This window comes from Hylobates moloch, unplaced genomic scaffold (genome assembly GCF_009828535.3).
Source record: "Hylobates moloch isolate HMO894 unplaced genomic scaffold, HMol_V3 SCAFFOLD_5, whole genome shotgun sequence".
NCBI classification, from domain to species: domain Eukaryota; kingdom Metazoa; phylum Chordata; class Mammalia; order Primates; family Hylobatidae; genus Hylobates; species Hylobates moloch.
The window spans coordinates 132,188,926-132,333,104 of record NW_026652280.1 but is presented as its reverse complement, the minus strand read 5'-3'; the positions used below and the strand labels follow the sequence as shown (position 1 = coordinate 132,333,104).

At 38.1% G+C, this 144,179-nt stretch overlaps 1 protein-coding gene across 2 annotated transcripts; it reads left to right on the top strand.

Annotated features, from left to right (window-relative positions):
* Window positions 1–44,059: 44,059 nt before the first annotated feature.
* On the top strand, window positions 44,060–143,582 carry ABCD3 (ATP binding cassette subfamily D member 3). Of its 2 annotated transcripts, XM_032155313.2 has the most exons (23): window positions 44,060–44,307; window positions 87,404–87,440; window positions 93,900–93,998; window positions 97,037–97,125; window positions 102,906–102,975; window positions 104,575–104,672; window positions 105,043–105,166; window positions 109,222–109,278; window positions 111,419–111,561; window positions 114,127–114,196; window positions 118,553–118,622; window positions 118,705–118,802; window positions 118,903–118,994; window positions 120,728–120,819; window positions 120,906–120,978; window positions 122,188–122,251; window positions 128,639–128,716; window positions 128,822–128,887; window positions 128,983–129,072; window positions 129,535–129,654; window positions 137,027–137,131; window positions 140,066–140,122; window positions 141,971–143,582. In XM_032155313.2, exons 1-23 carry the CDS (start codon window positions 44,198–44,200, stop codon window positions 142,046–142,048), a joined length of 1,980 nt encoding a protein of 659 aa, XP_032011204.1. In that variant the 5' UTR covers window positions 44,060–44,197; the 3' UTR covers window positions 142,049–143,582. The 2 variants fall into 2 exon arrangements, with proteins under 2 accessions (XP_032011204.1, XP_058295543.1); XM_058439560.1 differs by lacking the exons at window positions 44,060–44,307; window positions 87,404–87,440 and adding an exon at window positions 87,968–87,984.
* The last annotated feature ends 597 nt before the right edge of the window (window positions 143,583–144,179 follow it).

Genomic DNA, 144,179 nt, shown 5'->3' with positions numbered 1-144,179 from the left:
ATGCCTGGCTAATTTTTAATTTTTTTTGTAGAGATGAGGACTCCCTGTGTTGCCCAGGCTGGTCTCAAACTACTGGGCTCAAGTGATCCTCTTGCCTCAGCCTCCCAAAGTGCTGGGATTACAGGCATGAGATACTGTGCCAGATTTACGCTTTTCTTTTAAAAGAAAGCCACAGAAGGAAACACATCCTATCTCATAATGTGATGTTAGGAGCTTCTGTAGCCATCTTGCTACCAGCCTGAAAACGAAGCCCCCATTTAGGATGGCAGAATGGAGAGATGGCGACAATGTCATCCTGCTCAGCCAATCAACTGTGGTGCCCAATCTGCCTCTGGGCTTCCTGTTAAGAGAAATATGTAATACATTTTCTAAGTGTTCGAGTCAGTTTGAGTAGAGAATTCTATTACTTGTTAACATACATTGAGCTAAGTTTTGGGCACTCTTCTAGTACCTTAAATAAATTCATGTATTTACAGCTTATAACAAACCTGTCAAGTTCACTATTTTCCTCATTTTGCACATAAGAAACTTAAGATACAAGGAGCTTAAATTTTTGCCCAGGTCACACAGCTAGTTAAGTGATAAAGCTAGGGTTGAATCTAGAGCTGGCTCAAAATCCATAGACTTAACCACTCGTCTATCACTTTGCACCGGGCTGTCACTTGCAGCCTAAAGCATTGCAGCTTATACTAACTACACGTTGCTTCTCAAGGCTGCCTCAACCAAGACTTAGGCTTTGGACCTCCTTAGCCTCCAAATCTATTGCTTCAGGCAAACTTCACTCTCCCATTCCCACCTGCAGGGACCAGGAGTCCAGACATTAATATCTAATTTCATTTCTCATTTGAATACCTAGAAATGCAGCCAAAAGTTAAACGTGAGTTCTTATTTCATATTCTGTGTATTTTAAGCACCTTGATTTGGTCACCCTATTCAAATGACATCTGTTGTGTGAGCCAAATCCTGCCTTTCAGAAGAGACCCTCTTAAGGACCTTAAGAACTGGCTGGCAGCAACTGGGAGCTTTTATATTAGTCCTGTTGCCATTGAGGAAATAGACAAGCTCTCCTCAAGCCTGTCTCAGTGACTAGGTGATATATATGCATATATTATATAGGTAAAACTTAGAGTTCATTGCTACAGTTTGATAAGTATGTAGGCAGACAGTAGATAGGAAGATCAACAATAGACAAATAGATAGACACCCCCCCACACACACATATATTTACCAAGCTTATGTTGTGATAGGAAACTCTTGAACCTAGCACAGCTGTATATATTCTTCCCTTGATAATCAGCACTGTTTTCCACTTCATTGTATAACATAGGAGTGGGAAGGAACATAATTACCAGACAAGATCAATCAATTTCCCTCCCCTTCCGAGAATTTTAGGCTGTTGATCACATTCTTCCTAGCCTGTGAATGGAAGAGGATCTGGACTTTGCATAGGGACATTTTAGCAGCTCACTTTCCCTGCCAGCCTTCCCATCCTCCACACCTACCACTATTACCAGTAAAGTATTAGGCAAATTTTCAGAATTATTTAAAAAATAATCAAAGCATCTAGGGGACAGGTGAAAGGGATTCTAAATCTGAGGCAGAGGTTATCAGTGGGTGGCTCTATTTGATTAAGTCAGGCATGTACTGTTGCTTAATCCTGAGGCAGCATTCTTTCAACACTAATCTGTTTGAAGTCACTTCATAATGATCAAGAAGAGAAATAATGTTAAATGACTCATTTCTAGATTTACCTGAACAAGAAGGTGTGTTATCTGGAATGATGTGGAGAGAGGAAGACTTCACATTTGAGAAACTCTAAAATGGTAAAGGATCTAAAGTGTGATAGGATCTCCTTACGTCTAAACATGGAGGACTTGGGTTTTTTCTCCTAAAATCTTTTGTAATACAAACATCTGAAGCCTCCTTTTAAACTGAACTAAAATGAAGCAGATAGTTCAAACTTATCTGAATTTAGAGTGCAAAAAAGTATAATGTCTCTTTTTCAACTCACACTGGGCTTTGGATAAAGGTCAGAGGCTTGAGAGGTCTTGTCTTTATGTGAATAGCTAAAGAAGAGAATGCTCACAGAGGACTGGGATTTTTCTTCATGTGCAGTCTAGAAGAAACTTTTTATTTTATATTTAAAAAATTCAAATATTATTTTCTCCAGACAGAAAAAAAGATAGAGAAAAGTGATAATAGGGATGGGGAAAATGCTGGAGGAGCTCCAATTATGAATGGCTTATGTGTTCTGGTAGAATACTCTGCTCCCTGACAGTCCTCCTGGTTTCTTAATGGAATAGTTCAGTACTAAGGAGATGGTCAGGGTGATGTATTTATCTTTTGGAAATACCAATCCTCAATTTATAAACATTTTTAGTTATTCTTATAATTTTTTTGTATGGTGTACTATATGATATACTATAGTGCAGTACAGCCTTTCATATTGGTGGTTTCCACATCCACGGATTCAACCAACCGAGGATTAAAAATATTCTGAAAAAAAATGTCCAGAAAGTTCCAAAAGGCTAAACTTGAATCTGTAGCATGCTGAGCACTGTGTTGAAACCATGAGAGTAAAGTGATGTGTAGGCATTGTATTAGGCCCTACAAATAATCCAGAAATCATTTAAAGTATATGGGAGAATGTGTGTAGGTCACATGCAAATAAAACATCATTTTATGTAAGGAACATCCTTGGATTTTTTATTTCTGCAGGGGGTCCTGGAACCAAGCCGCCACAGATACCAAGGGATGGCTGTATAATAGTATTTTTTTCTGATCTTAAAAGTAATACGTTTACTGTTAAAAAATTTCAAAAGTATTCTTCATTCGAACAATAAATATTTTTGAGATCCTATTATATGTAGCCTCTAGGAATGCAATATCAAACAAAAATAGACATAGTCTCTGTTTTCATGGAGTTTAGAATCAAACATAAAGCACACAGAAGAAATGTCATTCACTTATTCATTCAACAGATATTTATTGAGCATCTGTTCTTATAATCATGTGAAAATTGCCTGTAATGCCAGTACTTATAGTTCATTGTTAAATTTTTCTTAGTAAGTAGGCAAACAGTAGGTAGGAAAATAGATAGATAGATAGATAGATAGATAGATAGATAGATAGATAGATAATAGATAGATAGATAGATAGATAGATAGATAGATAGATAGATAGATAGATAGATGGAGGGATAGATAGAGGGATAGATGGATGGACAGATGGATGGATGGATAGATAGAGATACATAGATAGAGGTAGACAGATAGGTGTAGATAGATAGAACTGTATCTTGAACATTTCCTGAGTGAATGAATTGTTGAGTTAGTATAACTAGCCTCATAATCTCAAAGTGAAAATACGCTCATATCATTTTATTTTTTCCAAGTAATTGCCTAAGCACTCATCTGCTGAATAAGCAGGAAGCTCAGTATTTTCCTCCAAGGATTCTCTCTCTTGTTGAAAAGTCTGAGAATCCAGGCGCTTTCAAGGTTATAAAGGGTGGATCAGGCTGATTTCCACCTGAGGCTTCACACAGTTGTCCCACCATACCTTCAACACGGAGTGAGACCTGCATAATCCCACAGCAGATGTTTATCCACTGTTGACCTGAGGCCTTGCTGACACAGGTCACCACGCAGTTTTCTCAGTTCTTTCAGAGAGCATGATCCCATGCCCTCAGAGCCAAGGGCCATCAGTATTCACCTCTGCAGTGCTCTGAGTGTTGTGGCATTAAGGATGCAACATTTTCGAATTCCAGGCAAATCCATGTTCTAGGCCATCACCAGCCCGAGAAGAGCCGAGTCAGACCTGAACCCTGATGCTCTTGCCTTCCTATGGATCCACCTAGAACAGTTTTCTCAACCCACCGTGAGAAATATATTTACTCAACCCAGTATACACACATGTGCACAGGCACTCATATACATAGATTTGAAACAAAAGTATCGCAAAACTTACCTTTACTACATATGATTGACATTCCTATAATCTTCCTCTATTCTATTCTGTCATTTTTTTTTTAAATACTGGTGGTCCATTAGTGATTCAAGGCCCACAGTTTGAAAAACACTGATATAAACGTTGGCTACTTTTTCTATTTAAACCTTAAAGTCAAAAGGGTCTGATTACGCCCTGTTTCCTTAGACAATAGAGATAAAGATGAACCCTTTTAAGGAAACTACCTTCAGAGATCCAGGGGCCCTGTACCCATTCTCATAGGAAGCCTTTCTCAGTGATTTAAAGAGACTGACTCTTCAGCGAGGCCTCACCCGTACCTCTGTACAAGTGATTTCAAGGCGCTAACACGCTCTCTTCCAGATAATGAGGATGGACTTTCATTGATCGCAAATGATTTTCTGGCACAACTCTTGCTGGAGAAGAGAACATTTCATTTCTGGATGGCGTCAGGATCTCTTCCAACCTCAACAACGCTAACTAGTAGTCAAGTACTACTTCTAAAAATTAAATAATATTTGAGTTACTCTTGGAGTATACTGGCCGGAAGGGCATATGAGGAAGGCTTTTGTTTTTCCACCTAGGTGCTGGTCCCCTCGGAGTGTTCAGTCGGTGAAAGATCAGTATGTACCACCCACTCTTCAAAACAACTCCGGGAACCTAAATGCCCATCAAGGACTGAACAGATAAGTACACTGTGGAATCTTCACACAATGGAATAATATACAGTAATGTGAGTGAACAATTTACAATTACAGGCAATGTGTGGATCGCAGGTTAAGGAAAAGGTGCCAGACACAAAATAGCACGTCCCGCATGATTCACTGACATGAGTTACAAAGTAGGCAAAGCTAATCTACGCTTTCAGACATCAGAACGGTGATAGTGATTATACTGGGACATAGTGACAGGAATAGAGCACAAGGCAGTTGTTGAGAGCAAGGAAATGTTCTGTTTCATGATCAAGGCACTGGTTACAAGGGTGTGTTAAGTTTGTGAAAATTCAGGACACATTAACAATTGCAACAGCTTTATAAGAAAATGATTGTTACTATTTGCATTTGTAGGTGGGTACTCTGAGGTTCAGAAAGGCTGATGACTTGGTCAGGCCACATGTTCTTGTAAGTGGCAGGGCCATGAGTGGATCCGGGCTGTCTGCCTCCAGGGGCCCAGGAGCATAACCAGCCTAGGGAGTGATACCAGCCTGGGAATTACAGCCCTGACTCTGTGAAGGAGCTTCCTACCAGGCTTTTCACATACCCTGTGATAATGCTGTGGCAGGCTTCCCTGTGTTTATTACACTCAGTCTGTAATGGAAATGCCTTACTTAGATCCTAATCATGGTGTTTAATGTATAAAGACAGAAATCAATCACACAGAAAGGCTGCATACAAATAACCAGTGTTTTGTACAACATAAAAAAGTAATTTGTATACATAAGCCAGCATAAGACATTAATCTAAAATACATCAAAATATATTGTAGAGTCCAAACTTTTTTTACATTAAATATCAATAGAATTTTTCAGAGTATTTTCACCTTTACAGATAAATGGAATACAAACTACAGAGTTCTGATATAACCCTAGCCCCCACCATTACCAGTTTCTTCCATTAACATCTTGCTTGTCTATTTCCTCAATGGCAACAGAACAAATACAAAAGCTCCCAGTTGCTGTCAGCCAGATCTTATGAGCAAAGTGTCTCTCCTGAAAGGTAGGATTTGGCTTACATAATTGATGCCCTTTGATCATATCAAACTGCTTAAAATCCACAGAATATGAAATAAGAGCTCACATGTTAACTTTTGGCTGTCTTTCTAGGTATTCAAATAGGAGATAAAAGTAGACATTAATGTCTCACCTCCTCTTCTTGTGCCTCAGCCTTCCAGGTGGCTGGGATTACAGGCATGTGCCACCAAGCCCAGCTAATTTTTGTAATTTTAGTAGATACGAGATTTCACCATGTTGGCCAGGCTGGTCTCTAACTCCTGGCCTCAAGTGATCCACCTGCCTCACCCTCCCAAAGTGCTAGGATTACAGGTGTGAGCCACCATGCCCGGCCTCCTCATGACTTTTTTGCTTTCTTATTTATTATAATGTTCTTTAGGAAATGAGTTTAAACTGGACATTATTGGTATTGAAGAAGAAAGTTCTGGACAGTAGGAATTAAGGGCCTTTGCTTGTTACCACACCATCAGGTGGCCAAGTCCAAGCCAGGGACTTGCTGCTTCTTCATTTCAAGAAGTCCTTGTCTTTTGGTTTCATGTGTGAATGAAAATAAATCTCAGGACCCCAAAATCACTAAGCCAAAGGGAAAAGTCAAGATGGGAACTGCTTCACACAAATCTGCTTCCCATCCAAAGATAAAAAGCTACATACCTTCCTCACAGTTTGCCCCCACTAGGAAATTCCTTGTAGACCCCAAGATCTTGACTCTAAAACAGTTCTGTCAAATTTCACCCTGATGATGTAAATTGATAGTTTATCTTCACAGGTAGAGGTCAAAGGACAGAACTCAAGATCATCCCTCTGCTCACCTGAGACAAATGCATGTCTGATTACTCCCTCTTGCCCTATGCTTATTTTATCTTAGTAAAAATGCAGATTCACTGAGCTTGATGAATGCATAAGTGACTATTCCTCTACCCCCTCACATGTGAATACCTGATCAAAGACTCAGAAGAATATAACCGTTTGTCTCTTATCTACCCACACCTTTTAAAAATTTATTCCTCTTTCCCCAGTATCTGCTCTTTCTCCTTTAAATGTTGAAGCCCTCAGAATCATCTTTGGAGAAAGGCACAGACCTGTCTCCCAGGTGTGTGTCCTTAACCTTGGCAAAATAAACTTCTAAACTGATTGAGACCTCGCCGGGCATGGTGGCTCATGCCTGTAATCCAAGCACTTTGCAAGGCCAAGGCGGGCAGATCACCTGAGTTCAGGAGTTTGAGACCAGCCTGGCCAACATGGCGAAACCCTATCTCTACTAAAAATACAAAAATTAGCCAGGCGTGGTGGCGGGTGCCTGTAATCCCAGCTACTCAGGAGGCTGAGGCAGGGAGAATTGCTTGAACACGGGAGGCGGAGTTTGCAGTGAGTCACGATCGTGCCATTGCACTCCAGCTTGGGCAACAGAGTCAGATTCCATCTCAAAAAAAAAAAAAATTGATTGAGACCTGTCTCAGATATATTTTGGTTTGCACATGCCATTCAGGAGACCATATTTTTTCAAAGGATTGGGCAGCTACTTTCTGTCAGGCTCAGAGGGAGACAGAGATAAAGAAGGCAGAGGTTTTGCTTTTAAGCAGTTGACAATCCTAAAGCCTCAAAGTGCTACCATTTGAATACTAGTGGCTCTAGGCAAATTCTTAACTGCTCTTGTTGTCTTCACCCACTTGGACCTCAGCAGAAAGAATCACTGAGGAGGTAAAGAGTGAAAAGATGGATCGTGATTATATGATGTTGATGCATGATTCAGTGAAATATAAAGTAAGGAAACAGGGACTGTCTGCAAACTGTGCTACTTAAAAAGAAATGACATGTTTCCCAGTCCTTCTAGGGCACTTAAAATGTCATTTGATTAAAAGTTAAATGTATAGACAGGTCTCAGGGAAAATATGTATTGAGTTTTCAAAACCCTTTTAACCCACTGTACCCAGTGGCTAATTTTGAGGAAGCAGAGTCTTGACAAGGTTGTTTCCTGCCAAGCAGGCTGTGGGGAGGTGCTTGGGCAACTGCTTGCTTTACTTTTTAAGCAGGTGTTTCGCGCATGCGGTCTCTCTTTGGGAAATGGCTGGTCCTGCAGGCCCTTACATAACCTTCCTCTCAGACAAGTCCTGCCCCGCCCTTCACGCCACGGCTCTTGCAGCCCACAGTCTGTTTAAATCTTTGATGTCTCTTAAGATGCAGGGCCACAACCTCCATGAAGGGCTCCTATCTCAATTCAACCTGCTGGGATTTCCTCATCCTTACAACATACAGGTTTAGTAACCTATACCTGTCACTTAAAAAATATAGGGACGGGCTGGGCACGGTGTCTCACACCTTGTAATCCCAGCACTTTTGGAGGCTGAGGCAGGCGGATCATGAGGTGAGGAGTTTGAGACCAGCCTGATCAACATAAAGAAACCCCATCTCTACTAAAAATACAAAAATTAGCCAGGTGTAGTGGTAGGTGCCTGTAATCCCAACTACTTGGGAGGCTGAGGCAGGAGAATCGCTTGAACCCGGGAGGTGGAGTTTCCAGTGAGCTGAGATTGCGCCATTGCACTCCAGCCTAGGCAACAAAGTGAGACTCCATCTCAAAAAAAAAAAAAAAAAAAAGTATATATATATGGACAGCAGAGCGTAATGGTTAAGACTTCAGGCTCTTTATGGAGGCCTCTGGATTCAAACTCACCACTTACTGGACCAGTTTTTTGGTATATCTCAACCTCAGTTCCTTCATCTGAAAATGATGGTGGTAATCTCACAGGTTAAGTTAATTCTTTTTTTTTTTTCTTTTTTTTGAGACAGAGTCTCACTCTGTTGCCCAGGCTGGAGTACAGTGGCGCGATCTCGGCTCACTGCAACCTCCACCTCCCAGGTTCAAGCGATTCTCCTGCCTCAGCCTCCTGAGTAGCTGGGACTACAGGCACATGCCACCACGCCTAACTAATTTTTGTATTTTTAGGGGAGACGGAGTTTCACCATGTTGGCCAGGATGGTCTTGGTCTCTTGACCTCATGATCTACCCCCCTTGGCCTCCCAAAGTGCTGGCCTCAGAGGTGTGAGCCACTGCGCCTGGCCTAAGTTAATTCTTATAAAGATGTTTAGAACAACTCAAAGGTCCATCAGTGGATAAATGATTAAAAAGCTGAATGCATATAGGACATTTTGTTTATATATGTTTATATAATTTTTGACATTTTGTTTATCTACTTATCCATTGATGAATTCCTTCTTTAAAAGGAAATTCCTTCTTAAAAAAGAATGAAATTTGGATTCATGCTACGTGTATGAAACGTGAAGACATTATGCCATGTGAAATAAGCCAGACACAAAAGGACAAATACTGTGCGATTCTACTTATATGAAGTATCTAGAATAGTCAAATACATAGCGACAGAAAGCAGAATAGTGGCCAGGAGAGGCTCGGGGAAAGGGGACTTTGGGAGTCATGGTTTAGTGGGTACAGAGTTTCAGTGTGGGGTGATCAAAAAAGTTCAGGAAATGAATAGTGGTCATGATTACAAAACGATGTGAATGTATTTAATTCTGCTGAACTGTACACTTGAACAATGATAAGTTATCTAATATTTTTTACTACATCAAAAAATAGAGTTAAAAAAAGTGCTCCGAAGAGTGTCTGATACATAGTAAGTTCTCTGTATGAGTTATCTGTGGTATCTCTTGCTTACTGATGTTGCTCTTTAACACTTGCATTTTCACTCGGCATTCAGTCTGATGTCATCTCTTCAATTTCGGGGCAAGGATCTCATCATAATTTGCCTTGTCCTTCACTGACCTGACAGTGTACTTTGCATGTAGTTGGACCCTGTAAATCATTGACTGGTAGTGCAAATTCCAAATGGCCTGTTTCATAATGATGTGACCTATGCTGTTACTCCAGTGGAGTTTATCTCAGTGTTTTCTCTGTGGGAGGCTGTTAGCATGATGACTAAGAGCTAGGATCTGAAGTCAAGCAGATCTGAGTTTAAATTCCAGTTTTGCTGTTTACTAGCTGTGTACCTTTGGAGAAGTCACTCAGTCTGTCTCAGCTTCTATTCAATTGTGACTAGGATCAATAATACCTACTTTCACATAGTTACTGTAATGATTAAAATGAAGTAATTACATAATTACATTAAATAACACATGGCCCATCGTAGGGGCTCAATAAAGGGTAGTTAATGTAAACATTTTTTATCCTAAGCAGCACTACCACCTTGACTTCAACATTCAGAGAGACAGTTTCTGAAACCAGCCTTTTGCTTGTAGTGGATGCCAGTCTCTGCACTACTGTGGATGTTTCTGCAGCAAAGGATAATGTCTTGAGACCCTAACTACTCAGGTAGATTGTGGGACTTAATGTGCTTCCTAGACCCAGCAGAGTCAGATGTACCAGGAAAATTCTATAAAGCCCTAGCAGAGGGAGAGAAGAAGCTTTCTTAACTCAGAGGGAGTTTCCACTTAATGTGACAGCTACTCTTAGGTGTGAGTGGTGGCTCAGAGCCTGCAGGGGAGGCAATGCTAAGCATAGTTAGAGAAAAGGCTAGGCCTTTCTCCAAAGTCCCTAAGAGATAGAGAGAAGAGGAATTACTGGCCTACCCAGCCCTAAAGTACACACGTGAGGAGCAGATACATTGCTCAAAGGCTGAACTTGTTTTTTTAAAAAAACAATGTCTGATGTGAATGACTTTGATAGCAGCCAGGAACAGGAAGTAGAGTGGCAGCTGCACAGATGAATCCCTGAGAACTGAGTTTTTCCTGTAGCAGGAACCAGATCTGGGCAGATTAAATCTTGCTGTCTCTGAAACACCTCAGGGAGACTTGTTCCAGAGTGAAGAATGGGGCATTCTCTTAGCCGACGGAAGGGGCACGTGGCCATCCCGAGAGGTGAGCGTTGGGGAACAAGTAATATTCTCTTGGAACTGGCATTCCAGGAAGTCTAGAAAGTGTCCCGAGCAAATAAAATACACTTGTGGACTGGAAGGAGACCTTTGATTTCACAACATGTGAGGCGACTCCAGAATACAAAGCAAAGAGAGAGAGAGCAAGCTGAGAAAAAAAGAGGGAGAGCAAAAGTGTCAAGAGAACACACTTGATGTGGAGCAGTTAAGAAGAAAGAGGCCAGAGGACTGTACCCATGCTGTTGCACAGAGCACTTACCACCTGACCAGGAGCCACTGACACCCACCCCCTGCCACCTGTTGCCATTTCTCTGGCTGTCATGCACCTGGTGGTACAGAAGTACTCTGTATGTGTCAGCCACGGCCTCAAACACAGATGAGTTCCATTTGCCTGTCCATGGAAAATATGCTTAGCTAATCTTCCAAAGAACTTTACATTTCAAAGCTCCTATGTCTAACTTATGAATCTGCTCTTAATCATTACCCATAGCTTGAGAACTGTCGCCCTAACCCAACTTTTAGAGTTGTTTATCTGTGTCACTAAAGACTTCAATTCTCATAAATGGTGGGGAAATGCATGTAGATATATGTCTATATATAGCAGGTTACCAAGTAAAATGTGCAGTGTGTAATCTTAACCATGAAAAAAATGCTTAAGAAAAAAAGACTAGAAAGTTAGTTTATAGGAGTTATATTCACTTCCTTCTCGATACCTGATAATGTACTATAGTTTCCAAATTTTTAGAAGTGAACAGATTACTTTTAGAATCTATTTCTCTTTCTTTCTTTCTTCTTTCTTTCTTTCTTTCTTTCTTCCCTTCTTCTCTCTCTCTCAATATGTTTTATATGTAAGTTTCAAAGAAAAAAAGAAATTTCCCACAGCTGCAAAAGCCACGTTTCCCTTTAAAGCAAGATGAACAGCCAAGAACTGCTTTCTCTGGGCCATGGGTGGGTAGAAGGGTGGTGGGATTGGCAATGACCATCTATTTCTTAAAGGGTGGCCTTGAAGGCCATGATGAGCAACAGGCTCCTTGGAAGAAAGGTGTGATACCAATTCAGGGCTTCCTAAATTATATTTTAATTTCATAATAGAAACAATATGTCTAGAGTTTCAAAAACACATTCTCACACTTTTCAAAACAAGTGTCAAATTACTAAGATAACCTGGGTTTTAATCTCTTCTATTACACATTATTAGTACCGCTAGACTATCAATTTAATTTGGCATATATTTGCTACCTATTATTTACAAGGCAGTTTGCAGAAATGCAAAGCTGAACTTTAATCCAGTGGAAGGGAAAATACAGGTAGATACGTAACAATATCACAAGTCAATATATACAATAAATTTGGCAAAAGGCAGTCAAAATGCTGTAGGATTAGTATAATAACTTTTTATACTTTCTGAGTCCTTTGTAGTCAATATGAGAATTATAAATATAACAATTTGAACTTTCTAAGCAGTCAATTGAGTATTTGATGGCTAAAAAACTCCCTGGTCAGAAGGCTGAGGCAGGAGGATTGCTTGAACCCAAGAGGCGGCGGTTGCGGTGAGCTGAGATTGAGCCACTGCACTCCAGCCTGGGTGACAGAGTAAGACTCCATCTCAAAAGAAAATAATAATAAAATAAAATAAAAATTTACTAGGTCAATTAAGATTTTCAATGAGCAGCATTTCTTTTATTCTATTTAATTTTTAGAATTGTGTCTCTGAGAGACTATGATGATTATTTGGAGCTGCTATAAGAAGTTTAACTATCTCCTTGATTTGTTAACATTTTCTTTTCAGTAGATGTGCTCACAGAAATTATTTAGCTTTGGTTCTGTATTTTGGAACATTTTTTCTGTGTGAAGCTTTTCCTGCTAAATATGCTTAAACCTTTATTTCACAATTTACGGAAGGTCTGACACCTTCCCCAGTGTTATTGCCAAGTGCCTGGGTGTGTGTTCTGACTCTACCATTTGCCACTCTGACACCACTTCACTTTTCTGAGCCTCTATTTAACAACACGACTTGGGTAGTTTGAAATAGTCCATACCATCGTTACTTACTTTGGTTTGGTGGAAACTAGAAGCAGTGATGGTGCCTTAACCGGGGCATTTTTTTTTTTTTTTTTTTTTTTGAGACAGAGTCTCGCTCTGTCGCCCAGGCTGGAGTGCAGTGGCGCAATCTCGGCTCACTGCAAGCTCCGCCTCCCGGGTTCACGCCATTCTCCTGCCTCAGCCTCTCCGAGTAGCTGGGACTACAGGCGCCCGCCACCACGCCCGGCTAATTTTTTTTGTATTTTTAGTAGAGACGGGGTTTCACTGTGGTCTCGATCTCCTGACCTCGTGATCCGCCCGCCTCGGCCTCCCAAAGTGCTGGGATTATAAGCGTGAGCCACGGCGCCCGGCCAACCGGGGCATTTTTTTAAAAGACACTAACAGGTAACCATTTATATTTCTATAAGCTCTTGGAGCTCCCTGCTGCATTCCACATGGCACCAGGCTACTGACAACCTTGCTCTCTCCTCTCTCCATATTTCTCCCATTTTCCTTCTCATCCTTACCCCTTCCCTTCTTGATGGTCTGAAGAACTCCAAACTCCTATTATGAAGAACAATTCCATTTCTTGAACCCTTTCACAAACTCAATTTTGGGTTTACCTTAGCAAAACCAAACCCATTGTGGAACTTAACAGAAGAAAAAAATTCGAATATAGGATCAGGCATTCATAAAACATAGTTGTGGGAGGAAAATAGCAACTTTTATCCTGCATGGGTGAAAGTTGTTAAGTAAACATTGTCAATATTATGCGATCTTCAGCTCTGAGTGCGACAAGGGTCTCTGAAGTTTTCTGATATTTGAATAACAGCAGCAGCATTATAATGTGATAGTGAATGATGGCCTCCCCGACTTTTATTCCTCCTGGGCAAATAATTTTTAAAGAATCTGATTCTTTGTACTAAATCTCTTTCTGCTTGAAATACCCAAGGTGCTTTCTGTTTTCCTGCACTGAGCACTGATGACACAAACGAGGGAATGAAGGCTTAGGTAGCTTAAGTCACTTGCTCAAAGGTCACATAATTTACAAGTGGTAGGTCTATTTGACATCAAAGCCCACACTGCTCTTCAACTCTGTATGTTTCTTAATTACATTTTTCAGACATGGCTATACTTTTCAAGTAAAATTTACTTATAGTTACCAAGTACAAGTAAAATTATTTCAAGGAAGCAAGGGAAAGACATGAAATTTATTTAAAAATAAAACATAATTCCCATGAAGGAATTATTATCTATGAACGCCTTTGAATTACAAGTGAAAGAAATTCAGTTTAAGCTAACGTCTACAAAAAGAGAAACTTGTTGCCACCCACACACAGATATATTGTTGCATGACTGTGAAGGGGTATATGTAGCTAGATTATGAATGATTGATGCAGAGCATTCTGAGATTATCACTTTATACCTTCCCTCCAATTTTTTCTGACGTCAGCTCTATTCTCTCAGACCAATTTTTTTAAATTGTGGACAACATGCTACAAGTGGCTAAAAACTTATATGCTTATAATTCTATAACTAGAAAGGAAGGCTATTTTTCCCAATAGCTCCAAATAGAGAAAATCTGGAGAAGCACCCTACTTGCCCCATCTTGTGTCCCATGTTCATCCCTTAACCAACTTCTGTGGCCAAGGAGATAAAGTTATCTAAGAATATAGCAGTTCCCATTCAGATCACATGGCCACAGAAGACAGAATTCCCCCGAACAAGTGGAGTAACACAGACAACGACAATGAAGAATCATCTTAGCCTGAGTCCTCCAAAAACCAGAGTCTTGCATTCAGGTAGTTTATTTAAGAAGTATTCTAAGGAGGAGGAGTGAGAGTCTGGAGGAGTAAAATAGGCAAGGAAAAACGAAAAACAATTTCATGATGCATTATTGACTTGGCAGCCACTATGGACAACTGTTGCTCAATCCTGCCAAGACCTTCTGAGGATCTAACTTATGAGATGCATCTTAAAATTGCCCATCTGAGTGAAGAGAGAGAAAAGCATTTCTCCGCTGGCTTCCAACCATATTGGGCAAGCTTCGCCTCATGACTGTAACCATCTTACATTTCCATTTGCCTCATGGGTGGCAAGTGGCTTCCTATTGGTATCACACACTTCATCATTAAAGTATCTCCAGGGCAGGAAGCAACAATTATAGAATGTAGTAGGCCCAGGTAAAATATTATTAGATTATTTTTGTGCAAAACTATTCAAAGCCTGTCCAAAACTGGTTACTACAGTGATGCCTAGGAGGGCTGGACAGGTTGTAAATTCATGCATTGTTGGGAACAGGCCCCCACATCTGACCATAAACTGGCCCCAAAACTGGCCATAAGCAAAATCTCTGCAGTGCTGTGACATGTTCATGAGGCCATGACACCCATGCTGAAGGTTGTGGGTTTACTGGAATGAGGGCAAGGAACACCTGGCCCACCCAGGGCAGAAAACTGCTTAAATGTGTTCCTTTAAGCATGAGCTTAAACAATAGCATGAGCAATCTGTGCCTTAAGGACATGTTCCTGCTGCAGATAACTAGCCAGACCCATCCCTTTGTTTCAGCCCATCCCTTTGTTTCCCATAAGGAATACTTTTAGTTAATCCGTAATCTATAGAAACAATGTTTATAACTGGCTTGCTGTCAGTAAATATGTGGGTAAATCTCTGTTCGGGCCTCTCAGCTCTGAAGGCTATGAGTCCCCTGATTTCCCATTCCACATGCTATATTTCTGTGTGTGTGTGTCTTTAATTCTTCTAGTGCCCCTGGGTTAGGGTCTCCCAGACTGAGCTGATCTTGGCAATGCATAAAAAGTGTTCTAATAAATTCCACTGCCTTCACTGCTATAGTCCTTATGGCTGCAGCACATATGTCTTTCTAAAGCCTCTAGAATATTTGCTACTTCCTGTGCATCAGGTCCAATTAGCATGATATTATTAATATGATAGATCACAGTTAAGTCTGTAGAATGTCAAGATAGCCAAGATCTCTGCAGACTATATTGTGACAGAGAACAAGAGTGTTAATAAAAACCTGGGGTAAAATGGCGAATATGTACTGCCATTCTTTCTATGTATAAATGAACTCCTTTGGTCCTTACTGATGGAAATTAAGAAGGAACAAACTCACCAGATCAACAGCAGCATACCAAGTGCCAAAGGCAGTCTTGTTCTCTTCTAGAAGACACCATATCTGATGTGGCAGACCTGATTTAAGCCACCACTTTGTTAAATTCACCCTCATTGCCATGGTCCATAGAGTTCCTGTAGGGGTCACGTGGGTAATTGGTTGAGAATATAATGGATATCAATGCTCCCGCACTTTTAATTTTTTTATGTTTATTTATTTATTTATTTTTGTGAGACAGACTCTTGCTCTGTCACCCAGGCTGGAGTATAGTGGCATGACCTGGGCTCACTGCAACCTCTGCCCCCTGGGTGCAAGCAATTCTCCTGCTTCAGCCTCTTGAGTAGCTGGGATTATATGTGCATGCTGCCAAGCCCAGCTAATTTTTGTATTTTTAGTAGAGATGGGGTTTCACCATGTTGGACAGGCTGGTCTCAAACTCCTGGCCTCGGGTGATCCACCTGCCCTGGCATCCCAAAGTGCTGGGATTACAGGTATGTGCCATGGCACCCAACCCACTCCTGCACTTCTAAAGTGTTTAATGGTGCTGCTAATCTCTGCAATTTCTCCCATATGTATTATTACTTAGACATATTAACTTGGCTGAAGGGAAGGACAGTTGCAAGTGTCTTACCATGAAGGCTCTTACTCTGTAGGTTGGAGAGAAATATGAAGGTTCTGCCAGTTAGTAACTATCCATATCCCGACAGCATATTCAGAAACCAGAGAAATAGCCAAAGGTTCGATCTAACAGACCCACTGAACCCATTATGAGACATACTTGGCTAAAGCTGCATTTATCACTTGGCTTCTCTATGCCCCCATTCTAACTGGAGGATAATAAAGGTATTTCAGGTCCCTTGATTCAGAATCAACACAGAGCCATGTTCCTCATATACAAGAGTTCTTGAAAAGTCTGAGGATTTTCTTTTTGCAGGTTCACAGTTATGCTGATAAATAGTCTTAGATCCTTTTGGGGAATGTTTATCATATATCCTTGCAGTAGTATTGCAAAATCCTTCCTCAGGGGACCCATCTCTTGTTCCATGAGTGGGCTCCAGGTCTGTGAAATGACTTATCTGGAAACTGGGTGAGGAAATCTGTTTTTCTGAAGTGAAAACTGGTAAATATTTCTGTTTACTAGCTCTTGATGTATTCTTTTTATTATATTAGGTTGGTGCAAAAGTGATTGCTGGTTTTGGCCATTATTTTTAATGCAATCACTTTTGCACCAACCTAGTAAGAGTAAGTAACATTTCGGTTGACTCTCTGTCGCCCTCGTCAGAATGCCCTGACTTGTCAGGCATTGCTGCAGATTCTTCAGGGTCAAGGCATATTGAATCCTACTCTAGCCTTGCAGTAGCTGTCATAGCAGCTATGTCCACATCACTCTAACAGGCCTGCCATTTGACCTCTTCCATTCCAGGTCTTGTCATCCCCTTGATACTAGGAATCTCAATTCCACAGCAATATCTTCTCCTGTCAACCCCAGCCTATGTAAGACAATTAATCACAAAGCTTCTCAAATAATGAGTGCTCCTTAGCACTGCACTCCTCATTGTTTCATGAAAGAGGTGTCCTCTGGGTCCTCCTAGGAAACATTGTCAAGTGCCAGCTTCTCTGATCACACATAATACATTCATTCTAACATTTTTACCTCCTTGAATCTTTGGACCCTTTCCTCAAAAATAGTTACAAAGTTACATCCTTTGCAAACATCTGATTGGTTGCAGAAAGAGACCAATCAGAGGTTGAAGTGAAGTTACAAAGTTACACTGCTATGCAAATGAAGACTTGGCTCACAACCAGCCTGACTGGTTGTGGGAGGGGACCAATCAGAGGTTCTTTCAATTTTTCATCTGCCACACAGAAAACGGTGGGGGAGGGAGGGGTTGCAAAGGGAGTGGCCTTTGGTCCTTTCGTTACTTGAGCATGGAAAGTTGGGGTTTTTTCTTTAGATTTAGTTCTAGGAAGTCAGTGTGACTTGGCCTTAGGTTCTTTGCCTTCAGACCCTATTCTCCTGCCTTGGTGGTCTATTTAACAACATTTCGGTTTCTCCTCTGAAGCATATGATAGAATTCTTCTTCTCCTTCTTAAACTCAACCGTGGTTTTAGCCAATAGGATGCATGTGGAAATGACATGGGTTCGTTCCCAGTGGAAGCCTTTAAAAGCCAATGCACAGTCTGCCATGGATTCCCCTCCTGCCACAGTGACCTGAAAAGCTGCAGATGAAGCTCCATCAGCCTGAGTCCTTGTGTGAGGATCATGCAGAATGGTGCTCACAGTAGGTCAACAAAAAACATGACATGAGCAAGAAATTAGGTGTGTTGTATTAGGTCAGTGAGATTTTGAAGTTGTTTATTACTGCAGCAGAGCCCCAGTCTATCCTGTTAGACATTTTGCTTTACTTTTTGAAGCATTCTATCCATCTTACCTTAAAATGATTGATTGTTATAAGGGTGATCTGATGTTGACATCTGCCATCCCATTGATCACCGGAGGGCATAGGATTGTACCTTCCCTCTGTTCCTATTCCATAAATACATCTTTCCCAATGATGAGGGTTCAATGGAAGAGGGTAGTTCTCTCAGAAGAGGACCATTTTTTTTAATCAAAGTGATGAAAACAAGTGTGCCTTCTGCTAAAATCTGAAAACAAAGCAAATATCGGTCTTTATAGAGAGATTTGTGACCGTTTTTTTAAAGAAAAGAGTCTGTCTAGAAAAGTCTTATTGTAGGCTGGGCGTGGTGGCTCATGCCTGTAATCCCAGCACTTTGTGTGGCTGAGGCAGGCAGATCACCAGGTCAAGAGATGGAGACTATCCTGGCCAACATGGTGAAACTCTGTTGCTACTAAAAATACAAAAATTAGCTGGTTGTGGTGGTGTGCACCTGTAATCTCAGCTACTCGGGAGGCTGAGGCAGGAGAATCACTTGAACCCGGGAGGCAGAGACTGCAGTGAGCCGAGATCGCACCGCTCCAGCCTGGCGACAGAGCGAGAGTCCATCTCAAAAATAAATAAATAAATAAATACATAAATACATAAATAAATAAATAAGAAGAAGAAGAAAGAAAGAAAGAAAAATCTTATTGTAGATGGTTGCAATGAGTCCTTGACTAAAGAACTCAAAGAATAGAATGCTTAGCACAATCTCTGGCACATAATAGATATTCAGCACATACTTACTCAGAAAGAGAAAGAGTAAAATGGAAGAGAAAGAGGAGGAGAAAGGGGGAAGAGAGAGGCAGAAGGAGGAAGATCCGAAAGAGATTGAAAGAAGACTGTGGGCCGGGCATGGTAGCTCACCCTTGTAATCCCAGCACTTTGGGAGGCTGAGGCAGGTGAATCACCTGAAGTCAGGAGTTCAAGACCAGCCTGGTCACGGTGGTGAAACCCCGTCTCGACTAAAAACACAAAAATTAGCCAGGCTTGGTGGTGCGTGCCTGTAATCTCAGCTACCTGGGAGGCTGAGGCAGGAGAATCACTTGAACCTGGGAGGTGGAGGTTGCAGTGAGCTGAGATCACGCCACGGCACTCCACCCCTGGCAACAGAGTGAGACTCTGTCTCAAAAAAAGAAAGAAAAGAAAAGAAAGAAGATTGAGATTGAAGACACACACACACACAAAGTCAAATTCAGTTGAATATATATATTCAGTAAGAATAGTTTAAGTTTCAGAAAGAAGGGTATATCCAGGTTGGCATTATTTTAATCAACCAAGAGACCTATTATAGCATCTATATCTGACAGAGATCTTTCCAATACGATTGATCCTAGAAAGTCATAAGGCCCATGTGGCAGGGAAATTTGCCCTGCAGCCTGAACCTGATGCAGAGCCTTCTTTTGCTCTGGACACCACTCAAAACTGGATGCCTTGTGTGTCACTTGCTTACAGGATCAGAGAAGGATGCTCAAATATGGTATAGGTTGCCTCTGAAATCCAAAGAGTTCTTTTCTTTGTGATGGAAGATGCCAGGTATAGCAACTTGTTTTTAACTTTTGGAGCAGTTATTTTAATATGCCTCAACCATTGGACCCGCAGAAACTTCACTGGTGTTTCAGACCTTTAAACTTTGTCAGAATTTTTCTTCTATTTTTTAGCATACGTGTGATTTACAAAGGCAACTTAGAGTGCTTGCTTCTTACTGCTTACCAGGCACAATTAGCATAATGTAACCAACGTAATGGACCAGTATGATAATCTGTGAAACAGTAATATTATCATCCTCTGGATTCTATGATGACAGAATAGGGGAGTTGACATAGCCCTGAAAAAAAACAATGATGGTGTGCCATGCTCCTTGCCATGTAAAGGTAAACTGTTTCTGATTATCTTTGCTGATAGAAATGGAGAAAAAGCATTTTCCATGTCAGTGTCTGCATACCAGGTGCCAGACTGCAAATGACATCATCACCTATTTAAGCTTGCAAAAATCCACATTCATATTCCAAGGCCAGTTTGGCTTTTGCCACCAGCCCAATGGACAAGTTAAATGGCAAAATGTAGCCATTGGCAGATTTTTATTAAGGGGGAGTCTGGTTCCCTCAGAGAGCGGAGAAGAAGATGCTTGTGATGACAAGGAATGTTCAGGGGACATGAGGATTCAAAGTTCTCAGCCCCACCTCTTTTGCTCAAATGTCTCCACCATGTGTCTTAGGTTCCTACTCCTTTCCTATCGATGTTGTAACTTAGTACAAGAGACCTAAAGTGTTGTGCATTTAATTGACACTGCAGCCCTGCCAAAATAGTTCAGTTGGGAGAGTGTTAGACTGAAGATCAAAAGGACCCTTCAACTCTGCAGCATTTCCAGTCAGGCTCTGTGTTTAATTTTCAATCATGTCTATCTTGTATCTATAGGACCTAAGAGACTCTTTTAAAAATGCAATAGACACTTTCTGATTTCCCACCAGTGCCCTGTGTCTGGCATACAGTGCCTTACATTTGTCCTTTTCTCTAGATATGCTCTCCAGAGTTATGAGACACCCCAGGCCATGCAATCTTTGTACTTACTATTACCTTGGCCACTAAATGCCTTGGGTGTCCTCCTGAACCTTGCTTTTCTTCTGCATTCCATTCCATAGTCTGAATAATGCTTGTCTCAATATTCCCCCTAGCAAGAGGGTTATCTGTATGTTCTGTTTCCTAGAGCCATCCTACTCCCTTGTTAATTGCTTTATCAGTCAGGAACCTGGCAGGAAAGAGAACCATGAAAGGGGGCAATTAATGAAGGTGCTGTTCACAGACGTGACAAGATACAGGAAAACCAGCAGAGATGGTGGAGTTCCACAGGGCTAGCAACAGCAGGAGGCCATTACCATTTCTAAACTGGAAAGGTCAGGAGAGGGAGAGATTACTGAAACCGGTGAGAGCTGTAGTAGTAGGAGAGGACTTCCCAGCAGGAACCGTGGCCTTTGGCATAGGAATGCATAAATTATCACCAGTCGAGGAGACAATCAGGGGAATAAGTCCATCAGCCTTTTTCTGCCCTCCAATTTTCCAGTCTCTTGGCAGTGCTTCCCACTGGCAGAATCCAACTACAGGACTTGGTTAATGCTATTGATAAAGGTCATGATCTTGGGGCACAGTGCAGAGTGCCAAAGAGATGGCAAATGGATCTGAAAGAGCGAGTAAAAATAGTTGGTGCAAAAGTAATTGCAGTTTTTGCCATTAAAATTAATTCTGCAAGTGTGTGTGGTTACTTGTAGTGGTTCCGTTTCCATTTCCTCTATGAGACTACAGTGTGATTGTGTGTGTGTGTGTGTGTGTGTGTGTGTGTGTGAGAGAGAGAGAGAGAGACAAAGAAACACACAGAGAGACAGAAAGACACACACACACACACACACACACACAGAGAGACAGACAGAGAGAAACACTTTCATGTTTTTGTCTCCATGGCTATTTGCTTGTTTCCTCCAATCTTTAAACCTGGAAACCAGTCCTAGCAGCATTGAAAATGGATCTCAGGTTTTTGAAGCAAATGCTAAACACTCTCACATTATTTCTGCCTATCCTTTGCTTCTTGGTTGTTGTGTCTGCTCAGCTTTACCCTCTCTACTGCGGTTAAGAACTCAAACAATAGATTCCAATAGAACCCCAGATTCCAATCCTGTTTCCTCAATTACTAGCTGTGTGAGCTTGGGCAAGTTCCTTAATGTCTCTTGGCTTCAGTTTCCCCAGTTATTAAAGGGGATAATAGTAGTATCTATCTCATAGAGCTATTGTGAGAATAAAGTGAGATGCACCACTATAAACAGAAGCTTTAATTATTATTTATTTTTCCCCTATCACCTCTTGGAACTGACAACAAAATCTCACTTACTGAACTTTATCATTCATCATTCACTAGGACTCAGACTGCAGTTACTCTCAGGAGCTTCCAGCAAACACTTCATCCAACCTCGTTTTCTAGGACCCCCCTGCAGGGGTCACCATCGAGTCAGTGCCCGCCCAGGGATATAGGAAGCTCCTCTTCATCTCCTTTCCTCTCGTCTGCCTCTCGTTCCACAAACTGTTCCTAATGTGAATAGCAGTGTGTGTGTGTGTGTGTGTGCACGCGTGTGTGTATGTGTTTATAGAACAATTTTATGTAAATTCTCCTTAATTTTATAGTCACATAAATATAACATTAAACATTTCTATCTCTGAAAAATACCTGAAATCATAATGAATAGCTTTGTACTAATGTTAATGTTTTCCTGTGGGCCCATGGGCCTGGATGGGAATGAAATGGTTCCCTGGCCTGGAACCGCATGATCTCCGGCGGTTCATTTAAAGATATGAAAAGCAAGCTAAATGGCAAAGTAATTAATTCTAGTCTCATGTGATTTGCAGGCTATTTTACCAGACTTTGCTGATAGGCCTGTGATGTCGTATTTCAAGAAAAAAGTGTGTATTCATCTATATTTCTTTATATTTAAATTTTTTTTAGGATTTGTCTATTTATACTAGTTTCTTACTTTATTTCAGGATGCAAAAATAAAGCTCTTGATTCGACACTTTTTTTTATTGTGGCACTGAAGACATTTTATCATAACCTTTTTATAAACGTTATTTTGAAACAATTTTAACTATTAATATATAGACAAGTTGTAGATAGTACAGAGAATCCTTGTATACCTTTCATCCAGCTTCCCCTAATGTTACCGTTGTACATAAGTATGGCACATTTATCAAACCCAAGAAATCAACACTGGTACAGCACTACTAACTAACCACAGACTTCATTTCAATTTCCCCGGCTTTTCCACTTACGCTCTTTTTCTGCTCCAGGATCAAGTGGGATCCCACATTGCACTCAGCCACTGTGACTCCTCAGCCTCCTCCAATCTGTGATGGTTTCTCAGTCTTTCCTTGTTGGTCATGAAACACTTTTGAAGAGTACTGGTCAAGTATTTTGTAGAATATCCCTCGATTTGAGTCTATCTGATGTTTCTTCATAATTAGACGGGAGTTATGGACTTTTTGGGAGAATGCCATGGAGATGAAGTGCTGGTCTCATTGTATCATGTCGAGGACACATGATTATCAACATGTGCTCATCAATTTCTTCCTGGTGTTTTTAACCTTGATCACTTGGCTAAGGTGGTATGTGCCAGGTTTCTCTACTATAAAATTACTATTTTTTTCCTTTCCATATTCTATTAATTAGAAACAAGTTACTAACTTCAATTAACACTCAAGGGCTAGGTAAATAAATTACACTGCTTGGAGGGAGGAATATCAAAGAATTTTTGGACAGACGTTAAAATCACCACAGCATTTAATATATGTTTCGGGGAAAATACTTTGAGGCTATGCTACCATTCTGTTTCTCTTTAAAATTTCACCCAGTAATTTTAGCATTCATCCCTGAGTCTTAACCACAATAATTATTACTGAGATGTTCAAATTTTTTTATTATTATCGCACTCATTCCATCTACATTTATTCTTTGGAATGCTGGAATTTTTCTGTGAGAGTTTTTTCTTCGCCCCATTTATTTATTCAATCATAATTTTTATCAGTATAGACTAATGAATTTTTATTTTATTCTTTGGGTTATAATCCAATACTATCATTATTAATTTTGTTTCAGAATTGTTCCAGGTATGGCAAATGAAAGCTCTTTTTATTTCTATATCATCTATCAATCAATCAACATGAGTTCCTACTGCTATCTTTGACCCTATTCTAGCACCAGAGGGTTCATTCTAGCCATCCTTCTGCTGATTTGTAACTTCTTTTTTCTGACGGTGGGAAACATGACTTCCATTATCTACAATTTATTTACTTCTGTGTTCAACCCTAGTATATCTATAAAGTAATATCAGAATCACTAACCTGTCAGAATTGCTAACGTGTATTCTTGTCTGAAACATAAGTAGAATACACTGATTTTATTCAGTTCTATTTGATTGTAGTCTAACAGTTTTCAGTAAAAACACTGTTTTCCAAAATTACTTAGGTCAGCTCCACCCCCACCCCATGCGGTTTGGTATACAGTTACATTTATTTGTCATAGTCTGCATTCCATCTCGGGATTCCTGGTAGCCTGATATATTTTTTAAAACTTAGATATAGGCCAGGCGCAGTGGCTTACGCCTGTAATCCCATCACTTTGGGAGGCCGAGGCAGGCAAATCATGAGGTCAGGAGTTCGAGACCAGCCTGGCCAATATGGTAAAACCCCGTCTCTACTAAAAATGCAAAAAAATTAGCTGGACGTAGTGGCGGGCACCTGTTATTCCAGCTACTCGGGAGGCTGAGGCAGGAGAAATGCTTGAACCCAGGAGGCGGAGGTTGCAGTGAGCCGAGATCACGCCATTGCACTCCAGCCTGGCGACAGACTGACAGAGTGAGACTCTGTCTTTTCCCAAAAAAAAAAAAAAATCCCTGGCTATAGTAAATTTCACTCTTTAGTAGTATGTAGTTGTAGTCTCAAAAAAAAAAACACAAAAACTTGGATATAGTACATTTCACTCTTTAGTATTATGTAGTTGTAGTCTCAAAAAAAAAAAAACAAAAACTTGGATATAGTACATTTCACTCTTCGGTAGTATGTAGTTGCACTCATATGTAGTAGCATGCAGTTCAGTGGGTTTTACAAAATGCACAAAGTCCGGTACTCACCACCATGGTATCATGCAGAACAGGTCCATCACCCTAAAACTCCCTTCTATAGCCCCTTGGAGTGAATTCCTTCACCCTGCCCAACACCTTACAATAACATTCTCAAGCCAGAAAGGAGATTAGCAGTCAACTTGTTCAAAAGTGTTATATTTTATAACTTTTTAGAATTTTTTAAATGTATAAAAGTAATGCACACACATTTTTGTTTAATAGTAGAGAACTGTGTAATCTGAAAAACGACTCTCCCTCAGTGGTGTTTGCATGTGTGAGTATGTAAGGGCTTTGTCTACTATCTCCATTGGTAAGTCCTTGCCTGGCCCAGTCTTCAACCTCTAAATCTGGAAATCTCTCAGTAGCCAATGATTCCAATACCCGTTCCCAGAGGTAACCAGTATTGACCCTTTTATTTCACACATGAGAAAGTTGAGAGCCAAAGATTAAAATTACACAGTCATTGATGAGAAAGCTTGAGGTGGAACCCAGACTCATGACTCCAAGCCCATTGTTCTTTCTACTTCCTGGTGTTTTTGTTCAAGAGCATGTGCTCAGATCAATCTGCAACCCAAACATGGCTGGGTGTGGCATGGATAACTTGTAACAAACAAAACAAAACAAAAACCAAACACACATCACTTCTGACCTCAGATGCTGCAGTGCTGCAATTAGAGGGGAAAGGCATTTGTGTATTTGGGGGAGGACTCCACCCAGATAATATTTACTTTCCACGTTATGACATGGAGAGCTGTGAAATAAAACCTTCCCACTCTGACTGCAGCAGCGATTTAGTAGGGATTTGTAGAGAAGCTTGCAGACAGGTCATAGCATCTGGAGGCTGAGGTGGTTGGATCACTTGAGCCCAGGAGTGGGAGGCTCCTGGGTGCCACTATACTCCAGCTTTGGCTACAGAGCAAGACCCTGTCTCAAAGATTTTCTTATGGAATTTCTTGTTTTACAAAGATTTGATCAGTTGTAAATAGAAACACAACATTCTAGAACAATAAAAAAGTCATTGAGGCTGGGTGCGGTGGCTCATGCCTGTAACCCCAGCACTTTGAGAGGACGAGGTGGGCAGATCACCTGAGGTTAGGGGTTTGAGACCAGCCTGGCCAACATAGTGGAAACCCCATCTCTACTAAAAATACAAAAATGAGTCCAGCTTGGTGGCAGCTGCAACCTCAGCTACTCAGGAGGCTGAGGCAGGAGAATTGCTTGAACACAGGAGCGGAGGTTGCAGTGAGCCGAGATCGCACCACTGCACTCCAACCTGGGCAACAGGGCGAGACTCTGTCTTGAAAAAAAAAGAAAGAAAGAAAGAAAAAGAAAAGTCATTGATAAAATATGTGTTTTTGAAATTGAACTTTGAGGAACTGAAGAAAATGAGAACCTCTGGAATTCATGTATTAGCTGTGATGACAGGAAGCACCCTCCTCTCTAGACAAGTGTGGCACTCTGAGGCAAAAGAGAGCAGGAGAACAGCAGTGCCAATCTGACATAAGAGGTGGAGCTGCCACAGGATCGGGGGATGACACCACCCTTGTGCCTCCCGGCTGAAGGATTCACCAGCACCTAGAGAAAGAGGAGCTGCAGCTCACTGTCAAACTATAGTATGATAATAGCTGAGAATCCTTGAAATACGGCACTGATATTTAAACTTACATTGTTACCACTATGCAGTTCATGTTTCTGAGCTGCTATAGTTTGAATGTCCCTTCCAAAACTCATGTTGAAACTTAATTCCTAGTGTGGTAGTATTGAGAAGTAGAGCCTTTAAAGGTGATTGGATCAATCATGAGGGCACTGCTCTCTTGAATGACTAATCTGTTAATGGATTCATGGATTAATGTGTTAATCAGGGGAGGGGAACTGGTGGCTTTATAAGAAGAGGAAGACAGACCTGAGCTAGCACGTGAGTATGCTCAGTCACCTTGCTATGTGATACCTTGTGCTATCTTGGGACTCTTCAGATTCCCCACCAGCAAGAAAGCTCTCACCAGAAGTCTTCCTTTAACCTTAGAATTCCCAGCCTCTAGAATGTAAGAAATAAATAATGTTTCTTATAAATTACCCAATTTCAGGTACTCTGTTATAAGCAGCAGAAAACGGACTAAGGACATGAACTAATCATTTTATTGCTTGAGTAAAATGAATTCTTTCATATACTGTTTAAGAGAGATATCCAAGCCTGGTCGAACCTGCTAGCATGTATAGTCGTAGCTCTTGTGCCCAGCGTGGGCAGACCAGGACAACATTCTCAATACAGAATGGTGCCCAAACATGCCCCAATTCTACAGGAATGTGCCACTGTTTATACGTATGAAACAAAATCTCCAACCAGCAAAATCTAGAAATCTTTCCAAGTATAACAACATAGGCATTTTTGTGAATTACATGCTGGTTAGTTGTGTTTTGAAATTAACTGTAAATCCCACAGGGCATTCTTAACTATTCTGAAGGTTGCTTGAGAGACATTTGAGATAAATTATTTTCATTCCATTTGTCAGATACCTTAGGTCTTCTTCAGGTAAGTTATTTTTTCTTTCATATTTTTAGATACTTCAGATCCTTCTCAGGACATAATGTTACAAGTAAATGGTCTTAACACTGGAACAAATTCCAGGGATGTTTAAGTAGATGCAACTCTATCAATCTGAATTTATCTTCAAGATCTTTCTTTTTAAAAAATGATTAGTTAGCTTGTTTGCTCATTCATTCATTCATTTCATTGGGGTTATGATTTACATGCTATAAAAGGCACAGGTCTTAAGTATTCAGTTTGATGAGTTTTGACGTTTGTAAATATCCATAAAATCACCACCCCAAAGAAAATATAGAACATTTTTGTCACCCAAGGAAGTTCCTTCATGCCACCTTCCGGGGGATTTTACCCCAATCCCACATGCACCCACTTTCTTTTATCATACATTGATTCTGCCTGTTCTTGCACTTTGTATTCATTGAATCAAGTAGTGTGTGTCTGCTTATCTGTCTCCTTTCACTCAGTTTTTGTGGGATTCATTCATGTTGCTGTACTTTTCAGCAGTTCTTCCTTTTTATTGAAGAGTAATGTTCATTGTCTGGATATACCACAACCTGTTTACCCATTCTTTTGTTGATGGACACTGAGAGTGTTTCCAGTTTTAGGAGGTTATGAATAAGGCTGTTATGCGTGTTCTTTAATATGTCTTTAAATTTTCTATTTTCTAAAAAAAATCTTTTTGTTTTGAAATAATTTCTAATTTATCAAAAATTACAAAGCTTAAAATGGCACAAACACTCATGTGCCCTTTATTCAGATTTGCCAATTATAAATATTTAACCTTTGCTTTATCATTTATGTGTGTGCTCTTTTTATGTATGTGTGTGTTCTTCCTCAGGGCCATTTGAAGGCTCTTTACTCCTAAGAAGTTGAGTGTATATGGCCGGGCGTGGTGGCTCATGCTTGTAATCCCAGCACTTTGGGAGGCCAAGGTGGGCGGATCACGAGGTCAGGAGATCGAGACCACGGTGAAACCCTGTCTCTACTAAAAATACAAAAAAAATTAGCCGGGCGTGGTGGCGGGCGCCTGTAGTCCCAGCTACTCGGAGAGGCTGAGGCAGGAGAATGGCGTGAACCCAGGAGGCGGAGCTTGCAGTGAGCCGAGATCGCGCCACTGCACTCCAGCCTGGGCGACAGAGCGAGACTCTGTCTCAAAAAAAAAAAAAAAAAAGAAGTTGAGTGTATATATCCTTAGAAGATGAATGTTCTCTAATATAATCACAGTATAGTTAGCAATTTCAGCAAACGTAACATTGATAGAATACTCTAACCTACCAATAGTATTCCAGTTTTGTTGGTTATTGACCCAATAATGTCCTCAACAATGTCCTCTACTCCCTTCACGCTCTAATCTAAAACCCTGTTTAGGGTCAGCTATTACTTTTAATTGTCACTTCTTTAGCCTCCTTTAATCTGGAACGTTTCCATATCCTTTCTTTGCCTTTTATGACATTGATTTTTTTTATGAATATCGTACTTCTTCCCTTTTCAAACAAAATCATCCTCATCTTAGGTTGTTCTGATGTTTCCTCATGATGAGATTCATATTATGCATTCTAGGCTGGAATCTTGCATAGGAGATGTTAAGAGGCGTGAGATATCCATCTTTCCTGCATTGGTGATGTTAATTTGGCCTGACCAGTCAAGATTTTGTCCAATTTATTCATTGTAAAATGACTATGTTTTCTGCATTGTAACTATAAGCAGTTATCTGTCAGCAGATCATTTAAGATTATGAAAATATCCTGTTCCTCATCAAAATTTCCTCCTAGCTTTAGCACCCATTGATGAGTCTTGCCTGATTCAATTTCCACTGATTGTCACAAAATAATAATCTTCCAACTTGCACTCCTCCCTTAACAGTTGGCCTTCACATTTACCTGTAATCAAGAGACCTCTTTTCTCCACTGTTATTTATTTGTCTATTTGTTTATTGTAGATATGAACTCATTAATTTCTATTTCTTCAGTGGCTTATAATTTATTACTGGACTTATTTTGGTGTACAAATTATCTCAGGTTTGGTCAGGAGGAGCCTATTGAAGATGACTCCTATGTTCCTGTGACATGCCCTCATGACTTTTTAATCAACTTTTAAATTTTCTGATATGACTAAATATTCATCTTATACCTACCCTGCTCCATCCCTGGAATTAGCCATTTCTTTGAGGAGCCCTGGTTCCTTTTAGTGGTGAATGGTGTTAAAAGACCAAGATCTAGGTATGAGGTATGATCATTGCTACCAGACTTTCTTTGTTTCTTGGTCTTTTCGGTGGACAGAACAAAGAAATATGTAAATGTATATACACTAGTATACAAATGTACACCTGTAAGTACATATACATGCATACTTATCACATATACACACACACACATACCACATACATATTTTACAAATTATACAATCACATCTGAGGTTTCCAGTTGCAATCCATCCCCCTCAGAATTCTTTTTGGTTTTCTCCTACTCCATATTCTTTTTGTCCCTTCTTCTTCAGTGACAACTCTAGATCCCAACAACATCAATACATTTTCTCATTTGATCAGTCCAAAATCAAATTCTAAAACAGTTTAAGAATTACTTTGCCCATAATACTAGAATAAACAAGTCTACTATAATGAGTTCAGGATTCATGTGTAATTTTTCCTTATCCACAACCCTGCACAAGACTGAGGATGTATAGTCAAATACTATGTTCATAAGCCACATGCATTCCTTCCTTCTTTCCTCTCTTCCATCCTTGGCTCCCTTCTTTTCTTTTTTCTTTACAGTGTGGTTATGGTATTAATTTGAAATAAAATCAGTTTCATTTGTTGTGGTTTGCTTTCAGTTTTTCATTTTTTTCTTCTTATTCTTATTCATTGAATTTAATTTCTGAATATGTAGAATGTAAACAAGCTTCCAAGGGTCAAGCTAATGCAAAAAAATAGTCTCAGAGAAGTGTTACTCTTTTACATCCCTTCCATTCTATTTCCGCAACCCCTTGTGGGTCACAAATTTCATTATCTGATTTTTCATCTAGTATTTCTTTTTGCAAAGTTAAATAAATATATGTATATATCTTTATTTTCTCTTCTTTCATACATGAAAGTTAGCATCGTTCATAAGCTCTTTTGCTTTTTTAAAAAACTTAGTTATACCTCCTGGAAATTATTTCATTTCAGTTCCTAGAAATCTTCCCTATTATGAGGCGGAGGTTGCAATGAGCCAATATTGCGCCACTGCACTGCAGCCTGGGCGACAGAGCGAAACCCGTCTCAAAAAAAAAGAAAAAGAAAAAGAAAAAAAAGAAACAAACAAAAAGAGAAGAAAAGAAATCTTCCTTATTATTTTTTGTATAGCTGCACAGAACTCATTGTGTGTATATACCAAAGATTAATTAGTGTCCTATACTTGAACAGTTGGTTGGTGTTCAATATTATGCTATTTCAAAATAATCTTGTTCATATTGCATTTTTGTATTTTTGCTTGTGTATCTACTTCCTAGCATATGTAAATTCCAAAAGGTAGCACTCTAGGGTAAATGCCTGTATAGTTTTATATTTGAATCTGTGTCACCAAATTCCCCCCAATTGCTTTTCATTCCCACCAGCAATGCATGAGGGTATTTATTTTCTCCATACCTTGCCATGAAGTAACATTATCAAGCCTTTTTTTTCTTTTTTTTTGAGACAGAGTTTCACTCTTGTTGCCCAGGCTGGAGTGCAATGGCCCCATCTTGGCTCATCACAACCTCCGCCTCCCGGGTTCAAGCAATTCTCCTGCCTCAGCCTCCAGAGTAGCTGGGATTACAGGCATGCACGCCTGGCTAATTTTGTATTTTTAGTACAGACAGGGTTTCTCCATGTTGCACAGGCTGGTCTTGAACTCCCCACCTCAGGTGATCTGCCTGCCTCGGCCTCCCAAAGTACTGGGATTACAGGCGTGAGCCACCGCGCCTGGCCATTATCAAGCGTTTGAATGTTTTTGCTAATGTGGGTAAGAAACTGACTTTAGTATAGTTTATTTTGCATTTCTTTATTAGGAGCAAAGTTGAACATCTTCCAACGTGTTTAAAGACCAGCTTTTGTATCTCTTTTTGTAAATTGTCTGTTCTTGTCATTTGCCTATTTTTCTGTAGGATTTTTGGTCTTTTTCCTTAAGCTTTATAAGTTCTTTATAAGTTAAGGATACTGATTTTTTATTTGCAATGTAGGCTGCAAATGTTTTCTTCTAGTTTGTCATTTGCCTTTTGACTTTGCTTATGGCTTTTGGCATGACAAAGTTTAGAAATTTTTAATAATTATATTTATCAATTTATTCTTTTAGTACATTTGAATTTTTAGTAATAGAAAACGTTTCTGATATCTAGATTACAGAGGTATTTACCTGTGTTTTCTTGTTGTACTTGTGTAATTTTATTTTCCACATTTATATCTCTGATCCATGTGGAGTTTATTCCTGTGTATGGTCTGAGGAAGGAATTTAACTTTTTTTCAAATGGTTATCCAGCGATCTCAACACCATTTATTAAAAAAAAATAAACAATTATATGTGCCTGAGTGAGAAGGGATATTACCTTTATCATATACTAAATTTTTATCTGCACTTGTCTCCATTTCTGGACTTTCCATTCTGTTGATCTGTCTATTCATGTACTAGTACCACACTGTTTTAATGACAGAGTCTTTATAGTATTTTGTTTTGTTTTGTTTTTTACAGTCCAGTGGGTTGTTGTTGTTGTTTTACACTTACTATGCCATGAATTCATAGGGAATAGGTTCCAGCAGCTCAGGTTCCTTTCCAGTTTTTCTCACAAAGTGTGCTTCTCTGGGTGGAACAGGCTGGCGCTTCAGTTGAATCCAGATACCTTTCTCTTTGGCTTCCTTCTTTTTCTGATCATTTTCCTTCTTGCGTTTCAGGAAGCTATTTCAGCTCTTAGAGTATGTAATGTGCTCAGTACACACACTGATTCTCTTGATAAGAATCTTGGCCTTAACTTGTTGGTTTACAGCAATGTCAGCAACATCCTGAGAACATCGTAGACTTCCAGTTATGGCATGGTGACACTTGTGCCGTGTTCCTTTTTGAACAAGCGCCCATTTCCTTGATGTTTATGACATCACTTTTCTGATAGATTTGCATGTATGTGGCCAAAGGAGCAATGCCATGTTTTCTAAAAAGCCTGGAGAACATGTATTGGGTGCCTCTCCTCTTTTCCTTTGTGTTCATCATCTTCGTGAATGACTGGAAGATGGTGGTTACAGCCAAAAGGCTATAGTATGTTTCACTATCTAGTGGGGCTATACCCTGCCTTTTCCGTTGCTCTTTGATGTTTACTTTCCGCTATAAACTTTAGGATGAACTTGTCTACCTTCATAAAAACAACGACAAAAAAAAAAAACAAAAAAAAAACACCTCATAGGATTTTTTTTTCTTAAAATTGCGTTAAGCTTATAAATTAGCTTAGGGAGAACTGACATACTGATGATATTGAAACATCCTTTTGTTTTTGTTTCTGAGATGGAGTTTCGCTCTCGTTGCCCAGGCTGGAGTGCAATGGCCCGATCTCGGCTCACTGCAACCTCCACCTCCCATGTTCAAGGGATTCTCCTGCCTCAGCCTCCCGAGTAGCTGGAATTACAAGCATGCACCACCATGCCCGGCTAATTTTGTATTTTTAGTAGAGACAGGGTTTCTCCATATTGGTCAGGCTGGTCTCAAACTCCTGACCTCAGGTGATCCACCCGCCTCGGCCTCCCAAAGTGCTGGGATTACCAAGCACAAGGGGTGTCTTTCTATTTGCTCAAGTTTACTTTTCTGTGTTTCAGGAATGTTTTGTAATTTTCTTCATATAGATTTTGAACATTTCTTGTAAGTTTAGTCCTAAATATTTTATCTTTTTTGTTTCTATTATAAATGGGGCTTTCTCAACCATTATATCTCATAACTGGTTGTGATTTGTGTGTGTGAATATTATCCAGCTCATCAGGAACACCAGGCTAGACTAAAAACTGAGGAACTCTGGATCCCGAGTTTATTCTTGGTAGTTATTTTATAATCAATTCATTCCTGCTCCTAAAGTGATGGTCAGCAAACTATAGCCTGTGGACCAAAGCTGGCCTACCTTCTGTTTTTGTATGGATGGCCTGTAAGCTAAGAACGGCTTTTACATTTTTAAATGGTCAACAAAGAAACAACAACAGACAAAAAATAATATTTCTTGACATGTGAAAACTGTAGGGAATTCGAATTTCAGAGTCCATAAATAAAGTGTTATTGGAACACAGCAATGCAGATTCATTCGTATTATTGTCTTTGGCTGTTTTCCTGATACAACGGCAGAGCCGAATAGTGGTGGCTGAAGTTCTCTGGCCCATGAAGCCTGAAATATTTACTACTTGGCACTTTGCAGAAAAAACTTACAGAACTTTTCCTGAAGGAACTCACTCTAAGAGATGCAGAAGTTAAGTAAATAAACCGGTACAATGCAGAGCTGTCATTTCTATTACAGAGGAGCAAAGAAGATTTTATTTTGACTTGAGAGTAGAGAAAGATAGAGAAAACATAACAGAAAGCGTTGACTGAGCCAAGTCTTGAAAGACAATATACACCAGGATCAGGGTAGGAGATTAGGTTATTAGAATTAGAATGCAAGGCTGCTGTGGTGGCTCATGCCTGTCATTCCAGCACTTTGGGAGGCCAAGGTGGGGGGATCACTTGAGGTCAGGAGTTCAAGACCAGCTTGGCCAACATGGTGAAACCCCATCTCTACTAAAAAAATCAAAAAAAGAAAAAATTAGCTGGGTGTAGTGGCGGGTGCCTGTAATCCCAGCTACTAGGGAGGCTGAGGCAGGAGAATTGCTTGAACTCAGGAGACAGAGGTTGCAGTGAGCCGAGATTGTGCCACTGCACTCCAGCCTGGGCGACAGAGCAAGACTCCATCTCAAAAAACAAACAAACAAAAAAATCAGAATGAAAAGAATGGGCAGAGCCTGCCATACTGAGACCATAAATCATCCATATGGCTGGATGAGCAGAAGAGCTAGGCTAGGACCACACCAAGAAAAGCATACTCCCAGCTAAGAAGTTTGGATTTTATTCTTAATGTGATGGAGAGTAGCTGAAGAATTTTAGATGAGAGACTGACATGATCATAATTGTGTATTATAAAAAGAGCTTTGATTGCACTGAAACACAAGGATGGAGGAACTTAAGTCTGGAATCAGGCAGAGAACACAAGGCTTCCTCCCATGTTAAACTGCAATAAGACCCTGATAAAGTCGGCTACCACATTCATGTTGTTATACACTCCTATGCGCTTTCTTTTCCTTATACTAATTCTACCCTTATCAATCTGTTCCTTTTTATAACTTTTAAGGCATTTTTGCCTATGGTCCTTTTTACACTGAATCGTATATCATCTGGGGGGTGGCAGGAGGGGATGAAGCAGGGAAGGTTAATGGGTATAAAAAAATAGAAAGAATGAATAAGATCTAGTATTTGCTAGCACAACAGCGTGATTATAGTAAAAAATAATTTAATTGTACATTTGAAAATAACTGAAAGAGTACAATTGCATTGTTTGTAACACAAAGGATAAATGCTTGTGATGATGAATACCACATTTACCCTGAAGTGATTATTATGCATTACATGCTTGTATCAAAATATCTCACGTAACCCATAAATATATACACCTACTATATACCCACAAGAGTTAAAAATTAAAACAAAAATTCATCTTTTCTTTTTAACTGTTTTGTATTTCGGTCTTTTCTCCCTAGTAAGACTAATCACTGATAGATCATTGATACATTTTATAACATAGGCAATTGAGACAATATAGTATGAATTAATGTAGACACACATTGTATTATAACCCAATTTACATTTTTCTGATCCCGAAATTTATAATTACCATATACAGTTATATCGGTGAAACTTTACTTATTACAACTTTAAAAAATTATACAAACAGAAATAATAAAGACTCCATTGGCTTTTCATAGCTTTTTATTTTAGAACTTTCTGGCATCATTGTGGTGTTTCTGACACATCAGATTTCAGCAATTTTCCACTCTGGTGGGTAGCACATAGTGGTACAGAATCCAGAATCAGATAGTGGCCAGTTGTCACATGAGGACAGTGGGGAGCAGCGTCTCAGCCTGGGCATGGTATTATGCAAAGTTCTATTTCTGAGAAGGAGACTTGATAAGGCTCAGCAAAGTATCCAATCACAGCTGGGTTCAAGGCAACACTTTGGTCCTAAGATGGGAACGGTGTTACTGGAATTAATAACCAGTCAAACTAAGCTTTATCAAGCCCTAGGAGCTGTGTCTGGTTGACTGGATATACAGATGGACACCATATACAGATGGATGGCTGAGCACTGAGTTGCTGAATAGGGCAAGACTGTATAGTGGCTACAGTTTGCTTTGTAACTGCATAATTTTACAAATGAATGGAACTGAGCATGCAAGTGTGGCACACAGTGGACAAGAGAACCAAAATTAATATAAATATAAAAGTAAATGCATGTCATCAGAAACTTGCCTCCTTGCAACTCCCTAGCCTGGAAGTTTCACTCTCTTATAGATTCCCATAGTACTTTGATTGTATATCCAGCACAACTTTTATTACAGTGGCCCTTTTGGTTATTATCATTATGGTATGTAGATTATTCATTTCAAGAGGGTAGGACTGTTTTATTTACTTTTGAATTCCTTTTAGGTGGCCTCTCAATCCACAAGTAGCAGGATAATTTCTTGAAATATCAGTTTTATATTTTCTCACTAAAATTCTCCCCTTCTCTTTTCCCTTTCAGAGAGAAAGGCCTGTGCTTCTTTTTGTCTTCATTGGGGTTGGTAGATGGCTTCCTGACTTTTGATCATCAAAGCTTAGACTGAAACTGAGGTTCAAGGAAACTAAAAAGATCTTGACAGAGCCTGGAGGAGAGAGGGGTTCTTAAGCTGAATGGTGCACAGGTCAGCTGAATGCCTAGGTCTGAAGATCTCAGCCTCACCCCAAAACTTCATACCCCTTTCATGACATAGAAGGAACCATGAAGGCTGGGGCAATGACAGTTCAGTCACAGCTAGTGCAGATAGATGATTAATAAATGGAACAATCTCCATAATGCCCTAGAGATGTATGAGACCTCAGAACTTTGACATAATTCTTAAAGTGGAAAAGCCTGAGAAGATTGGGTTTTTTGTTTCATATTTAAATTTCATTTTCAAATGTAATCGGTTCAACAAATGATGCTGGGACAGCTGGATATCCACATGCCAAAGAGTGACATTGGGCACTCACCTCACACAATATGCAAAAATTGATACAAAAGGGATCAAAGACTTAAATGAAAGAGGGAAAACTACAAAACTCTAAGAAGAAAACCTAGGGGATACATCTTCATGATCCTGGATTTGGCAATAGATTCCCAGGTATGACACTAAAAGCATAAGAAACAAAAGAAAAAAATAGAGAAATTGGACTTTATCAAAATGTAAAACTTTTTTGTATTAAAGGACACTCTTCAGACAGCAAAAAGACAAACTACAGAATGGGAGAAAATATTCGCAAATTATATATCTGATAAGGGTTTAGTATCCAGAATATACAAAGAATTTTTACAACTCAACAACAAAGAGACAATCAACTCTATAAAAGGGCAAAATAATTGAATAGACATTTCTCCAAAGACATACAAATGTCCAACAAGCACATGAAAAAATGCTCAAAATCATTAGTCATTAGGGAAGTGAAAATCAAAACCACAATGAGACACCACTTCACTTTACACCCATTAGGATGCCTATAATAATAGTAATAAATGAAAAATAACAAGTGTTGGCAAGGATGTGGAGATATTAGAACCTTTATTCATTGCTGGTAGAAGGTAAAATGGTTTAGCTGCTGTGGAAGAGTTTGGCAGTTCCTCAAAAAGTTAAACATAAAATTTTTAAAAGTTTAAACTAAAAAGTTAAACACAGAATTACCATATGACCTTGCAATTCTACTCCTAGTTATATACCCCCCAATACATGTACATTCATGTTCATTGTAGAATTATTCAAATAACCAAAAGGTAGAAACAACCCAAATGTGCATCAGCTGATGAATGGATATAAAATGTGATGTTTCCATACAATGAAATTATTCATCCATGCAAAGGAATGAAGTGTAGTACTAATAAATGCTACAACATAGATTAACCTCAAAAACTTTATGCTAAGTGAAAGAAGCCAGACATAAAAGGACACATATTGTATGATTCTACTTATATGAAATATCCAGAATAGGTAAATCCATAGAGATGAAAGCTGATTGATGGTTGCCAGGGAGAGGAAGAAGGGGAATGACTGCTTAATGGGTACAGGGTTTTCTTGTTCATGATGAAAGTGTTTTAAAACTAGGTAGAAGTGGGAGTTGCTCCACATTGTAAATGTACTGAATACTGCCAAACTGTTCACTTTAAAATAGCCCATTTTATGTCATGTGAACGTCACCTCATTAAAAAATTTTTTTTGATGTAATAGGTAATATAGTCACATGGTTAAAAACTTAAAAGGTACAAATTTATTCAGTGAAGTCTTCCCACCCCTTACCCCTACTCAGTTACCCTTCTTGCAGTCAAGTAATATTATCAATGTCATGAGTATTTTTCCAAAGATATTTTATGCATCTATAAGCAAATAAGTATATATTACTCTCCCCCACTACCTCCGTTTACAAATGGTGATAAAATTTGCATATTCTTCCGCACCTGGCTTTTTTCTGCTTAATATTATATTTGAAAATCATATCAGTTCATATAAAATTGCTTCATTCTTTTAATGAGTGTATAATATTCCATTATATTTGTTTATCCAGACCTCCACTGATGGACATTTAGAAAAGTTCCCAATTCTTTGCTCTTACAAAGATGCATTATACCTATGATATTTCACTTATGTGAGAATACATCTGCAGAGTCAATTCCCTGAAGTGGAATTCTGGGTCAAAAGGTACATGCATTTGTAACTATTTTAAAGCTATTGCCCAGTTGTTCTTCTGGAGTTCATATTTATCTACCTGCCTCTCAGAACTAGTAATCAAAAATTACAGTGTTACTACACTTTGAGGTCTTTGCCAATCTGGCAGATAAAAATGGACTTTTAGTGTAGTTTTATTTTGTATCTCTATGATGAAAATAATCCTTTCATACGTTTAAGAGCCATTTTAAATTTTTTTATTGTGTGAGCTATATCATATTATTTGCTCATTTTTTAAATTTAGCTTTTGGCCTTTTTCCTACTAATTTTAAGGTGCTTTTAGAAAAATTAACCACTTATCTGTAAAAATAAGTGCAGTTTTGCCTTACAGTTTTCTTTCTACCCTGTTTACAGGTTGTTTTTAATCACGAAAAAATATGTTTAAGTTGTGAAATTTATTTATTTATTTTTTCTATGGCTTCTGGATTTTAATACCTAGAAAGGTCTTCCCCATGCCAAGATTATAAGATAAATATATCATAAAAAATTCTCCCATCTTTTCTTCTAATATTTTTATGGTATCTTTTTTTTCCTTTTAAAAAATTCATTCTTTGAGCAATTTTGAATTTATCCTTTTTATTTTATTTGGAGTATGAGGTGTGTATTCAATAGTTTTTTTTTCAGATTATGTAGGATTAAAGAAAAATAAGATTTGACTCTTTCCCTCATGATAGTTACTGCAATTTAAATAAATAAACACTACAGGAGCTCTGGCAGAAGCCTGAACAGGATGCAATGCGGACACAGTTGGGAGGAAAAGGGAGCACATTCCTCTTTGAGACCCTGATCCAGTGAGACAGGACTATCCGAGTCTATCAGAAAGTCTAGTAGTGGTGAACCTCAAAAAGGAAGATGTTGAGATCTCAATCTCTTTCCTCCCAGGAGGCTCTCCTATGCAAACTTCCCCAATGCCAGCTTGGGCTAACTAGGGCTATTTGAAGAAACAGCCTTGTTAGGATGTCCTTTCCTTGGTGCAGTTGGGTACCTATTCCCCTTCCATTTCTAATCAGTAAGAGGGGCTTTTCAAGTGACTCTTTTCTAAGCAAAGATGATTTGTTCTCAGTGACTTGAGGTATTTACCTTTCCAGAGAAATGATTGGCAGTTTTGTAAAAAAAATTTAAGATCTGCCTCCCCAGACACCCTACTACGTATTAATAGAATTATATATGAAACAGTAGTAGTACAAAGAAGATAATAATTAACTTGGCAATGGGGTGAAGGGGTTAGGGGGGACTGGTCACAGGTGACTGTTCAGAGTAGGAGACCATGAACGCTTCGTTTTAAAGGATAAACTGAGTTGAACGTGAGGATGTTAGGGTAGGAAGGGATTCAGGTAGAAGGAATAGGATATTCAAGGGAAGACTACAGAAGTGAATAGCAGGCATCTATCTCCTGGGGTAGGGGTAGAATATATCTGTAGGAGGGGAGGAGTGCCAAGATAGGAGTTAGAGAGGTAGGCAGAGCTTGTATCATCACTGGATTTGTGTGAGATGCTAAGGCTATTGCAGTTTATCTTGGTGATGAGAAGCTAGTGAGGAATTTGTTTGCCTCTCATTACCTTTCCTGATGAGCATGTACCACTTCTGTGTCTCTGACCTTGGGTAAATAGTATCATCCTCTTAGACACTCAGCCAGGCAATATCAGAATCAATGTAAAAGTTTTCTTCCCATGAATTAATTATTTCACCTATTCCCATTTTATGTGAATCCACAAAGTCCTTTTCTTCCTATTTGATCTGTGCTGCCCTGACTCACGTGGTCACTACCTTTTACCTAGACTATTTCATGTGTGCAAACTGGTCCCTCTGCTTGATGGTTCCTCCTTCAACCCACACTACACACTGCCACTAGCATGGTCTTTCTTAAATAAATCCCGAGGTCACTACTCTCTCCCCAGACCTGCAATACTCCTTTCTACATGCAGAATAAAAATCCTACCCAATTGGCTTGGTGTTTCAGACCCTCCACAAATTGACTTCAGTTAAACATTGCAAACTTTTCTCTCATTTCACATGCCTCCCTCAGCCTCCATCCACATCAGACTTAATCACCTTCCTCAATCTGCTTTGGTCTCTGCATCTTTGCTCCTGTTGTATCTTCTTTGGAATCCTCTTTTTTCCATCTGTTTTTCAAGGTTTGGTTCCAATCACAGTGGCTGCATAATAAATTACCCCCAAATTTAGTGACTTAATACAATAAACACATTACCTTCCACAGTCAGGAATTTAGCAGTATCTTGGCTGAGCTGTCTGGTTTGAGATTACTCATGAGGTTGCAGTCACCTGAAGGCTTGACTGAGGATGGAGGATCTGCTTCCAAGATGGCCCACTCCCATGGCTGGCAAGCTGGTCTGGCTCCTGGTGGAAGGCCTCAATTCCTCTCCAGGGCACTTTGAGTGCTCTCTGTGGCAGCTGGCTTCCCCAAGAGCAAGCAATCCAAGACACCAAGGCAGAAGCCACAGTGCCTTTTGTAATCTGGCCTTTGAAGTCACATAGCATCACCTTCATTATACCCTTTTGGTCACAAAACTCAGCTCTGATGTGAGGGAAATTCCACGAGGGCATAAATATTAGGACACCATTATCACCAGGGACAATCTTGGAGGCTGGCTAACACAACATTTCTTCCAGAGGCTTTCTAGATTCACTAACTTCCTGTGCCCTGCCTACCTGTTCTCAATAGCTCAAATTCTTTAAAAATCAGAGCTCTTGGAGATCTCCCCCATAACATCACATTTTCTGTTTTTCTTAATTATTTAATATTATGAAGTGTGAACTTGCAAAATTGCATTGTTAATTATCAAAGGATATAATGCTGAGGAATTTTGTTCTCTAAAATCCTAGACTGTTAGAAAGTTTGTTGTTCTGAGATTCTATCAGTGAGAACAGAACATCCCTTTCTTGCCTGGCAGATTTGAACTCTTTGAGTCACTTTGACTTACAGAAGCAGTCTCCATTTCCAGTGCAGAAGTTCAGATAAGGGATTTTCAGACACAATATTCTACATTAATCTTAAATGTATGTTTCTAAGAACTAGAATCTTGAATCTGCTTCTCAGCCCAGGTTTGATATTACATACAGATCTGATTTGCTTTAAGCCTATCAAGCACTGCTTTATTTAGATTTTACCTAAACTCCTCTCTTTCTCTAAATACTACAATGACTCCTTATTTCTTCCTTTTTTTTTTTTTTTTGAGACATGGCCACAATTCCTCTGCTGTATAGTGTCTTTTGCTGTAGCAAATTAATAAACTTACTGGGTTACAGATTTGGTCCTGGTGATTTTTGTCAGATGGGCTTTATCAATAGCTGAAATTATTTGAGCTCAAATAACTAATGTAATTTTTTAGAATCTCTCATGCTTCTTGAACAAGGGTAGCTTTTAGAATGTTTTGTCAATGGATCATTTCTATCCTTCCTCTGAACGTTTTGAAATCTATTTTCTAGACTGTTTTTGACTAATCTTGCTTGTACTTCCTTCATTGTTACAAACTCTAAGATGATACCGTTACTTTCTCACAAGGTTCCCAACTCTTTTCTAGCACTTTGCAATTTATTGCTGAATTAGTAATTCTCTCTTTTGTCCTCCTGAGTGACTCCTGCGGTCCTTTAGAATTTAGCTACAGAATCATCTTTGTCAAGCCTTGAGCCTTAATTGAAAGCTTTAGACAAAACTAAATATTTTCGTGTTTGTGTTCTCATAGCACCTGGTTCATATCTCTAATAAAGTACTTACCACATTTATACTTGATTTTTTTTTACGTGTTTTTCTTCTCTAACAGCCTCTAGAGAATATGATCTCCATGATCTGTTCATCCTTGTGTTATCTGTGCCAGGCATACCTAATTACGTAAATTATGTGAGGTCGTTGGGGCTCACAACACAATACTGCAAAATGAAGGCCTCAGTAGCAAAAGTTCTTCTCTGCCCTACTCTGGCCCTCCTGTCTCTCAGTCCCGTATTTCCCGAGGCTAGCCATAGATATTAGGATCTTATTCCTCAAGGCAAGATATAGAAACCAGAACCTCTATCCCCTAAAGCCAGCCATAAAAGCCTAAACATATTTTGCTAGTTTTCCCTCCACCTTTTTCTGTAAAATCTGGCCATAAAGAAATTATCTGACCTGCTTCGTTTGACTGTAGGCCATAAGAGCTCCATTCCATTCCTGCCCTATATCCAGAAGAAAGGAATGGTGCTCAGAAGGCCAAGAAGGATCTAGACGGGCCTTGCTGGGTGTCCCCACTCAGTCTATTAGCATTGGATTATACCATTTTTGTCCAATCACATTTCTACATAGCTGTCCATACTTTGTTGAACCTAAAGACAAAAATGGACAATTTTCCACGTATCTTTGGGTCTCCATTCTGAACGCTCCCATGTATACACGTTAAATTTGTATGCCTTTTCTCCTATTAATTTTTTCTTCTATTAATCTGCCTCATGTCAGCGGTTTTCAGTTAACTTTCAGAGGGCCAAGACCCTTGGCCCCTCCAGGTAATGAAAATGTCCACATGACAAATAGTGAATTAGTAGAAGCTTCAGTTTTGCATAATTTAGAATTCACTGTTGAGCACCTCTATACGCATGCCATTATTGTACCTCGTCTTTGTGATCCTCATAACCTGTATTGGGCAACGGCTCATTTATATTGAGAAAACACCTTGGGCACAGCACCACTACTTTGTAGGCTACTTTAATATGTATGTGCATTATGCGAGGTTTTATGAGCTTATTTTCTGACACACTTGCTTTTCTCCAGTTTCCTCAGCTGAAAACAGCGATTCACTGTTACTGTATATATGCTAGGCTCAATGCTGGGGATAATAATTCCTGCATCACAGGGTCAGACAGGAGAAGAATGTTGTAATCTGCAAAGCCCTTCTGATTCTGGGAGTGAGGCCAGCATTAATACAACGCACGATTGTTACTTCTGAATGTCCCTTTGCAAAGAACAGTGTTTCTCAAACTTTTTTCTGACCAGATCTGCATAAATACATTTTACATCGCCGCTGGCGATACATACGTGCAAAACACTGAAATCGAAATTTCTCCAAACAACTGCTTTACTACGTGATGTACTGTGAAACTTTTCTATTTTGCTCTCTTCTCAATTTTATTAAAAACGGAGGGTGATGATCCCGATCTACCAAACCGATTTCACAATGCGCTAGAGATTGTAACCCACGGTTTGGAAAATACTGGCTTGGAAAAAGCTCTTTGATCTGTGTCATTTTCCTCACATCCCCCTACACCTCTGCGGAGTTCCGATTGTTTGATTTCGTCCTAATAATCACTGTGCTGTGTTTCCCCTACACGCTCTGTGACGGGGCCGCCCGCCTCCTTCCTGGGCTCCTTTAAGAGGGTGGTAACGGTCCATCACCGTGGGAGTGTAGAGGCAGGGCCCACTAGGTCCTCCCTGCAGGCCAGGCCCGCTCATCCAGTTATTGTGAAAGCCGGGGTGTGCGCGCGAAGGGTGGGAGGGTAGGGGTGAGGCAGGGGCAGTACTGACGCCTCGCAGGGCTGAGCAGCAGCAGCACCTCCGCGCCGCGTTTCCGGAGACCCTGAGGGAGTCTGCGCGTGCGCAGAACGCGTCCCCTCAATTGTTCCTCCCACGGAGGCTGCCGAGCGCGCTCCCGCCGAGCCAAAGCACAAAGTGGGCTCCAGAGCGCGGGCGGCGCGGCGGCGCGCGCCAGGGGGCGGTCCTGCTCGGCCGGCCCCGCCCTCTGCTCTCCTCCCAGTCTCCCCCGCGCTTCGTGCACTAAGGTAGCCGCCGCCGCGTCCCCTCGCCGGCTCGCTGGTACCGGCAGTGCCATGGCGGCCTTCAGCAAGTACTTGACGGCGCGAAACTCCTCGCTGGCTGGTGCCGCGTTCCTGCTGCTCTGCCTGCTCCACAAGCGGCGCCGCGCCCTCGGCCTGCACGGGTAAGAAGGCCCGTAGCCGTGCAGCCTTCCCGGGCCGGAGCGGACGCTCCCCGCGCGCTCTCCCTCCCCGCCCGGCCGACAGGTCCCTTTGCCCGACGGGGTCAGGCGGAGAGAGGGCCGACAGCGACTGCCGTGGGGCTTCAATGTCAGGGTGTCCGCGAGTCCCCGCCGCGACGGCGTTGGTCCCAGCTGGCCTGTCCGGCGACCTTGCTTCACCCCGGGAGTGGGAATTTTTCTGCGCCCGCGGGCGAACCGGCGCCCAGCCAGTCCCCAGGCAGCAGCCTCCAGTTGGGGGTGGGAGGAGGACGCGGTGTGTCCCCCACCCCCTTCCCCACATCACCCCCTTCTGTGTCAACTTTCTGGGTGTGTTCTGGTATTGCCATCTCATCTCCAGACAGACCGTGAAGGATTTGTTTTGGGGACGTGGATGTGTGATTGAGGATGGGGATTGGATTCGCCAGGCTGGAGGCTGGTGTTTAAGTCACTTGGACGAGGTTTGGCTCGATTTCCGACTAACTGCTATTGGAAGTCGCGAGGGTGGCTCCTATGAAACTATTCCCGGTCCACTTGGCAGGATTGCCGTCTAAAGTGGTGACCCCTTGGAGTCGGTGAACCCTTTGGTCGGTGAACGCCCTGCCATTTCATCCGGAAAGGCTGGATGGGTTCTGTCGGACTTAGAGGGGAATGTTTTCCTTCCTGGGCTCTGTAGGTGAAAGGTGTGAGTGTGCTTTAGGTGAGGATCAAGCTCCTTTTTAATGACACGCCACTGCTTCCACCGCGGGAGAATTTCAGTGCTTAGATTTAACTTTGGGAGGTTATCAGTTCAGAGAAAGGAAAAAAGAGCGAGCTGAATTACGGTTGCGACATACAGGTATGTATGTCACATACATGCAATTTTTATTTGCTGGACAAGTGAAAGAGAAAAGGCTACTTCCCAAGCATTCTTGCCAGTCATTGAATATTTCGTATTAAGTCTTGACATACTACTTTCATGAATTTTATTTCATTCATTCCTCTGAGCAGGTACTGTTGCCTCCCGTGTTTGATTTGCCTACAATATCTAATTAGTAGTAAAATTTGGACTAAAACACAAGTAGGCTTCTAGTTTATAGTACCCTTTCCATTAAGTTCTTTCTAGCCGCCTTCTGTTTTTATCTTACTAGAGTCTGAAGTGATGATCTTTCTTTTCCTTCCTAAATCCATTTAACAGAGTTGAAAATGATTTGCAGCATAGTCTGGGCAATACAGCGCTTACTCATTTTTCTTCTACTCAGTTTGCTTTTAAAAGGATTAATTTGGGAAAATATAAAGCAAGTTTTTCTATTGGTTTGTATGAACTCCCAGTTGCCAATAGAAGTTACCTGGGAACATGCCAGTAGAAAGAAGATGTTAGGTCCTTTAACTTGAATTCTGTTTTTGTAAAGAAGTGTTTCAGGGCATAGAACAGGTGTTTTAATATGGAGGAGGGGACTCGAGGACAGCCCTACCAGTTCTGGGTTACTTTTATGATTAAAAAAAAAAAAAAACTTCTTTACTGAAGTATCACATATTGATATGTATATGTGATATAGTATCACATACATGCCACATACATATAGTACTCATAGAGCTTGAAGAATTTTTACAAGTAGAACACACCCGTGTAATCAGCACCCAGATCAAGAAACAGAACATTATCAGCACCCCAGAAATTCTGCTCATGTCCCCATCCAGTCACAGTCCACCTAACTACTAAACCAATTTATAAGACCATAGATTATTGGTAAGGGAAATTTTAAACAGAATCTAATGGGAAATAGTAGCGATAGAAGTAAAATAATATAATAGAATTTGTCTTATTAAATAATTTTAGCTGCTCATTTGCCATTGTAAAATGCCTAAAAAAAATTTTTTTTGAGAAACGTTGTGAGCTTTTGTGGGGATTAAATTCTTTAGCAGGAGATGTACTGAACAAAAGATTATTATTAGTCTTTTGCATTGGGATGAGTGGGGAAATTATCTTACACAGTATTTTGTTGGAGGAGATTGCAGATTCTGAGCAGATAATCGTGAAGTTTAAATTGTTGAGATGAAATGATTGAACTATTTTGAAACCATTAAAAATGGTATTGAGTGTATTTTTGTAGATATTGTACTTCCAGAATCTTACAAATATCTTTCAGTCACCTTTGGTATCACATTTTGAAGATTAGAAGATTCTAACTTTATATTTGACTGGGCTTTTGAATATCTTTGGTAACGGAACTAATTAATTTTAATATCTGGTGCTTAATTAAGGAAACTGGCTACTTGGCCTTCTTTTGTCTATGTTGTTAATAGTAGGTTGGTTTTAGAATATATATTCCTTAGAATTGGATAGGTAATAGAGCTAGTAAAATCACTTTAAAAGTTACAGTGTAACATTATTCCAAACATTAGGAGAATGAGTAATTAAATGTTGTGGGTTATTTTAAATTTTTGTTAATGTAATTTTTTCACTCAGTTAAATCTCATATATATGTGTGTGTGTTTCTGACCTTTTATTGTGGAAAATTTCACGCATATAAAAAGTAAATAGGATAATACAAGGACTGCCCAATACACTTTACCCAAGGGGAACCACAACATTCTATATTCTTGTTTCATCTATATCAACCTGCCTGTCACCCCTTATTTTTATAGGTTTTCTAGGTAAAATTTATACATTGAAATGTACAAATCTTAGTTATACATTTTTTAAATAAATGGATACACTATGTAACACATCCCTGTGACAAATTAGAACATTTCTATCTCCCCAGAAAGTTCCTTTGTATTCATTCCTAATCAGCTTGTATTCACTCCTGATTCCAGCACTGCTAAGCTAACTTTTTCACCTTAGTTTGCCTAATCTTACATTTTATTTTATTGTTTATGGGGAAAAGCAGAATCTTTTTACTCATGAATAAAGAGGGCTATTTAAAGGAAGTGTCTATTTCAGAATGTTATATTACTGTGCTGGGAGCTATAAGGTGTGTGTGTGTGTGTGTGTGTGTGTGTGTGTGTGTGTGTGTATTACAAAAATATGTGACTTGTTTTTTCAGGGAGCTTACCTTCTTGTTAGGGAAAAGAAACTTAAAACACTGATAGCAGAATGAAATGTACAGGTAGACATGTCTTAGAAGTTCTGAGAAAGACAAGATTAATGTGTTTGGGAAGGGTTGGGGAAGGCTTCATGAAGGATGTGTGTTAAGCCTAGAAAGGGGGTAGGAGTGGATAACTGGAATAAAGTGACTGTTACAGCACCCTTTATCAGATTTTTGTTGCATTTATGATAGGAAGAAACTTTGTGGTGCCCTTTCAATTCATCTTCCACTGCCACCAGAGCTCTTTTTAAGAAGCTCAGATATGATCATAATATTCCTTCATTAAAATCATTAATCTACTTTAAAATACAAACTTTCTTATTCATGGTGTGGTCCTTGCCTACTTTTCCCACTCATCCAGCCATAAATGCTGGGATTACAGGCGTGAGCCACCTTGCCCAGCTGATAAACTTCTTTTTCTTCAAGACTCAGTCAGCACTTTATCTTAGGTGTTTTCTGTCTTTTTCTGATTTCCAAACTGATGTAAGTGTCCTCTGCTTTTATGATACTGTAGGCCAGGGGACCCCAACCCCCGGGCTGTGGACTGGTACAGGTTGGTGGCCTGTTAGGACCCAGCCGCACAGCCTGTGCAAGCGAGCATTACCACCTGAGCTCCGCCTCCTGTCAGATCAGCAGGGACATTAGATTCTCATAGGAGCATGAACCTATTGTGAACTGCACATGTGAGGGATCTAGGTTGCACACTTCTTATGAGAATCTAATGCCTGATGATCTGAGGTGAAACAGTTTCATCCTGAAACCATCCCCCACCTCAACCCCAATTTGTGGAAAAATTGTCTTCCACAAAACTGGTCCCTGGTGCCAAAAAGGTTGGAGACTACTGCTCTAGGCATCCCCTACTCTAGCACTTACCACTCTGTATTGTACTAGTTTGTTTTCTTGGCTTTTGCCTACATCAGATCCTGAGTTTCTTGAGGGCATGAACTGAGTCATCTTTAATTCCCTAGTTTGGCTATGTCATGGGTTAAACAGTGTTTATAGAGAGGATAAATGACATAGGATAGTTGAAGAACTTTTAAGGGTAATTGACAGGCAGTTGGAGATGCCTAGTACAAACATGAATAGAAACATTCTTTTCACAGAAGTAGTAGTTGTGTACCTGAGCATATATAACCTGACCTGGGTAGTGGGAAATCAGTGGGCCAATTTTAGAAGGCAGGGAATGGTACCAGTCTATATAGCTATAGTATTTTATTATTTTTAAAAAACAGAACAGAACAAAGCAGTTTCTTTCGCTTCTTATCAATGCTTGTCAAATAAAGTTCGGATTTCTCATCTTGGATTTCAGAGCCTCCCTCAATCTGGTCTCACTTTACCTGGCTAATCTTATATGTCATTGCCTGCCAATGGGTACTCTCTGTTCCAAATAGGACAGTTTCTACACTATTCTTTGAACCGGCCACACTCATTTTTGGCTTTGGAGCTTTATTCATGCTGTTACTCATACCTGGAATATCTTTCTATGATATCCCTGTTCTCCAACTCTTGTCATCCTTGAAGGGTTAGGTCAGGGTCACCCCATCCATAAAGTGTTATTTAACTACTCCAGATGATCTAAGTGATGATCACCTCTTTTAAAATTTCTGAAGCATGCATTTAAATACCTTTATTGTTTTATGTATTCATTGCTTGACTGGGTATAATCTAGCTAGGTATACCAAAGTCCACCTGCTTATGGGGTGATTTTCTTGCTTTTAAAAGCCCCCATCTATAAATGGTGGGAACACAGTTTCCTCTCCTAAATATTTCTGAGGAATTTCAGGGAGCTTGTGTTTCTCTTAGTGACACCTTACTTCGCTTCCTTTGGAGCACTTTCTGCTCTATTTTAGAAGGTACTTACATCTTGTCTCTTGAGCCTGTCTTTTTGGTGTCTGCCTTGATTTCTCTAAAGAATCAATCACAAAGCAGATATTTATAGTAGGGCTTTATTGAAAATTTGGGAAGAGTGGTAGGGATTATATCCCAGCATAGTGAACAGCTTAAAATGCTTTTATTTAGAAGTTTCTTGGACATTCCCACTGCTGGAAATTTCTTGACTTTTTTTTTTTTGTCCTGAGTCTCAGCCCTGTTGCCTGCTGCTGGGCCTTTCATTACCCATTGGGTATCCTTACATCTCTAGCTTCTTACTCCCTGCACTACCTTACTGCTAACCCCTCTACAACTTAACTGCAAACTTCAAAATTCAGCTTTCCTTCCTTAAATCTGCCCCATTCAAATCAAGCTCTGGAAGGGGCTGGCTTTGCTTTTCTCAGTTTCACAGGCATACTGGGTGTTTTGCAAAGTACAAGCATGAATCATGTGAGGGGCTAGAGCGGCTTGAGACCCTTAACGGTTACGCATGAGTAGATGTTATATGGCCCCGTTTGGATCCTCAAAGTAAAAAAGAGATGTTTAAGCAACCTTGGATGGAAAAAAAAGCATTAAAGAATTTGCCAGCCAAAGTAGCTGTGTACTGAACCCGACTGAGGCAGATCAGGCCCAGAGCAGTGTTCTGAGAACTATGTAGCTATCTGTGGTCTGCTAGGGGGAACTGAGTACAGATTGTTTAATTAATTATATGTCCCCGTTACTGGCACATTCACATCCTTGGGTAGGCATTCTATTTCAAGGCTTTTGCACTTGCTGTTTCCCCTGCCCGAAGTGCTCTTTCCTTAGATACTCACTTGCTTACTCTCCCTGCTCTTTCAGTCTTTTTTCAGACATCCTTTTAGTGAGACCTTCTATTGCTATTCGATTTATTTTTATTTATTTATTTATTTTGAGACGGGGTCTCACTCTGTCACCTATGCTGGAGTGTAATGGTACCATCTTGGCTCATTGCAACCTTTGCCTCCCAGGCTCAAACAATCCTCTTACCTTGGCCTCCCAAGTAGCTAGGACTACAGCCACATGCCACCACACCTGGCTAATATTTTTTGTAGAGACGAGGTCACATTATGTTGCCCAGGCTGGTCTCGAACTCCTAGGCTCAAGCGATTCTCCCACCTCAGCCTCCCAAAGTGTTGGGATTACAGGCAAGCGCCATTGTGCCTGGCCCTTGCCACTCAAATTAAAATAGCATCCTGTCTACCTTCCTGGCTTTACTTTTGTCCTTAGCACTTATCACTATAAAATATGCTATGTATTTTACATATTTATCTTGTCTGTTGTGTATGTTTTCAGTATATACATACTGCTAGCATTTAAGTTCCACAAAGGCAAGAATTTTCGTCTATTTTATTCACAGTTATAGCCCCAGTGGCTAGAACTGTGGCTGGAATATATAGTAGACACTCATATTTGTTTGACTCTACAACAACAAATGAGATTCTCATTTCTTGGGGGCTGTGGTTACTATTGTTTTAAATAACACATTCTTTTTGCTACAAATGTAAATGTTGTCTTTAGTATATTTATGAGCTCTTTAGGAGCTGGACCACTTATACCCCCTATATGTACAGGTAAACAAGTCTCAGAAACTTAAAAAAATGCTATCATTATCATCACCTGCTTTTGACAGTTAATACAGTGTAAATATTAAAGACAATTTAAGAAAATTAAAAATCATAATGTTATAACCATAATACAAATCTTGTTTTATTTTTGTTTCCTTTTATTCTGTATTTATGGTATTTATGTGCATTTTTACGTAGTTATAACGTACGTTTTGCCTGTTAGCTATTGAGCATCTAGACTGCCTCTGGAATTTTTATGGATTATACTGTGTATTTTTACAAGTGAACATTTTCATCTCTGCTGAATAACTTCCTTGGAATAAATTGCCAGAAATAGGATTAATGAATGGAGGCTTATGAATTTCCTTAGTGTTTGTGGAAACTGTGGGCATTCTTAAACTACACAGATTGATGTATTACTTTTCATGAGTTGTGCCAATTTGCAGTACTATGAATGAATGCTAACTTAATTACCTACTCATAATTAGGGGATATTTAAATTTTTTTCTACTTTACAGTTGCAAAATAGTCTTGAAAGATTATTTTAATTTGCACGTATTTTATAATTTGCAGAAATGAACATTTTTATATGCAGCAACTTGATCTTTATTATGGAGGCAGTTTGGCATAGTGTTAAAGAATAGTCTTTAGAGTCAGATACAGGTTCAATTTTTCCGTTAGCCATTTGTCAGATCTGTGACCTTGGTCAATTTACTTAACCTCTCTGAACCTCAGTAGAACAGGGATAGTAGTATTTACTCACTCACTCAGCAGTTAAGTGAGGATTAATGGAGAAAACGTTTTAACCCAGTGCTCAGTAAATAAAAGGTAGCTCTCATTCCTATGCTTGCTAAAAGAAAACTAAAAGGACAACAAAACATACCATTGTTAGCTTCTTAAAAACTCTCGAGCCTTCCTAATTTCCTCAGATATACCCATGAAAATCTCCCGAAAGAAGCCTTTTTCAATTGATAGAATCATTTACTTTCAGAGTTGGAAAGTATCTTAAGTTAGTTTTATGTGACGTGGTTTTAGTTGTCTGTATTTTTTCAGTTGCTGCTTCCTGAATATGACAGTCTTTATTTCTCCACCTTTTAAAGAGGCAGTGCTAAATGGAATTCAGCATTCAAAGTGTCTTCTCACTGGCACACTAGAAGAGAACTGTGACCTGCCTTGTGCTAAGCTTTCATTAAAGATCCTAAGATGTTAAGCTTTCATTAAAATAGCATGAAGTTACATTCATTTTTGTGACTCTTAAATATTTTTCACCTGTATTTAGCTTACACAATGGTTTTCCCTTCTTTCCCCCTCCTCACCTTGATGTGTTTGATTTTTTTTTTTTTTTTGAGATGGAGTCCCGCTGTGTCACCCAGGCAGGAGTGCAGTGGTGCAATTTTGGCTTACCACAACCTCCGACTCCAGGTTTAAGTGATTCTCTTGCCTCACTCTCCTGAGTAGCTGGGATTACAGGCACCCGCCACCACACCCAGCTAATTTTTTTGTATTTTTAGTAGAAATGGGGTTTCGCCATGTTGGCCAGGCTGGTCTTGAACCCCTCACCTCAGGTGATCTGCCCACCTCGGCCTCCCAAAGTGCTGGGATTACAGGTGAGAGCAACTGCCTCCAGCCTGATTTTTTTTTTTTTTTTAAACCTGGGTGCAGGTCTTCATACTTATTTTTGGTTGGGCACATTACTTCTTCCCTCTGAAACTTTTTGATCTGCACAATTAATTACTATTCCTTCTGTATGTTTTCCTAACAAACTTAAAAAACTGATTGGACAGGACTGAGTATAGAACAGTATGTTTACACCACTGTAATCTTTCTATTAATTGACACCCTTTGGTTATTGTATTGGCTCTCATTTTTAACTTACCAGCATCTTTTCACACATTTCCTTCTGGTAGTAGACCTGGCATTCTGACAGTATCCATAACCTGATCCATACTGGGCCAGAGTCCTCTTTTGGGATGTTTCTGCTGGAGCTGGTGTGGGGAAGGGTCTTTCTTTCCTGTCATAGAGGTGTGAAGATCGATCCTAGAACTGTATGTAGCCTTGGTCTCTTACATGGAAAGGGCAGAAACCCTGATTTTGTTTATCATCAAATGCTTTGTAGCATAGTGAACAAAATTTACAGAAATTTCGTGATCCCTTTCAAAGAAAAGAATGACCTTAGTCTGACATAGTTTTTTGGTGAATTCATATTTTGTCCTAAGTTACCACTTCCTTCTAAGTACCCATGCCATACTGCCTATTTAGATAAGTAAGTTGTAATTTTTTTCCCAGGATCAACATCACACTCATCCATGACCTGATGAATATCATCACCTTCTAATCTGTTTCAATGTAATATGAATTTGAATTATGAAGGAGAAAGATAGTATCTTCCTACATTTTCTTTGGAATTATATCTGCTATATTAAGTAAAATTTTATGGGAAATGGTATTTCACTATGTTGACCAGGCTAGTCTCGAATTTCTGGTCTCCAAGCGATCTCCCGTCTTGTTCCCCCAAAAGTATCAGGATTACAGGCATGAGCCACTGTGCTCGGCCCTATTAGTTCTTTTGGAAAGATTTTTATGTAACTGTTGTTTAAAATGGCATTTATATTATTTCTACATAAAATTAGACATCAGGCCCTTGCTTAAAAACATGACTTTCATCATAACATTCTTTTTAAGAGTAAGTCACTTTTGTTTTAGGCATCTCTGTCAAGAATATAGCCTTCTATAAACTTAAGGATAAAATTCTTTGGATAACTGCTATTTATGTAATACAGTGGAACTATTATAAATATTAAGATGGTTTGAAGCCTTCTTAGGTAAAACAGGAGTATGCTAAAAGGTGTTTTGTTTGTTTATTTTTTGTGGGTTTTTTTATTTTTTGCCACAAGATTGAGAAATGGAAAAGTGTGTTTTTTAAACACACCTTTCTCATCAGTTTGCTAGATTAGCAGGCCCAAGTGAATGCAGTTAAGTTAATAAAGTATAAAATTGAAAATAAAGCTCATCAAAGCATAATCAGCTAGTTTGATATCTGTAAATAGATGTAGCCGTCTTGCCACTATAATGGTACTATAATAATTGACATAAAAGTGGATTATATGATTTACTCTATGCTTAAATTATTTTGACTTTAATATTTTATTAATACATTTATTGGCATTAAAAAGCACTGTGTAGAAGGAGGCAACTGCTATAGGTAAATAATCATTTAGTCAGCATGTTATGTTTATAATGTATCATTGCATGTCACTATTCTAAAAATATACAGCTTCTTAAATGTATGAAGTAAGCAACATGAGACATAGTACGATATGGTTTGGCTGTGTGGTGGGAGGGACTGGTGGGAGGTAATTGAATCATGGGGGCAGATCTTTCCCCTGCTGTTCTCATGATAGTGAACGGTTTTATAAAGAGGAGTTCTCCTGTACAAACTCTTTTTGCCTGCCGCCATCCATGTAAGATGTGACTTGCTCCTCTTTGCCTTCCACCACCATTGTGAGGCCTCCTCAGCCATGTGGAACTGTGAGTCCAATTGAACCTCTTTTTTTGTAAATTGCCCAGTCTCGGGTATGTCTTTATCAGCAGCATGAAAACGGACTAATACAGAAAATTAGTACAAGTAGAGTGGGGCATTGCTGAAAAGATACCTGAAAATGTGGAAGCGACTTTGAAACTGGGTAACAGGCAGAGGTTGGAACAATTTGGGTGGCTCAGAAGAAGATAGGAAAATGTGGGAAATTTGGAGCTCCCTAGAGTCTCGCTGAATGGCTTTGACAAAAATGCTGATAGTGATATGAACAATAAGGTCCAGGCTGAGGTAGTCTCAGATGGAGATGAGGAACTTGTTGGGAACTGGAGCAAAGGTGACTCTCATTGTGTTTTAGCAAACAAGACTGTCAGCATTTTGACCCTGCCTTAGAGATTTGTGGAACTTTGAACTTGAGAGAGATGATTTAGGGTGTTTGGCAGAAGAAATTTCTAAGCAGCAAAGCATTCAAGAGGTGGTTTGGGTGCTGTTAAAGGCATTCAGTTTTATAAGGGAAGCAGAGCATATAAGTTCAGAAAATTTGCAGCCTGACAATACCATAGAAAAGAAAAATCCATTTTCTGAGGGGAAATGTAAGCCAGCTGCAGAAATTTGCATCAGTAATGAGGAGCCGAATGTTAATCATCAAGACAATGGGGAAAATGTCTCCAGGGCATGTCAGAGACCTTTGTGGCAGCTCCTCCCATCACAGACCTGGAGGTTTAGGAGGAAAAATTGGTTTCATGGGTCAGTCCCAGGGTCCCTTTGCTGTGTGCAGTCTAGGGACTTGGTGCCCTGCATCCCAGCCACTCCAGCTGTGACTAAAAGGGGCCAAGGTATAGCTCAGGCTGTGGCTTCAGAGGGTGTAAGCCCCAAGCCTTGGCAGCTTCTATGTGGTGTTGAGCCTATGAGTGCACAGAAGTCAAGAATTGGGGTTTGGGAACCTCTGCCTAGATTTCAGAGGATGTATGGAAATGCCTGGATGCCCATGCAGAAGTTTGCTGCAGGGGTGGGGCCCACATGGACAACCTCTGCTAGGGCAGTGTGGAAGGGAAACGTCCTGAGGTTGGAGCCCCCACACAGAATCCCTGCTGGGGCACCACCTAGTGGAGCCATGATAAGAGGGCCACTGTCCTCCAGACCCCAGAAGGGTAGATCCACCGGTAGCTTGCACTGTGCGCCTGGAAAAACTGCAAACATTCAACGCCAGCCCGTGAAAGCAGCCAGGAGGGAGGCTGTACCCTGCAAAGCCACAGGGGCAGAGCTGCCCAAGACCATGGGAACCCATCTCTTGCATCAGTGTGACCTGTATGTGAGACATGGAGTCAAAGGAGATAATTTTAGAGCTTTAAGATATGATGGCCCTGCCAGATTCTGAACTTGTGTGGGGCCTGTAGCCCCTTTGTTTTGACCAATTTCTCCCATTTGGAATGGCTGTATTTACCCAATGCCTGTATCCTCATTGTATCTAGGAAGTAACTAACTTGCTTTTGAATTTACAGGCTCTTGGGCAGGTCTTGGATGAGACTTTGGACTGTGGACTTTTGAGTTAATGCTGAAATGAATTAAGACTTTGGGGGACTGTTGGGAAGGCATGATTGGTTTTGAAATGTGAGGACATGAGATTTGGGAGGGACTGGGGCAGAATGATTGGTTTGGCTGTGTCCCCCTAAATCTCATCTTGAATTCCCAGTGTTGTAGGAGGGACAGGTGGGAGGTAATTGAATCATGGGAGCAGGTCTTTCCTGTGCTGTTATAGTGATAGTGAATAAGTCTCATGTGATATGATGGTTTTATAAAGAGGAGTTCCCCTACACAAGCTGTTTTTGCATGCCACTCTCCACGTAAGGTGTGACTTGCTCCTCCTTGCCTTCCACCATGATTGTGAGGCCTCCCCAGCCACATGGAACTGTGAGTCCAATTAAACCTCTTTCTTTTTTAGATTGCCCAGTCTTAGGTATGTTTTTATCAGCAGTGTGAAAACAGGCTAACATAGTGTCTCAGAGGATAAGGACAACAATTCTGTAAATTTTTGTTAATTTAATGAGTAGGCCTACATGTAAAAAGCTGTTTTAAAATTAAATACGACTTTAATTTTAAAAATTAAACATTTTTGCGTTATCAAAGTTAAATATACACCATGGAAATTTGAATAACTAGAAGAAAGAAGGGAGAATACACCTTTTCTTTTTTTTTTATTTTTTTATTTTTATTTATTATTATTATTATACTTTAGGTTTTAGAGTACATGTGCACAATGTGCAGGTTTGTTACATATGTATCCATGTGCCATGTTGGTGTGCTGCACCCATTAACTCGTCATTTAGCGTTAGGTATATCTCCTAATGCTGTCCCTCCCCCCTCCCCCCACCCCACAACAGTCCCCGGAGTGTGATGTTCCCCTTCCTGTGTCCATGAGTTCTCATTGTTCAATTCCCACCTATGAGTGAGAACATGCGGTGTTTGGTTTTTTGTCCTTGCGATAGTTTACTGAGAATGATGTTTTCCAGTTTCATCCATGTCCCTACAAAGGACATGAACTCATCATTTTTTATGGCTGTGTAGTATTCCATGGTGTATATGTGCCACATTTTCTTAATCCAGTCTATCGTTGTTGGACATTTGGGTTGGTTCCAACTCTTTGCTATTATGAATAGTGCCGCAATAAACATACGTGTGCATGTGTCTTTATAGCAGCATGATTTATAGTCCTTTGGGTATATACCCAGTAATGGGATGGCTAGGTCAAATGGTATTTCTAGTTCTAGATCCCTGAGGAATGGCCACACTGACTTCCACAATGGTTGAACTAGTTTACAGTCCTACCAACAGTGTAAAAGTGTTCCTATTTCTCCACATCCTCTCCAGCACCTGTTGTTTCCTGATTTTTTTAATGATGGCCATTCTAACTGGTGTGAGATGGTATCTCACTGTGGTTTTGATTTGCATTTCTCTGATGGCCAGTAATGATGAGCATTTCTTCATGTGTTTTTTGGCTGCATAAATGTCTTCTTTTGAGAAGTGTCTGTTCATGTCCTTTGCCCACTTTTTGATGGGGTTGTTTGTTTTTTCCTTGTAAATTTGTTTGAGTTCATTGTAGATTCTGGATATTAGCCCTTTGTCAGATGAGTAGGTTGCAAAAATTTTCTCCCATTCTGTAGGTTGCCTGTTCACTCTGATGGTAGTTTCTTTTGCTGTGCAGAAGCTCTTTAGTTTAATTAGATCCCATTTGTCAATTTTGGCTTTTGTTGCCATTGCTTTTGGTGTTTTAGACATGAAGTCCTTGCCCACGCCTATGTCCTGAATGGAGAATACACCTTTTCTAACATTTATCATTAATGTCATATTTTATTGATTCTAAGATGCACTTTTTTTTACATTTTAGCATCTCTGTTCACATGAATACAGTTATGTTGCATCAGGAAATTAGATTTAATATATTTTCACATTTTAACTTCTCTGAAATTTGGATGCAACTTACAATGATGGCATTTGGCTAAAATCATATTAGCATATTGGTGCATTTCCTTTTTACTATGCATACTTTTATCTTGCCTATAAAAATACTGCATATCAGCTTGCATGAAACTCAAACTTCTGACTATAAATTCATTGTTGTTGCCATTCTTCAGTTTATCTTGGAGGTGTGGCTAAAAAAATGCGAAAATGAATTTTAGATAAAATCAGATTTTTTCCTCTTTCCAGAATGAGGGGTGGAGGAAGTAGCTTGGCCTGAGATAGGCAGGTGGAAATCAATGAACTACTCAAAAAAAAAAAGAACCCAAAGATCATGCCACCAAGTCAAAGTCGAGTGCTCGCTATTTACCAGATGCTGGGTTTTCAGATGTTAAGCTAAAAAGTAAATTAGACAAGAGTTTTGCTGTTGAGATACTCATAGACTATTGAAAGACAGAATGTTGTATCTTAACATTTTATACCAAATTTCTAGTTCAAAAAAAACCAACAAAACATTCCCTGATAATATTTTATTTAAAATATGGTTTGTTGTTGCTTTTTGAGACAGGCTTACTCTGTGGCCTGGGCTGGAGTACATGGTGCCATCATGGCTCACTGCAGCCTTGACTTCCTGGGCTCAAGTGATCCTCCCACCTCAGCCTCCTGAGTAGCTGGGACTATAGGTGTGCACCACCACGCCTGGCTAATTTTTAATTTTTTTGTAGAGATAGGGTCCCAAAGTGTTAGGACGATATAGGTGTGAACTACCATGCCTGGACTAAAACATAGTTCTTTATTTACCTATGAATACAGTTATGTTGCATCAGGAAATTAGATTTAAGATATTTTCAACTGTAGGACTCATGTGACTTTTTACCCCATCAACAATGCCCAAGATATGTTGTTTAGTAAAGAGGTGGGGTGGAGGAAGCAAGCATAAGACAGACTAAATGAGGTGATCCCATTTCTTAAGTATCATATAATTTCTAATTTAACTGTTACTGGATGAATATATTTCTGTATGTATTTTATGACTGGTTCAAGAAAATATCTATTCTCTCTTCCCCCACTGGAGGAAACATGAATGTTAGAGGAAATAACATTTATCCAGTACGTTCTGTTGAGTGCTATATGTCAGTAGGCTAGGCTTTGAGATACCAAACTAAATAAACGTTATTTCTGACTCCAGTCTTGTGGCACTATTACTACAAATGCATAGGAAATTTGTACAACTGTATGACTAGACCTGTGGTAGGAATACAGTTTAGTTCTTCTGGTTGTTACCTGGGAGGGTTTCACATTTGAGCTTGACCTTAAGAAATACATAGTGTTTTGCTAAGGGGTAAAAGGCATTCTAGGTAGGGAAAACAGCTTGCGCAAAGGCATGGAGTTAATGGAGTTATATTTGAGAAGGAACTGCAAGGAGACGAAGCTGGAGATACTACTATAAATAAAGTATTTATTGAACACTTAACCATATTTTAGACATTGTTCTAAATGTTTTACATTTATTCCTGACAACAGTCTTTTGAAATAATTATTTTTATTGTCTTCATTTTACAGGTGAGGAATAAGAAAAGTAAAAATGGTATCTAATTATGAGAGTCCTTAAGTTCGAATTAACCATATGGGAGGTAAAAGGCAGAATAAAACATTTAAATCAAAGTCTTTCAAATGAATTTAGATTCAAAGAACTCAGGAATCATTCAGGGGTTAAAAAAGGTTTTATATTAAATTACAAAATGAAGTTCATTATTAAAATTCTATTTGCTATATTAAGTCATGCATTGCTTAACAATGGAGATATGTTCTGAGAAATACATTGTTAGGCAATTTTTTTTTCTTTTTCTTTTTGAGACAGAGTCTCGCTCTGTTGCTCAGACTGGAGTGCAGTGGCACTATTTCGGCTCGCTGCAACCTCTGCCTCCTGGGTTCAAGTGATTCTCCTGCCTCAGCCTCCTGAGTAACTGGGATTACAGGCGTGCACCACCACCACGCTTGGCTAATTTTTGTATTTTCAGTAGAGACAAGGTTTCACCCTGTTGGTCAGGCTGGTCTCGAACTCCTGACCTCGTGATCCACCCACCTTGGCCTCCCAAAGTGCCGGGATTACAGGCGTGAACCACCACTCCCAGCCTTTTTTTTTTTTTTTTTTTTTTCAGACAGAGTTTTGCTCTCGTTACCCAGGGTGGGATGCAGTGGCCCGATCTCAGCTCACTGCAACCTCTACCTCCCGAGTTTAAGCGATTCTCCTGCCTCAGCCTCCCCAGTAGCTGGGATTACAGGCATGCACCACCATGAGCAGCTAAGGTCTGAAACTCCCGACCTCAGGTGATCTGCCTGCCTCGGCCTCCCAAAGTGCTGGGATTACAGGTGTGAGCCACCACGCCCGGCCTGGTTAGGTAATTTTATTGTGTGAACATCATAGAGTGCACTTATACAAACCTAGATGCTATATACACACCCAAGCTGTATGGTATATGGTATAGTCTATTGCTCCTAGGCTACAAACCTGTACCTCATGTTACTGTACTGAATACTATAGGCAGTTGTAACACAATGGTCAGTATTTTTTTTTTGTCTAAGCATGTCTTTTTTTTTAGACAGGGTCTGGCTCTGTTGCCTAGGCGTTAGTGCAGCGGCATAGTCTTGGCTCACTGCAACCTCCACCTCCCAGGTGCAAGTGCTTCTCCTGCCCCAGCCTCCCTTGTAGCTGGGACTACAGGCGTGGGCCACCATGCCCTGCTAATTTTTTTTTTTTTCCAGTTGAAACGGGGTTTTGCCATGTTGGCCAGGCCAGTCTCGAACTCCTGGCCTCAAGTGATCCGCCCACTTTGGCCTCCCAAAGTGCTGGGATTACGGGTGTGAGCCACTGCTCCCAGCCTCTAAATATGTCTTAATATAGAAAAGGTACAGTAAAAATATGGTATAAAAGATAAAAAAACAGCATACCTATATAAGGTGTACTTACCATGAATGGAGCTTGCAGGACTGGAAGTTGCTATGGGTGAATCATTGAGTGAGTTATGAGTAAATATGAAGGCCTAGCATATTATTGCACATGACTGTAGACTTTATAAACACTGTACACTTAGGCTACGTGAAATTTATTTAAAAAAATTTTTTTAATTTAAAAAAATATCACTGTCTTCCACTTCCATATCTTGTCCCACTGGAAGCTCTTCAGGGACAATAAAATGTGTGGAGCTGTCATTCATATGATAGCAGTACCTTCTGCTGGAATATCTTTTGAAGGATCTACTTGAGGCTGTTTTACAGTTAACTTTTTTTTTTACATAAGTAGGAGTACACTCTAAAACAACGATAAAAGTATAGTATAGTAAATACATAAACAAGTAACATAGTCATTTATCGTTATTATCAAGCATTATGTACTGTACCTAATTGTTTTATATGACTGGCAGTGCAGCAGTAGTTTCATCACCACGTACATGTGAGTAATGTGTTGTACTGCGGTATGATGTCAGCTACAGAGTCACTAGGTGATAGGAATTTTTCAGCTCTATGTATATGCAGTCCATTTTTGACTGAAATGTTATGCAGTGCATGACTGTAATATAATCATGGTGCAGTACTCTAAGAGTTAAGGCACCTTTTTATTGTAGATTATATCACAGACAGAAAACTGCATAAATACATAAGTAATGCAATGACATCTTTTACAAAACAACACCCTTTTAACCACTACCCAGATCAAGAAATAAATCTTTGCCAGCCACTGCAGAAGCCTTCCACATGGCCCTTCCCAGTCACAGCCCCTTTCCTCTCACCTAGAAGTAATTGTTATCCTGACTTCTGTATAATCGCATCTTTGTGTTTCCTATAATTTCATCACCCAAATGTGCATTCCTGAAAACTATAATTCAGTTGTGTTTGTGGTTTTTTTTTATCTAAGTCTTCTTAACCTACATATCCCCCTGCCACCTCCCTTTTCCCTTTCTTTCTTACAGTTTATTCCCCGAAGCAGCCAGTTATTTTGACCTGTACAGATTCCGTAGTCTAGATTATGCTGATTGCATAATTTTTCTTCATCCTTTGTATTTCCCATAAATTGGTAGTTGGATCTAAAACCTCGATCAAATGTAGGTTTTGCTTTGAGTTTTGTTTTTTTCCACTTCCTAGGAGTTAGCGTGGTGTATTCACCATCAGATATATAAGGCCAGGCATGGTGGTTCTCACCTGTAATCCCAGCACTTTGGGAGGCCGAGGGAGGAGGATAACTTGAGCCCAGGAGTTTGAGACCAGTCTGGGCAACGTAATGAGACCCTGTCTCTGTAAAAAGTAAAAAACATTAGGCAGGTGTGGTGGTGCATGCCTGTAGTTCCAGCTACTGAGGTGGGAGGATCACTTCAGCCTAGGAGATTGAGGCTGCACTGAACCGTGATGGCACCATGCACTCCAGCCTGGGCAACAGAGCAAGATTCTGTCTTGCAAAAAAGAGAGTTATGGTGTCTAGTTTTCTCTCTTTTTATGATTTTAGCAGCCACTGATGCTTGACACCTAGATAGATCAGTGAATGTATTAAAGCTTGCAATGTGGTGATATTTGAATTCTGTTATTTCTTCACTTATAAGGTGGAATGCTTCCACAGAAAGAAACCTTTTCTTTTCTACTATGTGGTTAATAGTTGTACCTAGTGGTGCAATTCAATTAGGAAAAGTTGGATATTTGCTTCTTTATTTTCCAATTATCAAAATAATATGTTAATTTCCTGTTATTATCTGAAAGTGACCAGCGAGTTCTTCTTGTCATTATGAACCTTTTGATTTAATTATTTGTGCTTCAGTTTATTACAGCTGTTGTCCTTATTTTTGCTCAATTGTCCCATCTTGGACCAATGGGAGCCTCTTTAAGCTGGCTCCTTAGTGCTTTTGACATGGCTTTAGTGATCTTTGATAGCTTCCTTGCTGTCTGTAGTAATATGTTCCAGGCTCCTCTTAGACATTTCCTGACCCAGATCTAGAATCAGCTTTTTTTCCTAAGAAGAGGTTACTTCCTTTTATTGGAAAATGGTATTTCAGGATCACAATTGGAATTTAGGGATGCTCATTGCTACTAGGTTGGCCGTTGTTTCTAGGCTTTTCTTATGGCCAGAGCCAGGATATGCATACTGACACTTCCAATCCATATACAAGATTTCAAGATTTTTTAAATTATCATATTCTATTTACATCTGTATCTCCTTGTATCCCATACTGATAATCCTGATTCTCAAAGACACAGTTGATGGTCAAATTAGAGTATCACGGAAATATTCAGTTGCGTTATCCCAGTTTACACACTCAGTGTTCTCCAAATAATAATACAAATATCTCTACTGTTAATATGATTACTGAAAATAGTTAAATTTTTTTCACATAGGCTCTTTCCATTCTTCCTTATTTTTTGGTTGTACTGTATCTGTGTTGTCAGAGCATATTGATACAGGCATGCCTCATTTTATTGCACTTCACTTTTTTGTGCTTTGGAGGTAATGTGTTTTTTACAAATTGAAAGTTTGTGGCAACCCTGCATTGAGCAAGTCTATTGAAGCCATTTTACCAACAGCATGTGCTCACTTCATATCTCTGTATCATATTATGGTAATTCTCCTGATATTTCAAACTTTTTCATTATCGTATCTGTTATGATGATCTGTGATTGGACATCTTTGTTTTTACTATTGTAATTGTTTTGGGGTGCCATGAAATTCAAAAGCTAGGTTTCTTGTGCCAGTTAGCCAAGTTGTGAATGCAAAGGAAACGTCTTGAAGGAAAACTGCCCCTTCAGTAAACACAAGAATGATAAGAAACAGCCTTATGGCTGATAGGGAGAAAGTCTGAGTGGTCTGGATAGAAGATCAAACCAGCTGCAACATTCCCTTAAGCTAAAACCTAATCCAGAGCAAGATCCTAACTCTTCAGTTCTATGAAGGCTGAGAGAGGTGAGGAAGCTGTAGAAGAAAAGTTTGAGATTAGCAGAGGTTGGTTCATGAGGTTTAAGGAAAGCAGCCATCTCTATAATATGAAATTGCGAGGTGAAACAGCAAGTACTGATGTGGAAGCTACAGCAAGTTATCTGGAAGATCTAGCTAAGATAATCCTTAAAGGTGGGCTATGCTAAACAACAGGTTTTCAATGTAGACAAAACGGCTATCTATTGGAAGAAGATGCCACCTAGCCCTTTCATAGCTAGAGAAGATAAGTAAATGCCTTGCTTCAAAGAACAGTCTGACTCTTGTTAGGGGATAATGCAGCAAGCAGTTTTAAGTTGAAGCCAATACTCATTTACCATAATGAAAATCCTAGGGCCCTTAAGAATTATGCTAAATTTACTCTGCCTACATGTAAATGGAACAATAAAACATGGATAGCAGCATGTCTGTTTACAGCATCATTTATTGAATATTTTAATACCACTGTTGGGACCTATAGCTCTGAAAAAAGATTCCTTTCAAAATGTTACTGCTCATTGTCAATGCACCTGGTCACCCAAGAGCTCTAGTGGAGATGTACAAGGAGATTAATGTTGTTTTCATGACTGCTTATACAGCATCCTTTCTGCAGCCCATGGATTAAGGAGTAATTTTGACTTTCAAAGCCTATTATTTAACATACATTTTGGAAGGCTGTAGTTTCCATAGATAGTTATCCCTGTGATGGATCTGGGTTAAATAAATAGAAAACCTTCTGGAAAAGATTCAGTACTCTAGGTGCCATTAAGAACATTTGTGATTCATAGAAGAAGGTCAGAATATCCACATTAATGGGATTTTGGAAGAAATTATTCCAACCCTCATGGACGACTTTGAGGGGTTCAGGATTTCAGTGGAGGAAGTAACTGATGTGATAGAAATAGCAAGAGAACTAGAAGTGGAATCTGAAGATACAACAGAATTGCTTCAATGTCATAATAAAACTTGAAAGGATGGCCAGGTGCGGTGGCTCACGCCTGTGATCCCAGCACTTTGGGAGGCTGAGGCGGGCAGATCACGAGGTCAGGAGATCGAGACCATTCTGGCCAACATGGTGAAACCCTATCTTTAGTAAAATATAAAAAATTAGCCTGGCGTGGTGGCATGCATCTGTAGTCCCAGCTACTCAGGAGGCTGAGACAGGAGAATTGCTTGAACTTGGGAGGCGGAGGTTGCAGTGAGCCGAGATCATGTCATTGCACTCCAGCCTGGCAACAGAGCGAGACTGTATCACAAAAAAAAAAAACAAACAAAAAAAAACTTGAAAGGATGAAGAGTTGCCTCTTATGCGTGAGCAAAGAAACTGATTTCTTCAGATAGAATCTACTCTTGGTGAAGTTGATGTGAACATTGTTAAATGACAACAAAGGATTTACAATATTGTGTAAACTTGGTTGATGTGACAAGATTTGAGAGGATTGACTCCAATTTTGAAAGTTCTATTGTGTAAAATGCCATCAAACAGCATAGAATGGCATAGAGAACTTTTTGTGAAAGGAAGAGTTAATCACTATGGCAAACTTCAATGCTGTCTTATTTTAATACATTGCCACAGCCACCCCAGCCTTCAGCAACCACCGCCCTCTTCGTTCAGCAGCCATTAACATGGAGGCAAGACCCTCAACCAGCAAAAGGATGAACATTTTTTAGCAATAAAGTATTTTAAAAACCAAGGTATGTCCATTGATTTTTTTTTTTTAGACATAGTGCCATTGGATACTTGATAGACTACATAGTATAGTGTAAACGTAACTTTTATGTGCACTGGGAAACCAAAATGTTCACATGACCCACTTTATTGCCTATTAGCTTTATTGCAGTAGTCTGGAACTGAATGCAAAGTGTCTCCGAGGATACATTACTATGTGTTCTTTCCCTTTTAACTCTCATTTAGTCCTAGTTCTGCAAGTAAATCCATATTGAATGCTCACTACCTCTTTTTAGGTCACTGGCTTTATAGTCATTCTTCTTGTCCAGAGCTTTTTCTGTAGTAAATTCCTCAGGAAGGGCTCATGGAGCAATAATCTCTGAATTGTTTCATGTTGCAAACAGTTTGTCTGTGACCTTTGTACTTGAAAATTTGTCTGGATGTAAAATCCTAGGTTCACATTTTCTCTTGAATATCTTGAATATGTTACTCTATTGTTTTCTGACATTGAGGGTTGTTAACAGAGTCTGTGGCTAATCTCATTTGCTTTTCCCTTTTAAATGACTTGGTCTTCCGTGTATCCAAAGGATTTTTTTTTTCCACATTAAAAAAAAATTCTAGGCTGGGTGCAGTTGCTCATACCTATAATCCCAGCTCTTTGGGAGGCTGAGGTGGGCAGATCACTTGAGGTCAGGAGTTTGAGACCAGCCTGGCCAACATGGTGAAACCCTGTTTCTACTAAAAATACAAAAATTAGCCAGGTGTGGTGGCATGTGCATGTGGTCCCAGCTGCTCAGGAGGCTGATACAGGAGAACGTGGGAGGTAGAGGTTGCAGTGAAGTGATTGTGCTACTGCACTCCAGCCTGGGCAACAGAGCAAGACTCTATCAAAAATAAAAAATACTCTGTTTTGTTTGAATATATGAAATTGTATATTTGTATATAATTTGTATATTAGCTTTCATGTTTTATCTGTTGTGTTTATTTGCTCTTGTACTTTTTATGGTTTCATATTCAATTTCGAAATTATTTTTCTTTCTAAATTTCTAATTATTTTATCACCACATTTGTAAGTTTAAAAAATACTGTTTTATGCTGTGAGTTTATGTCTAGCATTGGCTTCTTGTACTTCTTTTAGAGACAGGCTCTCACTGTGTTCCCCAGGTTGGAATGCAGTGGCTATTCACAGGTGCAATCACAGCTCCCTGCAGCCTTGAACTCCTGGCCTCAAGTGATTCTCTAGCCTCAGCCTCCCAAGTAGCTGGGATTGCAGACACACACCACTGTGCCTGGCTAGCATTGCTTCTTAATTTTTTCTGGATTATTTTGACATCGTAGGTTATAGTTTTTATATCTTGTAGGAATGTGTTTCTCACATGCTTTCATTGTCTGTAGGGATGTTATTTTTATTCTTGTATTTTTTTCTTATAATGTTATAAAAGATTTAACTTTGATACTATTCCATTGTTTGCTTTTCTTTTTTTGTCTGAAATTAATTTTTTCGACTTTTAGAAGAGGAAATTTGATTTAGGATAACTTTTCTAATTTATGCTCTACAGCACCCTCTTCTGTTGTTTTCATGTAGTGTTTGAAAATTCTGTTTACTGTCCGAGATCTCTAGGCTGTTTCTTTCTTACCCTTTGTTCCTGTGGTCTCACATAATATTCTGTTCCCTGCAGCTTCTCTTCGCAGGAGGCTCTGTTCTGAAAGGGAGCTTTAACTGATTAATTTTGAGTCTTCAAGGGTCCAGGCTGCTCCACCCCCAATAGACCTTACCTTGAACTCCTTGTGCTTGCTTACAGTGCTGTTTATTGGACTGTGTGGAATGCCTCCCACTTCAGCTGCTGCTCTCAAATTGGTCCTTTAAGCTTTCCAGTGAGTTCTTTTAGTGATGTAGGGATCTTCCCGAGGTGCATAAGATACCCTGTTACTTCACTCTGCTACCTTTTGGGTCTTGTAGCTGTTGGTAGGTTGTTACCTCCTATTCATATTTTGGGATTTGTAGAAATACTTTGTCATCTAGTTTTCTAGTTTTGTTGTATGTGTTGTCCATGGGTTTTGGGTTTTGCTATCCTAGTTGCTCAGTCAGGTTTTTTCTTGGGAGGTGGAGGATGGGTTCAAGGAGCTTCAAAATAATCCCATTTATCTCAAATCACTAGAATAAAGATAGAATTTTTAATAAATGCCAGTAGGATAATTGGTTAGCCTTTGGAAACGTGATAAAATGAGATCTACATCTCATACCATATGTAAGGATAAATCCATTAAAGTATACAAGTGTCAGAGAAAAACATGGGTGGATTCCTCTATAACCTGGGTGTAGGGAAAGCTTTTGTAAGTGTGACTCAAAAATCCAGATGCAACAAAAGAAAATATGATACATTTGACTATATAAAATTAAAAAGCTTCTGTGTGGTAAAAACCCACCATAACAAAAGACAAATGACAAACTTATAGAACGTATCTGTAATATATATCACAGATAAAGGGCTAATAAGTATATAAATGATTCTTAAACATGTGATTAACTTCACTTAAAATATAAGAAATGCAAATTTAATCTATACTAAGATACTGTTTCACATATTACATTGGCAAAAACTTAAAAATGTAACAATATACTTTATTGGTAAGGCTGTGAAGAAACTGGAACTCTCTTACAATGCAGAGGTACAGTCTTTGTGGAGGGGAATTTGACTATAGCTAACAAAACTGCATATGCATTTATGTATTGACTCAGCAGTCCCACTGAGGATACAGCTCTGAAAGTGTGCAAATACAGATGTGTAGGGTTATTCATTGGAGTATTTCTTGTTATTACAAACTACTGGAGACAACCTAAATGCCCATACATACATAAGAGGTGGTTGAATAAACTATGGCACTTACACACAATGGAGAGTTATAGAGCTGTGAAGAAAAATAGATGCTTTCTATGGACTGATAGAAAGTGATTTCTAGGAAACATTAAGTGAAAAGTACAAAAGACTAGGTATGCTATCTTTTATGTAAGAAAGAAGGGAAAATCAAATAAATATGTTATTTGCTCATTTTGTACAAAAAGAAACAAGGATAAATAAGGAAATGATGAAACTGGTTACTTAGAGGGTATGAGTAAGAACAGGGTCAAAAGGAAGGGGTGGTTAAAAAGGGTAAGAGGACATTATTGGGATAAACAGAGAAATTGGAATAAGGTCTGATTAGTTTTAGTATTCTATCCATGTTAATTTCATGATTTTGATAATTGTACTATAGTTATATAAGAGAAAGTCTTTGTTTTTAGAATATAAACACTGAAGTATTTAGCAGTAACTTAATCTCAGGTGGCTTAGGAAAAAATGCATGTGTGTATATATAGAGAAGAATAAAGCAAATTTGGTAGAACATTAATTAGGAAATCTAGATGGAAGGCATAGAGAATTCAGTGTATTATTCTAGCAGATTTTCAGTATGTTTGCAATCATATCAGAATTAAAAGTTTATTTTAAAAATACTGTGCAATTGCTATAAGCCGTTTTCCCAGAATTCCCTCTGTAAGATGACTTTATGTGGCTCTTCTGCCTTTTTTCTAAAGGACTTCCATATTTTTATGGAACACTATTTTATAGTTGCTGTGGAGGAACCCAATTTTATGAGTGTAGTGAATCTTATAAACAAGTTATGAAATGTGCTTTAGTTATCAACTTTTGCATTGGTATTGTATATAATTTTTAAAATAATCTTTACATTAAAAAATGGTTTAAATGTATTTAGGAGGTATAAGTGCAGATTTCTTACATGCATATATTACATAGCAGTGAAGTCTGTGCTTTTAGTGTAGCCATCACCTGAATAGTGAACGTTCTACCCAGTAGATAATTTTTCAACCCTCACCCCACCACCCTCCCACCTTTTGTAATCTGCAGTGTCTGTTATTCCACTCTGTATGTCTGTGTGTACACATCATTAAGCTCCCACTTATAAGTGAGAACATTTGATGTTTGACTTTCTGTTTCGAAGTTATTTCATGGGATAATAGCCTCCAGTTCTGTTCATGTTGCTGTGAAAGACATGATTTCATTCTTTTTTATGGCTGAGTAGTATTCCATGGTATATATGTACCACATTTTTCTTATCCAGTCCTCCATTGATGGGCACTTAGGTTGATTCCATATCTTTACTTTGTGAATAGTGCTGTGATAAACATACCAGTGCAGGTATCTTTTTTATATATATTTTTCTTTCCCTTTGGATATATACCAAATAGGGGGATTGCTGGATGGAATGGTAGTTCTGTTTTTAGTTCTTTGAGAAATCACCGTACTGTTTTCCATAAAGATGGTAATAATTTATATTCTCACCACAGTGTGTAAGCATTCCTTTTTCTCCACATCCTTGCCAACATCTGTTGTTTTCTGACTTTTTAATAATAGCCATTTTGACTGGTATAAGATGATATCTCTTTGTGGTTTTAGTTTGCATATTGCTGATGATTAGTGATGTTGAACATTTTTTCATGTTTTTGGCCGCTTTGTATGTCTTCTTTTGAAAAATGTTTGTTCATATTCTTTTCCCACTTTTTAATAGGGTTACTTGTTTTTTTCTTGTTGAGCTGAGTTCCTTGTGTATTCTGGATATTAGCCCTTTATTGGATGCATAGTTTGCAGATATTTTTTGCCATTCGTAGGTTGTCTGTTTACTCCATAGACTGTTTCTTTTGCTGTGTAGAAGCTTTTTAGTTTAAGTCTCATTTGTCTATTTTTGTTTTTGTTGTGCTTGGTTTTGGGACTTGGTCATAAATTCTTTGCCTAGGCCAATGTCTAGAAGAGCTTTCCTCTTGTTTTATAAACAAGTTATGAAATGTGCTTATCAGCTTCTGGGATTTGTGTAGTTTTAGGTCTTACGATAAGATCATTAATCCGTCTTGAGTTAATTTTTGTATGTGGTGAGAGGTAGGGGTCCAGTTTCATTCTACATATGCCTATCTAATTTTCCCAGCACTGTTTATTGAATGGGGTGTCCTTTCCCCAGTGCATATTTTTGTCAACTTTGTAGAAGATCAGTTGGTTGTAGGTGTGTGATTTTATTTCAGGGTTCTGTATTGTGTTTGTATAGAAATTTTAGAATTTGCATTTTGGGATTTTGGTGGAGATTGCTTCTGATGTTTAGATCACTTTCTAATATTGGTTATATTGCCATCTTTTTTTGGATCAGTCTTGCCATGAGCTTATAAAATGTGTTAATTTTTCCAAAAATTAAACTTTTAGTGTAGTTTTCTCTCATGTCTTTTTTATTTCATTATTTTTTGCTTCTATCTGTATTTTTATATTTTCCGGCTGGGCATGGTGGCTCACGCCTGTAATCCCAGCACTTTGGGATGTCGAGGCAGGCAGACCATGAGGTCAAGAGATCGAGACCATCCTGGCCAACATGGTGAAACCTCGTCTCTACTAAAAATACAAAAATTAGCTGGGTGTGGTGGTGCGTGCCTGTAGTCCAAGCTACTTGGGAGGCTGAGGCAGGAGAATCGCTTGAAACCGGGAGGCAGAGGTTGCATTGAGCCGAGATTGTGCCACTGTACTCCAGCCTGGGTGGCAGAGCGAGACTCCATCTCAAAAAAAAAAAAAAAATGGAGTCCCACTGTGTTGTCCGGGCTGGTCTCAAACACCTGGACTCAAGCAGTTTTTCTGCCTTGGCCTCCTAAAGTGCTGTGATTACAGGTGTGCACCTGGCCATTTTTATTTTAAATTATTTTAGGCAGTGGACAACATGCTGAACCTTCTTTTTAAATATATGCATTTAAGGTTATAAAGCTCTTTGTGAACATTGCTTTAGTTGGAGCCTGCAGATTTTTTGTTATGTAAACCTTTTCATTTTGTAAGTGTGTTGTTACATATATTATTCATTTCAAAATATTTTCTGATTTCTTTGACCCATGACTTTTCACCACCCTAAAGTTCAGTGGTTTCAACGATTATCTTTTACCCTCAGTTCTGTGGGTGGCTGGGCACTTCCTCTGCTGGTTTTGTCTAGGTTCACTTGTAAGACTGTTGATTTCTTTTTTCCATTATTTCATTTTTTGTTGGGAACAGGCCCCCAAAACTGGCCATAAACAAAATCTCTGCAGCACTGTGACATGTTTGTGATGGCCATGATGCCCATGCTGAAGGTTGCGGGTTTACCGGAATGAGGGCAAGGGACACCTGGCCCACCCAGGGCGGAAAACTGCTTAAGGCTTTCTTAAACCACAAACAATAGCATGAGCGATCTGTGCCTTAAGGATGTGTTCCTGCTGCAGATAACTAGCCAGACCCATCCCCTTGTTTTGGCCCATCCCTTTATTTCCCGTAAGAAACGCTTTCAGTTAATCTATAATCTGTAGAAACAATGCTTATACTGGCTTGCTATCAATAAATATGTGGGTAAATTTCTGTTTGGGGCTCTCAGCTCTGAAGGCAGTGAGACCCCTCATTTCCCACTCCACACTCTATATTTCTGTGTATGTGTGTCTTTAATTCCTCTAGCGCCACTGGGTTAAGGTCTCCACGACCGAGCTGGTCTCGGCAAGTGGCGCCCATACATGGGGCTCGAACCCAGGTTGAAAGGTTGACGGAGTGGAGAACATGGAACTAAGCAGGAGGACACCCAGGTACTGTTAAGCAGTCCCCGTGGTGGGTAAGGAGGGGAGCTCGGAAGCATCAGGGTAACGTTGGGACAAGTGTGGGCTCTGGTTCGTTCCACCTTGGAACCTTTTCACACTGATGAGGAGGAAGGAGAGTATAACAAAGTAACAGAGCAGGTTTGTTTGCCACCTAAAGCAAAAGCAGCAAAGGAGGAAGAGGTTCATCCCTACCCTTCTGCACCCCCCCATTTTGAAGAAAAAGAGTGGCCTGACCCTCCAAATCTTTCTTTTCCAGAGGACACTGGGCGAAAAGTAGTTGCTCCAATGACTGTTCGAGCAGCGCCTCTTTAGTGCTGTAAAACAGGGACCAAAAGAACTGTACATGGATTTTATAGCTCGGTTACAGGAGTCTGTTAAAAAGGTGATTGCAGATTCAGCTGCTCAGGATATAGTATTGCGGTTATTAGCTTTCGGCAATGCTAATCCCAAGTGCCAGGCTGCTCTGTGACCTATTAGAGGAAAAGTACATTTAGTTGATTATATCAAGGCCTGTGATGGTGTTGGAGGTAATCTGCATAAGGCTACTCTGCTAGCCCAAGCAATGGCAGGACTGAGAGTGGGTAAAGGAAATACTCCGTTTCCTGGAGCTTGTTTTAACTGTGGGAAGCATGGTCATACTAAAAAAAGAATGTAGAAAAAATCAGCGAGTCAGGCTGCCAGATAGGGGAAAAAAGAAAACTGCTGAGCCTGAAATATGTCCAAAATGTAAAAAAGGAAAACATTGGGCTAATCAGTGTCACTCTAACTTTGATAAAGATGGGAACCCAATTTCAGGCCCCATTCCAAATGGGGGCATTTCTGGCTCAGGCCATTCCCTCACCCCTGTGCAATGTCTGTCCCCTGCCACAGCTGGTAGTGCCGTGGTAGATTTATGCTGCACAAAAGCTGTGAGCCTTCTGCCTGGGGAACCCCTGCAAAAGGTCCCAATAGGAGTCTGTGGACTCTTGCCAGCAGGGACAATAGGATTACTTCTAGGAAGGTCAAATTTAAATTTAAAAGAAGTACAAATACATACAGGAGTCATTGATTCAGATTACAATGGAGAAATTCAAATTGTTACATCTTCTTCTGTTCCCTGGAAAGCAGAGCCAGGAGAGTGCATAGCACAGCTCCTGCTTGTGCTGTATGTGGAAATGGGGAAAAGTGAAATTAAACAGGAGGATTTGGAAGCACAAATAAACAAGGCAAAGCAGCTTATTGGGTGAATCAAATTCCTGATAAATGTCCTACCTGTGAAATAACTATTCAGGGAAAGAAATTTAAGGGTTTGGTAGATACAGGAGTGGACATTTCAGTCATTTCTCTACAGCACTGGCTGTCTGCTTGGCCAATTCAACCCATTCAATTTAACATAGTTGGAGTTGGTAAAGCCCCTGAAGTATATCAAAGTAGTTATATTTTGCATTGTGAAGGGCCCGATGGACAACCTGGGACTATTCAACCAATTATAACTTCTGTACCTATAAATCTATGGGGAAGAGATTTATTACAATAATGGGGAGCACAAATTCTAATTCCAGAGCAATTAGCCCTCAAAGTCAACATATGATGCATGAAATTTGGTATGTCCCTGGTATGGGACTAGGAAAAAATTTGCAAGGTTTGAAGGAACCGCTTTAAGTGGAAAGACAAAGTTCCTGCCAAGGTTTAGGATATCATTTTTTATGGTGGCCATTGTTAAGCCTCTAGAACCTATACCTTTAAAATGGTTAACAGATAAGCCAATTTGGACAGAACAATGGCCACTAAGTAAAGAGAAACTGGAGGCTTTAGAGGACGTCGTTAATGAACAATTAGAAGAAGGACACATAGCTCCAACATTTTCCCCTTGGAATTCGCCAGTTTTTGTAATTAAGAAAAAAAATCAGGTAAATGGAGAATGTTAACTGATTTAAGAGCCATTAATTCAGTTATACAATCTATGGGAGCATTGCAGCCAGGATTGCCTTCTCCTGCTATGATTCAAAAAAATTGGCCTTTAATAGTCATAGATTTAAAAGACTGTTTCTTTACTATTCCCTTAGCTGAGCAGGACTGTGAACGGTTTGCATTCACAATTCCTGCAGTAAACAACCTGCAGCCTGCTAAGTGTTTTCATTGGAAAGTGTTGCCACAGGGCATGTTAAACAGTCCAACAATTTGCCAGACTTATGTAGGGCAAGCAATTGAACCTATTGGTAAAAAATTTTCACAGTGTTACATTATTCGTTATATGGACAATATACTTTGTGCTGCCCCCTCTCGAGAAACATTACTCCAATGTTATGATCACTTGCAAAATTCAATTTCTGGTGCTCGTTTAATTATAGCTCCTGACAAAATTCAGACTACTACTTCTTACTCCTGCTTGGGGACCTTAGTAAATTACATTACCATTGTGCCACAGAAAGTAGCTATACGTAGGGATCAATTGAAAACATTAAATGACTTTCAAAAATTACTAGGGGACATTATGGATGCGACCTGCTCTAGGCATTCCTACCTATGCCATGAGTAATCTATTTTCTATCCTTAGAGGAGATCCTAGTCTCACTAGTCTCACTAGCCCTTGGCAACTAACAAAAGAAGCTGAGGCAGAGCTTCAGCTAATCGAAAAGCAAGTCCATAAAGCTCAAATAAATAGAATAGATCCAGAGAAGACTCTAGATTTGCCAATTTTTCCAACTCAGCATTCACCTACTGGTGTTATTGTCTAAGAGCAGGACTTAGTAGAGTGGCTTTTTCTTCCACATGCTAATTCAGGGACTCCTTATTTGGATCAAATTGCTACTATAATAGGAAATGGGAGAACTCGGATTGTTAGATTACATGGATATGATCCTGGAAAAATTGTTGTCCCTCTCACGAAGGCACAAATACAGCAAGCTTTTATAAATAGTCTTACTTGGCAAACCCATTTAGCTCACTTTGTGGGTATTCTTGATAATCATTTTCCTAAAACGAAATTGTTCCAATTTTTGAAATGAACTAATTGGATCCTCCCTAGAATAACTAAGTTTAAACCAATTGAAGGTGCTGAGAATGTTTTTAGAGATGGGTCTAGTAATGGTAAAGCTTCTTATTCTGGATCAAAAGGTAAAGTTTTCTAGACGCCCTATACTTCAGCTCAAAAAGTGGAGCTTGTAGCTGTATTTGAGGTATTTACTGCTTTTAATATGCCTATTAATGTGACTTCTGATTCTTCATACATGGTTCATTCCACACAATTAATTGAAAATGCCCAGTTATGATTTCTTCTGCCTGTGTTAAACGTCACCTTTTGCAGTGTATTTCGGTGATGGGCATTCCAGCTTCTATTAAAACAGATAATGCCCCAGGCTATACTAGCCAAGCTCTAGCTGCATTTTTCTCTATATGGAATATTAAACACATTACTGGTATCCCATATAATTCTCAAGGACAGCCATAGTGGAAAGAATGAATCTGTCCCTGAAATAGCAGTTGCAAAAGCAGAGGGGGGTAAACAGGGACTACGGGACACCCCATAGGCAATTGAATCTAGCATTATTAACTTTAAATTTTTTTGGCATGCCTAAAGGCTAGATGCTATCAGCGGCTGAACAGCATCTACAGAAACCAGCTGCAAAGACAGAAGCAGAACAACTGGTTTGGTGGAGAGATCTGATAACAAAAAGTTGGGAAATAGGTAAAATAATAACTTGGGGTAGAGGTTATGCTTGTGTTTCTCCAGGACTGAATCAACAGCTGATTTGGATACCATTAAGACACCTGAAACCTTATTATGAGCCAGATGCCAAGGAAGAGATTCTGGGAGGATGCCAAGGACCCCCTAGTTGCAGCCATGTCGAAACTGACGCTGAGGAGGACCCCAACTGTCACGAGCAACACCCGTTGAACACAGCCACCTACTTTTGGACAGATCAAGAAGCTGTCACAGATGGCAGAATAAAAACCTGAGGAAAGCAGGACAACCAGTCACAATGAGTAATTTGATGGTAGCTATGATAGCAGTGATTACCATTGCCGTGAGTATTCCTTCAACAATGGCTGACACAGAGAACAATTGTACTTATTGGGCATATTTATCAATCTTGGCTGGCAATAATGCCTGGATGTAATCACTCTATGACACAGTTACACATGCTTTCTGATCTCAGTATTTACCATAATGAATCTGCTCCCATAATTGAGGCGTAATGCCCTCAAAAACCTATTTGTAAACAAAATTGAACCTGGCCAGAAAAAAATGAATGTACTTGTTTAGGAAGATTGCATTGCAGAACAGGCAGAGGTGCTGCACAGTGATTCCTATGGAATCATTATTGATTGGTCCCCTAAGGGGATGTTTAGCTTGAATTGCATCTCTCAGTCTGCATGCCACAGCCACACTATATTCAGCTGGTCTGAACAAAATGGTCAGATGGTAGAAATGGTAAGAAGTATGGCAAGAGTTCCTATTATCTGGAAACACGGCAGTATGGTGGCACCTCAACCTCAATTGATATGGCCTGCTATAGGAGCTAAACATAAGGATTTGTGGAAACTATTAATGGCTCTTAACAAGATCAAAATTTGGGAAAGAATAAAAAAGCATCTAGAAGGACACTCTACAAACTTGTCTTTGGGTATTGCAAAATTAAAAGAACGAATATTTAAAGCATCCCAGGCACACCTGACCTTAATGCCAGGAACTGGAGTGCTTGAAGGAGCTGCAGACAGATTAGCAGCTAGTAACCCATTAAAATGGATAAAAACACTTGGAAGCTCTGTGGTTTCACTGATGATTGTGCTCTTAATCTGTGTTGTTTGTATAATCTGCAGATGTGGATCCCAACTGCTGCGAGAAGTAGCTCACCATGACAAAGCTGCCTTTGCTTTTATTGCTTTGCAAAACAAAGAAGGGGGACATGTTGGGAACAGGCCCCCAAATCTGGCCATAAACTGGCCCCAAAACTGACCATAAACAAAATCTTCGCAGCACTATGACATGTTCCTGATGGCCATGATGCCCATGCTGAAGGTTGTGGGTTTACCAGAATGAGGGCAAGGAACGCCTGGCCCACCCAGGGCGGAAAACCGCTTAAGGCTTTCTTAAACCACAAACAATAGCATGAGTGATCTGTGCCTTAAGGACATGTTCCTGCTGCGGATAACTAGCCAGACCCATCCCTTTGTTTCAGCCCATCCCGTTATTTCCCGTAAGAAATGCTTTTAGTTAATCTATAGAAACAATGCTTGTCACTGGCTTGCTGTCAATAAATATGTGGGTAATGGCCGGGCGCGGTGGCTCACGCCTGTAATCCCAGCACTTTGGGAGGCCGAGGCGAGCGGATCACGAGGTCAGGAGATCGAGACCATCCTGGCTAACACAGTGAAACCCCGTCTCTACTAAAAATACAAAAAATTAGCCGGGCGAGGTGGCAGGCGCCTGTAGTCCCAGCTACGCGGGAGGCTGAGGCAGGAGAATGGTGTGAACCCCGGGGGCGGAGCCTGCAGTGAGCCGAGATCGCGCCACTGCACTCCAGCCTGGGTGAAAGAGCGAGACTCCGTCTCAAAAAAAAATAAAAATAAAAATAAATAAATAAATAAATATGTGGGTAAATCTCTGTTTGGGGCTCTCAGCTTTGAAGGCTGTGAGACCCCTGATTTCCCACACCATACTCTATATTTCTGTGTGTGTGTGTCTTTAATTCCTCTAGTGCTGCTGGGTTAGAATCTCCACGACTGAGCTAATCTCGGCAATTTTTACCCCTTCTAGTAGTTTAGAAGTTATTCTCTTTTTTCTTTTACAAGTTACCCTAGAACTTTTAACATGGGTTTCACTTTTTTCAAGTCTAAACATTAATCAGTAATACTTTATCATCCTCCCAGATAGTAAAAATACTTTAGAATACTACCTTCATTGACTTTTCTCCTAATTTATGAGCATTTGTTGTGGTGTAACTTTTTCTTAGCCATGTGAAATCTCTGAAACCTATTGATTATATATTTAACTTCAATTGTATATTTTATTTTTAGAAATTTCATTTGGTTTTCTCAGATCAGTGTTACTTTTTGGTAGGTATCTTCTTGGTAGGTATCTACTTCTTGGTACCTACTTCTTGTTAGGTATCTTAAACATTTTTTTGTGTGTATTTAAAAAAACACAGTTTACATTGTTTTATAGGATGACTCTTGAAATGCCAACTGAAATCTTGGGTTTGTTTTTGTTTTCTATAATTTCTGCTGGTCCTTGGTTATGGAGTCTTAATTTCCTTGGTGCTTGATTATTTTTTATTATGGTCTGGACATTTTATTTAAAGTTACTTGTCAGAATAATTTTGAGGCTTATAATAAACATACTTTCCTTTTAAGAGCAAAGTTTGCTTCTTTACCTAGGAGCATTGTCAGTCAGGGAACAACTTAAACCGAGTTCCTTGAGAACACATTCTAAATTTTTTAGAACAGCATCTTAATAAACAAAAACAACACTCACGTTTCAGATTTTATATTTTTGTTTCCCAAAGGATTTATATCACTGTATTTCCAAATCATTGTCATGTTAATGTCTTCCACATCAACATCTCTGCTCATGAACTTCAAATCTAAGCATTTTTAAAAATTGTCTTCTGAACATTTCCATATACTTAGCTTACAGAATGTGAAATCAGCATGTTTACAGTGAATCCAATTACTGTTTCTCTGAATGCTTATTTTACTGTTATTCTTTATTGTAGTCAGTGAAATCACTGTCCTCCCGTCACCCAGTGTGCAAACTGCCTTTGAAACTTGGAGAAAAATACTTTGCCATTTGAGATACCAGTTTGGAGTTGATAGCTGCTAATACTTCCTCTGTCTTAAGTTTGTGGTCTTCTCTCCCTCTCATTTCCATATGCAGTTAGTTCCAAACTCTTATTTATTCCCTTACTTGTCATTTCTAGTAATTTTCATGCTTTTTTCTTCCACTCTTATACCCACTGTGTTTGTTCAGGCATTCATCATCTCTGATCTTGGGATAATCCTTGGGTGCCTAATACATTCTAATCACTGAGGGCAAAAGTTATCAGTAAATATTATTGTCCCCACTCTTATAGATGAGGATACATCTTTCTTCAGTCACACAGCCAGTAAATGGTATAATAATAATCACTAACATTTTTTGAATCTTTACTTTATGCCAGGCTGTATTATAAGCACGTTACATGGTTTAGCTAATGGTGTTATTATCTCCATTTTTCAAATGAGAGAGCTAAGAGACAGAGAGATTACATAATTTGCCAAAAGTCACACAGCTAGCACATAGTCGAATTGGGATTCTAGTCCAGGAACTCTCTCTGGAGCCATACTTTCAACTATTACCAGGATTTGAACAGATTTAGTCTCTTTCTGAAACATATACGTTGTTTGTATATCATATTAGAAAACACTGTTTTCCTTTCTTCTAATATACCCTGCTCTCTTAAGAATTATCAGTTCTTTTGCTTATGGTGTTCCTTTATTGTAGAACATCATATCATTCTTTTAATCATCTCGCCCTAAATCCTGTCTATTTTTTAAGTCTAAGTTTAGATTCCACATCATTTCTGGAGTAAAGTTTTCACCTTTTCTCCCCCTTGGGTTAACATTAGTTGCTCCTGCCTTTCATAGCACCTTGTTTAGACCATAATACTTAACTTTGTCTGATATGATTGTTGCTTATCTGTGTTTTTCTCTAGCTGGATTGTAAAATCTTTGAGGGCAAGTACTTTACCTGTTAATCTTTAAGTCCCTTGTGATGTACCTGGAGAGCCTGTGGTCTGTAGTCTGTAGTAGGGTATTGATAAGTTTGTAGAGTTTCCACTTTCATATTTTCATTTTGCAATTCTGTTTCCTTAATTATTCTAAATTAGTGTTTCTTAAAGTAAAAGGCAATTTTCTTTACATTCGGCTAAAATCTTAAGTTAGTGTAAAGGCCCTGTATAATTTATTCCTGCCTACTTCTGCCCATTTCTAACCTTTCTTATCTTCACTCTATATTCTGCATATTTGTTGGCTTCCTATCTTCTGTTTTCCCTCTTTTCACTGTGATAGTGCTTCTTAGTCTGTAATTCTGGTAGATCAAAAATATCTATGTTTAACACATCACCCTATGACATGGCTTTAACTACTTTTGAGCATTTTCAGTACTGAATCAACATGTGGTGTTTTTTTAAACACTTAAGCTGTCAGTGAAAGTAATATGTGTCCAAGTAGGGGTCTTTTAGTGTGAAGTTCTGGTTATATTCAAAATTAGATAAAATAATCAAGTTATTTAGAAATATTCTAGGTACTAGAAGGAATAGAGATATGACAATTACCTTTAAAAAAAAAAAGTGGATTCAAATGTAGCTGACCATCTGCACATTTATTTTGAAATGGTACCTTAAAACAATTGTCTTACCCAGTGTGTGTTGATGTATCCTTGTACTCCTCAGATTACTTGTCATAGGCAGCTGCTCTCTGGTTAACTTGGTCCAGTTGGTTTACTGCCTTGGCTGTGGCAGGTTTCCCAGTTTCATATCTGGTCACTTAGATCTTTCTGCTTTGTTGATAAAATCCAAAAGTCTTGGCCTGACTCAACTAAAAATCTTCCTTTAAAAAATGTTTTCGAAAGTAAATTTACTAACATACTAGCGAAACAAAGTTTAGAAGGTAAAACAAGATAGAAGTACCTACTGTGTATCAGACATAGTCTTAGGCCTGAGAAGAGATGAACAAGACATGGCCCCTGCTCTCAAGAAGCTTATGAGGGGAGAGGTATGACGTACATATTGCCTAGGGAACGAACACAGAGGATGTACCTAATATACACTGTGTGAGAGTAGAGAATGGACAGGAAGGTTTCTTAGACAGGGTCACCATGTAATTTATTATCCTAACTGGTACAGTTTTGAGACTGAAAGAGTGCAATGAATTATTATATCAGGACAACAGATGTAAACAAGGACCATTCTGGGCAAACTTAATACAGATGGCCACTTCATTCCAGGAAGATAAGTGCTGAATTTTAAAGATGAGTAGTAATCAAATAGGTTGATTGATGAAGAGTCCTTTAAAGCAGAAGAAATAGTATGTGAGGAAATAGTGGGGTGAGAGAGAGCGCAGTATTAGGTTGAAGCATGTGCAGTTGCCATTTTATAAGTGAGAAATGGTCAAATAATTGCAGTTTCACATAGTTTAACCTGATAGATGAAGGTAACTTGAGCACAGAGTGTTTGTGCCTTGTGGCAGGAGATGAACCTGAAAAGAAGGCAGGAGCCAGATCATGAAGTTCTTTGAGTACCATTTTATGGAATTTGGATTTTATTCTAAAAGTCATTATGTGCCTGTTTATTTTTTAATTTTAATTATAAGGTATTTAATTTTTGAATAGGCAGTACATTCTCATGGTCTGAAATTAAAACAAAATGTTGGTGTAAGTGGGAATAGTTTGTAGTTTTCTTTGTGTAATTTGATTTTGGTGTCAATGGTTTTTTTTTTTTTTTTTTTTTTGGAGGCAGAGCCTTGCTCTATTTCCCAGGCTGGAGTGCAGTGGCACAATCTCAGCTCACTGCAACCTCCACCTCCCAGGTTCAAGTGATTCTCATGCCTCAGCCTCCCAAGCAGCTGGGACTACAGGCATGCGCCACCACGCCCAGCTAATTTTTGTATTTTTAATAGAGACAGGGTTTCACCATGTTGGCCAGGCTGTTCTTGAACTCCTGGCCTCAAGTGATCCGCCCGCCTCTGCCTTCCAAAGCACTGGGATCCACCCGCCTGGCCTTCCAAAGTGCTCAGCCTTCCAAAGTGCAGGTGTGAGCCCACCCAAGTTTCGGTGTCAGTGTTTTACTTGCAGCAAAAATAATGTGGAAGCTTCTTTTACCTGTGTCCTAAAACCGTTAAAGCATTGGAATTATCTGTTCACTAGGGGTTTTGTTAGAATTCCCCGGCAAATCGTTTGGGTTTGGTTCTTTTTTAGGGAATGGAAGGGTAGGAGGTGGGCAGCTCTCAGACAACTTTATAATTTCATTTTTTCAGTCTTTTTTCTTCTCTCTGCTAGGTTTGGAAAATTATAGTTTTCTTTTTTTTTTTTTTTTTTGAGACAGAGTCTTGCTCTGTTGCCCCGGTTGGAGTGCAGTGGCGCAATCTCGGCTCACTGCAAGCTCCGCCTCCCGGGTTCACGCCATTCTCCTGCCTCAGCCTCTCCGAGTAGCTGGGACTACAGGCACCTGGCACCACGCCTGGCTAATTTTTTGTATTTTTAGTAGAGACGGGGTTTCACCGTGTTAGCCAGGATGGTCTCGATCTCCTGACCTCGTGATCCGCCCGCCTCGGCCTCCCAAAGTGCTGGGATTACAAGTGTGAGCCACCGCGCCCAGCCTGAAAATTATAGTTTTCTAGAAAATTACCCATTTCATTCAGGCTTTCAAATTTCTTTACATAGAGTTAAGAAGTCTTTTACCTTTTTTTTTTCAAATTTTATCTATTTTTGTGCTCTTTTATTTTTTGTGTTTTTGTACTCCTTTTAAAATTAGATTGTCTCGTGATTTATTTTCCAAAGAATCAACTCTTGAATTTTAATGTATTAGTATTTTGTTTTCTAACTCATTAGATTCTGCTTGGGTGGTTTTAAATTTCTTCTGCTTTTTTTTGTTCTTTGTAAACTTTTGGTTGGATGGAGCTTATATTATTAATCTTTTTTTTTCTTTTTTTATTGAAATAAGGTTCTGAGCATTGCTTTAGGTGAATTCCACAGGATATATAATTTATATAGATGTATGTAGTCTATACTTATATGTATGGGTGTGCATATGTATATGTACTCGGGTATATTCAGAATGTATATACATATACACATATTTGATGTGGTTATGGAAATAAATTGAAAGAGGACAGAAACTAATGATAACGAACACAGAAAACAAGTGAGAATATTATAATAGTTCACATGAGAAATGTTGATGGCCTGAATTTAAATCATAGCAGTAGAAATGGAAAGAGCATAGAGAGAGATTGGAAATGAAGTGTATGAGAAAAAGAAAATAAATATCTTAGAATAACTCGCAGCTTTGTAGTTTGGGTAGATGAAGGTGTGATCACTGATTAGGGCTTATGTTCAGTATGGAATAATGGAAGAATAGATTTGGGGTGGAAAGGTGAGTTCAGATATAGACATGTTTGCATTAAATCCAGGTACAGATACCTTATTAAAAATCAGATATTCAAGTCAGGAGCTCAGGAAAGAAGAGGAAGCTAGAGATTTTGAGGGAGGGGGTCAGAGAAAGGGTAGATAGTTTATTTTGAGGTTTGACTGAGGTGGTCTACGGTAGTATCTCTATGACCTAGAGATAGTAGGTCTAAAGATGCATTACTCAGGGTCTAAATTCTTATAGAACTTTTTTTTTTTTTTAAGATGAAGTCTTGGTCTGTCACCCAAGCTGGAGTGAAGTGGTGCGATCTTGGCCCACTGCAACCTCTGCCTCCAGAGTTCAAGCCATTCTTCTGCCTCAGCCTCCTGAGTAGATGGGATTACAGATGTACACCACCATGCCCAGCTAATTTTTATATTTTTAGTAGAGACAGGGTTTTGCCATGTTGGCCAGGCTGGTCTCGAACTCCTGACCTCAAGTGATCCGCTAGCCTTGGCCTCCCAAAATGCTGGGATTACAGGCGTGAGCCACCACACCTGGCCTAGAAGTTTCTTTATAGAACTAATTTTGTTTTCATTTTGATGATAAATTAAAAATAAATTAATATAAGATATTCTGGGTTATCTGAATGACTACCACGCTATACAGATTTTAGTGCCAATATTGTATTTAAATGGTTGCTAAGTGATCATCGAGAGCCCACATGTATGATAAATCTGCTGTATTGGAACTTCTGTCAGGTTAATGTGTATTAATGTAAAGTCAAGAAAATCATCTTTAACTTCTGTACTGATACTGAATTGTTTTGCCATTAAAAATTTCTTTTATAGTGATAATTACAGGTGAAAGGTATTTTTATAGAACTTCCTGAGAAACAAATCTCATAAAGAACCTTTTAAGAAACTTATAAATGAATTTTTTTTTTTTTTTTGAGACCAAGTTTTGCTCTCCTTGCCCAGGCTGGAGTGCAATGGCACGATCTTGGCTCACCACAACCTCTGCCTCCCGGGTTCAAGCGATTCTTCTGCCTCAGCCTCCCGAGTAGCTGGGATTACAGGCATGCACCATCACGCCCAGCTAATTTTGTATTTTTAGTAGAGACAGGGTTTCTCCATGTCGGTCAGGCTGGTCTCAAACTCCCGACCTCAGGTGATCCTCCCACCTTAGCCTCCCAAAGTGCTGGGATTATAGGTGTAAGCCACTGCACCTGGCAAGAAATTTTAATTGTCACAGACTGATTAAAGAAAATAGGACTTATATGTAGATTATGTGTTCAGGCCAGTTGAAGCTTTATAAGATGTCATGGTTCCCTCTGAACAAGGTAGTTCATGGAAACTTGGAGAGAGAAAAGTGGTGAAGTGATGGGAGAGCTAACTGATCATGTGACTCACTTGTAGGTGTGTGTGTACATGTATATACGTATTTTTGTGAGCATCGTATTGCATGAATCTCCATTTATCTCTAAATATCAATTTATAACATTTATTAGTGGTAAGCAGTGTGGCATTTTTATTGAAAATTTTTTTATTTTTATGTTGATATACATATACATTGTGAAATGATTACTATTATCAAGCCATAGTCACCATCCTGTACATTAGATCTCCAGAACTTACTCATCTTGCGTGACTGAACTTTATACCTTTTGACCAACTTTTCCCCATTTCCCCCAACCCTTGAGAATCACCATTCTGTTCTCTGCTTCTATGAGTTTGACTTTTTTAGATTCCACATGTAAGTGAGATCATGCAGAATTTGTCTTTTTGGGCCTGGCTTATTTCATTTAGTATAATATCCCCCAGGTTCATCCATGTTGCTGCAAATGACAGAATTTCTTTTCTTTTCTTTTTTTTTTTTTTTTTTTTTGTTGGGGGGGGGGGGTTTTTCTGTCGCCCCCGCGGGGGTGCGGTGGCACAATCTCGGCTCATTGCAACCTCTGCCTCCCAGGTTCAAGTCAGTTCTCCTGCCTCAGCCTCCCAAGTAGCTGGGACTACAGCTGCATGCCTTCACACTGGGCTATTTTTTTGTATTTTAGTAGAGACAGGGTTTCACCGTGTTGCCCAGGCTGGTCTTGAACTCCAAAGCCCAGGCAGTCCTCCCGCCTTGGGCTCCCGAAGTGCTAGGATTACAGGCCTGAGCTGCCACACTTAGCTCCTTTTTTTTTTTTAAGGCTGAATTTATTCCATTGTATTTATATACCACATATTCTTTATCCACTCATCTCTCGATGGACACTTAGGTTGAATCCGTATCTTTTACTGTTATGAATAATGCTGCAGGGAACATGAGAGTGCAGATACCTCTTTGAGATATTGATTTCATTTCCTTAGGATCTATACCCAGAAGTGGGATTGCTGGATCATATGGTAGTTATGTTTTAATTTTTTGAGGAACCTCCATACCGTTTTCCATAATGGTTGTACTAATTTATATTCTTCTCAACCAACAATGTACATGTGTTCTCTTTTCTCCACGTCCTTGCCAACAGTTATCTTTTATCTTTTTGATAGTAGTCATCCTAAGAAGTATGAGTATTATCCCATTGTGGTTTTGATTTGCATTTTTCTGATGATTAGTGATGCTGAGCATTTTTTCACATACTAGCTGGCCATTTATATGTCTTTTGAGAAATGTCTATTTGGGTCCTTTGCTCATTTTTTAAAATTGGATTGTTGTCTTGCTATTGAGTTGTTTGAGTTCCTTATATATTTTGGATATTAACCCCTAATCAGGTGTATGGTTGCAAATATTTTCTCCCATAGTTTACCTCTTCACTGCATTGTTTTGTCGTGCTAAAATGCGTTTTGTATAACAGTTTACAATTCATAAAAGATTTTAAACAGATAACTAATTGTATTTAAAATATAGTATAATACAACTGAAATTAGAAATAATAATAGCCTACGTGCTTTTTAAAATAAGCGCATCTATTGTAGTTAAGTTTGGCTTTCTAGTTTTGTTTGGTGGCCTAGTATCTTACTACTGAAGATGTGCATTCTGCAGATCATAGGAGTTCAAATAGATGTTGAACATAGAGGGTCGAATAATATATGACCCCTGTATAGACTCAGATTCCCCTTTAAAGAAGGGTTTCCTGCCCAGCTGTGAGAAATGTGAGATCCTGACAGCCCCCTCTTTCCCCGCCCTTGTCCCCTGCCTTAGAGTCTGGCTCAGCTCTAGAGACACTCCCCTCTCCTCATGTCACAGACTTCCTGGGGCAGCATGCATTTGCAGACTGAGCAAGGTGGAGGTAAAAAAGGCCTGATCATTTCAGCTCATCACAGAGCACTCTGATGGACAGTGCTTGCTATAGAACTTCCTATATGGTTGGCTGAAGTTATTTTGGGCTTGCATCAGTTTGAGTTCTGTCCAAACCTGGTTTCTCTGCCTTCCATTCACAGATGTTGATCCCTGATGAACATTTGTACCCCAGACACCATATTACCTCAGCTTCAGAGAAACCAGCTTGCAGTAGCTCCTGAGAGCATGGAGCTCTTTTAATGGAAGGGAATATACATCCAACAAGAAATTTAAAACGTGATTGATGTTATGTAGAAGCATAGCGTGCCATGGTAGTGCGTTATGGAAAGGACCAATGCCCAGCTAATTATATTGTTTTGGGAGGTAGCCTAGACTAGTAGTCAGAGTATGAACCTTGGGCATACTGCTTACTCTCTCCAGGCCACTTTCATCATTTGTAATATTGGAATGACACATGTTCTGTCATCCTTTAGAAGACTAGCCTGGGATTGCTCACATGGTTGGGGAAAGATTCCCAGTAGTAAGAGGGAGCAATGCACATTTTCCAAGCCTCTGTTTGTGTCAGTTTACTGGTGTCCCATTGGCCAAAGCGGTTTACATGGCCAAGCTATGATTCAAGGATGAAGAAGTAGACTTGCATTTATGTTTGTATTTACACACACACATACACACACCTAAAAATTACCAAACAGAATGTCTGTTACATAATAGTGGTAGTTAAAATTTATTAAGCACTTTTTGTAAATAATGCTTAGTAAGAGTCAGCTGGACTATTATTATTTAATATGTTCTATCTCAGTATGATATGAAAAAGAAGAAACGCTTTTAAATAATTTGGTATATTTGACATCTTAAAATCATCTTAATGATAACACTTTTCACATAAAGTAAAGCTCTCTCTCTTTTTTTCCTCTGCAGTAAGAAAAGTGGAAAACCACCGTTACAGAACAATGAGGTAAAATTTTAAATCATCTTCTTTTTGGGATTTCATGCATTTATTTCATTTATTTTGTCATATGATTCTGATTTAGGATTAAATTTTATTAGTAGGGAACTTAAAAATACCTCCAGTCTTCTACACATTACGGGAATACTTTCTGAAATAGGACTCCTGACAGGAAAGTGTTACTCTAGGAGGCAGCCATAACTGCATTAGTTCTAGCCCATGATGATATTAGTTTCCCCCCCTCTTCTAGCTTCTTAGCAGTGACTCTGTTATATCTTTTGTATCGAGATATATCTTGTCCCCCCTCCCTTCCCCTCCCCCCTTCCCTCCCCTCCTCCACCTCCGCTCTCCTTTCCTCCCTTCCCATCCCCTCCCCTCCCCTTCCCTCTTTTTTCTTCTCTTCTCTTTTCTTCAAAATTTTCTTTTTACCAACCAGGTCTCATTCTGTCATCCAGGCTGGAGTGCAGTGGCATGATCATAGCTCACTGTAACCTTGACCTCCTGAGCTCTAAGGATCCTCCTACCTCAGCCTCCGAAGTAGCTGGGACTACAGGTGTGAGCCACCTTGCCTGGCTCTGTTTTCTCTAGTAGACCCACATATATTTGAAGATAGTTGTATCTTATGAGTCTTTCTTTCCCTGTGCTAAGCAATCTTGATTCCTTCTAATATGTCTCATGTGACATGGGTTCTGATCCTTTTTCAGTTCTGTATACATTCCTTTGGACCTATACTAGTTTCCTTAGGCATTGTGCTTAGAATGGAATGTAGTTCTCCAGTTATGGCCTGACTAGCATGGAATATATCAGCATGATTACATTTCTTGATATGAATATAATATTGCTAAAATTCATCCTAAAATTGCTTTTATTTCTTTAACCATAACTATTTTTTACATTAAGTGGAATTTATGGTAAATTACAAACTTCAGGTGTATTTTTGACAAGCAACTCTACATCTCTACATGTTATATTCATGATAGCTTTATTGAGATATAATTATATACCATAAAATTTATCCATTTAAGTGTATAAATGAGTAGTTAGTGTAGTCACAGAGTTGTGTGGCTATCACCACTACCTAGTTTTAGGAAATTTTCATCTCTCCAAAAAAATCCTATACCCATTAGCAGTCATTCCTTATTACCCTTTTCCCCCAATCCCTGGCAACCACAAATCTGTTTCTGTCCCTGTTGACTTACCTGTTCTGGACATTTCAAATAAATGAAATCATATAATATGTGACTTTTTATGCCTAGCTTCTTTCACTTAGCACAGTGTTTTCAAGGTTCATCATGTTGCTGTATCAGTATTGCATTCCTTTTTATTGCTGAATAGTGTTCTTTGTATGCATATACCACATTATGTTTATCAGTTCATCAGTTGGTGGACATTTAGGTTGTTTCTACTTTTTGGCTATTATGAATAATAGTAATGCTGCTATGAAAATTTGTGCACAAGTTTTTATGTAGAGATGTGTTTTTATTTCTCTTGGGTGTGTATCTAGGAGTGGAATTGCTGGGTCATATGTTAACTCAGTTGATTTGTTTTAGATAAACATTATTGCTGTAAATGTCAGCTTATTGAGTTTAACCTACTATCTATAGCATTAGTCTAATTTTTAGTGCAATTCTCACATCTGGTATGTTAAGTAGAAGAATTATCTACAAATTTAATTTGCCTTTCCTTTCTTTCACAGAATTGCTGATAGTATTGACTATGTAAGGACCAAGGAGATTGCTCTGTGACATCTCTTAATTTTTGTTTCTGGTTTTTCAGCTGTGACTACATGCAACTATTGCAAAATCTGGTTGTTATTTCTCCATTAAGAGCACAATAATTTTATAAGAAACATCTAATTCCTTTATTAATTTATTAATTCACTTAGTAAGTCAATCTTTCAGTAAATATTTACTGAGCTCCTCATATATGCCTGGCATTATTCTTGGCTTTAGGTATATGACAGTTATAAAAATAAGTTTCCACCCTCATGGAGCTTACATTCTACATATCAGCTAGTATGCTAGTTATGGTGTCCTTAACAAATAAGAAAATTAGAACAGTTTAACGTGACGTAATTTTAGTAAACTCATGCTGGCTTCTAGTGATTAGTGTCTCTTAAGTCTTCCCCAACCCTCCATGTCAGTGTCTGTTCTCTGAATATCCTGGTGATTGACATCAAGATTGTCGTTCTTTAGTTTCTGTAATATTTCCTTCCTAGTCTTTGAAAAATGTGATAAGATGTGCTTATGTCCACTTCTCTGGCATATCTCCAGCTCCACGATCTCTCATGTCTGAGTTCTATCTGAGTAATCAAATCTTAGTTATCTGAACTTAGTCACATCTCTTATTTGCATATCGGATATCTGCAAGTTCTAGGACAGCTAGATTCATTTTACTCATTTTTTTTTTATTTTTCTGTACAATATTGTTTTAGCATATACTTATTTGCTGGTTGCATAGTGTGAGAAAGATAAATTTAGGTTATATTAAGTGATTGGCAATAAAAAGGACACAAGATGTACACTGATACCACATTTTGTTAAATGTATAGGAAGTGCACACGTGTGCTAAAATGAAATCTAGTAGGATATGTAACAAAGACAGTAGGTTTAATTTTCTTATTTTTGCTCATCAGAATTTTCTAATTTTTCTACAGTGAATATGTTACTTTTGAGGAAAGCAATTTAACCTATTTTTTTCATAGAAATTTTTTATGTCCTTTGTGATGGGGATAGGGTGGGAAGAGGCAATTTTCATAAGACATGAATTTTAAGGAGGAAAAAAGGATTTAATTAGAAACTTAGAGAACAATATAATGAAATTCAAAATGTATAAAGATAAGTACTGTGCTGGGTTCAGTATTTAGCATTCCCATGCATATTTTTGTATTTTGGCATGTGTGTGTATGTGTGTGTATCCATAAACAGTATAGGTAGAATTACTTTACATATTTAAAAGTTTCATAAATTCATGTGTAAAATGAATTGCATGTATCATTCTAATTTTTTCCAGCATACTATTTTTTTTTTTTTTTGGATTTTACACAATTTTTTTTTTTTATACTTTAGGTTTTAGGGTACATGTGCACAATGTGCAGGTTTGTTACATATGTATCCATGTGCCATGTTGTTTTGCTGCACCCATTAACTCGTCATTTAGCATTAGGTATCTCTCCTAATGCTGTCCCTCCCCCCTCCCCCCACCCCACATCAGTCCCCGGAGTGTGATGTTCCCCTTCCTGTGTCCATGAGTTCTCATTGTTCAGTTCCCACCTATGAGTGAGAACACCAGCATACTATTTTTTAGATCACTTCATGTTTAAAGCTGTAGACCTGCTCTTTCATATTCTGTTTCTATGTTTGCGAGCTGCTTTCTTTTTTACAGTTGTATAGAGTTTTCATTGAAAAATTTTGCTATGATTTATGTAATATTGGTGTACATTTAGGTTGTTTTTAATTTTATGGTATTATAAACAGAGTACGATGTTTTTATTTGTGTGGCTAAGCATATGTGCAGGTGTATTTGTAGGGTAATTCCTGAAAGTAAATTTACTGGGTTATTTTACATTTTGATAAATGATGTATGATAGTTGTACCAGTTTTCACTTTTCCCTACAATGTATAGGAATACTTATACTCAGTCAGCACTACATGGCCTCTTATTTTACTGATATTTCAAACATCTTTTTCAGTCAGTCTCACCTAAGGTGATTGACGTATCAATAGGAACTTCTCATTGTACTTTGACCTTTGTTACCTTTTGAATTTTAGGTTTTCTTTTTTCCTTTGTTGCATTATTACTTTGACTTCTCAAATAGCTTTTAATGATTTGTTTGCTTTTTCTATAATGTTCATGTTAAACTTATACACCACAGTGGTCTTTTTTTTGTATTTAAAAAAATTATTGGGAAGTTTAGAAGTGGGAAAAGTGGTCTTTTTTGTATTTAAAAAAATTACTGGGGAAGTTTGGAAGTGGGAAAATTTCATTGTGAATTTAAAATGTATTCTTAGGAAAGGCTAGTAATGTTATGTACTGCCTCTATAGTTACTCTTATTTAGATTGGTTTCAGGTAGAGTTTTGCTGTGATCAAGTTTCCTGACATCTTTTTGAATTCAGCTCTTCTGAGCCAACCTCCCAGTCCAGGTGGTCCTTTGCAGAAAACAATGATAATTTGGAAGAATATAGTTAGTTCCCTTCATGGATTGAAACATAATGAAAATCCGTCAGGTTTCAGTCAGTTTAAGGATAGGGAAAGTGACAACAGGAACAGAAGAAAATGAGGAGGAATTTTATACCAGTTAGTAACTAATATTTTAAAGTGTTTCAGCATTACTCTCTTGTAATTCTTCTTTTCTAACCTTCCTCATTGTTTGTCCTAGATCATTTCTTTAGAGTAGCTCGAAACAGGTGGTCCTCTATTTAACTCAGATGTCCATTTCACCTCAGGATTGTGCCACTTAAAGTTCCAGCTAGGAATAGAGAAGGGTGTTGCCTACAGGTAAGGCAAGGTGAAGTGAGGAGGGAGTGGTGATGGTGATAGGAGGAAGAACAAGTAGTTTAATTTCTTTTTTTAAAAAGGTAGTTAATATGTATCACCTTCTCTTTACTCTTTTCTTCCTATGTTTTCTGGGTTTGGGGAAAATACAAACAGATTAGGTTGAATGTGTAAGGTTTAGCTTGAGGAGAATAGGCTAGTTCAACTAACTGGACTGTGAGTAGGGCTTTTTGTCTGTTTTGTTTGCTATTGTGTCCTTATCATTTGGAATAGGGTTTGGATCAAGTAGTTGTTTGTTGAATGAATGAATGCAAGCATGTATGAATTAAGCAGACTGAGCCTGTAACTCAGTAGGATGAGGTTTGCAACTTTGTCTGAAAGACCTGAAATGCTGAGTCTCTGTTCCAGCAGTTGCAGGGTAGGCTGGTTCTTTTCCAGTTCCTCCTATTGTAGTCTTTCTAGTCTAACCCTATAAATACAGTGCCTTCAGACTTCCTTTTGTGGCCTACAGTTCTGCACTGCACTCAGTGCTTATTTCTTAGGATTATGTCTAGAAAGCCTTAGCACAGTGCCTGACATATAGTTGGTAGTTATTATTATTCTAATTCGGTACCCAAACAGTTCACTTAAGGCTCATCAAGTTAGATATTTATTTAATCAAAGCACATTTACATTATATCTAACTAATAGTGTTACTCTTCTAATACAAACAGGTATTTGTTTGTCAGGAGCACAGTAGTTAGCCAGATAAGTGAGCTGTGATTATGGAGTTGGGGAAAGGGTTAGTCAGGGAATTGGGATTTTTCTGGAGTGTCTTGCCTTTTCCGAGAAGTTTCTCCTGTCTTTTCTCCCAAACAGTCCAAGAGTAGTAAGTCTCGTCACGTGTTTCCTTATCTTTGCAAATGATTTAGTACTTCCATTTTCATGGAAGTGAAAATGAAAAAACTCTTGAGAGAGGTAAGATTATTTTCTTTTAAATCCCTCTACACTCACCGTAAGCTCTCAATCTTTACTGTGGCTTCAAGGCTCTGTCCTTTATAAGCCCTGCCTACCTTTTAAACTTCTCTCATTCTTGTTCCCTTTGCTACAGCAATACTGCCATCTTGCTGTGAAATGTGCACACCTATTTTATTTCCAATACTGTATTTTTGTGCTCGGTGTTCCTTGTGCTTCACTCCCTCCCCCCTGCTACCCACTTTAAATAATCACATGGCTTTTCTTTATTTATGTCTAAGCTTAAATGTCAAGAGACTTTTCAGATCATCCTGTGTGAACTGTTCTTTTTTTTTTCCTCATGACCCTGCCTAGTCTATCTGTAATAATGTATTTATTGGTTTATTTTTTGTCTGTGTTTCTCCTGCTAGAATTTGAGCTGCATAAGTGAAAGAACCTTGTCTGTCTTTGAATTTTATGAGGAAGAGAGAGTGAATTGACAGATGGTATATTGGAAATGTTAAATGGTAAATCTAGGAATCCAAGTTTCCTCTGTTTGATATCAGGCAAAGTTCTGTTCAGTATTTTTTTTTTTTTTTAAATGTGGTGTTAATCAGGAAGTGGCTAATAAAAAAACGCAGTAAGCCCTTGACCTTTTTTTCAACTGCCTCTCTGACCTCATCCTCTGTGATGGTACCTTCCTCACAGCTCCAGCTAGGTTGGCCATTTTGTTCTTCCTCAAGCACGTTGCAGGTGTTCACCTTGGTATTTTGCAGTTGCTATTTCTTCTGCTTGCAGTTTTCTTCACCCAGATAATTATGTGATTCCAGAACTCACTTCCTTATTCAGTTTTTAGAAAACATTATTTTCTCAAAAACATGTTTGAATATGAGGAGCAGTGTAAGTATGCAAGTCTGTGTTTTGTAAATTCAGTATTTATCTTGATAGCTGTTTATGTTGACTTAGATGAAACATGGTTCTTTAATTTTATGATACATTTGTTATAGCTATCTTAAAAGGGCTTCTTTTTTTTAATGCAGAAAGAGGGGAAAAAGGAGCGAGCCGTGGTGGACAAGGTGTTTTTCTCAAGGCTCACACAGATTCTGAAAATCATGGTCCCTAGAACATTTTGTAAAGAGGTAAGTCTTATGAAATTATAATCTTAAGTATATTGGGCTGTTCTTTAATAAAATACCTGAGGCTGGGTAATTTATAAAGAAAAGTGATTTGATTGACTCCTGATTCTGCAGGCTGTACAAGCATGGCGCAGCATCTCCTCCGCTTCCAGGGAGGCCTCAGGAAGCTGGCAATCACAGCTGAAGGTGAAGGGGGAAGCCAGTGTCTCACATGGCTAGAGAGGGAGCAAAGGGCCAAGGAGGTGCCACATACTTTTAAACAACCAGATACATGAGAACTCACCCACTATCTGGAGGACAGCACCATGCCATGAGGGATCTGCCTCCATGACCCAAACACCTCCCACCAGGCTCCACCTCCAACACTGGGGATTACATTTCAACATGAGATTTGGGTGGAGACAGATACCCAAATTATATTATTAAGTGTTCAACTTTCAAGGTTACGTAAGATTAGAACAGTAAAACCATAACACTTTGGTTATACTATAGGTCAAATGTTTTCTCTGTACGTCAAGAAGACTACTAAATTTTTGTCTTTAAATCATCACCTGTCATACAAAAACCCTTGTTCAGTGCCAGTTTTTAAATAGTTTTCTCTTGTTTATGAAGTATTATTTCATTTTATTTTATGTGAAATACTAGGGTACTGCCATACAGCTACCCTGAATGGTGTTGCTTTATTATAGTTAAATACTGTCGGTAAACACTAGATTAAATTTCAAAAGACAAACCCTTTTATTACATTGAGATGTTAACAAGTCACATTAGTGTGGAATATATTTGATTAAATATTTTTAAGATACGCAAAATGGTATCTGGATTCATCAGGTATTTCATTCAGGAAGTGAGCTGCTTATACGAAGTTTTATAATTCGTTCCTTTGCTTTTTTGTCAGGATTATCTTCATTATTTGATAAACATTTTTAATGATTATTAAAATAATGCTGTATTCTCCGTCTTCCTCAGCATTCTCTCATTCTGTAACTAGAAGTATCATTACCTTCAACTTTTCCTCTTCCCCTTGTCACCGTTTTTGGTCACTGGGATCTGCTAATTTTTCCTATACTTAACTGTTACAAAAGCATTGCAGTTCCCAAAGACAACGTACATTCCTTCATCATGCTGGATTTGCTCTTCCCCTCACTTTGGCATCATGTCCTGATGATTCTGCCCTTGAGAAATTCTTTTTTTAAAAAAGTAATAGCACTTGTTTTTTCCTAATTAGACAGAGGTAATAAATGTTCCTTGAAGAAAATTAGAAAATGCAGCTAGATTTTTTGGCACCTATCAGCCTCTTACTCATTTTGATATATAGTCATCTTGTGTGCAAGCATATATTTTAATTTAAAAATGGGATCACAAACTTTTAAGATCTGCTCCTTCCCTTATATTATAAATGTTCTTTCTAAGTATCCTAAAGTTTCTCATAAATTATTCTCTCCCTTTACATTCCTACTGTTCTCACTATATCTTACCTGGATTATTATATCTTAATTGGTCTTTTTGCTTCTTTTCCTTTTCCAATTTGTATTCTTTCTTAAATCCTAATCAAAACATGTGACTTCGTTTTTCTTATAGGGTAAATCACAACCTGACTTTGGCCTTCCTTTTAATATCATCTGCTTAGGAGATTATTGTTTTACGATCTGGCCCTGTGTCCTCAGCCTTTCATTTGTTTACAACATCATGTCTGTGACATCCTGTACGTCCCCACAGCAAAAACGAATATGTTTTTAAAAATTGCTTAATGCTTATTATCTTTTTTGTGAATATTTCCAGTGACTCTTCAGGCATAACCAATTGTCCTGCCTTTGAAGAATCTTTATTTAAAAGACAAGCTTCTCTGGAAAGATGCATATATTACTTTCCAATCAGTTAACAGCTTGATGTTCATTTTAACTATTGCAGGGTTTCAATGAATGTAAAACAAATTTGAGACATTAGATGAGTCCCTGGGAATTAGTAAGGGAGGTAGAAGGGGCTAATTTGGCCAGCCTCCCACCCTCTGCAGGCCTTCTTCCCTTACTTTAGCTTCTAAGTCACTGTCTTCTTCTTCCAATTTAGAAAATTTAAGATCAGCTTTAAATGTGTGTACTTGGGGTTGGGGTGGCAGGATTCTCATCTCACAGAGAGATAACTGATTCCCAGCCAGTCACCCAGCATCTTGACTTTCCCTGCTTCGTAATCTGTCTTGCACAGCATTGCTTAAGTAATATTCTTTAAACATCACTTTTTAAAGTCACTTTTTGTTCTACTGAGAAGCTTGCAAGAATTTTATATATGTGTAAACTCACTACAGTACCATAGTTCATATGATTTTAATCCCTTTTCCCCCCATTAAATCCTTCATCTTTTTTACCTTTAATCCTCATTCTCTTTTTTGTTTTACTATTTATCGTATTTCTAATGCCATAACTGTCTTTTGCTACCCCAAACCTTCCCATCCCACAGCTTAGGACATGAAATGATACAAATATGTTTGCCTAAATTTGTCTGCTACTTTTTATGCGTAACTCTTCCCTTCATAACTAAATTGAAAGCCCTATGAGGGCATGGACACTGTTATAAATTTTTCTAACAAATTAAACCAAATTTATTCTACCTAGGCAAAATTTTAGTCTTCAATTTTGGTTCGTTTTTTAACTGTATATTTGCAGTTACTGACATTTTTCTTTGTTAAAGTTATATGTTAAAAATATAAGAAAATCAACAATACACTGTGATCCAGGTAATCTAAGTTATATTCCTAGCTTCTGTCCTTGACTAGGTATACGAAGGCAAGTCCTTTGACCTGCTAGGATTCACTTTTGAATTTTGAATGAGAAAGATTAAATGAATCTAGGAGGCCTTTTTCATTTATATAATATTGTTGAGTTCCCTTTAAACATTTAAAATTGCTTATAGAAAAAATGTCAGCCAACTGTATTGAAACTTACATAAAGCTTTTGATTTGGAAACCAAAAATTGTTACCAAGGTAATGTTTCTTTGAACTTTCTAAAATGCATTTATTTAATTTACTATACCTGGTTTATTTTAGACAGGTTACTTGGTACTTATTGCTGTTATGCTGGTGTCTCGAACATATTGTGATGTTTGGATGATTCAAAATGGGACACTAATTGAAAGGTACTATTTCAATCACCTTCCTCCTATATGTATGAAATGCTAATTTGTCTCATATTTATGCATTATCTTTATAAGCAATAAATAGATTCTAAATTAGGTAAAAGATAACCCAAGTCAAATTTTGTATTTGTTCATTTACTTAAAAAATACTTAGTGTTTCCCATGTGCCAGGCAATGTGCTATACTGTGATAGGGGTCTATATGCCAGCAACTAGGAGAAACTCTACCAAGCCTTGCTGAGCTGACAGTTTATCAAGAGTTAGAGACAGGTAGACAGAAAATTAAAATGCAGTATAATAAGTGCTGTAATGGGAATTCTAAAAAGCCACCAAGTTGGATTTTTGAAATTAATGAGATAATTTGGAGGAAAATTTCAAAGCATTTTAAAGAATCACATTGAGCATGCTTATTAGAAGAGAAAACAATTCTTAGACATTTCTTTCTGCATCTGGTGTTAGTGCTTTTTATATTTTTTCATTATAGTCTTTCTACATATTATTAATCGCTGCAATTGCTAATTTTGAATGTAAAAACATAAAAAAAATGTCAGTTGGGATATCTTGGGTTATAACAATTTACCATTTATCTGTTAATAAAGAATTTATTTTTCATAATACCAATTTGAATGTCAGAGTAAACATTTTTGCTAGGAATTTTATTTCCTGATATGCAATATTTTGTCAGAAAATTCCTTAAAGTATTTAATCTAAAATAACTTTTTCAATGACAGTACTTAAAATTGTTAAATGCCCCAACATTTTGGAATAAAGGTTTTTTTCTCTTAGAGTATTGATCTGCTTCTTAAAGATTTGTAGGAAGAGGAAGAATGCTTTATGACCATGCTGTCTGACTCATTTCTCTAGGACAGTAAAAAAAATCTTGTATGTACAGGATTAAAGCCCTTGAAGTACATACTTCTGAATAAGGGTAAATTATGTAGGCCCTCACATTCCACCCAAGTCTTCCTGAAACCTGTGGTCAGTCCTGTGCCTTTTAATTTTAATCAAAGTAATATATGAATGTAGCTTTAAAAGTAATACATGAACATTGCTTAATGTCAAATGTCCTGCAGGACTTAATGACAAAACACATCAATTCCTTGGCTCCTCTCACTCATAACTGTCATTACCTGGAGCCAGTCTTTTTTTCTATTCTTTTTGTTTCATCTCTTATTTTGTGTCTGTTTCAATATTGCATACTTGTATTACTGTTTATAGATTTCTCAGTTTCAAGATTGTAAGTGTTCATTTCCTACTTTGGAAGGTGAGAATTAGCCCTTTTACACTCCCTCCATGCTCATCTTCTCAATGTTTTATACATATAATAAAAATTATATAATTTTTGGTTAAATCACAATTTATTGTTTACATGATTTTGACTATTGCTTACAGCTGAGCCACATGGCATACTTTGTTAGTTGCTTTTCCATACAACTTTTTGTTTTTCCTGGTGTTTACAAATTGGCAGTTATTTGTGCACATTAGTTTTTTTTTTTTAAACTTACTTCCCCCTAATTCAGTTTGAGCTTTTTGACAATACTGCGAAATCTTCTCAGTATTGTAATATGGTCAGACACCAACTAATCTATCAACTTCATCTTTCTGTTTCCACGCCCGCCCTATATGTTTTGTACTTTCCAGTGTTCTTGTGTTTTTTTATTTTTTTTTGTTTTTTTTTTGAGTTGGAGTTTTGCTCTGTTGCCCAGGCTGGAGTGCAGCGGCGTGATCTCAGCTCACTGCAACCTCCGCCTCCTGGGTTCATGCCATTGTCCTGCCTCAGTCTCCTGAATAGCTGGGACTACAGGTGCCCACCACCACGCCTGGCTAATTTTTTGTGTTTTTAGTAGAGACAGGGTTTCACAGTGTTAGCCTGGATGGTCTCGATCTCCTGACCTTGTGGTCTGCCCGCCTCGGCCTCCCAAAGTGCTGGGTCTTCTTGCTTTAATCAGGATTGGTTGCATTTTAGGCCCACCAAATAGCAATCGTGTTTGAACTTGCTTTTATCATTATTTTGGGAATTTCTTTCATCTTTGTATCCTGAATTAAATAACCTGTTTCTGGATTTTTTGTTTTTGTCTTCCTCAGTTTACTTTCTCATTTTGGCAGATGCACTCTTTTTCTGAGTAAGGGTGAAGGGAGATAAATTTTTGAGACCTTGTAGATCTGAAAATGTCTTTCTTCTAGTCTCATACTTGATTGATAATTTAGCTATGTTTGTGCATTCCAAGTTGGAATTCACTTTTCTTCAGAATTTTGAGAACATCACTCTGTTCTGGGTCTCAACCTTGGCTGCAGAATGATTGGAATCATCTGGAGAATTTTAAGAACTACGAATGTCCGGGCCCCACCACTAGAGATTCTGATTCAATTAATCAAACCTTTTTGAAGCATCTAGTAGATTCTGTTGTGCAGCTCCAGGGTGGGTATTGAGGCCTCTTGCCATTCCGATTGCTCATCTGTAGCTGGAGATTTGTTCCTCCCTCAATCTCCCCCTCAGTCTTTTTAAAAAAATTGTTGATGTTGTGTTACTGGATGTATGAAAATTTCACTGAACATTGGTATGAATTTTTGTTGTCGTTCATTGTGCTGGGCAGTAGGTGAACTCTTTTTCCGTCTAGAAACTTATTCTTCATTTGAGAAATTTTCTTGTGTTTAAAAAGAAATTATTCCTCTCCATTGTTTCTGGAATTCTTATTAGCTGAGTGTTGGAGCCTCTGGACTGATGATCTGATTATCTTATAATTTCTCTTCTATTTTTATCTCTGCCATTTTATTTTTTTTTCTAGGAAATTTCTTAAACTTTATTATCCAGTGAATTTTTATTTGTTATAATTTTATTTCCAAGAGTTGTCTTTTATATGGATGTTCATTTTTATAGCAATCATTCTTTTAAGTATGCGATATTTTTTCACCTCTGAAGCTATTTAAGTTTTTAATGTGTTTTTAGCTCCCTGCATTTTTTGTTTGTTCTTCTGTTGTCATTCACATTAGAGGCTTCCCTCAAGCATTCTGTGACTCTTGGCTGTGAATTCATATTTAAAAGTAAGTGCCTTAAACACTTACTAGAAGCTGGAGTTGAGAGCTTGTTAATTGGTCTCCCTTGAAGGGTGTTTGTAGGGGGACCCTAATCATGTGCACGTGTGTGTAGTACTCAGTTTTAAAATTTAATTGTGAAATTTTAAAAAATTGTTTTTCATTTTTTGTATGAGTTTCTGAACCATTTTTTTAAACCATTATTTTGGTATACTTTACATTTACAGAAAAGTTGTAAAAATAGAATAAGGGGCTGGCTGTGGTGGCTCATGCCTGTAATCCCAACACTTTGGGAAGCTGAGTCAAGAGGATCACTTGAGGCCAAGAGTTCAAGACCAGCCTGGGCAACACAGTGAGACTTCGTCTTTACAAAAAATAAAAAAGTTAGCTGGCTGTGGTGGCACGTGCCTATAGTCCCAATTACACGGGAGGCTGAGCAGAAGGATCACTTAACCTTAGGGATATCCTGTCTCAAAAACAAACAAACGAACAAAAAGATTAGCATAAGGAACTTCCTTATATTCTTAACCCACATTCACCAATTGTAAAACACTCATTTTAAAGTTGTTAACATTCTCCTAAATAGTTTTGAGCCTCTGCTGTGTATGAAATTCTTTAATATTTGGACCTTATCTCAAAGTTTTAAAATATTGTACATTCGTACAGGATAATTTTATTTGAAAAGTTAACATGTATCTCCATCTCAGTATTTAAGCTACAGTGCAAATTGATTTATTTATTTTCTCTTTTTGCCTTTTCTAAATTAAGTCCAGATTCATGTATTTCTGCTAAAGAGAGCCTCTAAGAGACTTATTATGGTCCTTAATGTACTTCATTTTAGTATCCTTTTCATATTTTAAGCTTATTTGTTGATGGTGACTAATGACTTTGGAGTATGGGCAAATCTTAATAGGAAAGACACCCTCTTTAAGGTAGAAACTATACTAATTCCATGACATGGAGGAAAATTCTTCATACCTTGTTGCTGCTTTATCTAATCATAAAAATATACTTTATTTTCACCCGTTTGGCTACGAGCAGAATTTAAACATTACCAAACTCTCTTTTATAAAGATTCTTAAACATTTGGAAGTTGTAGTGATTAGGGCTATTGTAAACTTGTTTTTTTGTTAATTATGTTTTTTTGCAGTGGAATAATAAGCAGAAATAAGGCTTTATTCAAGAAACCATTTTTTAAATTTATAGCTGCTACTCCAATGGTAAACCGTTGCTGAATGATGGCATGTTCTTGTGTGTTTCACAGCTTGGGCAGCACTAAAGCACTTTGGTTTTAAGTAAGGTTTGGTTCAAACAATTTTAACATAAATTCTCTGAACCTTTTGTACTGTCTTGATTGCTTAATGTCTCTAATATTCTTATTGCTCTAAACAACATTTTTGTGTGGTTCTATTTAACTTTCTTGTAGTTAGCCGTTTTTTTTTTTTAACTGTTTTACTTTTTAGGGGCTACATAAAAATTGGAGTATTAATTTCTTTTAATCAGTCTAAAGTAACATTTCCCAAAGTATGCTCTGTGGAATCTTGGCTATGATAGAGGAAATGCTTCATGCTACAAACCCCTCTCAGAGAGTTAAAATGCACATACTATACATTAAAAGCTTTGAGAAGGTCTTTGGTAAAGACATTTGTTAGCTTTGTTTAACCTAGGGTTTCCCGAATTTATTTATCTACTCCCTCACGGAAAGGAAATTATTTCTCTAGTCATATACTAGTAATTTGTGTGTGTGTGTAGGCAGCTAGGTTTAAACCAATTAGTCCAGTGTTTCTCAAGTGTTTTATATAAATATATCTTATGAAATTTGGGAACATTACTAAGTATTATTTGAAGTAAGAGTTCTGTGATCAAATACATACTATCTTTGTATTAGGTCATAGACATATCTTACTCAAAGATCCTTTACTTACGTAATAATGCTTTGTTCAAATTTCTAATAAAGTTTTAGAACCCTTTTTAGAATTTTTTAATGTATATTTTAAAAGCAGCAAAATACGTAAAACAGATTAACAATAGGCAAAAAAGGAGCTAGTCTAGCTGAAGTGTGTTGAGGAACATGAAGCTTCTATAGATCCATTCTGGACTCTGATCTGTGCGTTAGTCCCAGTGTTGGCAAACTAGGACCCACAGGTCAAATCTCACTACCTGCCATCTGTTTTGGTAAAGTTTTATTAGAATACAGCCACACTTCTTCTTGGCTGCTTTTGTTTTACGGTGGCAGAATTGAGTAGTTGCAGCAGAGCCTTTAGGGTGCATAAAGCCTAAAATATTTACTCTTGACCCTTTGCTGATCCCCATTAGTCTGTCTCCCTGCCATTAGTTCACACAAATGAGAATCAGATTGTTAAAATATTTTAAAACAAACAAATGGTACCTTGTTTATTCATAATAACCCATTCCTGGGGCTATAAAGTTGTTAATTGTTTTGCTAACTAAATTTCTTTTGTAGCCACTTAAGCCTTTTTTTTAAAGCAGCCATTTTTACTAAGAAATAATTAGTTATCATTCTGTTTAATTTTGCCATTTGCAGGATGAGGTCCCAGCAAGTTCAAAATGATGACATTTTAAAGTTGCAAACATGTTTTTGCAAAAAAGTAGTTCTTAGCATCTTTTTTATTGATTGTTTTGATTTAATAGAAGTTTCCAAGAGTAATTTTAGAGCTTTACAGAAGTTTTCCTAGTGTTAGATTTTGCTTCTTTTGCAACTAATGCATTGCATGTGGTGGTTTGCAGTGGTATCATTGGTCGTAGCAGGAAAGATTTCAAGAGATACTTACTCAACTTCATCGCTGCCATGCCTCTTGTAAGTTTAATTCATTAAAAATCTTTTTAACACAGGAGAAATTTGCATCTTATTAAAATCTTTAAGGGTTTTACTTATTAAATTCTTTAAAGACTCATGATACTAAGTTCCTATTTTCAGTTTAGGTTTTTAATTTATAATATAATTTTCAATGTAAACCTTCATACTAGAGAAAAAAGGGATTATGTTTGGTTTAATTTCATTTATAATGTGTATATATATTCATATACATATGTATGTGGGTGAGGGGTTTTTTGGCATTTTTTTTTTTTTAACCTTCAGTCCAGGTTTTCTTCAGTGTTTAGCATCATCAATGACCATTAGATAGCAGTAGCAACCCTCTCCTAGTTCTAACAACCAGAAATGATTCCAGTCATTGAAAAATGGGTGTGGGCAGGGGGCAACTTGGGGAGTTGGGGGGATTTAGAGGGGGGAATGCAAATCATCCTGGTTACTTTAGGCCATAAACTATTACAGTAACTTGAACTACTAATTTACTTTAAGTTAAATTGGAATTTATGGTCTGAATTTTTTACAGATAAATTGTTTAGTCTAAAATATAAGTGATTTTCTTAGTTTGGTTCTCATTTTAATTTTCTTGGCATTATAAGAATTTAATGTTCTAAATTTGTGGGTAAAAATGAGAAGCTTGGTTGTAAAATCCAGTTACGTTGAAATTGGCAGAAATTCTTGTTTAATAAAGCTGGAAGTTGGGGCTACATAGCTTTTAGACTTTTTAAAATAAGTAATTGGAATAAGCAACATAGATATCAAAGATTAAGATTCAGCAAAGACCACTTGAGAAAATTTGTAATGTAACGATGGAAAATGTAGTAAAGATGGGTCTAGAAATAATCTGGAAAATAGCATTAGTTGGTGTAAAACCTGTAGTGTTTTTTTTTTTTAACAAATGCAAATATAGTGTATATAGAATTCCATTGTCTAGGGTTGTGGCGCTGATAGTAGGAAACAGAAAATATAAATGTCTGAACTCCTAAAAGCAAGTCTTTACATTGGCTAGAAAGGGGATATATTTGACTTTTTGCCCATTTACCCAAAAAAATGGCAAGATATGTTGCATAATTAGTTGTATTAACATATTCCATGTAAAGTTTAACATAGAATAATTCAAACCAGGTACATTTGGTTTAGCTAAATGCAGTAAAGTAAAACAGAACTGAATTATATAAATTTGGACTCAATTATAAAAATTGGCTGGGCGCGGTGGCTCACGCTTGTAATCCCAGCACTTTGGGAGGCCGAGGCGGGCGGATCACGAGGTCAGGAGATCGAGACCACGGTGAAACCCCGTCTCTACTAAAAATACAAAAAATTAGCCGGGCGTGGTGGCGGGCGCCTGTAGTCCCAGCTACTCGGAGAGGCTGAGGCAGGAGAATGGCGTGAACCCGGGAGGCGGAGCTTGCAGTGAGCCGAGATTGCGCCACTGCACTCCAGCCTGGGCGACAGCAAGACTCCGTCTGAAAAAAAAAAAAAAAAAAATTATAGGATTTGGGACACAGGAAATAATAGAGAAATAAATTATAGTTTAGTAAGCAGAAATGAAAAGCAAAACCAATAATATTTGTTTGTTTGTTTTAGATCTCTCTGGTTAATAACTTCTTGAAGTATGGGTTAAATGAGCTTAAACTGTGCTTCCGAGTAAGGCTCACTAAATACCTCTATGAGGAGTATCTTCAGTAAGTGATAACCTATTTTTATATTAAAAATATTTAAATAGAAGAGTGTTTATGAAGCTGATCAATATAGCGGTTTTTCTTATTTATTGTGTTTTCTAAGAAAACCGCTCTTAGGTACAGAAGCATGTTGGGAACAACCTCTCAGTTATTTGGAATCTAGTCCTGGCTCTTCCATTAATTGACAAGTCATCATTTTCTGGACTTGTGTCCTCCTCTCTAAAATCAGTTAGGGCAATCAATAGGATCTCTTCTGGCTCCAAACTTTTTTGTTTCTATGTATTTGAGCTAGGTGGTGTAATACGATTTTTTTGTTGTTGTTTTATCTTTAAAGTCACTTGTTTTAAAATCACTTTTCTTCTTGCTATTTTAGAGCTTTCACATATTATAAAATGGGAAATCTGGACAACAGAATAGCTAATCCAGACCAGCTGCTTACACAAGATGTAGAAAAATTTTGTAACAGTGTAGTCGATCTGTATTCAAATCTTAGTAAGGTAAGTTTTTCTCCCCCTTTTTTTTTTTTATTATTATACTTTAGGTTTTCGGGTACATGTGCACAATGTGCAGGTTTGTTACATATGTATCCATGTGCCATGTTGATTTCCTGCACCCATTAACTCGTCATTTAGCATTAGGTATATCTCCTAATGCTGTCCCTCCCCCCTCCCCCAACCCCACAACAGTCCCTGGAGTGTGATGTTCCCCTTCCTGTGTCCATGAGTTCTCATTGTTCAATTCCCACCTATGAGTGAGAACATGTGGTGTTTGGTTTTTTGTCCTTGGGATAGTTTACTGAGAATGATGTTTTCCAGTTTCATCCATGTCCCTACAAAGGACATGAACTCATCATTTTTTATGGCTGCATAGTATTCCATGGTGTGTATGTGCCACATTTTCTTAATCCAGTCTATTGTTGTTGGACATTTGGGTTGGTTCCAACTCTTTGCTATTGTGAATAGTGCCGCAATAAACATACGTGTGCATGTGTCTTTATAGCAGCATGATTTATAGTCCTTTGGGTATATACCCAGTAATGGGATGGCTAGGTCAAATGGTATTTCTAGTTCTAGATCCCTGAGGAATGGCCACACTGACTTCCACAATGGTTGAACTAGTTTACAGTCCCACCAACAGTGTAAAAATGTTCCTATTTCTCCACATCCTCTCCAGCACCTGTTGTTTCCTGATTTTTTAATGATGGCCATTCTAACTGGTGTGAGATAGCATCTCGCTGTGGTTTTGATTTGCATTTCTCTGATGGCCAGTGATGATGAACATTTCTTCATGTGTTTTTTGGCTGCATAAATGTCTTCTTTTGAGAAGTGTCTGTTCATGTCCTTTGCCCACTTTTTGATAGGGTTGTTTGTTTTTTCCTTGTAAATTTGTTTGAGTTCATTGTAGATTCTGGATATTAGCCCTTTGTCAGATGAGTAGGGATGTGAAGGACCTCTTCAAGGAGAACTACAAACCACTGCTCAATGAAATAAAAGAGGATAGAAACAAATGGAGGAACATTCCATGCTCATGGGTTGGAAGAATCAATATCATGAAAATGGCCATACTGCCCAAGGTAATTTATAGATTCAATGCCATCCCCATCAAGCTACCAATGACTTTCTTCACAGAATTGGAAAAAACTACTTTGAAGTTCATATGGAACCAAAAAAGAGCCCGCATCGCCAAGTCAATCCTAAGCCAAAAGAACAAAGCTGGAGGCATCACGCTACCTGACTTCAAACTATACTACAAGGCTACAGTAACCAAAACAGCATGGTACTGGTACCACAACAGAGACATAGATCAATGGAACAGAACAGAGCCCTCAGAAATGATGCCGCATATCTACAACTATCTGATCTTTGACAAACCTGACAAAAACAAGAAATGGGGAAAGGATTCCCTATTTAATAAATGGTGCTGGGAAAACTGGCTAGCCATATGTAGAAAGCTGAAACTGGATCCCTTCCTTACACCGTATACAAAAATTAATTCAAAATGGATTAAAGACTTAAATGTTAGACCTAAAACCATTAAAATCCTACAAGAAAACCTAGGCAATACCATTCAGGACATAGGCGTGGACAAGGACTTCATGTCTAAAACACCAAAAGCAATGGCAACAAAAGCCAAAATTGACAAATGGGATCTAATTAAACTAAAGAGCTTCTGCACAGCAAAAGAAACTACCATCAGAGTGAACAGGCAACCTACAGAATGGGAGAAAATTTTTGCAACCTACTCATCTGACAAAGGGCGTTTCTCTCCTTTTTAAAAGATTATTTGTTTAATTTGTTGAATTTTGAATCTAAGCAAATTTATATAGCATTGATTTTATGGACAGAACAGCAGCATGTAAATATTTAATGCTTTTATAAGAAAATTAGAGTTGTTGTAATAGTTTTAATTATTTTAATTTTTTCTATTATTTTTGTGAGGTACTTTGGCAAAGAACTGATAATTTAGTGTCTTATAAGGATTTTCTAAGAATTTTGCAGGTTGATTCCATTAAAACAACAGAAATTTGAATTCTCATCTTTTGACCTGTGTGTGTCCGGCCATTGTTAGAGATTGACTGTCAATTTATGTTTCTAACTCCACACTTACAACACTAGACTAGGACTTCCTTTCTGCCCATTTCTCTGCTTCAGTATCTTTAATTCTAATAAATCATTAGTAAGTAGTAGCCAAAAAATTTCACAAGATGCAAGTATATTTCAGTTTTCTAATTACTGTTTTTCCCATTCTCCTCAGAATATTGCCAAAGCTCCTGACTGTGATAGGCCTTAATCAGTTTTCCTTCTTCTCACTGATTTCTCCAGTTCTTATCTTAGTCATGTTATCTCACCACCCTTACAGCTTTTGCTGTAGTCTTCTTATTAAACCCTCTTCTTTGCCGTTACCTCTTGCATTGACTATGGTGTGTAGTAGGCACCTATAAAATAGTCTGCCCAGCATCCCCTCCCCTCTTCATCTGAGATGCTTCAGTTCCCACTCTAACTCATGTGATTTCCCTTGGTGTTGGGTAGGAGCTTATCTCATACTGGACCAATGATAGTATCTTTGCCTCTGGTCACAGTTGACCTAGATATACAGTCTTGAGACAAAAGAAAACCAAAACTATAAAAAGGACTGGGTCACATTGTAAGAATAGGAATGTTCTTGCTTCAACCAGGTGGATGGAGGGAAGGCAATTCTTAGAGATATATATCCATAAGAGCTGCTCTCCTCATGCCCAGGCCCAATGCTTTTCACTTCCAGCCCAACTTTGTTATTTATTTAGCTCTCCAGAAGCCTTTGCTAACTGATCCCAAACTCAGGAACTCTGACAACTACAAATAGTTCAGTAATTAAGCTTTCTTTTCTGTTCCCATTACCACATTTGAAAGTTTGTTCTCTCTCTCTCTGTCTCTCCCTCTCTCTCTCTGTGTGTGTGTGTGTGTGTGTGTGTGTGTGTGTGTGTGTGTGTGTATGTGTGTGTATGCATGCATGCATGGTGGGAATGGGGGGTGTATATATACAACTTTCCATGTAATTTTATAGACATTATTATGTATTCTTTAAATCTTGGCACTTGAGCAAGTCTCAGGTTTTGTCACATCTGGAATACAGAAGAATATTAAATTAATTAATTGTAGTGGGGCTGTGCACCAGTGTGTAAGTCAGATGTTTTAAACATCTAATTGACCTCCAGCTTAAATTATGAGTCATTATTTTGTCATAAGTTTTAACAGTTCTTGAATTTTATAAGTATCTCTGGCTTCTTGATAATTTGTAAGGCAAAAAAAAAAAAAAAAAAAAGGAAAGGGAAAGGTAACTGTTGAAACAAGCCAGTTAACAAACCAAGCCATCTATCCTAGTAATAATGTGGATTAGAAAGTGCTGGCTGTTGGCCGGGCATAGTGGCTCATCCCTGTAATCACAATACTTTGGGAGGCCAAGGTGGGCAGATCGCTTGAGCTCAGGAGTTCAAGACTATCCTGGGCAACATGGTGAAACCCCATCTACAAAAAATACAAAAATTACCCAGGCATGGTAATGTGCGCCTGTACTCCCAGCTACTCCAGAGGCTGCAGTGAGCCAAGATCTCCAGCCTGGGTGACAGAGCCAGACCCTGTCTCAAAAGCAGGAAAAGTTCCTCACTTTACAGGTTAAGATATGTAGAAACAAACTGGTAGCAGATTTGGGGTTACATCTCAGGTCATTTTATTCAGTGTCTTTATATTATATTGACACATTACTGAGTTACTAGTGGTTAATTATCACAGTAGAGGTATCTTAGTTGATGAAAAGTGATAAATGTTTTTCCTACTTGATGGTCAGTAGACATTGTGTAAGCTGTTCCCATTTTAAGTTTCTTGAGAGGAAAACTGTTATCTTTCATGTATTCTTTGATCTACTTACTATCACAGTACATTATACATAGTGGGAACTCTACATGTTGATAATTATGTATTAAATGTTTAATAACATTTTGTAGTTAACGTATTGTATTAGCTATCATTCTAGTGCTTTAGTTTTAATTCTTTGTATTCTAATATTTATTTTACAGCCATTTTTAGACATAGTTTTGTATATCTTTAAGTTAACGAGTGCAATTGGAGCTCAGGTGAGTCTGCTTTTATTTCACCTTTTAAATTGATATAATATAATATTTGAAATACATATTGTGAATAGCTTGATGGCCTGTAAGAATTTTTGTAGATCTCAAAGAATGTAGTTTCACATGATTTACCTAACAAAGTCTGGTTATAAAATAATACTTCACTCAAGATTTTAGAAGTACTAATTTTTCTTTTTAATTTTCCTTAAATTAGGTACTTAGAAAAATTTTTGTGGCATTAAAAACCAGACAAATGTACTGGCCAGGTGTGGTGGCTCACGCTTGTAATCCCAGCACTTTGGGAGGCTGAGATGGGAGGATCGCTTGAATCCAGGAGTTCGAGACAAGCCTGGACAAAAAGCGAGACCCGCTTCTTTAAAAAATAATAATAAAGCAGAAGTATTTAAGCCATGAATATACTTGTACTTATTGTTTCAAAGTAATGTCTAAAAAGAGATATGGAGACATCCATTTTAATATGAAATTCTAATGTTAAAATAATGATACATTTAGAGTGGGTGTAACAGTTTCAAGAATATTTTATAATGTAAATGGTTGGCTATCCCATGAGCCTTATTATCCAAGTCTCTGATATTTGTGATGGCAAGAATCACTTTTAAGTTTTCTTTGAGTTATCTTATTGAAATGTAACTTTAGTCATTTAATATGTAATGTTATTGTTATATATTTATAACACAGCCATATAATAGTATGGTTGTTTTATATATGTGTATGTGTGTATGTGCATTTCAGTTGATTAATAAATTATTTCCATACTGTTTTTTGTTGCTTTCCAAAACACTGGGAAAGCAGGGTTTTGGTTTTGCTTTGTTTTGTTTTTCAAATTTTTCTGTTTATCTTCCTAATTTTTTGCTATCCTGTGATCCAGGTTTTATCATTCTTATATTTTGTTTTACTATAAGCAAATGAATAGGCCAAGTCCTTCTTGTCTCCTTGCAGTCATATTTTTATGGTACTTAACTACATTTTTGTGATACTTAAATATGTCTCTATGTCTACCTGTTATCTGATTCTGTATTTCTTAAAGGCAGAAACTGTTTTAGTTATCTTTTTGGTCCACATTTGTAGTAGTTGTTGAAATGCATTGAATTGATCAGATTTACTTTTTTAAATCTTGAATACATACTAGCACATATATTGTGCTAGATAGTAGGAATAAAAAGATAAGTAAGACGCAGTTCTTGCTGAAGAGGAATTACAAATGTGGTAAAACAGGTAGATAGTCAAACAATTATAATGCAGTATGATAAAGTTTAGTAATAGAAGTTTCAGTAAAGTATTTAGTGCCAGGAAGAACTGGAGGTGATATCTGAGCTGCTTTGGGGAGGTAAGTAGACATCCATTAGATTATGTCACGCTTGCCAAACATAAGAACAACCTCACTGAATGGAAACTGTTCAGGAAACATTTATTTTAGTATGGCAGAGTATAGGGTATATAGGGGAATGAGGGAAGTGCTTATGATGAACTTGGAAAGGGATGCCTCAAGCATACCTTTCTCTTTCTCTTGGTATGGTCAATGGGTGATGAGGTCACCTACAAAGTTATTAATACATAGTACAGCAGCTGGAAGCAAGATGTACATGCAGGGAAAGACAGAGCTCGTTCAGGGGGAGCTGAACTTGAGGCATCTGCACAGTATTAAGGTAAAGATGTGTAGTATTTATTTCTTGGGTTCATAAGAGTGATAGGACTAGAGATATAAATTTGAGATGAGAAGAGAACTAAGGAAGGAGTTTGAGGGAATATTAACATTAAAAGAGAAGGCAAGAAAAAGAGGTCTAAGAATTATTGTGGAATCTTAAGAGATTCTCAAGACCAGTTCCAACAGGAGAGTGTTAGATAACATAGAAAAAGTGAGAACTGCAATTAGGAGTTTTTAGGTGAGCAAAATGTAAGAGAGCTGAGGGATAAGCTACAGTGGTAAGAGGAAAAGCCCATGAGTAGTAAAAGTGTAGAGGCTACTGTGTACTTTTTCAGAAAAAAACAAGGGGAAAAAGTTACGCAGTAGGGCAATTTCTTTCAGTCATTGAGGTTAATTATAAAAATTGTACATGTTTGTATCTAAGTGAATTTATTATTATATCCCAGAACTTTGTGTATCTTTCTCTCCCGATAATAATAGGGCCCAGCGAGCATGATGGCCTACTTAGTTGTTTCTGGGCTATTCCTAACTCGACTTAGAAGACCCATTGGTAAGATGACAATAACTGAGCAAAAATATGAAGGAGAATATAGATATGTTAATTCTCGGCTCATCACAAACAGGTAAAGACAAATGCATTAAAGCCTTGCTAAAAATTCATTTCTATGGATATTGATGTCATTTAAATTGACTCCAAAAAGTCTAGTGACACTGTTACTGTAATAATGCGCATATTGTGTTGAAAATATACATTATGAAAGAGACTAGTTTTATAAAGTAGTAATCATGAATATTTTGAACTCTTTTTCTTATTAACCATGTAGTATTCCTGATTCACCTGTTCATACCTTCTGTTGATGAATTTTCTGTTAATTTACTTTAGACATAATCAGTTTACAATTCAAATTTCAACATACAATACCTGTTCCAAGAAAATTTTGTCTCAGTTTTTCCACAAGTATTTTTATTTTGACTGTTCATAATGCTCAATGATTCACTGTCACTGCATGTGCCTCTACCTATTTTCTAGCGTTTTTTAAATGTAACATAGGAAGAAAAAGTGTGGACTTTGGAGCCAGCCATACTAGCTTCAAAATCTACCTCTTCCACTTGTCAGTTGCATGTATTTGATTTTAGCGAATTATTCATAGTTTCACTTTTGTTTATAATAGGTAGATAATATAAGGTTGCAATGAGGATTAAATTTGATAATATATATAAAGCTTCCAGCTCAGTTTTTTATATGGAGCAAGTGCTCAATAAATGTTCTCATATATTGATCTGTCAATGTTAAGTCATTTTGAGGGTTCTAATATGTATTTAATATTCTACTCTACAGGCATTTACTAATGATAGTTCCCTCTTCCTTTATTTCCTTGGATTGATAAAATAGTACAAGTTTTAAATAGGGTTTTTTGCTCTAAGGAGGCAGCGGAATAGAGTTAAGAGGTGATTTGCCAAGTAAGTGAAAGATGCCTTTTAGTGAAAGAAACAGAAAGCATGACTTATGGCTCCAGTAATAAGAACACTCACTGCTTCACATGAGAACCCTTAAGACAGGGCAGTTCCAGGTATGGCATTATCAGGGCTCTGGCTCTCTGGTATTCTCTTGGCTCTGCCTGCTTTGTATGCTGCCCCATTCCTCGGGCTAATTCTTCTTGTGACCACAAGATGGCGATAGCAGTTACAGATTTCACAAGCTCCTCTCCCCTGCAGAAAGCTCCAGAAACAAAAAGGGGCCATCTCGCCTGGTGTGTCTTTATGAGAGCAAAGAAACCTTTCCCAAGAGTCCCACGGCTGACTTTGCCTCATATCTTATTGGCTGGAATTGTTACTTGACCATGCCTAAAGCAATCACAGCAAAGTGATTGGCTTAGACCAGTTGGGACCCTATAAATGGGGTTGAGGCATTCCTAAAGCATTAGGGTACATGGAAAGTAATAGATAACTTTACGAAAGTTGAGATTATTTTAGGAAGAAGAACAATGAAGAGAATAGATGTTGGATGAGCAGCCATCAATATTCCAGGATGTTTTATCCTTTCAGATTTTTCATTAAGGCTAAAAAGACTCAGTTCAGGAGGAGAATCCTCACCTCATCTTCTTCCATAGGCTTAGGTGTGGAGAGGAGATAGAAGGAAGTTTTTTAAAAAACTAATTAGAGGTATAGAACTGTAGGCTTCTTATACTCTGAGGCTCTGTGTCATTTTGTCAAGGAAACCATGAAACACATGACAAATATGTCATAACTTATGGGAAGTTAATTTTACTTGAAGAGGTTGAGGTAGGTGGTACCTTGTTTTTATGAAAAACGCAGGTCCATTTCAAAATGGAAATATAAAACATAAATTGTTTAGGGGAAAAAAGAGACTTTAAAGAAATATTTCAACCTTGCCTTCTAGACTTCTCTATAAATATTTTCCTCTGCCATAAGATGTACTTTGCTGGGAAAGCTTACATCATTCCTGTGTAATAGAGAGACTATAAATGTTAGGGTCAGATAGGAGTTATGATTTCAGCTCCCTGACCTGCTGGCTCTGCAACCTTTACAAATTTACTTAACTACACTGAACTTTTCTTCATCTATAAAATACCCTTTTTTTTCTAGTCATGATCCCTGTGGCCCTTGTGGACCCATGCACGTCTGCTCAGGAAATGTGGAATTGTTGTGAGGATATGATGGGGTTCCAGGGTTTCCTCCTGGGAGCTGGCACTTTGAAGCCGGCGGGACTTAGCCTGCTTTTCTATCTTTAAAAGGATGTATGTCAAGTCATCACTTTCCATCTTTTTCTAGCTGTTGCTTTTTCATCTCCTTCTTGCTTGGGCCTATACTTTAACTTGAAGTCTGCAATGTTGGTCCCAGCCCTGCCTTTCTGTACATCACAGCAACTTCTTTCTCTAATTTCAAATTTCTGAGAATTAGTGCAGTACGTCTTTTGCAGCTAGGATACCTATGCCATAGGTTGCAGTCCAGCATATGATTCAGTCAGGGGTGTATTCCTGTGCTCCAATCAGCTGAGCTAGGAGCAGAATCTCAAGTATAGACTGTGGCTTGAGATGCACCAGATAAGCGCTTAGTCACAAAATGTCCATTTAAATACAAACATTCAGCCATCATATACTGTATTTCAATTATTTTTCAAGCATAGGTAACATTAAAATTAATTGCTAAATTATTTTCTTTAACAGTGAAGAAATTGCCTTTTACAATGGGAATAAAAGAGAAAAGCAGACAGTCCACTCGGTCTTCCGAAAACTGGTAAGATAACACACTTGAAGTTCATGTGTTTATGGAAAGGGTTTTTTTTGTTTGTTTGTTTGTTTTGCCTATGGCTGACACACATACACACACAAACACACACGTATGTATACATATCTTAAAGATATTTTGAAAAATAGCTGTAAAGGATTTTATACTGCATTTTTAATAAAAAATAGGAGATTAAAAACTGTATCAATATATTCAAGTGCCCATTTATAAAATCACATAGATTTATTAAAATAATATTAAGTGTACCACCTGATCTTTGACAAACCTGACAAAAACAAGAAATGAGGAAAGGATTCCCTATTAATAAATGGTGCTGGGAAAACTGGCTAGCCATATGTAGAAAGCTGAAACTGGATCCCTTCTGTACACCTTATACAAAAATTAATTCAAGATGGATTAAAGACTTAAATATCAGACCTAAAACCATAAAAACCCTAGAAGAAAACCTAGGCAGTACCATTCAGGACATAGGCATGGGCAAGGACTTCATGTCTAAAACACTGAAAGCAACAGCAACAAAAGCCAAAATTGAGAAATGGGATCTAATTAAACGAAAGAGCTTCTGCACAGCAAAAGAAACTACCATCAGAGTGAACAGGCAACCTACAGAATGGGAGAAAATTTTTGCAATCTACACATCTGACAAAGGGCTAATATCCAGCATCTACAAAGAACTTAAACACATTTACAAGAGAAAAACAAGCAACCCCATCAAAAAGTGGGCAAAGGATATGAATAGACACTTCTCAAAGAAGACATTTATGCCAACAGACACGTGAAAAAATGCTCATCATCACTGGCCATCAGAGAAATGCAAATCAAAACCACAGTGAGATACCATCTCACACCAGTTAGAATGGCGATCATTAAAAAGTCAGGAAACAACGTGCTGGAGAGGATGTGGAGAAATAGGAACGCTTTTACACTGTTGGTGGGACTATAAACTAGTTCAGCCATTGTGGAAGACAGTGTGGCGATTCCTCAGGGATCTAGGACTAGAAATACCGTTTGACCCAACCATCCCATTACTGGGCATATACCCAAAGGATTATAAATCATGCTGCTATAAAGACACATGCACACGTATGTTTACTGTGGCACTATTCACAATAGCAAAGAGTTGGAACCAACCCAAATGTCCATCAGTGATAGACTGGATTAAGAAAATGTGGCACATATACACCATGGAATACTATGCAGCCATAAAAAATGATGAGTTCATGTCCTTTGTAGGGACATGGATGAAGCTGGAAACCATCATTCTGAGCAAACTATCCCAAGGACAGAAAACCAAACACCACATGTTCTCACTCATAGGTGGGAACTGAACAATGAGAACACCTGGACACAGGGTGGGGAACACCACACACCAGGGCCTGTTGTGGGGTGGAGGTAGAGGGGAGGGATAGCATTTGGAGATATACCTAATGTAAATGACGAGTTACTGGGTGCAGCACACCAACATGGCACATGCACACATATGTAACCTGCACGTTGTGCACATGTACCCTAGAACTTAAGGTATAATCAAAAAAAAAGAAAAAAAATAATGTTAAGTGTATTTTTACAGAGGTTGCTTAGGAGCCTTATTTAGTGATTCCCACAGAAAGAATTTGTTCCTGAAGCATTCATGAAAATACAATAAAGATTATTATTTAACGCAGGAGTCAGCAAACTTTTTCCGTAAAGGGCAAGATAGTATATATATATTTTAGGCTTTTCATACCACACAGTGTCTTGCAACTATTCAGCTCCGCTACTCAAAAGTAGCTATATATAATACATGAATGAGTGGGTGTGGCTATGTTCTAATAAAACTTTACTTACAAAAACAAGTAGCAGGCTAGATTTGGACTGTGGGTCAGAGTTTACTGGCTTTTTGTTTTAAAGAATATAAGCATTGTTTCTTGTGAAAGCTTTACTTCAGTTTTTATTTAATTGCCACTTGGAAAATTTGAATTCAAATACTTTTATTCCATTATTTATTCAAAAGATATTGAATGCCATCTAGTTGCCTGTGCTCACTCCAGGTGCTAAGGATGATGGTGGTGGACATGATGGATAAAATCTTGCCTTTAAGGAGCTTACATTTTAGTGGAAGTCTGAAGTTTGTGAAATTAAATGTATATTTTAGATGAGTTAAAGAGGTTAAAGAAATTGTCATTTTAAATTATTTCAGAAATTGGATTTTTGCCTCGTCAGTATTTAACATGGCAGAACTTTTAGAGTGCTCACTAGTAGAATGCATTTAAGGTAATTTTTCAGGGGCCTGCAGTTCACCAGCTTGCTCTCCACACGGCTTGCTTATTCTCATCCTTTAGATTTTCAGCCCAAATGTTAATACCTTATTGAAGCTTTGTCTTCTCTGATCAGCCTATTTGAAATGGCCTCCAACAGTTCCTTCCTGTTTTAATCATCATCTTTCCTTAAAAGTATATATATATATACGTATATATATATATACGTATATATATATATATGTATATATATATATATATGGAGTTTATATATGCAGTCAACCCTCTGCATCTGTGGGTTCCAAATCCATGGATTCAACCACACACAGATTGAAAATATTCAGAAAAAGAAATTGTGTCTGTACTTATATACAGATATTTTTTTCTTGTCATTATTCTCTGAACAATACAGACATTAGTATAATAGCTATTTACATTGTATTAAGTTTTATAAGTAATTTAGAGATGACTTAAAGTGTTTGGGATGAGCCAGGCGCGGTGGCTCACCCCTGTAATCTCAGCACTCTGGGAGGCTGAGGCGGGCAGATCACTTGAGGTCAGGAGTTCGAGACCAGCCTGACTAACATGGCAAAACCCCATCTCTACTAAAAATACAAAAATTAGCCGGGTGTCGTGGCGGGCGCCTGTAATCCCAGCTACTCGGGAGGCTGAGGCAGTGGAATCACTTGAACCCAGGAGGCAGAAGTTGCCGTGAGCCAAGATGGCACCACTGCACTCCAGCCTTGGCGACAGAGTGAGACTCTGTCTCAAAAAGTAAATAAAGTGTATGGGATGTCGTGCTCAGGTATATGCAAATACTATGCCATTTTTCATCAGGGACGTGAGCATCCATGGATTTTGGTTTCCGGAAGGTCCTGGAGCCAATCCCATCCCCTTTGGATACCGAGGGATGACTGTATTACAGTCTCTAATTATCTTGTTTACTAGTTATCCTCTTTCATTAGAATGTAAACTCCATAAATTCAGGGACCTTCTCTGTTCTATTCGTTGTATCTCTAGCTTGAGCACAGTGTCTGACACATGGTAGTCATTGAATAAATGTTCCAGACATTGTCTAGTTGCAGAAGATACCAAGTTGTTAACAAGCTACCCTGTACTCAGGAAGCCACATTTTAGTGGAGGAGACAATAAATAAACAACTAGATGTTCTGTATAATTTCAGGTAGTAATTAATTCGGTGGCCAAAAATGAAGCAGGATAAAGGAATAGATATGAAGGGGGCTATTGCCCAGCTACTTTAGCTGGAATGGCCAAGATCTTTCTTGAGGAGGTGACATTTTGTCAGAAATCCACATGAAAGTGAAGGAGTCACAAAATATAAATACCTTAAAAGAATGTATTCCTGGCAGTGAGAAGAGCAAGAGGAAAGCCTTAAGAAGGTACATGTTTGAGAAACCATTATTTCTGGAGCTTGGTGAGGAGGAGCAAAGTAGAAGCATATGACCTTAAAAATAGAGCTCAGTGCCAGATCATGCAGGACCTTGAAGAATCTGGTAGATGGACAGTTTGAGAACGCTACAACTCCAGAATAAAAAAGCAGTTTTAGACTTGTAGTTTTAAGACAATGCATGCTCATGTTAAAGCTAAAACAGGCTGTGTGGCACTGATTTACATTAGCACTCAGTTCAGATTGGGTGTAATACAATTCTTAGATAAAGCACAGACCATGTGTTTCCACTGAAAGCAAAGCATTGAGTGCCAATCTGGACAGCTAGTGTTTCACTCAAACTAGTTAATCTCTCTGTTCTTTTTGCTTTCGTTGTTGTTCTCTTTTGGGATATATGTATCCGAAAGCATGGTGACTACAATAGCATTGTGCTATTGCATGCAAGAGAAACAGCGTTGTTAAAATTGTTTATGTAATTTCCATGCTGTTTGCGTAAAAATGGTTTCATGAAGTGTTTGTTTGGCACCTGCTCTGTGATGAGCATTGTCCTCGGTGGTGTGATGTACAATATAAACAGAAATCATGGGTACTCAGTAATATTTGTTGAATAAATGAACTATATAGTTTGTTTTATCCTTATAGTAGATTCAGTTTTTTATACATAGAAAAAGATGTTTTTTTGTTTTTGTTTTCTGCCAGGTGGAACACCTACATAATTTCATTTTGTTTCGGTTTTCAATGGGCTTCATCGATAGCATTATTGCCAAATGTAAGTATATTTTGAAAGAGATGAAATTTGTGGAAAAGGTGAAATACTGTTATTGTTTTAAATCTTACCTGTTTGGTTTCAGACCTTGCCACTGTGGTTGGTTACCTAGTTGTCAGTCGCCCTTTCTTAGATTTGTCTCATCCTCGACATCTCAAGAGTACACATTCGGAACTTCTAGAGGTAAACTGATGATAATACAATGAAAATGTAACAGTAAAAATAAAGCCAAATTTGTAGTCATAGAACTATAAGTAAAAACTAATGTTTATTTCTATTTAAGGATTACTACCAAAGTGGAAGAATGCTTTTGCGAATGTCTCAAGCTCTGGGTCGAATAGTTTTGGCTGGGCGTGAAATGACTAGATTGGCCGGGTAAGATTAGTAATAATGAGCAGTTACAGAAAATAATTTTTAAAAATATATTATCCTTAATGATTGTATCAGTTGAGATTAAGATAAGGGGGCAACATTTCCTACCCCAGGAAGGTGGTTTTGATAGAAAATTAGGGAAGATTTTTCTGATGGTGAACTTTTCATGTTTCTTGAAGACAACTGGTTTGCGCATTACAGTAGATTAGAGGCTGTCAAGTTGTTTGCTCCGTGGACACTGATATTTGCTAATTTGGGAAATGTTGAATCATGGCAGTCTTAATTCACAGAAAACTAAGTTAATGAATATAATTTTCTCATTTAAATTTTCTTGTCCTCTACCATACCTTTTTTCTTAGATCTTAGATACCGGCAACCTAGCAAAACAGATGAATAGAAATGAAGTTGACTTCAATGGGAAAAAAAATGAGACATTAACTTGTATCTGTAGGTGTGCTTGTGAATGTAGTCATATTATCTAGTAGTAAAATTATCTTTAGACCATAGAATGAAATTAAATATTAAGATTTCAGTATTTCAATCTCTAATATAAAGGGCATGGTATGGTGTAAAAAACACCATAAATTTTAGGTCACCTGAAGAAGTTTGATGACTTAATATCTTTCCTAGGCCTGTGATCCATCTTCATATTTCCCTTTTTCCTCCTTCTTAGCTCCTGTGGCAGTTACGGTCTTCATGCAATATAGAAGTTGTTAACTACTATGAGTAGAGTCTCTTTCATGAGAATACTAACATTCTTCCTATTTGTTTTCTTATAGCTTTACAGTTCATGGTAAAGGTGCTTCTGTTCCTTTAGGATGTTTCCTTTCTCTTTCTCTCTCTCTCTCTCTCTCTCTTTCTGTGTGGGTGTGTGTGTGTGTCTTTCTCTTTCACTCCCTCCCTCCCTCTCCCTGCCCCCCTTTCTTTCTCTTTTTCCACGTTGTTGAGGTATAATTGACATATAAGAAACTGTTCATATTTAATGTTTACAATTTGATGAATATGGGGATAAGTTGTACACCTGTGAAACCATCAAGACCATAAACATTCATCACCTCCCAAAGTTTACTTTAGGAGGTTTCTGCTTTTTATTCAGAGAAAAATCCTGTTTTCTTCTTTGATGAGAATACTTTGGCGATGGTGGTCATTTTTGTTATCTCCAACCTCTTGTTGTTAGTTTTGATTTTTCTCTATTGCCACAGTGATTTGTATCCAATAATAAGAACTCTTCATCTTTCCCCTCTTCAGAGTAAGAAAGAGGGAATCTTTCAGATTCTTCCGTTTGCAGAAAGGCAGCATGCATTCGGCATACATTTAATAAATGCCTTCCTTGGATAGAAAGACCAGCTTTATAACACGGCTTTATAGGTCACTTCAGCAAGAGATCAGAGTCCATACTTCCTGGGTCTAAGGAATATACTAGTAGTGGTTCTTTTGTAGTATCCGAGAGAAACCTCCTGAAAATTCTCAGCAAATAACTGCCTTGACTTGGCTATTATTGAAGTATCTGTTGAGTTGGGGATCCTATGGAAACCTCTTCCTTCATCCCTATATTCCTGCTCTCCTACTGAAACATAATAAAGCACACATGTTATCATCAATACTTTATGTTGATGAGACTGTTAGGTTACTTCATTTATACTAAATTATAATTTTAGGAACTTGAGTTTGTATAAAATAAAAGATGTGACAATAGTCTGGAGTTTTGATTATGGTTTCCTTTTCTAAAATTTTAGTTTTACTGCTCGGATTACAGAATTAATGCAAGTACTGAAGGATTTAAATCATGGCAAATATGAGCGCACAATGGTCTCACAACAGGAAAAGGGTAAATATGAGTGTCACAGTTTAAGGCCACAATTTTAAGTGTTTGCTGATATAATATGATGCTTTAATACCTATTTTCCATTTAAGGTATTGAAGGAGGACAAGTCATTCCCTTGATACCTGGTGCTGGAGAAATCATTATTGCAGATAACATTATAAAGTACGTACAGAAAAAGGTTCTTTAGCACCATAAATGTTTGTTAAACTTCATAGTAGTCTTTCTTTTTCAGCTTACAATTGCTTAGTGTTTAAAATTATTTCTGCTTTTTTAAAAAACAGCTTAGAGGTATCATTGACCTACAAATTGTGTATATTAATATTTAAAGTATACAACTTGATGCTTTGATATCTGTATACGTTGTGAAATGATTATGTTTTGGCTAATTAATTTACGTATCGCCTCTACATAGTTACCATTTTTGTGTGTGTTTGGTGAGAATTTAATTTAGATGTGTCTTAGCAAATTTCAGGTGTACAATGTAGTATTTTCTACTATTGTCCCTGCACAGTGGATCTACAGAATTTATTCATCTGGCATCACTGAAATGTTGTGCCATTTGACCAATATTACCCCCATTTCCCCTCTCCCTAACCCCCTGGCAACCACCATCCTACTCTCTACTTCTATGAGTTTGACTACTTCAGATTCCACATACAAGTAAGATCATTATAGTGTTTCTCTTTTTGTGTCTTGCTTATTTTGCTTAGCATAATGTCCTCCAGATCCATCTATGTTGAAAATGGCCCAGTTTCCTTCTTTTTTAAAGGTGGGGTAATATTCTATTGTATGTATTTTCTGTGTGTGTGAATATATACACACTGTACACACTATATTTTCTTTATCCTCTCATCAGTTGAAGGACATTTAGGTAGTTTCCATATATGGACTATTGTAAATAATGCTGGAGTGAACATGGGAGGAAGATTCTCTTTGAGATACTGATTTTATTTCCTTTGGAAATGTACCCAGAAGTGGGATTGCGAGATCATATGGTAGTCCTAATTTTAATTTTTTGAGGAACATCCATACTGTTTTCCATAATGGCTATACTATTTGTAGTCCCACCAACAATGTACAAGGTTTCCTTTCTCCACATCTTTGCCAACACTTACCATTTGTCTCTTTGATAATAGTCATCCTAACAGGTGAGAGGTGACGTCTCATTATGGTTTTGATTTGCATTTTCCTGATGACTAGAGATGTTGAGCACCTTTTCGTATGCCTGTTGGCCATCTGAATTTCTTCTTCTAAGAAGTCTTTAAGCCCTTTGCCCATTTTTTAATCAGGTTATTTGTATTTTTGGTATTGAGTTGTGTTAGTTCCTTATATACTTTAAAGTAATTCTCTTTTTTTAAATTTCCTCCATAGGTTTGATCATGTTCCTTTAGCAACGCCAAATGGAGATGTTTTGATCCGAGACCTTAATTTTGAAGTAAGTTTTTAAATGATCATATAAAATCATCTTTAAAATGTGAACTGAAAAATGATTACCTGAATATTTAAATTAAGGCTCGACTTAGTCTCTGAATCCACAGAATTGCTTTAAAAAGTAAGTCTTTGAAACGCTTAGAAATCTATTTTTCTTAATTGAAAGGACTTCAAAATTTCAAATACTACTACCAAAAAACTTTTTGCAAATGAAGTTTATGTCAAGAAAGCCATAGAAAATATAGTAAATTGGAGTCTCCAGTGTAAAATGAGTATTTAAACACACAAATATAATTTTAGTCTCTTTACATTAAAAAGAAACTCATGGTGGCCGGGCGCGGTGGCTCACGCTTGTAATCCCAGCACTTTGGGAGGCCGAGGCGGGTGGATCACGAGGTCAGGAGATCGAGACCACAGTGAAACCCCGTCTCTACTAAAAATACAAAAAATTAGCCGGGCGTGGTGGCGGGCGCCTGTAGTCCCAGCTACTCGGAGAGGCTGAGGCAGGAGAATGGCGTGAACCCGGGATGCGGAGCTTGCAGCGAGCCGAGATCGCGCCACTGCACTCCAGCCTGGGCGACAGAGCGAGACTCTGTCTCAAAATAAATAAATAAATAAATAAAAATAAAAAATAAAAAAATAAAAAAAAATAAAAAGAAACTCATGGTGTGGTTGGTATTGTTGTGATTGTACAAGATGATTTGTACCTATAAAAACAAAATACAGACTGTTTTATTACTAATGAAAGCAGGGGAAGAGCCGCACAGTAGTGCCACAAATAGACACTCACCTAAAACACATAAAATCCCATGCCAAGTGAATACTGACGTTGATTCAATATACTCTGCTAATGAAATGGGATATGGCAGACCAAATTAAAAAGAAAAGACAAAAGATGAATGTTTTTGTATGATTTGTAAGACTCGCAGATTTAAGGGTTACTATTTAGGTTTTCTCTATGTTGTGGCTTTATGAATGGTTCAGATCCAGAAATCTTCATAATTAGTAACAAATTCCTATCACATAGGCTATGTTCCCCATTCTAGACACCATTTCTCTAGAACAACACTTTCCCGTAGAACTTTCTGCAATGATGGAAATGCCCTGTACTTTCACTGTCCAGTAAAATAACCATGTGTAGATATTGAGCATGTGAAATATGACTAGTACAGCTGCAAAACTGAATTTAAAATTTAATTAATATGATTTAAAATTAAATAGCCACATGTGAGTAGTGGCTATGGTATTGGACGGCACAGCTCTAGAATTCCTCTCCACATGCTTATGTGCATGGCCATCTGTAGTTTGTGTTTGATGTGGGGATTTTTTTCCTACTGCTCTCTTTGAAGGAATATTGTCTGATAGTTTATAAAATAAAGAATATAATTATTGGACTTGTTTTTAATTTTTACAGTCTTAAGTAAATCTTCAGTTTTCTGCTCTTAGTAATTTATATTAAGCACATGTCTACTTTCTTCTCAATGAATTATAAAAATGAAAATTGTTAGTTATGCAAAGTACTTTGGACTTATTCAGCAATCAGTATTCTATCATTATCATATTTATTCCAAAGCCAGGAAATGTAAGATGAAGTACAGAAAATGTAAATGTAGTTGGTAAATATTGACTGGCTCCACATATCACAGAAGTGTTTTCTCACATAGCTCCAGGTACTTCAGTCACTTGAATGTTCCTTTGGCAAAGTAGGTAGCCAGGCTTGACTTCCAGTAGCCCCTTTATTGCCGCTGTCCAAGGATAAAAAGGACGTGAGACTTCGCTGAAGAATGCCTGTTGGCCCTTTCTCCTACTTACCCTCACTTCTGTCTTTATGCAGAAATAAACATACCAATAATATAGGGGCACACATGAGTGAAGCACAATGAGAAAGGGGGTTGGGATACTCGGAATAGATGGATCATGATTATGGTCCATAATAATATTTTGTCTTGATGTTACCACACTAAAGCTGTCACTTTCTTTTTTAGTTCAAAGCCTTTTCTTTTAAAGCCCTTATGTTTGTATTGAATAGACTTCTGTCATTTCTGTAATTTCACTTTTATAGTCTTAAAAATGTCCTTAATTCTTTGTCTTTTTTGGGTTTCATTTGGAAAGTCTTGAGTCCCCACTTATGTCCTTACTTGTTGGAGTGTTTTACTTCATAACCATGTTCCTTACTTCCTGGTGTCTATCTTGTGATTCTTGTTTTCTCTTCCCCTGGGAACTGTTTCTCTGACTTCTTTTTGGTTCACTGTTATGAATTCTTATATCTTTCCGTCTTAAAGTATTCTAAAGTAGACCTGGGTTTCTCATATTCATTATGTCTTTTTATTGTCTTTCTTAACATAGCCTTTCTATAGTCAGCAAATGTTCTTCAGTTCTTTGCAACCTCTAATTATTTTCTACTCATCTGGCTTACTTGAAAATAAAGATTTATTTCTCTTGGAAAGAGGTATAATAAAACTGAGATTGGCGCCTCAAATAAATCTTTCCTACTTTATGATTCATTTGCCTTTTGGGTTACATTTGTAACCAAATAATAAAAACTTCTTTGGAATAAGAGATTTTATACCATTTTCCGTTATAAACTCCCCAGTACAGACATATGTATCTGTCTAGATATTGTTGTGGGAGGTATGTAGACTGGAGAGATCCTAAGAGGTAACAGCTTGCAGGTTACCATGTGGGGATTAAAATAGTACTTTGTCCGAGGTGGGTGGATTGCTTGAGCTCAGGAGTTTGAGGCCAGCCTGGGAAACATGGCAAAACCCCGTCTCTATGAAAACTACGAAAAAATTAGCTGGGTGTGGTGGTGCACACCTTTGGTCCTGGTTACGCAGGCGGCTGAGGTGGGAGGATCGCTTGTGCCAGTGAGGCAGAGGTTGCAGTGAGTGGAGATCGCACAACTATACTCCAGTCTGGGCTACAGAGTGAGATCCTGTCTCCAAAAACAAGTACTTTGTAACTTACTAAGATTTTACCTTTTCAGTAAGGTATACTTAGTGTTTAAAGAAACTAATCAATCTTCATAAACACCATACTTTTATATAATTTTTCTTTTACTTAAATTTATGTGTAGAATTTTTTATTTGTTATGATAAATTTATAGAAAGTAGGATTTATCGAGGAGTATTATTTGGGGGGTATATTTTTATTGGTAAAAATATGGTGGTTCAAAGCATTGGTTGATCCAGTAAATCATTCTGAGAGCCCCAATAATACAATGCTGTTAAGAACTTAATTTTCAGTAAATGTTACTCTTGGCTTTTAGTCTTAATTTAACCCCACAAAAATATGTACTTAATAAATTTTTAATACAGAAAAATTATCACTGGCTTATCATGGCTGACGTCATAATTGGAAGTTTTGTTCAACACCGCCAAATGCCATGGAGTAAAGAAAAGTGAATGCTGAGTAGGTTAGCCAGGCTTGATTTAGAGCATAAAAGGATAACTCCGGATTTCAGTAAGTCTGGTTATTACTTATATACATCATTACAAATCTGTTTTTGGGGTTTCCTGGCATATTGCAACAAATAATGTGGAAGGGTATTATTGGAGGCAGGAATATTGATGCCATTGTAAACCATGAAGAGCAGTTAGGAGGGGAGAATTTATATATGGCCAACATTACTCAAATAAAATGTAGTAGCAGGGAACCATTTAATTACCAGCTCACTGAACTTTAGGACCTTCTAAGGGCATCGCTGTTACAGTAGAGTATGATTATTTTATATGATAACCTTGCTTTATGAGGAACATTCAGTATATTCAATTTTATATGATAAGGAAATTGTGTTATTTAAAAAGAAGTCTATCAAAATGATTAATTATCAGAAAAAAAGTTTATTCGTTTGAACAGCTCTTTAACAATTATGTGTGTAAATTGTCATTTTCTTTTAGATCAACTATGTGTTAGGCTGCTTCATTCTTTTTTAAGAAGTTTTTAAAATGTAAAAAAAAACATAAAATTTTGCTTTTTAACCATTTCTAAGTGTATAATTTAGTGGCATTAAGTACATTTACAGTGTTATGCAGCCACCACCACTATCTATTTCCAGAACTTTTCCATCATCCCAAATAGAACCTCTGTACTCATTAAACAATAACTCTCTTTCCTTCCTCTCCCTTACCCCTGGTAACCTCTCATTCTTTCTGTCTCTATAAATTTGACTGCTCTAGGAACCACATATAAGTGAAGTCATAAAGCATTTGTCCTTTTGTGGCTGGTTTATTTCATTTAGCATAATGTTTTCAAGGTTCATCTATATTGTGGCATGTGTCAGAGTTTCATTCATTTTAAAGGTTGAATGCCATTTCATTGTGTGTGTGTGTGTCACATTTTGTTTATCCATTCATCCTCTTGGGTTGCTTCCTTGCTTCCACCTTTTAGCTATTGTGAACAATGCTGATGGCTCTCCATTTTGTCACAGTAAAAGCCAAAGTTCTTTCAGTGCCTACCACTACCCTACCCCTACCTGATACCTCTCTGATCTGATTTCCTACTATTCTTCTTTCCTGTTGATTCTTCAGTAAAATCAGCCTTGTTTCTGTTTTTGTTTTCGTTTTTTTGAATAGGATACCTACATTCCTGCTTCAGTGCCTTTGTACCAGCAAATTTTTTTTTTTTTTTTTTTTTGAGACGGAGCCTTGCTCTGTTGCCCAGGCTGGAGTGCAGTGGCGCGATCTTGGCTCACTGCAACCTCTGCCTCCTGGGTTCAAGCAATTCTCATGCCTCAGCCTCCTGAGTAGCTGGGATTACAGGTGCCCACCACTGCATCCAGCTAATTTTTGTATTTTTAGTAGAGATAGGGTTTTACCATGTTGGCCAGGCTGTAACAGCTTTTTATGGGTGGTAAAGGTGGGGGCTAGAACAGTCTTTTAGTTAAATCCTAATTCACCCCTTCTTTTAAAGTTTTACTCAGTTGTCATATTCAATAAAGTCTACTCTGACTACCTTAAAAATGCAGCTTTCCTCACCTGCTCCCAAGTTCCCTTTATCTATTTTTTCCTCCAAAGTACTTATTTTCTAATATACTATTTAACTTATATGTTATGTATATTCTTTATTGTATGTCTCTTACCACTAGAATGTAAACCAGTAAGGGTAGATAGAGGTTTTTTGTTTTTTGTCTCTTTAATTCATTAATGTGGCCTACTTGCCTAGAACAGAGCCTGACAGAGAGCATTCAATAAATATTCATTGAATTAAATAATAGGAACAGAAGGCTCACCAGCTTAACAAATTTGTTAAAGGCAGGTTACCAGCTACGGTAACTCATATCTCTCTGATATTTTCTTTCCTATTGTGTTGTATTGGTGTTTAATGTTGTAAGCTAGAATTATAACGAAGATTTTCTGATTCTTCACAGAGTTGATCAGATACTTATAAGATCATAAGCCTAGAACTTAACCACTCTTTACATTTTCTCATTTATCTTTATGTTGTTGCAGAATAATTTAGTGGCACTTGTGTATATTTATAGTGCACACATATTTTGATAAAACACAAATTCTAAGAATGGAATCTACAGAAACATTGCTTACTATTGCATAAGTTGCTGACTTGTACACTCATTGCAATATTATCTAGAGGAGCAAAACAAAATGCAGATGACCTAAATATTTAACCAAAGGGGAGTGTTTAAATAAGTTATAGTATATCCTTACTATGGAAGATGCTTGAGGCATTAAAGGAAAGGAATGGGGGAATCTGAATATACTGACCTGGAAGAATATCTGTGATATATTGTTAAATAATAAAAGCAATGTGTATACACACGTATTTATTGTTTTCAAGAATTCTCAGTTTTTTAAACTTTAGCTCTCTTTATCTTAAGTTGATGATATCAGTCAGTAAATTTATTTATTTATACATATATGTATACAGATGGGCTCTTGTTCTGTCAGCCTAGGTGACATCATAGCTCACTGCATCCTTAAACTGCTGGACTCAAGCAATCCTCCCACCTCAGCCTCCCGAGTAGCTGGGACTACAGGTGTGCACCACCACACCTGCCTAATTTTTTATTTTTATTTTTTGTAGAGATGAGGGTCTTGCTTTATTTCCCAGGTTAGTCTCAAACTCCCAGTTTCAAGTGATCCTCCTGCCTTAGCCTCCCAAAATGCTGAGATTATAGATGTGAGCCACCGTACCCAGCAATAATAATTTTTTAAGTGAAAAAAAAAAAGTGACGATAAATATTGGAAGTAAACAAAGTACAAGGTCCCTTCACAATAACTCTTCACTGCTCCACCTAATGCTACATTTGCAGACAAATAGAAGGCTTATAATTAGCCAGGAGCTATTAATATTTGAGTCTAAGGAAATGTTGATTAAGTATATGTTAATTTGATTTAATTACTTCACAGACTGATTTTTTTTTTTTTTTCAGGTTCGATCTGGGGCTAATGTTCTAATCTGTGGTCCAAATGGCTGTGGAAAGAGTTCACTTTTCCGTGTTCTTGGCGAAGTTAGTACAAGTTGGCCTCAACATTTTGCAGTCTTATTTTGCCATACTGTCTACCACTTCGTAAATTTTACAATTGTTCTTCTCCCTTCTCTCTCTTTTTAATAGTTATGGCCTCTTTTTGGAGGACGTCTAACTAAACCCGAAAGAGGAAAATTATTTTATGTTCCTCAGGTAAGACCTAGCTTGAGTTATCTTTGATCTAAAGATCTTTTTGTTTATTTATTTTTTCATGTTGCTTCTAATGACTTTTGCTATACTACTGTCAGAGACCTTACATGACCCTTGGAACACTTCGAGATCAAGTGATATATCCAGATGGACGAGAAGATCAGAAAAGGAAAGGAATTTCTGACCTAGTAAGGGAATGTTTATATCCTAGATCCACTGAAAATACTCCATTTCAGATTGTTTATTTTAATCAATTAAGTATTTTAAATGCCAGGTAGTTTATCTTAAGCTATAAAGCTTTCCAAAGCCATAAATTGTGATTTTCTGAGCTGAGGTAAGATGATAATCCCTTGGCTTAAAAAGAGTTTAATCTTAACCTTTACACTATTGTTCGTTCTCTCATTGCCATCATCCTTTTATTATGTACAACAGTGTTATTCTCTTTAAGCTACTAGACATATTTTGTCAAGTTTAGTGTAGATAGGAGCTGAAAGGTTCAGGGCTACCTTGTGCCACATTCTTTTCTGAAATGTATCTTTTAAGTGGTACAGACAATAAAATTACAGTGATTCCAGTTTAAAAAATAAACCACGATTAAGAATGTTGGCTTATATTAAGTTTAATTTCATCTTTAATCATTTTGCTGAAAGATACTGAAGGAATACTTAGACAATGTCCAGTTGGGTCATATCCTTGAACGTGAAGGAGGCTGGGACAGTGTTCAGGATTGGATGGATGTACTCAGTGGTGGAGAAAAGCAAAGGATGGCGGTAAGTATACTGTGAAGAAATTGCACAAGAATGCAACTGGTTCCAGCATTTTGATTAATCAGAACACAAAGTTTCTTTTTTTTTTTTTTTTTTTTGGAGATGGAGTCTCGCTCTGTTGCCCAGGCTGGAGTGCAGTGGCACGATCTTGGCTCACTGCAAGCTCCGCCTCCCGGGTTCACACCATTCTCTTGCCTCAGCCTCTCCGAGTAGCTGGGACTACAGGTGCCCGCTACCACACCTGGCTAATTTTTTGTATTTTTTTAGTAGAGACGGGGTTTCACCGTGGTCTTGATCTCCTGACCTCGTGATCTGCCTGCCTCGGCCTCCCAAAGTGCTGGAATTACAAGCGTGAGCCACTGTGCCCGGCACAAAGTTTCATCTTACATTTTTTTATTCAGCAGCTGTTTCAGTATGGATTAGTTTAAATTATCATAAAAGTGCTTGAAAATCTTTAACTTGCATGTAAATTTGGAATTCTGAAAAATTCATAAATACCCTGCCAGTACCTATGAAAGGAAAAGCTGCAGATCCAACTATATACCAATAATCCATTTTTCTAAAAGTTCAGAGAAACTCTGTAGCACATTAGTCCTGGGATATAAGGTAATCCTGGCTGGGTTATGAAATTTCTTCTCATGTCTCTTCCCTACATACATCTCTTTTGTATCACTCAGGCTGTTCTTTCTGAAATAGCTGAAGGCATTAGAAACGATCCATTCAAATTTTATCTTTATTCTCTTCTTGCCCTTTTCCTTCACTATTATATATATGTTTTTGTTTCAAGGTTCAGTATCTAGTACTTAAAGTTACTTAGAATTTTTAAGTTTTCCTAACATAAACAAGCATTTGAAAGAAACTACTTTAATAGTTATGATGACTAAACTTGTCCCAAACCAAAAATATGCACTAAACACTACATAGTAAGAATGAGACCAGCCTGGGCAACATAGCAAGACCCTTTCTCTACAAAAAAATTTAAAAATTATCTGGGCGTAGTGGCACACGCCTGTAGTCCTGGCTACTGGGAGGTGGAAAGATTGCTTGAGCCCAGGAGTTTGAGGCTGCAGTGGGCTGTGATCACACACCGTGGCACTCCAGGCTGGGTGATAGAGGGAGATTGTCTCACTAAAAATAAATAAATCAATAAAAATTTAAAAAGAACGGTAGTTTGGGTACCTTATCAAGAGGGGCAACTTCATAAAGAGTCATTTTTTAACTATATATTTCATAGTTTGAATAGATCAAAGCAAGAGATTCTCCTCTCCCCCTGCAGAGTATTAGCCTCATGGAGATTAGAGAAAACTATAGCTAAGGAAAGAAAGCAAAAGAAATTGGCTTATGGTAGAATTTCTGACCCATTATATTCAGGTTATATTCCACCTTTTTGTTACCTCCAAGTCCCTGATTGTGCAGGTTGTTTTTCCCAAAATCATACCCACTCTACATGAGGTTAATATTAACCTAATAGTGTGACTTGCCTGGCTAGTGCTATAACGTGAGATGAATCTAATGTGAAGAGTAAATCATAAATGAGAGAGATAATAGCTATATTCAAAATGGGAATTAGGCTGAAGGAGTGAAAATCTGAAATGATCAGGCATTTCTAGAGTCAATTTAGAAGATGACTATAGAAATAACTGCAAATAAAGAGCTGCAAAATAACTTTAAATTTCTGTACTATGTCTTCAGAGAAAATGGAAGGATATGGTTCAGAAATGGACACGATGGAAACTCAGAGAATGAATAGTGAATGTACTTAAATGAAGGAACAGTGTGTGTGTGGTATAAAAATATAGAGGGGATAATTTTTATTTGAAGATTAGGAATTCAAAGGCGTTCCCAGAGCAGTGGGGGGCTGAGGCAGGAGAATCACTTCAACCTGGCAGGCATAGGTTGCAGTGAGCCAAGATCATGCCACTGCACTCTAGCCAGGGCAACAGAGCAAGACTCTGTCTCAAAAGGAAAAAAAAAAAAAAACATGATCCATAATAGAGGCATTTGGGAAATGGGGAAAGCTCACCTGTGACACCACTGCATATATAATTGGAGCATGGCCAAGCCATTGGCAGGGTGTGTTCTGTGTAAGCCATTGTCTAGAGAATTGAATGTGATGTGTAAAAGAGAGCCTGTTGTTTTGTTTCAGAGGGCGGAAAGGAGAAGGCTAACACTACAAATACTAACATTGATGAAGTTAGGTAAAGATTGTATATATGTATTCATTTTACTGTCCTTTCAGTTTTTTGGTAGGATTGAAAATTACCAAAGTAGAAAGTTGGAGGGAAAGTAGGTATTATAATTTTTAGGAAGAACAGACCTAAAAGGCCTAGCCACTTAGAACAGTGAGTCAGCCAGGGTTGCTCCAGCTAATGTCACAATTTGGGATATCTTGTGTTTCTGACCAAAAGTTATCTTTTCTACTCCATTTTTCTTGCTCTTCCTATTTAGTAATAACTTTTCTTATTTTGAGTTATGAAAAACTATATATGATGGAAAAGTGGAATATTTATTTAAGTATAAATTGGGCCAAACCCCTTTACCAGAGATATCACTGTTATAAAATTTTTAGTGTTTTTTTAATCCATTTTTGTAAATCTTTTTTTTTTACCTTAAATTAGCAACTATGCCCCTTTCTCAAATTCCCTGAGATCTCTAGTATATTATTCCTTCCGTTTTCTTACAACTGATCAGTCCTTTTCTGTCTCTGCCTCCTTTCCTGTCCAGTACAGACTTCATAATCCAGGGTGTGGCCCATAGGAGATAAGATATATTTCTTAAGGAATGAACAGTTCATCCCTTCCCCTTAACTTCCTTTCCCACTTTTTGTGTCATCCTATTACCTAAATCCCAACCCAATTATTTGTCTTGGCAGTTATTTGCCTTGGCACTTCTCTAACCACTCTTCTGAGCACAGCTAAAAAACATCAGATGGGCTCACAGCATGGCTTAGCAATCATTTTACTTATTTTTATCCTTCTCTCATTTTTCATGACAATCATTTTAAAACTACCAATTTTGGGTTTTCTACCCCATTACTTAACCCACCGCACTTGACAGAATAACTTGCCTTCTACTTCTCAAAGAAAGATAGGCTATTATTTCAGTTAAATGACAGCTAATTTTTATTGAGTGCTGAATAGATGACAGACAGTATGTCAGGCACCTTACACAGGTGATCTCATTTCATGCTCACAACAGTCCTGTGAGGTAAGAACTGGGAATGCCCCCCTGCCTTTTTGTTTTTTTGAGACAGAGTCTCATTCTGTCGCCCAGGCCAGAGTGCAGTGGCACAATCTCAGCTCACCGTAATCTCTGCCTCCCAGGTTCAAGAGATTTTCCTGCCTCAGCCTGCCAAGTAGCTGGGATTACAGGCATGCACCACCATGCGTGGCTAATTTTTGTGTTTTTTCTCTGCCTCCTAGGTTCAAGAGATTCTCTTGCCTCAGCCTCCCAAGTAGTTGGGGTTACAGGCATGCACCACCACGCCTGGCTAATTTTTGTATTTTTTTTAGTAGAGATAGGGTTTCACCATGTTGGCCGGGCTGGTCTCGAGCTCCTGACCTCAGCGGATCCACTTGCCTCGACCTCCCAATGTGCTGAGATTTCATGTGTGAGCCGACGCGCCTGGCCGGAATGCCCCATTCTACAGAGGAAATTGAACTTTCGTGCAGTTCAGTATCTGGCCAAGCAAAGACAGCTAGTAAATGTTAAAGCTGGTGGTGGGGGTTTTGTCAAGCTTAGGCAAGCAGTATGGCTGCAGTGTGCATATGCTTATTCACTTTACAACAAGCTTGTCCAACCTGCGGCTCACGGACACATGCAGCCCAGGACAGCTTTGAATGCAACCTAACACAAATTCATAAACTCTCTTAAAATCTTACGAAATTTTTTGTGTGTGTGATTTTTTTTTTTAAGCTCATCAGATATCGTTAGTGTTAGTGTATTTTATGTGTGGCCCAAGACAATTCTTCTTCCTCCAGTGTGGCCCAGGGAAACCAAAAAATTGGACACTCCTGCTTTACAACTTTCTTGTATTGTGGCATTAAGTAGCTGACTGCATAGTGGGAGAGAGAGAGACACATGATGAGAAAATGTCCATGTCATGTAGTAAGTGTGGTGATGAAGGTATGCAGAGAGTCCTTTGGGAGCAGAGAGGAGAGGCATTGGTGGAATGCCCTCAGATAACCATTCCTCTGAATTAACTGTGTGCTGCTCTGTCCTGACCTCCCTACTTCCACTGTCTGTGGAGGATATGTCATCCTTCTTGAGAAAGGCACATACCTCCATCTATGTTTATGGAGCCTCTGTCTTCTGACTTTATCACATCGTTTTCCTTCAGTTATGTCCCCTCCCACAGCCCCCACCTACATTTAACCTCTTCTAGTCCTTCTCTTGTGGAAAGACATTTTTCAGGTCTCTTTGATCTAAAAAGCAAACTCTGCCTTAGCCAAAGCTTCTCTGTGATCTGTACCTTTCATTTTCTGCACAATTGAACTTCTTCATAGTCTATACTTGCTGCCTCCCCTTCCTCACCTCATGCAAACAGGTGGAAAGCTGTTTTAGTCATTCATTTATTAGATAGTTGAATGCTACCCATATATAAGTGTCAAGTACATGGTAGTGATTAAAACAGTCTCTGCTTTTCTGAAATTTTTTTGTTTTGTTTTTTGGGGACAGAGTCTCACTGTTTCACGTAGGCTGGAGTGCAGTGGTGCAATCTTGGCTCACTGCAACCTTCGCCTCTCAGGTACAGGGGATTCTTTTTTTTTTTTTTGAGATGAAGTCTCACTCTGTTGCCCAAGCTGGAGTGCAGTGGCACGATCTCGGCTTACTATAACCTCCACCTCCTGGGTTCAAGTGATTTTCCTGCCTTAGCCTCCCGAGTAGCTGGGACTACAGGCACGCAGCACCATGCCCAGCTAATTTTTGTATTTTTAGTAGAGACAGGGTTTCACTATGTTGGGCAGGCTTGTCTTGAACTCCTAACCTTGTGATCCACCCACCTCGGCCTCCCAAAGTGCTAGGATTACAGGCGTGAGCCGCCGCTGCTGGCCAGGTACAAGAGATTCTTGTTCCTCAGCCTCCCAGGTAGCTGGGACTACAGGTGTGCGCCACCATGACTGGCTAATTTTTGTATTTTTAGTAGATACGAGGTTTCACCATGTTGGCCAGGCTAGTCTCGAACTCCTAGCCTCAAGTGATCTGCCCTCCTCAGCCCCACAAAGTGCTGGGATTATATATGAAGTGCTTCAGAGGTGTTACAGAAAGGACCCACTTGGATTGTGGCTAGGGATGAGGGTAGGTTTGCCTGAGAAGATGACATTATAAGCAGAAATTTGAAAGCTCTAAGGAACAGAATAAGGCATTTGAGACATAAAAGAATGACATGTGTTTAAGCCTCTAAGGCGTAAGGCATCTTGTTCCTAGCAGTTGAGAGGAGGCGTTGTTGGCTAGAATGTTGAGGTTAGAGCGTGAGTAGAAATAAGATTGTGCAGGTCTTATAGACCGTGGTAAGGAGTTTGAATTTTAAGTGGAATGGGAAGTTGTTGAAGGGTTTTAAGCCAGAGAGTGAAGTTCCCTGATTGACGTGTGTGAAAGATGTTCTCTGGTTACATGGAGAGTGGACTAGAGAGGAGCAGCAGAAATGGTAGGAGGCTACTTGTAGTCTATCCAGACAGGAGATGGGTGTGCTCTGGGCTAAGGGCATGTTTGTGGAGATGAGGAAAAGTGAGTGAACTTGAAACTTCACATTTCTTACTTGAATGGACTTTTTAGTTCATTTTAAAAATAGCTGTGGGAGAGTGAAAGGGAAGAGGAAAAGGGAAGGACCAGACCAGGGAGGACTCCTGGCTTTCTAGCTGGAACAACTGTTCGATAGTTTCATTTGCTGAAGTATTCAAGATTAGGGAAGGGAATGGATTTTAGAGGGAAAATCTAGAAATTACATTTGAGTTTTAGACTTTTAACGTTTGAGAGTCCTGTGAGATACCCAAGTAGAAACTCAAAGAGGAATTTTTATTTTTAATTTTTTAAATGTTTTAAATTTAAAATGTTTGTTTTTTGAGATAGCGTCTTGCTGTTTCAGCCAGGCTGGAGTGCAGTGGCCTGATCATAGCTCACTACAGCCTTGACCTACTGGGCTCAAGTCCTCCTGTCTTAGCCTCCTGAGTAGTTGGAACCACAGGTGAACACGACCATGCTTGGCTAATTTTTTTTTTTTTTTTTTTTTTTAAGTAGAGATGTGGTTTCCCTGTGTTGCCTGGGCTGGTTTCAAACTCCTGATCTCTAGCAATGGCTCCTGCGACAGCCTCACAAAGTGCTGGGATTATAGGCGTGAGCCACTGTGCCTGGCCGAAATTTTTATATATCTGGAAATTTGAGAAGTATGAGTGAGAGATGCATATTGCAAGTTTATAAAATGTAAATAGTATTTTAAATCAGAAGATTGGATGAGATCACTGGGAGAATACAGGAAAAAGAGGAAGAGACCTAGAAATTAGCCCTAAGGAGCTCCTGTATTTAATGGTCGAGTGAAGGAGAAAGTGCTAGAAAAGAAACTGAGAAAGAATCCTCAGAAGTAGGAGGAAACTTAGGTGCATGGTTTCCCTATCACTTTCTCAAGAAGGATGGAGTGGTCTTCTAAGGAGAATGTTGCAGAGAAGATAAATTAAGGATAGAAGAATGCCCCATTGGTCTTAAACATGGAGATCTTGTCAGGGGGCAGATGACAAAAATTGGAATATCTGTTAGACAAAAGGTCAGAATAAACAATCCCAGAAAATACATGGGAACATAAATGTGGGAAAATGTTCATCATTCCTGATAGTCAAAGAAATGTATGCTCTAATTTTGATGTTAATTTTCGTTTATAAAATTAGCAAAGGCTTAAAAAAATGAGCACAACCAGAACTGACAATGGGGATATAAAACAAGTACAATAAAAATTATTGGTGAGAATATTAATTGGTACCATTACTTAAGCAACAAAATATTTAAAATAGAGACCTTTTTGCATCGGAGTCATCTAGTCTGAATTCTGAGATTTGGTTAAAATATGTACTCTGTAATCTTATTTGTTTAGTGAGCTTTCTTTAATACTAGTTTGAAACTTCCTCTCTCATCAGTCTTAAGCTTTGTGTTTTACTCTGAGCAATTAATATTTCCCATGAAGTACATTTTTCCCTTTGTTCAGGATGACAGTGAAAACAGTTATCTTTATGTTGTTTCTATTTCTGGGAAGTAGATTTTTTGAATTAGAATAATTTTTATACTTTGATTTACAAGACTGCAAATGCATATTTAACGTAAGTTTGTTTCGGCTTACTAATTTTAGGTCTGCCTGTGTTTTACACAAAATTTTTTTTTTATGCTTCAGATGGCAAGATTATTTTATCATAAACCCCAGTTTGCCATTTTGGATGAATGCACAAGTGCAGTTAGTGTCGATGTGGAAGGCTACATTTACAGTCATTGTCGAAAGGTAAGTGTGCAGGTGCTCAGTTTGAGGAGCCACGGCCTCCTTCCTAGTGTAAACTGTGTCCAAATCTGTCCAAAGAGAAGATTCCAGGTCACTAAGTAACAAAATTTCTACCAAAAGATTTCTTGTTTTAATAAAGATATAAAACATGAATAAAAGAAAAAGAATTATAAATACAGTTCTGTATATAATTCTCTTTATATATGGGAAATAGATTTAAATGTTGTTTTATATCAGTGAGATATCTTTTATATCTCACTGATATAAAACAACATTTAAATCTATTTCACTTTACCTCATTACTTATACTCAGAGTTAATATACTGACCTTTTCTTAATTTATCCATTAACTTTATCTAAACATTAGAGTTTTTTAATGAATAAAACTCAACAATAATTATTTGGCAATTTTTAATTTATCCGTTTTATTTTCTAGCCTGAGCAATATTTTACCAAAGCTGCTTTTAGTAGCTAAGTCTGAGGCTATCTTTATTGGTTCCATTCTTTAAGTAATTATTCAATAGTATCAGTTTTCTTTCTTTGAGAAATTGTTACCATCATCTATACTGTGGTTACATTTTGGAACAAATGTAGTATATCCTAGCTGTTATATAGTTTCTATATAAGTAAATGAGGTAGATGAGGATTTTTAACATTTTGCATGTGTTCTTTGGGAGTTCTCAATAAATAAAAAAGGTCATATTGAGTATATATAGTATGAATTCCTACTATTCAAAGTGTGGTCATGATCAGCAGCAGCAGTGTCACCTAGGGGTTTGTTAGAAATGCAGAATTTCAAGCCCTGCTAAATCAGAATCTGCATTTTAACAAAATTCTAAGATGATTCAAATGCACATCAAAGTTTGAGAAGCACGATGTGATGATAAAAGAATTTGCTATTCTTTGTAGAAAGATTTTAACTACTGATTTTATCTTGTTAATGATTTATTTTCTATTCTTGAATTTGCCTTGGTAATATATAATTATACATTTGTTCATGTTGGTTTTCAAATTTATAGGTATTAGAGATGTTTATGGTATTCTCATATACGTAAAACCATGTAGTCTGCAGTTGATTCAATGACATAGCAGCTCTTCGCTGGTAATTTTGACCACATGATTTACTCTTATGCTCTAGGTATAGGCTTGAAGTCCCCACTTAAGACTGTATAAATTCTATAAAACATCAGTTCCATTTAAAGGAAAATTCATATGGGGCCTCATTGATAATTTAAATTACTGTGATAGCACTTAAACATGTATAAACATGAAATGAGGTGTGAATTCCTTAAGCCTAGAGCTCTTTTACAGCTTCAAAACTAATATAAACTTACACATTAAATACATTAAATACAGACAAAACTTAAATATAATTTCAAATTTGCAACATTAAAGAGACCTAGGATACTGTTTAGATGAAACTAAACCAGTGGTTTGGGATTTAATTAAGGAAAGATAGAATCTGAGCTTCAAATTTCATTATTTTGCATTTTGCTTTTTATTTTGACTTATATACTTCATATATTTTTTATATCCTCATGTAAAGAATGTGTGCATTAAGTAGATGTCTAATCCAATTATTGTAGAATCGTGAACAGAAATAATATCTTAAATGAGCTCTGAAAAATCAGGAAAGTGTGGTATGGTTGAAATATATGTTTTATTAATACTGATAATATGCTTATTTTATTATGCAATTCCTAACCAATTTAAGAACCTTTTTACAGTGCAGCCAAACTTATTACACATTAGAAGTTTTATGTTATATCACTTTGGCAATCAGAGGTGTAAATACAAACTTAGGAACTTCAATCTCATGGTAAAAATGATCCAGAATATACTTATAATGATCTTTTAAAAATTATCAAAATGAAAATAAAATTAAGAAACCACGGTGGAAATTTCCCAGATGCCCTAAGCATGCATTTGCCAGCCTTGAGTGATCCACTTGGAGGAACAGTGACCCAGAGTGGGGTTTCTCGGTCTTGGCACTATTGACCTTCTGACTGGTAAATCCTAGTTGGGCAGGGCTGAGGGTTGCTGTGCACTGGAGGATGTTTAGAAAGCATCCCTGGCCTCTACCCATTAGATGCCAGTAGTGCTTTCAGTTGTGAAAATAAAAATGCCTCCAGTCATTACCAAATGTCCCCCTGAGGGACAAATATCGCCGACCTCCCCACCTTGGTTGAGAACCACTGATCTAGAGCAACTACAGCTATTATCTATTAGTCTTTTTTTTTTTTTTTTGAAAATCTGAAGTACAGATCTATAAATACGTATTCACAATCTGAAATCCAGAAAGTGCTTAAATTTAAAACATTTTTCATAATTTTATAGCAAGCTCACTGGGTAAAACTTCGCCTAAGCTAACAAAATATATTTAAACTCTGTCTCACTGAATATCAGTGTCCATATGTGTCACTACAGAAACATTTATGTGTTTAATTATAAAATTCTGCCTCAGAACTCTCTGGGGCTGTTAAATAATACATTTTCAAAATCTGAATTCCAGGACACATTCCAAAACAATAGTTTACGGTAGGCGATTATGACCCTGTATTTGAGAAGCAAGTTGACTGTCAACAGTGCTATACTGATTTAATTTTTCCTGATTTTGACCTTTGGCTATTTTTATCCTTCTCATATTCCTCTCATATATTTTTCACAATAAAATAGGAGACATGATAGGAGATATGTTTTTTGCACAAAACAAAGTAATACACTTAATGCCAGTACCTGGTAGTTTTTATTATGTGGTTGATGGCCAGTACTTTCCATTCTATAAACATTTTGCATCCAGTTGTAAATTTTTTCTCATTGACATTGCTTTTTAACTTTAGTCACTGAAGACAGTCCTCTTAACAGCTTAAAGTACATGGACTAGTTTAATTTGTGACTCTGTTATTGATTAAACCTAAATCATTTTCTTTGTATTAGGTTGGCATCACTCTCTTCACTGTATCTCACAGGAAATCTCTTTGGAAACATCATGAGGTTTGTATTTCTTTCATTGAATGGTACAGTGAAATTTTATTTTCTTTAAAATATGAATTCAGGTTAATATGGTTTTAGATTTTATGGTTTGTATTCCCTTAAACATATGTCTTAAGGAGAAAAGGTGGTTTTGTTTTATAAAATAGGATTTTCTTAAATATTATAGTTGTCAGTTTTGAAAGCAATGGTGTAACAGTTTTTCTCTAGTTTTATAAGTGACTCTTATCTGTTAATAGTAACTGACTAAATTTTGCATAGTCGTATCACAAATATGGTGAAGTAAACTTTTCTTATCCAGCAGTGACAGAAGAGAAAAAGTCTTAAGAAGAATTAGATGGCAAAAAATTTAGGGGCATTTTTAATAGAGGTCAGGACTACAAGGGGGAAGATTGAATAATGTCAGCTATGTTTATCAATGTACTGTAGTAAGTGGGATTCATTAGGTGTCATTATAATTTACAAAGAAATTCAAGTGAGGCTTACATTGGTGCACGTGTATTACTTATTCTGGTGCTTCAAGTAGTGCCATTCTCACTATGGCAGTTCTTTTCAACTCTTAATGTGAAATGCTCAAAATCTGGAAGTAAACCCAGTTTAATTCTCTTTATTTTCTTTCCTCCTCCCTCCCTGCTTTCTTCCTTCCTTTCTTTTCGTCTTTCTGTCTTTCCCCCTTCCCTCTTTCCTTTCTTCTCTTCTTTCCTTCCTTTTTCCTTTTTTTCCTTCCCAAATGATACAGAAATTTTAGGTAAAAGCAAGGGTTTGAGAAAAATTGGAATAATGGTAAAGGTATCTTGTTCCACAAAATACATACCTGATTAAGGACATTTTTTTTTTGCCAGATACTGAGCTAAGTGTCACGAGGGATGCAAATTAATTACAGTTTTTACCTTCAAGAACTTTAGGATATAGATGATAGTCTGCAAGTGATAAAATGAAGAGCATAGGATTTGAAGTCAGAGAGCCTGGGTTCAGGCACCACCGTTTCTAGCCTCAGTTGCTTCCTTTGTATAATGAAGTTATTGAGCCTTACCTGCCTATCTCTTAGATTACCATGAAATTAGACAGGTAGCCTATATGAAAGTACTTAATAAAATTCAGTGAAATTCTATATAACTGTGTGACTTTTAAAGATAGCTTTTATTATTTTATGGCATATTATGACATCAATTTTTCATGAACTGAATAGGAAATTGAATAACTAGAAATCAAAGCCATTTAAAATATAGCCAAGCCTTTGTGTTTTCTTGGAAGTTCATAAGTATTATAGCCATAGAACATTGAGAGGAATTGAGAGCATTTGGGTTTCACCCTTCCTCTTCTTTTGGAGGTATAGACAAGTAGCAAAATAATCATCAGGCCAGTGATCATGTGAAGGAGGGGAACACAACTAGAATGTGAGGGGCCAGGATAGCTAAGAAATAGTAATACAGAAAATGGAAACTCAGAAAGCTTTCTGAAAATAAGCCATTAAATAAAAACAGAAGGCTTTGTAACTGCTATTGTGTCTTCAGAGGTTAGGATATATAGCCAGTTTTTATAGCTCTTTTTCCCCTCTACTAAATTAAAAACAAATAAAAAACCTTAAGATGGAGATTTCAAGCTGATTAGGAAATCAGGCTATAGGAAACAATACTGACTGACCTATGGAACAGTCTTGCATTTAGCACAGTTTAACCTACTGGTAGCTGAGATCCTTGGTCATGGAGTTACGGAAGCATTCTAATTTGTGGGATGCTTATAGATTTAGCTCCCTTAAAATAATGAGGAAGTCTGTATTTTACTTTTCATAAAGGACAGTACTATATTCACTCTTAGTTACTGACTTTTTTTCCCCCTTCTTTCCCATAGTACTACCTGCATATGGATGGCAGAGGCAACTATGAATTCAAACAGATAACAGAAGATACAGTTGAGTTTGGCTCTTAGAGAAATCTGGAGAACTATACCTGCTACAGTGAAATAATTACAGAATACACTTAGAAAGGCAAAGTACATTGTAAAATAAAGTTGAGCTTGGTTTTTTTTTTTAAAAAAAAAAAAAAAAGCAACAAATTAACTAGATATAGAATAATGGAGAACAAGTTGTTAAAACATTTAATATTATATAGGATATGCTAATTGTGTATATGTTGGTTTAATTAATAATATGTACTAAGAATGTCCTTATTCTTGTGGTTAAAAACCTGCCTAAATTAAATTGGGCTTCAATCACTGTAACCTGATTCATCCTGGGATGTAAACCATTTGAAGTCAGCTAATTGGACTTTTATGGCTCTATCTTTTCCTTCAATGAAGAACCCTATTTAAAACTGGGTCATCATTTGTCCTGTTCTAGCAAGATAGTCTTCAGTTTCATTTTCCTGTGCCCTATGGTAGTTGGAAACAAATCATAATGTATTATTTAAATGTATAACATCATTGCATAACAGCATTTATTATACAGTGGCAGATTTCTTTAGCTGCCACAGTAATACTCATTCCTTGTGTGTGTCTTGGAGTGCATTTGACTCCAGGAAAAGCCGTTTTGATTTTCCTTAACTAAATGATAAATGTACCTCTCTCAGTCTGCAGTATTGAGTTGTTTAAAGTATATGTGCAGTCTTGCTTACAAGGAGGGGTTACCATGTATCACACCTAATCTTCCCAATGTTTGGGATATTAAAACACAAAGTCCTTAACATGCCAGGCTCAAGGTCTTATGAGAGTTTTAGATTTTTTAGAGAATTAGACAAATTTGTGTGTGTTAGAAGCCCATTCATTAGAAGTGTGGTGGTTATTTGGTATTAAACTCCAGATGAGCCATAGGAAAGCACTACATGAAATAATGCACTGAGTATGCAATGCTATCACTGTCTTTGACTGTGATTTTATGTTTAAAAAGTATGTTCTAAAATTATTACATATACATGGGTGAATTATGTTTCCGAGGCACTGTTTTATCTCTGTGAATCTGGAATAACTTTTTTATATTTGGGTTATTATGTCGAACGATCCTAAGAGAAGATGGTTTCAGTTCATTAAACCATCATTAATGACTTTATGTATTATTTGCACAGGGAGAATTGAAACTGAGTATAATCAATAAGCTAGATATGAAATCAGTTTCTCAAACTGAGCTTCAGAAAGGGGCATTTTATACTCTTGTTTCTGCATAACTGGTTTTGTTTTTTTGCAGAATTAACTATAACAATCACTGGCTACCGAAGTAAACTGATGTACTGAATTCCATAATACATAACATTCAATTTTTACCACTTCTGTTTAGCGAACTTGTATACTTACTTATTTTCTGTTCAGATTAAAAAAAAAAAACTCAGCTATCCTATACAACCTTTGCTTGTTCTTTTTATTCTGGTATCTAAATACTGAGAAGTTCATTTATAATTCAGCCTTGACTTGAAAACATACATAGTTTAGTCTTGACTTGAGAACACAAAAATAAATTCAGAAAATGCTTTTAGCACCGTGTCTCTCTTTTTTAAAGTTTTGCCAAGTATGGTTTTTAATTGAATGAATTTCTCTTTTAGAAAAGTTCAGTAAAATCTGTGTACCTGACAAATGCTACCAAACAGCCAGGAGACCTTAAAAGATACTATTCGTCTTGGAAAAGATTTTAAGGCATGGGAAAGTTTCCGATTTTCAGATTTCTGGGTTACCTTAAACCTACTCATAAAAGTATTCTCCTAGCTGCCTTATAATTGCTTTTGTTATGATTCTTGCCATCAAAACAACAACAACAATTTGGGCTTTTTTCTTAATTCTTTTCTTTTTTATGTAACAAATATTATAGTGCCTCACCATTTGAGGCACAGAGGAAGATCCCTCTGGAGAATCATATTAACATAATAGTGGTTCTTAGAAGACCCACAATAAAGAAATCCATTGGTTCCAAAACATGATTGACCACGGAACATCTTTTTCTACATAATTCCTATTAACACCTTCCAGAAACCTCACTGGGAAATGTTAGTTTAATCCGAAGAATAAACCAAAGAATAAGAACTTTCATCCATGAGCACCACCCTGCATGCCAAGACATATCACCGTGTTCTCATAG

Coding starts and splice junctions, on each gene's coding strand:
- ABCD3 (XM_032155313.2), top strand. CDS start 44,198: ATGGCGGCCTTCAGCAAGTACTTGACGGCGCGAAACTCCTCGCTGGCT. Junction 102,976..104,574: donor TCATCGCTGCCATGCCTCTT/GTAAGTTTAATT, acceptor TGTTTGTTTTAG/ATCTCTCTGGTTAATAACTT. Junction 105,167..109,221: donor TGTATTCAAATCTTAGTAAG/GTAAGTTTTTCT, acceptor TTTATTTTACAG/CCATTTTTAGACATAGTTTT.